This window comes from Rhinoderma darwinii, chromosome 7, assembly GCF_050947455.1.
Source record: "Rhinoderma darwinii isolate aRhiDar2 chromosome 7, aRhiDar2.hap1, whole genome shotgun sequence".
Lineage (NCBI taxonomy): Eukaryota > Metazoa > Chordata > Amphibia > Anura > Rhinodermatidae > Rhinoderma > Rhinoderma darwinii.
In genome coordinates, this window is record NC_134693.1 from 114530082 (window position 1) to 114674260 (window position 144179).

The 144179-nt window shown below is 43.4% G+C and overlaps 2 protein-coding genes across 4 annotated transcripts; both read right to left on the reverse strand.

Moving 5' to 3' along the window:
* Positions 1 to 31126: 31126 nt before the first annotated feature.
* PTPDC1 (protein tyrosine phosphatase domain containing 1) lies at positions 31127 to 99171 on the reverse strand. Of its 2 annotated transcripts, XM_075833856.1 has the most exons (10): positions 99117 to 99171; positions 55864 to 55953; positions 47808 to 47979; positions 46592 to 46672; positions 44732 to 44850; positions 42825 to 42962; positions 38850 to 40087; positions 38410 to 38595; positions 36606 to 36716; positions 31127 to 34802 (listed from the first exon to the last, which is right to left on the reverse strand). In XM_075833856.1, exons 2-10 carry the CDS (start codon positions 55943 to 55945, stop codon positions 34716 to 34718), a joined length of 2214 nt encoding a protein of 737 aa, XP_075689971.1. In that variant the 5' UTR covers positions 55946 to 55953; positions 99117 to 99171; the 3' UTR covers positions 31127 to 34715. The 2 variants fall into 2 exon arrangements, with proteins under 2 accessions (XP_075689971.1, XP_075689970.1); XM_075833855.1 differs by lacking the exons at positions 55864 to 55953; positions 99117 to 99171 and adding an exon at positions 49613 to 49850.
* LOC142658110 (biorientation of chromosomes in cell division protein 1-like) lies at positions 64527 to 99206 on the reverse strand. 2 transcript variants are annotated; one of them, XM_075833857.1, is made up of 3 exons: positions 99117 to 99206; positions 69020 to 69112; positions 64527 to 65546 (listed from the first exon to the last, which is right to left on the reverse strand). In XM_075833857.1, the coding sequence occupies exon 3, from the start codon at positions 65509 to 65511 to the stop codon at positions 64999 to 65001; it is 513 nt and encodes a 170-aa protein (XP_075689972.1). In that variant the 5' UTR covers positions 65512 to 65546; positions 69020 to 69112; positions 99117 to 99206; the 3' UTR covers positions 64527 to 64998. The 2 variants fall into 2 exon arrangements, with proteins under 2 accessions (XP_075689972.1, XP_075689973.1); XM_075833858.1 differs by lacking the exon at positions 69020 to 69112 and having other exon boundaries at positions 99117 to 99203.
* Between the last annotated feature and the right edge of the window lie 44973 nt (positions 99207 to 144179).

Sequence of the window (144179 nt, forward strand, 5' to 3'; positions counted from 1 at the left end):
TTAAGTGATTATATAGTTCCCCTAAAACACTATATATAAATATACATTGCTGCTGAATCTACTTACAATAGTTAGGGTATGTTCACACGACCTATTTTCAGATGTAATTCAGGCGTTTTACTCCTTGAATTACGCCTGAAAAGACAGCTCCATTACGTCTGCAAACATCTGCCCATTGCTTGCAATGGGTTTTACGATGTTTTGTTCAGATGGTGTAATTTTACGCGTCGCTGTCAAAAGACGGCGCGTAAAAATATGCCCATGTTAAAGAAGTGCATGTCACTTCTTGGGAAGTTTTTGGAGCCGTTTTTCATGGACTCCAATGAAAAACAGCTCCAATTACGTCCGTAATGGACGCCGCTAAAAACGTGAGTACTTGCAAAAACGTCTGAATTTCAGGAGCTGTTTTCGCCTGAAAACAGCTCCGTAATTTCAGACGTATTTTGCGGTTGCGTGTGAACATACCCTAAGGCTTAGACCCAAATAGAGGTGTATTTATGCAGCGTAGGGATCCACCTTATAAGCAAGGTCGCCTTGTCGTGGCAGGTGGGCTCACACAATTTGATCAAAATGTGCACCAAGAACCTCACTATTGTAAGTGCATTCAGCAGTAATGCATATTTATTTATATATAATGCTTTAGGTGGCATTGGTGTTTGCAGAGTGCTGTCACCATTTTCTTGTATATTATTTGAAGTCACGGGCGTACTTGCACCTGTACACGTTTTTTTCATTTTGTTGGAGTGTGCTGACCAATCTTTCTTGTGTATTGTATACATGTGGGGGTAGTGACTGCCTCCATGTTTAGTCATGGACTCCTCCCCTAGGGTGATTTTAATTAGTTTAATACTGGTTCTTGCCATCGCCAAGTATATTCTGTAGGCTTAGACCCAGAACATAGTTGTATGTGAAGCATAGGGACCCACATTATGTGAGGTCTGTTGTTTTGCATGTACACCTGCAAAAGTGGCCGCTACATGCGTCCACACCCAAGGAAAATTCATGCCATGGGTAAGGACACAAGCGTTGTTCGAAATGCTTAGGCACACTTCGATTGCAACCACCCCTGTGTATACTGGAATTTTAATTGTTTGGAATAAAATTGGAACACGGTTTCCTTTACCAGCAGTGGATCAGGTTCTTTCTTTCTCCTGCAATTGTTGCCGTGTGCCGTCACGAGGATGCGAGCGCAGTCTGGATTGAGACATCATTGGTGAGCTGGAGGATACCCCCTATTTTTCCAAGGAAAATTGTGTCACAGGAGGATTTCCCATTGATTATTATAGTTCCCCTATAGTGAACCACTCAGGATATATTAGAAAATTGCTTTGGGCGCAGATCCTTAAGCATACAATGTAGTCTGGAGGTCCAGTGATAGATGTAAACAGCAGCCTGTATTATGCTGACAGATCAACAGGGCAACGACAGAATTCAGACTTGCCTGCAGTCATGTGAATATTATTGGATCAGCACTGCAGCTAATGAAGAAAGTCTGCATAGGAATTATTTAATTTGAACATGTCAGGCAGCTAAGCACTGAGGAAGATAAGCGGAGCTCGGTGATATATAGGTTTATATGATTTGAAGATGGATTTCAGAAGAAAAAAAAAAGTTAAACGGACAGGAGTCCTAGAAAAGACAGTGAGAGTCCTGCTAACCCCGCCCACAGTGATTGACAGCCTTCTCTATACAAACACAGATACAGGGAAAGCTGTCAATCATCGTGTGTGGGTGGGGTGAGCAGGACTCTGTCTCTAATCGCTTTTTGATCAGAAATAATGCACCAAATCACAGAAGTCTAAATATCACAGAACTCAGCTTATCTCCCTCTATCACATGCTGCTCTCCAATACGGCAGAATAAATCACCTGACAGGTTCTCCTTAAGTTTGCCTACCCAAAAAGTCATCCGTAGGACCCAGGTACTCCACTTTTGGTATGTGCTCTCCAGGGAGTACATGCCATGTCTCAAATGGGTACCCACACTGTGCTTCCGATAGGCAGCAGTGTATGATCATGGCCCTGGCGATATAATTTGTTTGAGTAGGGGGTATTTGGAGCTGTTGAGAAACACTGGTCTAGGAAAGCAAGGGCAGGGCCAAGGATTTGGATTATCTTTCATGGACTAATGTCTACAATTAGACACAGGACTAAATTCAGACATCTGCCAACTGTTTGTTTTTTTTCATACACATTTGGGGGCTATTTTCCAGATGGAAAGTCACCTTGTATAGCAACCGACGACCAGGCAGGCTTAGCCACACCTTTTCCCACCCTCATTTTTAGGTTGTGTCCCCTTTAAGACTTTTCTTTATAAGATATCAGAACAGACATGGTTCCATTGTCGAACAGCCCATTCCTTGGTGACCCCAAGATGCATATTGACACTACTCCTTTAGGTCTCTAGTTTGCATGTATGTTTCCATTTAGCTTTACAGTGCTGTATAGTTCCTTTTTATTCAGCTTTACCCTTCTGTCTTCTGAAATAATGTTCTGCGGTCATCTATAGTAATTTTATTTCATTTGTCGTCTAGGTCCAATATTGGATGACAAAACATTTACTGTAAAACTTGCTTAGTTCAGTATCAACGCCACCTGCAGTGCCATATTACTAGATATCCTTGATTATCAAATAATCTAGAAAACTCAGTTATGGATCTATTTCAGATAGGCACATCATCTTCACACCACGTGATCATACTGAACCGAACTTAGATGAACCATAGAGATCTTTGGTTGAGTATTGCCGGGCTGGATCTGGGTACTATCGCCATCTGGAATGGGACATTAAAATCTTTAGGAAGAAAGACAAAAATGAAGATGGAACACAAAATGTGTTACTATCACTTTAACCAGAGATCTTTCCCAGTTGGTTCCCTCTGATACGTCTTCTCCTTCTGGTCTGGTGGAATACCATACCGAAATCACTCTGGATTATCGGATGCTGGATTAAAAGACTTTTACTGTACTGCCAAAAGTGTAATTTTATGTCATTCATCAATCGTTGAGAAGAACAGAACAAAGATCTAATGTACAAACGTTTATTTTATTCAAGCTATTTTATACAGACAGTTCCATATTCCTGTAGTTATATTCAGTTTCTGAAAATCAAATCCAAGATATTTATGACATATTATTTCCTATCATAAACTTCACCACCACATCATAAGATCCTGATGTCTTAATAAACCTTAAGAAATATAGCGGGCTGTATAGTCGTCATCTCCTGGGAAAAATCCCTGCCCTAAAACTATGCAACCCACTACCCCTTCCAAGGGATCCATCATGCTCCAGGTCAGGGCGCTGATAAAGTCTACATGTTAAAAATAAAAATTATCAGAATAGCAAAATTATGTCAAAAGAAAACTTATATCTACATTTTATCACCTTACATGTCATGGCAAAAATGTCTTTATTTTAGTACTTTTTTTAACATCACTATATGACCACAAAAGAAAGGAACAAATGTGCAAGCTACTGGTTTACTGCGAATTAAAAAACCTATTACCATTACTGTGCAGCAGAGGGCGCAAGATGACCGCAATTCATAAACCAGCAGTAGCAGGGGACGGTTTCAGCAGATCATACTTCTCCTGGATGCCAGTCTGCTCCTCAAGGAAGGCAATAGATTGTATCGTTATCTCCTGAACAAGGTAAAAATCACTACCTCACAACTATACAATCTACTACCTCACCCTGATAGAGCAACGTGAAAAACACAAAGTCATTAGGATACGTTTTCCAGACTTCAAAGCAAAGCACATTTTTTGACATAAGGAGGATGACTTGAGGGAGGAGATCAGGAGAAATGGAGTTGTCGTTCTGTCACTTTGGGAAAGACAGTAGATTGTATAGTTATCTCCCATCGGTGGGTGTGACCCTAAAACTAAACAACCTACTACCTCATCTCACAGCGCAGGCGTCTGCAGAACCATTCCATCCTCCGTACCGTTGCGGAACCCGAAAATCCTGCTCTTACCTGTAGTAACCAGTTATCTATTTCAGCTTTAAAAGACAGCTCAGCATATGAATAGTTAAAATCTGCATCAAATGGGTTTTCCCGTCTCAGACGTTTACGACTCAACATCCATCCCGCAAGGCACAAGCGCACGGCGTTAGCCATCCAAGTCTGCGGGAGTTACAGGAAGAACCAACTTGCCTGTAGGAAACGGGGTCAGGGGACCAGAGGTAGGACTCCCACCTATTAGACATTTACAACCCACAGATGTCGCCATCTTTATCTTGACTTAACGCATTAAATACACAGCGGCAAGAAATTTTAACTTGACCTTTTCAATGGCTTTTGTTCTGTAATTTCACGTTTGCAGCAAGTTATCAGTCAAGATAAACTTGGCTACATCTGTATGCTGTGAAGATAAGAATGCCCCTTTAAATATTTTGCTTTACATAACTTACAACAATTCTCAGTTATAGGACGTATACAAGGAATGGCACATTCACATAGCCGATCGGAGGGTGTGCAGGGAGTTGGGCCCCTACCAATCTAATATTGATGCCCTATATTAAATATAGGCCTTTAACTCTGCTGGTTTCCTCTTCAATGAGCAGTGCATTGTGGGAGTTCAGAAGATTGTTACACGGAGCTCAGCTGTTAGGTCACGTGTTGGACAGCAGAGTGTAGTCTGTTACCAAGAGCAACCAGGAGGATTTTGAAAAAGCCATGTGAATAGAGAAAATTATATCAAAATACAGTGCACAAAAAAATGTGGTAACACTACTAATAGACTGTGCCAAACATACTGTCATCTTGAGATGGTCGTTGGTACAGACCATTAAATATTAGCACCAGCCGGGGAGAAATCGGGGCGCCCAATATGGTAATTTTAGTGTTATAATCTATGTCGCCTGGTCATTTGCCAGACACACTATTCACTGGGCTGCACATTCCCCCATATTCCTCCTATTTAGTAAGTCTACAGTGACTGCCAGCATAAATTTTGTACAAGGCGCTGCGCACACGCTGCCTTTCTGTATGGAATCACGAATATAAAAGGATTCTCAATGTTTATTAATTAACATTGTGTAAAAGTGGAGGACCCCTTTAAATTTGACATCCGTTTAGTTGTATGTAGACCAAGGCATACAGATCATTTAGGGTAACAAAAAGACATTGTTCACCAGCAGCTGAAGATGCACAACATTATTATGTTAGTAATTCTGGATTTATTTGAGAAAAGTTCTAGAAATATTTAGAAAAATAAATAAATACATGAATAAGTCTACAGATATTGTTAGATTGTACCTTTTTACATTAATAATAATAAAAGCAACCAATGTAGCTCCTGTATACATAAAAGTCTCAGGATTGTGGCCGTGTTTCCAATAGAAATACTGTAGATCTATGAATAAATGCACTTACCAGTCTAACGGCACTGGCACAGGGCAACCATACAAGAGTATACAAAGTAAAACAATACTTGCCACACCGGGTACACGTGGAAGAAATCACTGGAATAGAAGCTGATCCTGGAACGAGAAAAAAAGAAAAAATTAAAATGGAACAAAAATAACTGCAAATGTATTCGGAAAAGCGACAAAATAAAGTAACGGAGTACAGAAGGAGGTCATTGTCTATAGAATCCATTGGACACGTCTCCAAACAAAGCCCGGGAGCAGCTACATTAGGCACCTCCACTGAATGTTAATGCCTGGTGGGCTCCCACCCTGTGATGTGAGCCGTTACAAAGACGACATACACATGTAAGAATCAAAACACAACAGCATAATCTCTAAGCCAACGCTGCAATACCTGCCTCTTACTTGGACCATCTCCTTTAAGACAGAAATGGTCCACTGACAATACATTAATACAGAATCGGTCATTTAGTATTCTGCCAGCGCTTGGCATATATCCCAGACAGCCTTTCACTGGCTTGTATGTCTATCGTGAAAACCTAATCAAAATGCATTTTTTTATTTTTTTTAGTATTCCAGCACGCAGATGGGTACAAGCAGTTGGTACAAAATGCCCAAAACACAGATAAAACCGAAAAAAAAAAAAAAAAAAAGATGGCACGGCGACAAAAACTGAAGCAGTTTGAAGGCGCTGGCACAAGGCCTGTAGAGAGCAGACTCCGGTCATCGCAAACGGAGGAAAATATTCTGCAAGGAGGCGAACGAAAATCGCACACAATCCAATAAAGCTTTTGGCTTCCTCCTTTTCTCTCCAGCCGATACATTAGGGTCTCTGTGTACATACGTCCGGACAGCGCTGGTGAAAGCGGCCGATGATGTTGGAGCCAAGCTACGTCACCAGCTGAGCTGAACAGAGGAAGCACCGTACGCAGGACAATCTGTCACAGGAATAGCTGGGACTTCCTATATTGTGTGACATGGTGACTACAGTGCGTCTTGTGTGACACAGTAGTACAAAAAACACACAAACCTAGAAATATTACATTTCCTGGTAATTATTAATCTGCAAAAAATATATAGTCGTGTTTAGACAAGCGTTATTCCATACACGGTATTCTGCAGAGCTTACAATCCACTCTGCATGGATATTTTATGTTTCAGGAATTTAGGAGTTAAATCGACACTGCACAGTCTGTCAGACACTGGCAGGTATGACGATTCACTCCAGCCAGCCCCCCCCCCCTCCCCAAAAAAAGATGCAGCTGCATTCAATCAGGCCAGTCATATGTACAACCCATCGGGGAGTCCTTGTGGTTTAACCCTTAAAAGGGAAAGCTGGAGTCTTGTAACCGATGGACATCAACTAAGAATACAGCAATTACAGGACAAAGTCTCCGCATAGATATTCAGAGGGAAGCAGCGAAGTAAAGAACATTTACCAGATATATGGCCTTAAAGTGCCGCCCCCCCCCCCCCCCCAAGGCTTCCCTTACTAGGGCTCATTTACCTCAGTATAAGGGTCACAATTACCCGATGTTCATCTTCTTACTGCTGGTTTAGTAAGAGGTACTCGATGATCGTCCTGCCCTTTCTGTAAAACTAATCAGCTCCACATGTACTGACTTTGTGGTGAGCCTGTGATAGACTTGTATATATATATACACAGCAGTCAATCAGAAATGGCAGAGCTGCAGTGGGGAGGGAGAAAGCAGCAGCCTGAACCAATGACGCGGCAGGAGGTGTGTCTTAGACTACCTCAGACTCCCTGTTGGGACTGTAGCTAAACTGTAGTCACAGCTCTGCCCTAATGGTGCGGATCTAAAAAGCAGCAAGCACCGAGGAAACTAAATAGCAGTTGAGCATCACCTATAGGTTGTGACTTTTATATCATTTTTATGCTCACAACTGGATTGTCGCTCTAAAGAGAATTTTCTGGATGCTGTATAAACAATAAGCTATTGCACCCACGGTATGTCTACAATTTCTGGTCAGGGGGAATAATTCCCCATTTATTAAATAATTAGTGTCTTTTCAAAGAACTTTTTTGTTGTTTTGTCCCTCTGTTATTCCTCCTGGAAATGTATAAATAGACAATATGGCTTTTCCCCTTGTCAATAGGATCTGTCACTACACTCTGACATTGTCCAATCAGTGTGGATTGTGTAGGGGAATCTGGAAATACATGACTAAAATAGAGATCTCTCGATGTAGACCAATCCTCTGATCAAGGCCTCATTCACAGTAGAATGTGAATTTCATTTTAACACAGGTACACAGCTCATTTTTGTAACACGGTTATCAGAGCTGTGTCTTGTAACATACCTTGAGCCTGAGCGATTGCCACATGACCAGGACAGATTTTTAGTCACAGTAAATAAACAATGCAGGTCCCTGACTGCCTGCAAGCAGAGATATTGAAAATACTGAGGAATTTACTGTATATTGGAAAATTGTATAATGTTCATTACACAATACATTTAATTTGCTGAAACCATAATACTCCTTTAAGACTACGTCATTTCATTATGACACTAAAGTAAATTGTATAGAAATAGATTAAAGTCGATTAATAGATTATAGTTCAACCACGTCATCACCCTTTCTATTCTTCTCCCTCTTCAGATCACAGAAACCAAACTAAGGCCTCATTCACATCTGCGTCGGGACTCCGTTCATGGGTTCTGTCAGACCTTTCCGGCAGGGGAACCCATGAACGAAAACCACAGCTTTCAGTATCCATTACCTTTGATCTCAATGGTAACGCTTCCATTGCTAATGGTTTCTGCTTGTCTAAATTTCGTAAGGTTTCAGTTTTTTGGGCTGAATCAATAGCACAGTCGACTACGCTATGGATTCCACCGAAAAAAAGGAAACCTTTACGAAACGGAGACGAACGGAAACCATTAGCAATGGAAGCGTTACCATTGAGATCAAAGGTAATGGATACTGAAAGCTGTGGTTTTCGTTGATGGGTTCCCCTGAAGGAAAGGTCTGACAGAACCCATGAACGGAGTCCCGACGCAGATGTGAACGAAGAAAAAGTCATTGAATTCAGGCGTTTCCTTCAGTCCCATTGCCACAGATGTAGAAAATCCAGCACTAGCCATGCAGCCGCCTTTACAAACATTTGTGATAGAATGGGTCGTTGTAAAGAGCGCACTGAGTTTGAGCGTGGTCCTGTAATAGGATGTCACTGCTGTAACAAGTATGTTCGTGAAATCCCCCCCCCCCCCTAGATATTCCACGATCAACTGAGTGATATTATTGCAAAGTGGAAGCATTTAAGAACCGCAGCAACTCATCCACGAAGTGACAAACCACGTAAAGTTAGAGTGGGGTCGCCGAGTGCTGAGGTACATAATAGTCAGCCACGCTCTGCGGACTCATTAACTGCAGAGCTCCAAACCTCCTCTGATACGGACATCCGCACAAAAACAGTGCGCCGGGAGCGTCATGGCATGGGGTTCCATGGCCAAGCAGCTGCATGCAAGCCTTACATCACCAAGAACAATGCTGAACGATGGATAGAGTGGTGTAAAGCTGCCGCCACTGCTCAGTGTAAGGCTGGATTCACACGAGCATGTTGGGTCCGTAAAGGAAAATTATCAAAAAGTCACATATACCCCAAAATGGTATCAGTGAAAACTACAGCTCGCCCCGCAAAACTTAAGCCCTCACATCGCTAAATTGATGGAAAAATAAAAAAGTTCTGCCTCTCAGAATATGGCGACACAGGTATTTTTTAATTTAGCAAATGGTTTTATTTTTTTTTAAAAGTGGTAAAACATAAAACAAAACATAAATTTGGTATCGCCGTAATCGTATCAACCTGTAGAATAAGGTGAATACGTAGTTTTTACCGCTTGGACGCCGTAAAAACAAACCCCCCCCCCCCCAAAATATGACATAATCGCTGATTTTTGCCCATTTCACCCCCCCCCCCCTTAATTTTTTTCCAGCTTCCCAGTACAATAAATGCTGCCATGAAAAACTGCAACTTGTCCCGCAAAAAACAAGCCCTCGTATGGCGATATAGACGGTAAAATAAAAAAAATATTATAGCTTTTGAAAGGCGGGGAGAAAGAAACAAAAGTGAAAATTTGAAAAAGGGCTGTGTCCTGAAGGGGTTAATGCCTATGGATTTAGAATGAGATGCCATAAAAGCTCCTGTAGGTTTAATCTAGGTGTCACAATACCTTTGTATAGTGTATTTCTCTGCCGGAAACGGAGAAAAGTCACCCCAGTCCTCTTGATCACTGGTGGTGCAAAGCAACAGTCCACATAACAGCAAAGTGATCACTTAAGCTAAATGCTTAGGTGTTAGTGTCATCTGTCCAGACACCCAGGATGATTCTGTCAAGTCTTAAATATCCAAACTGGACAAATGCTGCTCTCTGTAAAGCCATACATACCTATACATTGTAGATAACTGGCAGCTGAATACTTTTTGGCTAGCATTTATCACCTTGCGATACCGTCATTATTATGCATGTTTGACTCAAGGGAAGGATGAATTGTGAAGATGAATTCACACACAGCAGATTTTTCTGCTGCAAGCTCTAATCAGATGAATGGGACAGTCAAACAAAACTGCCGCGTGTGAATATACCTGGTGGCTGCTGGACAAATCCAAAACATAGTGGATCCCCTTATCCTCAGAATGGTTGTCCTGAAGATTAGCGGCAGATCCCACTGAAAATTCAGACATCAAATCTTTAAAGTGAACCTCCAGAAATACAATTAAAACCTCTCCAAATGCCATTTATTTTAATATGGGGCAGTAGCAGACTACTTACTGCAGGCCTTTACTTCCTCCCTGCTGATATAGCAAAAGGGAGGTGTGGTGGGGGGGGGGGGGGGGGGGGGGAATAGGGTAACATAACCTGAATGTCTTACCCGAGAATTAGAAGGCGTCTGTAGTGATAACTTGCTAGTTAAGACTTTAATGACCGCCCACTGTGTTTTGACGGCAGGCGGTGCATGCCCTTAGTCTACAGCGACATCTTTTGGCATCGCTGAAGAAGAGGCTGATGAGCGCTCCCCCTCTAAGCAGGAGCTGTAACTTACAGCTCCTGATCTTAGAGAAGCTTGGTGAATACATCTGGGGTCAAAAAACATTCGGAACCCAGCTGTTAAACCCTTTGATCGCTGTGGTCCGTGACCGCAGCAAGATCAAAGGGAACTCCCCGCTTTGATCTAGTCATCAGAAACACAGTGACGTGATCAAACACCGGAGGATCCCTTGGTAGTCAGCCCTGGGGTCCTACAACGGAGCCCAGGGCTGTCTGTTCAGTAAGCCTGCTGCTCGGGCACACTATGTGCTGTCCTAACTGCAGCCTGTGTCATAGTGACACAGTGTAATATATTAGCATACAGGAGTATGCTAATACATTACAAGTAAAAAAGAAACTTCTAAATAAAGTTATCCCTTAATGGGAAAAAAAAAAAAAGTCATTATTTTGCATTAAATATATTTTATTGCCCCTACACTAAATAAAAACAAAAAACCTAAACATATTAGGTAACTAAACGACCGTAATAGCCTGAAGAATAAGGCCCCATGCACACGACCCTGTTCGCTACGTGATATATGGTCCGCGGTCGGCCGCATGTCCCGGACCGTGCAGGGAGCCGAGCTCCTAGCATCATAGTTATCCGACGCTAGGTGTCACTGCCGCAAAACTGTCCTGAACTGAAAACATGATTACAGTACGGGACAGTTGTCCCGCAGCGCGGCAGTGACACCTGGAGTCATAGAGGAGTATAATGCTGGAGCCTGTTTGGATTGTCAGATTTATGCAAAATAAAAGGTCTTGACTAAATTCTAAGTACAACACTTCTATATCTTGGAGAACAGGTCACTGCCTGCTAGCTGGCTCCCCCTGCAGCTATTAATAATTCAGTCTGATGAATGGTAAATCAGAACAAGAGTCAGCTAGTGGTTTCTGAGATCAGACACTTTCCTGTGAGTGGTTTCAGTCTGAGTGGCTTCCAGTCACTGCGCCGCCTAATCAATTCCATGATTTCAATTTTTCTCACTTCGCACTTTCCTCCCATAACAAGAGCACAATACCTGTCAAGTATCTCTGGCTGCTTTCACTTGGTTTCCCAGGTCATCTGAGGAACTCCATTTGTCCGATATCCACAGCCTTCAAGAAAACAAAAAGCACTTATAAAATATTTACCAGGACCAGAAACATATTGCAACCTGTGGTACAGATAACGGCAATATATGTCAGTGTATTTTCTGATTGCAGTAACGTGTACTATTTATATAATCGCATACGGTCACCTGAGACAACCCCTTAAACTGAGGAATTAATACACAAAGTAAACTACAAATCTGCAGACCGTTCTATGATCGGTAGGGGCTGCTGTGGTCTTCTGGAAAGTGCCGCGCCACTTCATCTCCACTTTACTTCCTCTGGAGGTCACATGCTCTCTGCCTATCATAGTCAATGGCCGACTGTGCAGCTGCCCACATAATGCCAAGCAACGCGAAGAGGAGAAAAAGTGGCACAGTTCTTTCCTAGGACCACTGCCCCCTCTTCAAGCGATCAGTTCACAGTGGTCGGACATCGATGGTATATCCTAGCGATATGCAATCAATATCTGTCATGAGACAACCCCTTTAAGGCTTCTGCTTGCCCTAAGTTTATGGAAGTATTCATTGTTCACATTCAGAGGTTGTAAAAAAAAAAAAAAAAAAAAAAAAAAAAAAAAAATAAAATACAGGTTGTTAGAAAGTGGCTTACCTTTTTCTTATCCGAGGAATTAGTCTTGTGTACAGAAAACCGAAAAAAAAAAAAACGTATAAATAATTTACTTTTGCAAAACATCAGAAAAGCATTTGTTTCCGTAGTATGGGAAAAATAGATTTACAGTGTGATAAATCTAGTAACGAGGTCTTTTAATACCATATTGTAACATGGTCCTTGTTTCTATGGATGGACTGAATACAGGTTTGTTTTTTTAACAGGTTCACCCAATAAAGTTGTGTGGCATTAGCCATTGACTAATATAGAAAACGGAAGCGGTCAGAAGCCATGCACTTGTATTAAAGCAATGGAGGTGAGGAGCTGACCTGAGACGCATGTCCAAGGGATGACAAGCAGAATATCTAAATACATTAATGGAGTCTTATATCAGGTGAATGTGCTGCGTTTGTGTAGAAAAGGATTTAATGCACAGATGGTGACATAATTGCTGGATTTATTTTAAAGCGCCACTGGACGTGTATTTGGACATTAGACCAGGGCTCCACGCAACATATGGCGGGAAATGTGTCAAGTTGCCGTTTCATGCGAGACCGTGACGTGCTAGAGGCAATGTTAGGAAGTTGAGGTAAGGTCCATAATTAATTCCTGCAATCGTGATAAAAAAAAGATGCAGTGTCATGTTTAGATCAGCATTGCAGGCGATATCTCAATGCAATTTACCACGCATGCAATTATTCCATGCGTTTATAAATGCCATGGAGCCCTGGTCTTAAAGCCCACCTGCAGCGACCCACACCTGTGTGTAAACTCAAGATTGTAATGTAGAATTAAAACATGATTGAATTTTGCGGTTCGGTAGTTTCATTCACTGGCAGGCTGCATACTCCATTCATTTCAAGCAACGTGTAGGAGTGTACTAACCGGGGGAGGGGAGAAGTGGCAGTATGTATACTGTGTGTACACTAATGACTGGACACCAGTGAGTATACACATGCTCTGGTTAAACAGCTACAACATAAAAAGGGTTTTCCCACCAGAGACACCTGATATATCCAAAGGATCTGACCCAAATGTCTAAAAGTTGGAGGTCTCACCTACATGTCAAGTGATGGGGGTGAGACCCCTGCATCTAGGCCAAGATGAATGGAAAGGTGGCCGCACATTGTCACGCAACTCTCTCCATTCCAGTCTATGAAAGTTGTAGAAACAGCCGAGCAAGCTAGGGGCCGTATTGTCCCAATGACAGCAACGCGTTTGGTGCTTAGCTGTTGTTTCCTCACCTCGCCATCTGAATGTTGCGGTAACTTGCTAAATATTTCATAACGGCCGGAGCGCATGCACCATAAATTTTATTGACTAGCAAACAGGTCTATAAATACCGGATGATGATTAGGTTTCCATTTCTGTACCACGTATTAGAAAACGAGTGGTTGTTTTAGGCTTTACTGTATATGAAGAGAACCTGCTAAACAAATCAGAAGGACTTCAGCGAAGGATTAAGCTCCTAAATGACTGAACTCCCCAATCCCAGCGAGTGGCCAGAGCACCAACGTTACTTACAACTCTGGTGCCCCCGTTACCTCTCTGTCAGATTAATGGGAATCAGATGGTCCAATATCAAATATTTTAGTAATCTTTAGAAGGTAATGCAAAAAATACACTCTCCCTAAAAATAATAGCAGTCATGTAAAACTTCACTCATACATTACTATACTGAATCTGTGATGTTCCCTTGTTGTCATTCAATCACAAAGATCCTTCAGTGAAGAACGTCACTGTTCTCTTGTAGTTTGGGTTGGCGTCTGTGTGGCGACCTGCAGAATCTAGAGGACTGGGAGATGCACAAAGGCCGCCCGCGCCCTGGTGTCAACCGCACAGAATCTCAGCAGACTTAAAGGGGCTCTGTCACCAGATTCTGCAACCCCTATCTGCTATTGCAGCAGATCGGCGCTGCAATGTAGATTACAGTAACGTTTTTATTTTTAAAAAACGAGCATTTTTGGCCAAGTTATGACCATTTTCGTATTTATGCAAATGAGGCTTGCTAAAGTACAACTGGGCGTGTTTAAAGTAAAAGTCCAAGTGGGCGTGTATTATGTGCGTACATCGGGGCGTGTTTACTACTTTTACTAGCTGGGCGTTGTGTATAGAAGTATCATCCACTTCTCTTCACAACGCCCAGCTTCTGGCAGTGCAGACACACAGCGTGTTCTCCAGAGATCACGCTGTGTCGTCACTCACAGGTCCTGCATCGTGTCAGACGAGCGAGGACACATCGACACCAGAGGCTACAGATGATTCTGCAGCAGCATCGACGTTTGCAGGTAAATCGATGTAGCTACTTACCTGCAAATGCTGATGCAGAATCAACTGTAGCCTCTGGTGCCGACACGATGCAGGACCTGTGAGTGACGTCACAGATCTGCACTGCCAGAAGCTGGGCGTTCTGAAGAGAAGTGGATGATACTTCTCATCAGAACGCCCAGCTAGTAAAAGTAGTAAACACGCCCCGATGTACGCACATAATACACGCCCCGATGTACGCACATAATACACGCCCAGTTGGACTTTTACTGTAAACACGCCCAGTTGTACTTTTGCAAGCCTCATTTGCATAAATACGAAAATGGTCATAACTTGGCCAAAAATGCTCGTTTTTTAAAAATAAAAACGTTACTGTAATCTACATTGCAGCGCCTATCTGCTGCAATAGCAGATAGGGGTTGCAAAATCTGGTGACAGAGCCTCTTTAAGTGTCAAGGCAAACTTAACTCTGGTTCCTCCAGTTCTTAAATCTAGAATGGTTCCCAATCACATTTTCGTTTGATAATTCCCCTGTCGTACACATCAGCTGCCCGTGCTGGTTACCAATCCTCCATGTGTGCTGCCCCCACAAACAGACTTATCCCCTGCCTCATGTTAACTTCCTCCTCCTACTTCCCACCTCATCCATACATTTACTCAGTTCTGGCTCCTTCATGCCCTTCTTCCATACAAGCTCTTATACACACTTATTTCATACCATCTCCTTCCTATACCTTCTCATGCTTGCCTCCTCCATACAGATACTTCCTTATACCTGCTTCCCCCATACTAGCTCCTTCATATACTTCCTCCATACATGTGCCTGCTTCCGTAATACCTGCGGTTTTAGGTCTTTCTTCACAGGTGCTTATACTCTTTTCTCAAGCCACCTCATCCATACGGTCTTCTTCACATATTTCCTCATGCCCGCTTCCTCCATACAATTCCTGATGGCAGCATCCCCTATACGAAAACTTCTTCATGCATCCCTAATACTGTACTGGCCACTACATATCCTTACTCGCCCACATCCTCCTCTAAACACTTCCTTATGTTTGCTTCCTCAGTAAACCAAATTGTTTCTTGATGCCCTTCCTTATGCCAGTTACCTCCATACAAGCTTTTATACACAGTCCTCCCTATATACTGGCTTTAACATAAGCTGTAGACCTCATATTTCTTCACTCCATGACTTTTTGTGTTAGGGCCTGTTCACACAGTTTTTTTTGCAGGCAGAAAACTCTGCCTGGAAAAATCAGCACCGTTTTTTTTTAAGCGGTTTTGCACCTCCCATTGAAATCAATGGGAGTCCATGTCGGACGTTTTTTGCCGTGATTTCCGCTACAAAAAAACTCAGTGTGAACAGGGCCTTAAACTCCTTCAGTCTAGTCTTAATTCAATTCCCTTCAGACTAAGGACCTCATTACCCTTCTACTCAAGCTATACTACAGCCTCATCTTCCCGCACTACAGCCTCATCTTCCAAACCACATTACCTCCACATTCCGGCTTGCTAACTACTGGAGGAGTTGGAATGCTTCCAAGTCACATTTCTCGAATGGGATTTTGTATCCCAAGTCCAAAAATCCACGCTGCCAGCTTCCTCTAATAATAGCTCCAGCACTGCCAGCTTCCTCTAGCGACAGCTCCAGCAGTGCCAGCTTCCTCTAGCGACACCTCCAGCACTGCCAGCTTCCTCTAGCGACACCTCCAGCACTGCCAGCTTCCTCTAGCGACACCTCCAGCACTGCCAGCTTCCTCTAGCGACACCTCCAGCACTGCCAGCTTCCTCTAGCGACACCTCCAGCACTGCCAGCTTCCTCTAGCGACACCTCCAGCTTCCTCTAGCGACACCTCCAGCACTGCCAGCTTCCTCTAGCGATACCTCCAGCACTGGCAGCTTCCTCTAGCGATACCTCCAGCACTGCCAGCTTCCTCTAGCGATACCTCCAGCTTCCTCTAGCGATACCTCCAGCACTGCCAGCTTCCTCTAGTAATATCTCCAGCACTGCCAGCTTCCTCTAGTAATACCTCCAGCACTGCCAGCTTCCTCTAGTAATACCTCCAGCACTGCCAGCTTCCTCTAGTAATACCTCCAGCACTGCCAGCTTCCTTTAGTAATACCTCCAGCACTGCCAGCTTCCTCTAGTAATACCTCCAGCACTGCCAGCTTCCTCTAGTAATACCTCCAGCTTCCTCTAGTGACACCTCCAGCACTGAAAGCTACCTCTAGTAATACCTCTAGCACTGCCAGCTTCCTCAAATACCTCCAGCACCCTCTAGTAATATCTCCAGCACTGCCAGCTTCCTCTAGTAATACCTCCAGCACTGCCAGCTTCCTCTAGTAATATCTCCAGCACTGCCAGTTTACTCTAGTGACAACCCAAACACTGCCAGCTTCCTCTAATGACACCTCCAGCTTCCTCTAGTAATACCTCCAGCACTGCCAGCTTCCTCTAGTAATACCTCCAGCTTCCTCTAGTGACACCTCCAGCACTGCCAGCTTCCTCTATTAATATCTCCAGCAGTGCCAGCTTCCTCTAGTAATACCTCCAGCACTGCCAGCATCCTCTAGTAATATCTCCAGCTTCCTCTAGTGACACCTCCAGCACTGCCAGTTTACTCTAGTAATACCTCCAGCAGTGCCAGCTTCCTCTAGTAATACCTCCAGCACTGCCAGCTTCCTCTAGTAATACCTCCAGCACTGCCAGCTTCCTCTAGTAATATCTGCAGCTTCCTCTAGTAAAACCTCCAGCACTGCCAGCTTCGTCTAGTAATACCTCCAGCACTGCCAGCATCCTCTAGTAACACCTCCAGCACTGCCAGCTTCCTCTAGTAACACCTCCAGCACTGCCAGCTTCCTCTAGTAATACCTCCAGCACTGCCAGCTTCCTCTAGTGACACCTCCAGCACTGAAAGCTTCCTCTAGTGACACCTCCAGCACTGCCAGCTTCCTCTAGTGACACCTCCAGCACTGAAAGCTACCTCTAGTAATACCTCCAGCACTGCCAGCTTCCTCTAGTAATATCTCCAGCACTGCCAGCTTCCTCTAGTAATATCTCCAGCACTGCCAGCTTCCTCTAGTAATATCTCCAGCACGGCCAGCTTCCTCTAGTAATATCTCCAGCATGGCCAGATTACTCTAGTAACACCTCCAGCACTACCAGCTTCGTCTAGTAATATCTCCAGCACTGCCAGCTTCCTCTAGTAATACCTCCAGCACTGCCAGCATCCTCTAGTAACACCTCCAGCACTGCCAGCTTCCTCTAGTAATACCTCCAGCACTGCCAGCTTCCTCTAGTAACACCTCCAGCACTACCAGCTTCGTCTAGTAATATCTCCAGCACTGCCAGCTTCCTCTAGTAATACCTCCAGCACTGCCAGCATCCTCTAGTAACACCTCCAGCACTGCCAGCTTCCTCTAGTAACACCTCCAGCACTGCCAGCTTCCTCTAGTAACACCTCCAGCACTGCCAGCTTCCTCTAGTAATACCTCCAGCACTGCCAGCTTCCTCTAGTGACAACCCAAACACTGCCAGCTTCCTCTAATGACACCTCCAGCTTCCTCCAGCACAGCACACAACATCTCCTTACGGTCAGCTTCCTTCAACATGTCTCCAAGTGATATCTCCACACTGCCAACTTGCTCCACCCTGGTATTCAGTTACACCTGCACATTGCCACCTTCTTCAGCCTGGCTGCCAGTCATACCCATACTACCAGCTTCCCACAACCTCGCTGCCAGTCACACCTCTTTCACTCCAGTCCATGTTACCTGTCACATGTCCTTCTGAATTGCTTTAACACCAAATTCCAGTCACAGGTTCCCTCCACACTCTGCTTCCCTGTCACACCTTTTCCACCATCCCAGTTCCCTGCACTCTGCTTCCCAGTCACACCTCCTCCGTCACAGCCCACAAGGTCTCCCGGTCTGACAAGCTTGCTTAAACCGGAAGTGACGCGCTGTCAGAGTCAATTTGAAGATGATTTCTACCAATCAGAAAGCGCGGCGTCTAAGCCGTAGCCAGTCAGAGCGTGATAGTGCCGTTTGGGTGCAGTGCAGGAAGTCACGCATAGATACGAGTCCCGCGCTGTGGTCACATGGTCATTTCTTTACAGCTTAACCCTGTCAGTGCTGGAGCATAAAGAATAACATTCACCGATTCCTCCTCGCGTCCGTCCCCCCCCTGCCTCACGTGTCCGCAGTCATGTCACCGCATCAGTCACATAATATACTGTATTCTATGACATCCAGCTACTTATATAGTGTATATATAGCATTCACCATAAATCTGGGCAAGATGGTGACTTTTGCCGTGCATGGCTGTGCCCAGTTTGTATAAAGTTATGCAGTTTATCACCCAAAGTTACAGATTAATTTTTTTTTCAGGGGGCACCCTCATCTATCGGACATTTATGGTATATCCTGTGTATACCCCTTTAATTCCTCCACTTCCTTAGGCCATCAGGAAAATTAAAATTAGTATGAAATATTTGTTTTGTTTTCTATACTCTGGTTGCCTCGTATAGACCCAAAAAATACTATATATATATATATTAACCCCTTAGTGACCAGCCCATTTTAGGCCCTAATGACCAAGCTATTTTATTTGTCGCATTCAAAGAGCTATAACTTTTTTATTTTTTCGTCTACATAGCTGTATGAGGACTTGTTTTTTGCGGGATTAGTTGTACTTTTTAATAGCACCATTTTAGGGTACATATCATTTTTTTATTAACTTTTTTTGGGGGGATTATAAAAAAACCCTGAAATTCTGCCATTGTTCTATGCGTTTTTAAATTGACGCCGTTCACTGTGCGACGTAAATAACATGTTACCTTTATTCTATGGGTCGGTACGATTACGGCGATACCACATATGTAGAGTTTTTTTTATGTTTTACGACTTTTGCACAATAAAAACACTTTTGAACTAAAATAATTTGTTTTTGCATCGTCGCTTTCCAAGAGCCGTAATTTTTTTATTTTTCCATCAATGTAGTGATTATTTGGGCTTGTTTTCTGCGGGACGAGACGTAGTTTTGATTGGTACTGTTTTGGGGTGCATGGGACTTATTGATTCATTTTTATTATGACTTTTTTGGGGGGCAATGGAAAAAAATTGCAATTTCGCCATTGTTTTTTGCGTTTTTTTTTACGGTGTTCACTTTGCGGTTTAAATTACATATTAACTTTATTAATGGAGTCATTACGGTCGCGGCGATACCACATATGTGTACTTTTATTTATTTTTTACACTTTTACTAAATAAAACCACTTTTTATGGAAAAAAATGGTTTTATTTATTTTTTTACTGTACTTTTTATTAATAATCTTTATTTCACATTGATTACTTCTTTCACTAGTCCCACTAGGGGACTTTACTGTGCGATATTCCGATCGCTGCTATAATGCTCTGGTATACTTCGTATACCAGAGCATTATTGCCTGTCAGTGTAAATCTGACAGGCAATCTGTTAGGACGTGCCTCCGCGATTGCATTCGCGGGCCGCCGATGGGTGACAGAGGGAGCTCACTCCCTCTGTAAACAAGTTAAACGCCGCGGTCGCTATTGACGGCAGCATTTAACAGGTTAAACGGCCGCGATCGAAGTAAACTTCGATCACGGGTGTTGGAGCAGGAGGTCAGCTGTCATCAGACAGCTGAACGCCAGCTCAAGCCTGTACGGGAGACCCGTGCAGGACTTAGACTAGAATCACATGAAAAGGCATCAGCCTAGCCTAAGGCCCCTTAGTGACCAACGTGAAAAGGCGTATTGGTGGTCACTAAGGGGTTAAACTGTGAATCTGTTTGTGAGCCCCATGCGATTTAGGGTCCTATTACATGGCCTGTAAACACGAACGCCGGTCGTGACAGCTCGTTGATCGGCGCCCGTTTGCTTCTTTCACGAGGGATTGTTACTCCGATCTTCATCCCCATACATTTCTATTATGTCGGTAGCACATCCCCCTTTACACAGGGAGATGTGCTGCCGACAACAATAAAAGACGCGATCAGCTGATCAAGCGTTGGCTCGTTCATCATCTGATCGGCAATGATCGAGAACGAGCGCTCATATGAACGCTCAATTGCCCGATTATTGGCTTGTGTAAAAAAAAGCCCTTAGATTATGTGTGACTGCTATTATAGGAATACCCCTTAATCTGGATTGTGTTTAATAAGAATAAACCAACAGAAATAAACTGAAGCCGGAAATAGAAGGATTAAAAATATTTTATTTAAGAAATGGTAAAATGACAAAGATCGATAGAAAGATTAGAAGAGAGCTGGACAGCCGATGACAGCCGATGACAGCCAATGACAGCCGCCGCCGCCTCCGTCTCCCAATTGATTTATGAGCCTTTACAAAAGCAACAAAAATAAATAGTCCTTTAGAGTTAAACGTTTCTAGATGGCTGCTGCTTCTTCAAATAATTATTTTAACAATATAAATATACTATTATTTCTAGTACCGAGCAGACAAAATGCTGACGGCTATCAAACCAGCTTAAATAGACATACAAGTGTAAATGACACGACACATCCACATATGTACATACACAGGACAACGTCCACGCACGATTTGGCAAATGGTAAACATTCGACAGGTAACACGTTTTTATGAGGACCTGTTACCTAAATGATATGTAGACTGTAGCGCCATAGAAAAAGCAAATCCCTTACCCGGCAGGCAATACAAGACTCGGGCAAAATGCTGACTGGCATGTTAGCCGACTTGGCCAGCAATGGGGTGGAGTGCTGCTCTGTGTAAGGCCTTATTCACACGAACGTTTTGCGCGCGTTGCAGTTCCATGTGTCATCAGTATGTGCTGCGTGGCTGCGTGATCTTCACGCATATGCCATCCTTATGACACGCGGTTTTGATGTTTAGAAAAATAAATGAAGGAAATGAAGTGCTTCCGTGTGCCGTGTGCGATTTTCACGCACCCATTCACTTCAATGGTTGCGTGATGCGCGAAAAACGGCCAAGTATAGGACATGTCGTGAGTTTTACGCAGCGGACGCGCTGCGTGAAAATCACGGACTGTCTGAACGGCCCCATTCACTAACATAGGTCCGTGCGACGCGCGTGATTTTACATGCGTATCACGGACGTAAAACACGTTAGTGTGAATAAGGCTTAAAGAGGCTCTGTCACCAGATTTTGCAACCCCAATCTCCTATTGCAGCAGATAGGCGCTGCAATGTAGATTACAGTAACGTTTTTTGTTTTTTTTAAAAACGAGCATTTTTGGCCAAGTTATGACCATTTTTATATTTATGCAAATGAGGCTTGCAAAAGTACAACTGGGCGTGTTTAAAGTTATGTACAACTGGGCGTGTATTGTGTGTGTACATCTGGGCGTTTTGAATAGAAGTGTATGATGCTGACGAATCAGCATCATCCTCTTCTCTTCGTTACCACCCAGCTTCTGGCAGTGCAGACACAGCGTGTTCTCGAGAGATCACGCTGTGACGTCACTTCCTGCCCCAGGTCCTGCATCGTGTCAGACGAGCGAGGACACATCGGCACCAGAGGCTTCAGTTGATTCTGCAGCAGCATCAGCGTTTGCAGGTAAGTCGATGTAGCTACTTACCTGCAAACGCTGATGCTGCTGCAGAATTAACTGTAGCCTCTGGTGCCGATGTGTCCTCGCTCGTCTGACACGATGCAGGACCTGTGAGTGACGTCACAGCGTGATCTCTCGAGAACACGCTGTGTCTGCACTGCCAGAAGCTGGGCGTTGTGAAGAGAAGTGGATGATACTTCTCATCAGAACGCCCAGCTAGTAAAAGAAGTAAAAACGCCCCGATGTACGCACATAATACACGCCCACTTGTACTTTTACTTTAAACACGCCCAGTTGTACTTTAGAAAGCCTCATTTGCATAAATATAAAAATGGTCATAACTTGGCCAAAAATGCTCGTTTTAAAAAAAAACAAAATGTTACTCTTATCTACATTGCAGCGCCAATCTGCTGCAATAGGAGATAGGGGTTGCAAAATCTGGTGACAGAGCCTCAGTTCACATCTCGTTTCAGGCACGTCGGAGTTATACATTGGGAGTATTCCCTGACATAGGTCTCTGACGTGTGCCAACAACTTATACCACTGAATAGCAAACAGTGATATACATCAGCCATTGTATAAAATACATATACCGCGTGGTATACATTTTTTTTATTGTGTTTGTCTGCATAGAAAAGCGCGGTAGACCACCCTTTTCTATACAGTTATAAAACAGGTATTCCAATGCAATACCGGCCCAGCATATGCCAAAAGGATATTTTTCTTTACCATATGCTGGTTGAATAGAGGGTTATAGGCACGTCAAAGTATACGTCAGGGAATACTGCCGGCACATACCTTTTACATCCTTGGAAAATTAGATGTGAACTGAGCCTAAGGCCTTATTCACATGAACGTGTGCGTTTTGCGCACGTAAAAAAACGCAGCGTTTTTCCTGCGTTGCAGTTCCGTGTGACATCAGTGTATGGTGCGTGTCTGCGTTTTTTACGTGCGTATGTCACGCGTTTCACGTCAGCAAAATAAACTGAAGGAGATGTTTTTCTTTTTCAAAATCATTTCTTTAGCAACTGTTGCGTGAATCACGCACAGCACACATTTGTGCGTCCATGTGCCGTCCGTGATTTTCACGCACCCATTGACTTCAATGGGTGCGTGATGCGCAAAAAACACACAAGTATAGGACATGCAGCGAGTTTCACGCAGCGGAGACACGCCCCATTGACTTGCATAGGTCCGTGTGACGTGCGTTATTTTCACGCGCGTAACACGGACGTGAAATACGCTCGTGTGAATTAAGCCTAAGATAAGAAAACCCATACCACTACCTAGATGTCATTATCCTAGGCAGAATGGGCATAGATGGGGCACATTTTTCCATACCTTAGTACAGGGATGATGGGTCTTCTAGAATTTGTAGATGAGAACAAATCTGATTGATGAACACTGTGACAAAAATCCCAAATATGAAGGTAATGCATGTCAATGGGAGAATGAATATTGCGTGTTTTCATACAGCAGTATACATGGGTTATTTTGTGCGGAGTCCCCATAAAATATAAACTGCAGCCTGCTCCATCAGATGCCACATCTCAGACAGCATCAACTAATCAGGGTCTATTAATATTCGTTCCAACATAGTATAAAAAATGAACCTGAACCCCGATTATTTGCTGTGGGTAACAAGACCACATTTCCTTGAATACATAAGACCCATTATTTAGTGCCACAATAAATCTACAGGTGTAGCCATCTTTAACTTGACATTGATAACTTGCTGCTGCGTGATAACACAACAAAAGCCATTGAGAAGTGCAAGTTAAAGGTTTTTTTCCAAAGTGTATGTGAAGGGGTTTTCTCAAAATCATAAATGATCACCTATCCCGTTTCTGAGCTCTGGGGGCCCATTCCATGTCTATGGGAATGACGGAAACAGCCGAGTACAGTTCTCAGATATTTTTGTCATTATCGAAGACCGTGAATGAAACGGTGCGCGCATATTCGACCGCTGCTCCATTCAAGCTCCTTCTCACTGTGGAGGGTGCAGTGAAAGGATATGGGGGTTCTCAAGAATGATGGGGGTCCCAGCAGTGGGGTGCTCAACGATCAGATTATTATCACCTATCCTGTGGATAGGTGAAACTGTCTGATTTTGGGAATACCCCTTTAAGAGTCAAGTTAAACATTGCTACATCTGTATATTTTAATATAACGTTGACAATAGAGGATACAAATACCAATTAGGTAAGAACAAAAAAATCTTGTAAATAAATACTCTATTTCACAATATAAGTCCCATCATTGTACCTTAAAAAAGAAGCCAGAAGATGGGGAAAATTCTAGCAATGTTGCAGGAAAAATAGTCAAATATCTCTCTATATCTCCATAGTGCCATTGACATGGCTTCCACCTGCTGGATCTCCTAGGTAGATCACCTTGGCATTTTACATAGCAAATCAGACGCTTGTGCTGATAAGATCCAAAGGACTAAAACAGAACTGTCCATGGTGTCTCTGAGTTACCTAATACCTGAATCCTGCCCTAAAACCATCTCTCGAATGAGATTAAGGCCTAGTTCACACTGAGTTTTTTGGCACTGCTTTTGACGTGGAAATCGTGTCGGAAACCACTCCAAAAAACACCAGAAATCGCCTCACATTGATTTCAATGGGAGACGGAGGCTTTTTTTCCCGCGTGCGTTTCTTCCCACCTTTCAGTCTCTGACCTCCCATTTAAATCAATGGGGGGCAGAGAAAGCGTTTTATCGCAGCGTTCTATGCCTGCGGCACTCAATAGCCGCAGTCAAAAAACGCGGCAAAGAAAGTACAGGCAGGTCAAAATCTGCCCAATTTTTCTGCCTGCAAAAAATTCTGTGTGAACAGGTCCTAAAGGGGTTGTCCGGATTCAGCAACTTAATGTTATTTTTTAAATAATGAAAAGGTATACAATTTTTCCACTATAATTTCTTAATTAATTCCCCACGGTTTTCAAGATCTCTGCTTGTTGTCATTCAGTAGAAAATATTCATTGTTTACTTCCAGTGGATAAAATTCTGTCCATGGTCGTGTGATGGACACAGGTGCTGGGATCGTTACAGTTACAGCATGTGTATCAGAGCTGTGTCTTCTAACAATCCCAGCACCTGTGTCTCCATCACATGACCATGGACAGAAATGTATCCACTGGAAGTAAACAATGAATCTTCTTAGTGAATGACAACAAGCAGAGATCTTGAAAACTGTGATGAATTAATACAGAAAGTATGTTGGAAAATTGTCTAACTTTTAATTATACAAAAAGTAACACTAATATGCTGAAACTGGACAAACCCTTCAATTTAGAAGCTTAGCTATGTATATGACACATCACAGACAATTTTTTTTCCTTTTAGACACTCTAGATATCAAATTTAGATATTTCTGGACAGGAATGAGCACATTATATCCTCTATGTTATAAATGTAGCCTATGGATTTTCTGTAGGTAAAATTCATGCAAAGTTTAAAGGCACATTACAACCAACTTGCAAGTCAGGTGAGGAATCACAGTGTTTGGTAATTCAGGGTCAGCACAATTCATATCCCTGTAAATGGAAAAAATAAAAAATGACATTTATATAAAGGATAATTTCAAAATGATTCGATTTCTACTATAGGTGGCCATGTGGCCCAGTACACTGACCATTTGGCTATCAACACAGGTGGCTTAAAAGAATGAAATATCTTTTGACTTCTGAATGAAAAGGGCAGGTGACCAAAACCCGCAATGCCAAAGAACAACAGAAAAATAATCTCCGGGTCCCATCATCTCCCTACGTGGTCTAAGTGGCTGTAACGTCATGGGCAGCTTAAAGGCTATGTACACTTTTGCAAGCTTTTTTTTAAAAAAAAATTATTAAAACAATATTTTAGTTTCTTTATAAACATTTTTTAAATTGACTTTTATTACAAATTGTATTTAGTTTTTCTAATACAGCTTCTATGTATCCTCTATACATAGAAGCTGTATCGTTCGCTATGAGCCGATTCCGTCAGTTCAGCTCGACTGAGAGCGGGACCTGTGTGTGTTTAACATTCGTTCACATCTGCGTTGTGGCATCCGTTTTAGCGGATCCGTTGAAATAAAAATAAAAAAACGGACAGACTGACGAATGCCAGACTGAATGCAACAAAAGTTAAAATATGTTTATGTTTTTTTTGATGGATCAGTTTACCAAAACCGTCAAAAAATGTGTCTTTTATTTCCATCTGTTTCAGTTTGTCATCAGTTATTCTCAGGTTTTTAATGGATCCGTTTTCATCTTTGCATCTTTCTTGCTTTCATTTTTAGTCTGCGCATGTTAAGAAAAAAACCGGATCCATTAAACGTAATGCATAAGGGCCTGTTCACATCACCGTTCGCTTTCTGTTCCGGAGTTCTGTCTGAGGTTTCCGTCGGTTGAATCCCGCAACGGAAAGTGAAACCACAGCTTCCGTTTCAGTCACCATTGATATCAATGGTGACGGAAACATTGCTAATAGTTTCCGTTCGTCACCATTCCGGCAGGTTTCCGGTTTTCCGAGGGAATCAATAGCGGAGTCGACTGCGCTATTGATTCCGTCGGAAAACCGAAAACCTGCCGGAATGGTGACGAACGGAAACTATTAGGGTATGTGCACACGATAGCAGGCATTTACGTCTGAAAAGACAGACTGTTTTCAGGAGAAAACAGCTGCCTCGTTTCAGACGTAAATGCTCCTCCTCGCATTTTGCGAGGCTTCTCTGACAGCCGTAAATTTTGAGCTGTGCTTCATGGAGTTCAATGAAGAACGGCTCAAATTACGTCTGAAAGAAGTGCCCTGCATATAATGTATATAAGTGTCCTGCACTTCTTTTGACGAGGCTGTATTTTTACGCGTCGTCGTTTGACAGCTGTCAAACGACGACGCGCAAATGACAGGTCGTCGGCACAGTACGTCGGCAAACCCATTCAAATGAATGGGCAGATGTTTGCCGACGTATTGTAGCCCTATTTTCAGATGTAAAACGAGGCATAATACGCCTCGTTTACGTCTGAAAATAGGTCGTGTGAACCCAGCCTTAGCAATGTTTCCGTCACCATTGATATGAATGGTGACTGAAACGGAAGCTGTGGTTTCAGTTTGACTATCCGTTGCGGGGTTTACCCGACGGAAACCTCAGATGGAACCCCGGAACGGAAAGCGAACAGTGATGTGAACAGGCCCTTACTGTTACAAACGAATGGCATATCAGTTTGTATCCGTCATCCTTAGACTTTAAAGGGGTTGTCCACTACTGGACAACTGATGACCTATCCACCATTAGTACAGAATCTGTGGGGGTCTGACACCCAGACCCCGCACCGTTAAGCCGTTTCGGCTGCCTTCAAGCACCAGACGTACATGCCGGAAGCAGTTGGCTCCGGCTACTGAATAGCGGCGAGCTGCCGTACTGCAGCTCGGCTCCTATTCAAGTGAATAGGAGCAGAGCTGCAGTTCGGCCGCTATTCTAAGTACGGAGCCAACTGCTTCCGCCCTGTACATCGCATAATGGGCCATAACATCTGGAGTCCGGAGATAGCCAGAGCGGCTTAACGGTGTGAGGAACGGGTGCCGGACCCGCACCAATGATATACTGATGACCTATCCGGTGGATAAGTCATCAGTTGTTCAGTAGTGGAAAACCCGTTTAATGTTAAAATAAAAACCTGAAAGTTCCATTTCGTCAGGTTTCCGTAATTTTTGACTGAAACAGTAGCATGGAAGACTACGCTATTGCTTCAGTAAAAAAAAAAAGACGTAAACCTGTTGGAACGGATCCTGACTGAGCATAAATGATGCAAAAAACAAAACCCATTGAAATCAACGGGTTTTTTGACAAACGTTTACTTCCGTACTTGTGGTCCATTTTCCAACATTCAGACAAAGGTTGGGATGACTCATACTACACATGATATACGGACAATTCCTTGTGAACGGTCTTATTGTCAGTGAGATGTGTTTATTGCATTTTCTATAGGAACTTGAGTCTTGTTTTACAAAAGTGAGTAGAAAGAAGATGCCAAGGAATATCCTATGTTAAATCAGAATGTACCCGATAGATTCAGAAGAAATGGCTCATCGAAAAAATAATATACTGTTTCAGTTAGAATCGTGTGATGCCAAATCCAACTTTTCCAACCTACTGTTATACCGTAATGAGAACAATGAATGTGCACATATTATGGACCACTTATGGTGACTTATATTTGTAATATTCCGAACCTCTTGAGATGAACTGGTTAACTGACCTGAATAATACTGTCTCCCTGATTCCAGCACATTGTTTTTGTTTTTTTTCCTGTACCCCTGCCCCCATTCCAGAGATATGACCCACTGTTGTGATGGCTTCCTATATGCTAATCTGCTATAGATAGCCAACAGGGTGGAGTTAGCTTCTCAGCCTCTGATGCTGACCAATCAGCGCGAGGCAGCTTTAGTGTAGTTCACACCCTGTTGGCCAACTACAGCAAATCAGCATATAGGAAGCCAACACCAAAGTGGGTCGTATCTCTGGAACAGGGGATTCAGGAAGAAAAACAGCACTAGAATAAGGGAGACAGTGCTATTAATGTCAGGAAAACCAGTTCAACTTATATGACCTAGTGACAGGTCCTCTTTAACCCCTTCCCGACATTTGACATATGGCTACGTCATAGCCGGGTAGGGGAAGTATGGAGCGGGTACCCGGACTTAGCCCGCTCAATACAATGCAGGTGTCAGCTGTATGTTACAGCTGACACTTCACAGTAACGAGCGGGATTTAAATAGTTAAAGAGGGAGGCGACCCACTCTAGCAGCTCATCGCGCACCCCCGCAATGCAATCACAGGGATGGCGATGGTTGCTATGACAGCCTGGGGGCCAAATGAAGGTCCCCAGGTCTGCCATCTTTGTTCTCCTATTACGTTAGTATTGCAGTAAATAGTGCAAGCGATCCAACGTTGGATCGCTGGTTGAAGTCCCCTAGGGGGACTAATAAAAAAGTAAAAATTAGTCAAATAAAGTTGTTTTTTTATGTAAAGAAAATAATTATTGAAAGTTAAAAAAAAAAACAACCCTTGTACCATTTTTCCCCTACAGCATTGTAAAAAAAATAAATAAACATAATTGGTATCGCCGCATGCGTAAAAGTCTGAACTATTACATCATTATTTAACCCGCATGGTGTACGCCGTAAAAAAAAAAATGTAAACGCCGGAATCGCAATTGTTTTGGTCAACTCATCTCCCACAACAAATGAAATAAAAGGTTATCAAAACCTCGCATGTACCCCAGAATGGTAGCATTAAAAACTACAGCTTGTCCCGCAAAAAATAAGCCTCATAGCACTTAATCGACGGAAAAATAAAAAACGTATTGCTCTCAGAATTTGGCAACACAAAATAAATTACATTTTTAACACTTCGTTTTTCCTTGTAAAAGAAGTAAAACATAGAATAAATTATATATATATATTTGGTATCGCCGTAATCGGATTGTCCTACAGAATAAAGTTAACATGTTGTTTTAATTGCACAGTGAATTCCGTAATAAAAAGCGCAAAAAACATTGGCGGAATCGCTGTATTTTTCATTTTCTACCCCACAAATAATTTTTTCCCTTTTCCTAGTACATTATATGGCACAATAAATGCCACTACAAAGAACGACAACTCGTCCCGCAAAAATCAAGCCCTCATAGGACTGTATCGGCGTAAAAATAAAAAACTTATGGTTTTTGGAAGGAGGGGAGGACAAAACGAAAATGAAAATCTGAAAGTTGTTTACGACAAGGGGTTAAAGCACAAAGAGCCATAGAATGGATAGATTCATCCAGGCTATATTACTGATAGATGAAAATCCAATAAAAATAGGTTTTTGTTCCATAAATATCAATACCTACAGTTTATTACCATGTAATATGTCAAAGTGATATCCTGCAGAGAGCAAATGGTGGTACTTCCCTCTAGTAGGCACAGAACACTTCATATAGAAGAAAAACAATGATAAGAAAGTTATATAAATTCACAGTCTACACAAATGTACTTTTCAGACATATCTTAAAGGGAAAGTAGCATCAGAAAATGACATTCAGGTTTTATTATAAAAATACGAAAAAAAAATGAGTGGTGTTTGTTTTATTTTTCAATACAAATCTGAAATATTCACGTTTTTACACTGGTCACTGGAGTACAGTTCCTGTTTTCTACAGCTCACTTTTCAGCTTTACTGTATAGCCTGGAGCAAGGTCAAAAGAGCAATCTCATTATCATTATAGAGCAGATGATACCTCTCTTGTACTGCCGGAGGGGGGGGGGTCACGTGTTTGTGGATAATTTTTTGGACGCAGTAGCGTAACTACCGCTATAGCAGCCAAAGCGGCTGCTACGGGGCCCGCAGCATGAGGGGGCCCGTGCCACCCACCGGCACAGGCCCCCCCTCCCATGGCCGGAGGCTCCTGCTATGGCTGCTACCGCACGACGCCACTGAAGGGGTTGTTCCTACATAAGACATGCATCCCCTATCCACAGGATAGGGGATACATGTGGGATCGCTGGGACGCCCAGCGATAAGGAGAACGGGGGACCAAAAGTCCCCCGATGTTCTCCATGACAAACCTCAGACTTCCGGGCTCTGTCTGCAGCTCCATATAAATGACTTGCGCACCGGTCGCGCTTGTACGCATGCGTGACCAGCGCTCCTTTCATTTTTATTGAACTGCGCAGACGCCGGAAGTCCGAGGTTTGTCATGGAGAACTTCAGGGGACTTTGGTCCCCCGTTCTCCTTATCGCTGCCAGCGATCACACATGTATCCCCTATCCTGTGGATAGGGGATACATTTCTTTTGTAGGACAAACTATAGGCCATTTTTTTTTGGGGGGGGGGCTATATGGCGTTATCTACAGGGGGGTCTGTATGGCGTTATCTACAGGGGGGGTCTGTATGGCGCTATCTACAGGGGGGGTTAGTATGGCATTATCTACAGGGGGGATCCGTATGGTGTTATCTACAGGGGGTTCTGTATGGCGTTAGCTACAGGGGGGTCTGTGTGGCATTATCTGCAGGGGGCGGGTCTGTATGGCGTTATCTACAGGGGGCGGGTCTGTATGGCGTTATCTACAGAGGGGGTCTGTATGGCGTTATCTACAGGGGGATTCTGTATGGTGTTATCTACAGGGGGGTCTGTATGGTGTTATCTACAGGGGGGGGTCTGTATGGCGTTATCTACAGGGGGGTCTGTATGGCGTTATCTACAGGGGGGGTCTGTATGGCGTTATCTACAGGGGGGGTCTGTATGGTGTTATCTACAGGGGAGTCTGTATGGCGTTATCTACAGGGGGGGTCTGTATGGCGTTATCTACAGGGGGGTCTGTATGGCGTTATCTACAGGGGGGCTGTATGGCGTTATCTACAGGGGGCTGTATGGCGTTATCTACAGGGGGCTGTATGGCGTTATCTACAGGGGGCTGTATGGCGTTATCTATAGGGGGCGCTGTGTGGTGGAATCTATAGGGAGGCACTATCTAAAAGGGGGGGTTGTGTGATACCCAGCGGAGGGGGGCCCCAGTCAAAAGTTTGCTATGGGGCCCAGTCTTTCCTAGTTACGCCCCTGTTTGGACGCTTTCTGTTGCAGCTACCATAAACACATACATAACCTACTGCACGGTCTATGAAGACAATGCAGGGAGGATGTGTGTGTCTCAAATATGGTCAACCCCATGGAAATTTTTAAAATAAATGACTGCAAAATAAAACATTTCATTGATAAAACTAAAATGACACAAGGCTGTGATGGTAATTGCATGGCATGACTGGTGCCAACTGTTTCTCCCCTTCTGTGTCAGCACAGTGCCAATCAAGATTTGGACTGAACAGTTGAATCATCTGAAACAATCTGGTTGCTAGGGAGACACTGCTTAACAACCAGAGCTTTTTTGATTAAGGTTGTAAGGTAGGATGTTCCTAGCAACCAATGGAGAGAAGAAAAGGCTGCCATGATGTGATGAAGGCCATAATGACAGCCTCTTTTCCTTCTCATCGACAAAATACACTCTGTAAACACTGTGGGGGGATTTATCAACTTACCTACGGCAATTTTCTGGCGTCGAAAAGTTGCAAACGGCTCGAAGGTCGCAAAAATTTAGACTTTTGAGCGGTTTCCACCACTCTTGCTACTTTTCTAAAAAGCGGGAGGAGCTTAGCGGAAGGAGGCGGGGCCGCCCAACGTATTTACTATAATTGACACCAGAGACTGTCATAAATTATAGTGGAAATGTATGCCAGTTCCAAGCAGGTGTAAATTTCACTCAGTGGCACACAGACAGCTGAAGATGTGGCAAATTTATTAAAAGGCTTCTCTTAATAGATTTGTCACATCTTACATCAGCTGGTTTCTTATTAAGACTGGCAATTAAAACATCAATCTTAATAAATCCCTCTCAAATTGTGTTGACAACCATGTGGACACCACTTAGGGATAATTAGGCTATGTTCACACAGAGTTTTTTCGCAGATTTCGATCTGCCTGCAAGCCGTTTGCTGCGTTTTTCGTCCGCACCCATTGAGCGCCACGGGCAAAAACGCTGCGAAATACGCTTTCTCTGCCTCCCATTGATGTCTATGGGAGGTCAGAGACGTAAACGCCTGAAGACAGGGCATGTCGCTTCTTTTTCTCGCGGGAAAAAAACGCCTCCGCCTCCATTGAAATCAATGGGAGGGATTTTCTGACTTTTTTTGTGCGTTTTCCGACGCGGTTTCCACGTCACAAAACTCAGTGTGAACTGGGCCTTAGGTTTTCTTGCTTCTGCTCTTCCCTATTAAACAAGCCACTAATGATAAAGCACAACTGCTATCTAAGAAAATCCATTTTCATCTCTAAGACATGGACATCTAAACAAATGTAAATGTTCCTCCTTTCTGCCCACATAGGACTCAAAATGTATAACTGGAAAAGCCAAACGCACATGTTAATGGGGGATATGGGAACTTTTGAACAACAATAAAAACAGGTCTATGGTCAACAGTAGTCTGCGGATCCCTTGTTCTATTAAATACATAGGCTTCGAGTCACATCAATTATTATTTTGATGTGAAGGTGAATACTGACTGTAAAGTGCGATATTATTCCCGTACTGTGGTATTACTATAGAAATTGGCGTAACAGCTAAAGTTTGCAGACCAAAGATTTTTCAGCTGCTAATTTCATTCTGCAATATAAGAATTTTCTGCCCACAATATTAAGATTAATATTAAGTTGCTGTTAATGTTAAAGATTAGTATTTATATGTGACTCAGTCATTTCCAAATCTTCTCAACATGAAAATGGACACATTGATAAATGAACATATTAAACCACTGAATTACACCATAAATATATAAACATTTAAATAGGTTGAAAATTAAAATATCATATAAAAAAAACTGAATACCTGTGAAAGTTTGTCACCTGTAATAACCCATCCCTGTCCTGATAGACCTTTCAAAATCTTTATGGAAAGTAACTACTAAAGGGGTTTTCCCATCTCAGACATGTGCGGCATATCCATAGGATCGTTGGTAGTCCCAGAGGCTTGAACAATAAGTAGCCAGGAACATGCACGACCACCTCTCCATTAATTCTGTCTGGATACGTCGGTCTCGCCTGGTGAAACAGGGGTCAAGGCACCACCGTACTCCCAATACATGTGGGTATCTGAGTTGGGATCTCCTTTTATCAGACATTTATGGCTTATCTCGTGGATATACCATAAATGTCTAAGATGGAAAAAAAACCGAAACTGATTTACTGAACTGACCAAGAGTACAACCTATAATAATAGAGAAAAAAGTACATTGTGGGATAGGTAAAGGAAATAAAATGCTTGGATCCAGAATACAAGTTACAAATATAAGGCCTGAGTTAGTCAATTTTAAAGATTCATTGTCTTTTTTTTTTTTTTTAAAAGAAACAGTCCCTTTCTCTGACATTTACTCCTCGACGCCTGCTCTTTATATAAAGGGTATCTGTCACTAGGACAGTTCCCTTTAAATTAGAGGCAAGTTAGTAGGTACTGATCAAAGCGGTTAAACCGAATATTCGCTGTACAAAGATAGTGCGCAGTCTCTTCTTAATCCCTCACGCCCATTCAGAAGCTTAGCAAGGACCCTATAGGTGCTTCACTATCCTGTAGACTTGATCAAAGCACCAGGAGGAAATCATCTCAATGCTTGTGACTTCCGAAGAGGTGGAGCACTCTTAAATTTCGACTCCCTCAATAAAATAATTCAGGGGGCGATTTAGTCTTTTTGGGCATCTCGTTCAAAGACCGCTCTCCTACTAAAAGATACCCTAGAAACATTGTACCCCAAACATTCATAAATGTATGGCTCAACATGTTACGGTAGGTCTCTTGTAATATTGTTGGACCTTCCGTACCCAATTCGTCACAATAAATTTTCACAGTGCATTCCTGGGCACATTCCCCAGTATGCCCAATAATGTAATAAATACAACAAATACAACTAGTTACAAATAATAAACTGGTTCGCGGACATATAAAGGTGCTGCAAATCACAGTGAACTGAGCTTATTAGAAACAAATACTGAAGATAAAATAGCTAATAGAACAAGACGTCACCTAGAGTTTTCTACATTCTCCGTAGTCTGAGCCCTTTGTGTAGCCAACATGTAAACACAAACCTCACAAGAAACACACAAGACGCTTATAAAGTGCACACAAGCTTCAAGATTGAAAGGCCGAGCTTGTGCGCCGGAGAGCTGCCCTGGATTCTTTATTTTCGGATGTCAGTCAAGGCTTGTTGAAAGATTGGTTTCAGAGTATTATAAATGAGGGATTTGTCTTCTGAATCTTGTTTGAGCTGTAAAATCAATATTAGATAATCATATTATTATTAATATTAATAAAGGTTAGACATACCAGTAATCACACACAGAAACAATTTGTAAGAGTGAGTCCAAATGGGCAATATGTCTGTTTCCTTTGGCCGTGATGTAGAAAAATGTATACCCGAAATGGAAAGTTGTCCGTATTTGACTAATTCTGAAGTTAAACCAGAAGCCAAAGATTGGTAACCAAGTCCTATTTACTTTCAGAGATATTGGCTTTCTTCTATTTAGTTACGTCGGACATTTTTTTGCAAAAATGACAAGGAAGTGTAGCCGTGACGGTTGGTTTTTTAGAATTTGCTTCTCAAAAATGGAAGGTAAATTGTCGCTTTGTTATTGCTTGGATATGGCTGACAAAATGAAAGTTTACGCTCAGTATCTGAGAAGCCAACACAAAAGTGATGATCATTATGGCTGCAGTTCATATTGTCACTTTTTCAAAAATGTCTGCCGCAACAAAAATCGAAAGAAAACATAAAAAGGTATAGTAAAAAAAAAATGGAAAAAAACAAAAAAATCTTAAAAAACATAATAAGCAATCAATGCTCTAACTTTTGACTTACTAACATATAGCAAAATGAACACTTTAGGAGTCACCAGCAGTCCTGTGTACATCCTTCAAGAATAGGGTGCACGCCGCTGACACCTTAAAAGGGTTATCCGGTTTATAAAAATTGATGGCCTAGTGGGTTGAAAAAAAGACATACATACACGGAGATAGTCTTTTTATACTCACTTTAATGGTGTAGAGCAATTTGCCATAGATTGGAAAAGTTCTTCCCTTCCAGATCCCTACAGATTCTACACAGATAATACCAATAACCCAGTATATTTTGTTTCTCCAGTAAAATAACTCTTTCTCCGGGTCTTTAACATGGATAGCCTATCCTTAGCACCTGACCTTTGGGATCCGAACAGTGAAGGAGCCGCGGTGCTGGCATGAGTGTCACGTGCCCTTCATTATTTACATAGGCACAGCGGCTCGTCAATACGCTTCACTGTATAGGAGCTGCAGAACCAGGCACAGCGGCTCACAAAGACGGTCCGTGTGCCTATGTAAACGATAAACGCTGCAGCCCCTTCTCTCTGCTGATCGTGGGAGTCCCGGAGATCGGACCCTTACCAATTATACATTGATGGTCTATCCTGAGCTCGAGTCCTAGAGAACTCTTTTAAGTCCATTCTTACTCTCCGCCATAAGATACTTCTATGTACTCTTTCTTGACTGATTTAGCAAATCCTACACAGCATGTAACCTACAGCAGACACTGGATATGTGCACTAGATCAGGAGAAGCAAGTAGCGAGGAATCATAAAAGAAGGAAAAGGCGGCTTCTGAGTTTCCTAATGAAGTTCACAAAAAATAATAGGTTTTGGTCTTTCTTCTACAATTCTCCACAGTGGACTACTATAACCTAGCTAATTTGTATCCATTCTATCTGATTACATACTATTGTGGTATTACTGAAGGGACAAACACGGGATTTTTAAAGGAAGATTTTCCAAGTTCTTTGGTGCCCACAATGAACACAGTAAAATGCCCCCCAATTATACAGACTTTGCCGACTTTCTACATAAATGACATCACAAACATTTACCGTACATGAGGTGGTTTGGGGGTTTGTGAGAGTATTCCTGTCATACTCATGGTGGACTACAATGGTATTGCAGTTTTTACCTAATATCTCTGCTAGTCTAAGATAAAAAAGGGGTTATGATTAATAGGCATTACTGCTTAGGATACTGAAACCGCCCCAACGCTGTGCAGTACCTACCATAGTGAGAGCGATGATCATTCGTGTCAGTATTGCGTCCTCTACGTCAGAGGGGAGCGGCTGCAGGTTACTCACACACTGCAAAATGCACAAGATGGTTTGATGCTGACCCTATAATGAAATAAATACCAAATGATTTAGCATCTGCAGAACACAAAAACATATTCCGCATCCTTACAGACATACGGAGGGTGTACATGGTCTATGTGCATCATAACTACTACTTCCTCAGAAACTGTAGTGTGCAAGTCAGTCAGCATCCGCTGGCACATGTTTTACCGCAAAATACCATCATGGGATGCAAAGCAAGCAGGATTAAATGGTTGGAGGGAAGCTCCACTTTTGAGAAAAGAAGAATAAGGGAACAGGCATTCTGTTATATGAATCTCATTATCTCCGTCAGGAGGAATAGTTCTGATGAGTCGGGAGAAGGAGACTGCCAGGTCTCTCCCCTCTCTCTATGCACACAATGCAGACACGATTATTCTTGTATAACATATCACCGCCCCTGAATTACAGCACTGGTGGTGTGAAGGATTCATACTGTCCTACTACATGGTCATTTCAGTTTCTATAATCTCCTGGCATTGCCCAACCTAGAGGTAGGTGACAGCTTCAGACTCTCGGGTTTTTGGCTCATCTAGCATGATCCAGAAATAATCTATAAGGTTATGTCCACACGGGTCGGATTTGCTGTGGATAATTCCACAGCAAAGCTGACCCGGATTCTGTAGGGAATTCTAGACGAATGTCTGCACCAATTTTTTTTTTCTCATTTGGTGCAGATTTTCAGCTGGATTTGTCGCTATGGAAGCAGAAAGGATAAAAAATGAACATACTCTTTCCCAGTGACGCGCCTCTGCTCCCACGTCTGGTCTCTGTTGAGCCGGCCGCCTGGGATGACGTTGCATCTTAAACAACCGCTGCAGCCTATGATTAGCTGTAGTGGTCAAATGGGACATAACGTCATCTCAGAAGGCCTGCAGCACAAAGGGGGGCACAGAGAGGCATCGATATGGGGGACCGGGGGAGGTAAGTATGATATTTTTTTATTATTATCTGAACTGGAAATAGGGACTTTTTTTTTTCCACAGCAAAAATCGCAACAGTTGGTTTTTGTTGTAGATTTTACTTCCGCATTGAACTTGATAAAAAAAATTTGCAACAAATGTGCAACCATTCTGCATCATAAATTTACATGCTGCAGCATACATTTAATCCGGACTGCAAGTCAATTTCTGTGCGGAAAATTTCCAGTCAGGAAATATGCAGCAATTCTCTAAGTGTATGTTCAGATATTTGAAAAAAGGATTCGAACATTGCATCATAAAAAATGTGGCTAAACCAAGCGCTTGATCAGTAGTGTGTCCTCTTCTTAAAGAAGCAGTGCTAAGAAATACTCCTAGGAATGCTACTTTGGGAAACCACATAGCACCACCATGATTTGCCCCAAATTTTACCCTATCAATTGGATAAAAACAGCACAAAAATGCAAACAAAAACACAAAGAATGGGATATTCTTCTGTTTGTAAAATAAAGCCTAATCATGGTATAATAAAAAAAGTAACTTTCTAATACATTTTGTATTTCAATTCCTCACCATTTTGAATATCTATGCTTGCTGTCAGTGTATCGAACATTTTTTTTTTTTTTTTACATCCAAAGGCTATAAAAATTGTCCTGATCATCTCCAAATGACAGTACACAGTTCTCGTTACAAGAGAGATCTTTTACACTGTATTTTAGTTGGACATGATCGGCTGGTCATATTTCAGATATTTATATGAATTTCACGTCATTTACCTTTTCTAGCAGGTAGAGGGCGCTGTCTGGATCACTGCCATAACTTGCTAACAAATGAACACCATCCTTTGTGATCGCTGGTTCCTTCAGCTGTTCAATCCATGACCACATTAAATTGCTCAACACAAAAGGGTTTCTCTCCGCGCAGATCCGATCCCAGGATGATTCTCTAGAATTAAGCTCTTTCTAATGGAATAGAGGTGAATAAAGATCCTATTAAATCACTGCAATAACAACCCTGATTTAGCAAAAGATCTGAAATGAGTGCCATATTTATCACGGTAATGTGTCATGTCCCTATGAAATACCAACAGGTGTAAAAATGTCAATTTTCTTAAAGGATTTTGCGGCTATGGGGCTGTAACAATGAGACACATTTATCATTCACAAAATGTATAAAAATGGCATACACATGCTCCCCACTAAGTTCAAATGTCTACCTGCCACATGATGATTTTTTCGGCTATCTCCTCTGCATCATCACAGTCCAGATTTGCAAGGGCCTTAGCAGCCAGCAATCTCCTGGCCTCCAGGTTTAACTCAGACTGGAGGACAATCTGTGGGATGACTTCTGACGTCTCATTGCATCCAAGATAAAATGACACTTTTGGAGATGTGATCTCACCACCCTGACCAACGGAGGCGCTCTCATCCTCCAGAACGTTGCTGCTTTCACCGACACAACTACAGTCTGGTGTGTCCTGAGGAGTTATATTTGGCGCTGTGAATTCTAAATCCGTTAATGATGTTTGGCCCCTTAATGGTGAAGAATATCCTAAGGAAAAAGTGCGGCTTCTCTGTATTTCCCTGGGTAATTTCCGCCGGTGGAACAAAGGAGAGCCATCTCGAGGAGCATCAATGCTACTAACTTTACTTTGACTCCAGAAGGAGAATGCGGTGGGCACACCGGGAACTGTCTTCAAATTTGGCGTGGGTATAAGATGAGTATCCTCATGATTTCCAGATGCAAAGCACTGCTTTAGTCTCAAGTGTTCATTTAGTTTGCTTAAGAAAGTCATCTGCGACGGTTCAGTCCAAGGAGTCTCGCCTTGTTCTAGAAGAATTTCTGCCTTCTTCAGGTCGGAGTCGCTGTAACTTAAACGTTTCTTTAGATGGGATAAAGGCTCGAGACATTCTACGTTCCTCCTTTTCCATAACGGGTCAAACTCCTGTTCACTTGACAATACCGAGTCCTGGACCCCATAACAAGCTGCAGTGGTGACTGAATGGGTCAATGTATCCGCTGTCCCGATATCACCACCTAATACTTTATCGAGCTGCTGGGTGGAAAGCTGAGACATCGTCTTCTCTATTTCAGCAGAGAGATCTGGAACATCTAGTATCTGCTCCTCTACCACCAGCCTGTTTTCCACCAAACACATCAACAACTTACATATCAAATGAATAATTTTTGGCACATATTTCAGATGTCGAGCTTCATATCCGTGGAGTAAATGCTGCTGTCGAATTAAGTACTGAGATAAAGTGACTGAATGGGCTTTCGGGTCGCAGCAGGAGAAGACATTATGCAGTGGGATTAGAAACTGGGTGAACTCTCGGACACACAAGAGCTGAACCCGGGTCTGAATTGCATTGTGTCTCTTTGCACGTACAAAAAGAATTGCTTGATCTGCAGTCATCCTCGTGGCATATATTAGATAACACGCGATTAACACACCTGGAAGATAAACAGTAACAGGTTAATGCCAACGAGTCAATTGTCAAATGTTTCAAAATGGAAGTATTCATGTAAAGAAGCTCTCCAGTTAAACTTGTCTTTAGAAAAATTTTCATTTTACACAGAGAAATGTTCTGTTGAGTAGCGACTATATTATTGGCCGCATAAACGAGCAGATCAGCCGACGAACGAGTGTTTTCTTGTTCATCGGAGGATCGTTGGCCTGTTAGACAGGGCAATGACCATGGAATAAGTGTTCATATGAACGCTTGTTTGCCCGATCATTGGCCCGTGTAAAAGACCGTATAGAGATAAGCAATTTATATTTTTGCTCTGAATGTTCAGCAGTTTGAGTATTCTTTAATTTAAGGCCTACCGCACACGAGCGTGTTCAGTCTGTGATATACGGACCGCATGTCGGCAGTATTTCCCGGACCAAACGCAGTGCAAGGAGGAACGCTACTAGCATCATAGTTATGTACGATGCTAGGAGTCCCTGCCTCGCTGCGGGAAAACTGTCCCGTACTGTAATCATGTTTTCAGTACGGGACAGTAGTTACGGAGAGGCAGTGACACCTAGCGTCATACATAACTATGACGGTAGGAGCCCATCTCCCTGCACTTTGTTCGGTCCGGGAAATGCGGCCAACAGACGGTCCGTATATCACGGACCGAACACGGTCGTGTGGATTAGGCCTTAGTCCTCGAGGAATACATAAACTTCAATAAAATAACTGGATAATAGGCATATATTTCAATAGTCTAATATACTATTAAGACTTGTATACACAAATCAATTACTGTTGGAGTCTGCACCCCTGGGACCCCCACCAATCAGCAAAGTTCTTCGGCCCCTTTATTGTTAATCCAGGCACAGTGACATCCATAAAGTGTGGCTGTGCCTGGTACTGCAGCTCAGGCCATTCAAGTGAATGGGGATGAGTGGAGCAGAGCTGCAGTACCAGGCAAAGCCACACTTTATGGATGTCACTGTGCCTGGATTAACAATAAAGGGGCCAAAGCACTTTGCCGATTGGTGGGGGTCCCAGGGGTCTGACCCCCACTGATCATACATTGATTAGGATAGGCCATCAATGTATTCTCCAGGAATAACGTTTGTGGCATATACAGCAGATGTGATAAATGTCTTTTCGTGGGTGATCTGACTTCTTAGACACCCACCGATCTTCATAGAACTAATATGCCCGGTCCCCAATCCCATACAGAGATATGTGTTTCTATATCTTTCACACACTTTAATGAAGAGAGACCACGCATGAGCATCCAACTCTCCGCCAATAATTTGGGATTGGGAACCGTTTTTCTTGGGATCAGTGCGATAAATATCATTGTGGGAAAACTCTTTTAAAATCCAGATGATAATATTCATTGGAGAAAATAATTGTTCCCCGTAATAAAATGTTAATATCACTATTTGGTAGCCACTTATTGCTCATCCATAGCCGTGTGATATAGACAAAAATCCAAGTAAGCGTGTGCTATGTAAGTCACCAATATCCCCTGTGATTCCTCAAACCAGCAGTTAGGGACCGAATTTTAAGTGTTGATGTGCAACAAATTTAGAAACATGAATTATATATTTCTGTAGAAAAAAAAAATTAACTGATTTTTGAACAGACGTCTCCATGACAATTTTTTAGCAAGGAAGTCAGTTGTGTTGGAACTAGTTTAGCTGCATGCTGAATGATGTCTTTAATTTACAAAAAAATATTTTTTTTTTTTACTAAACCAGTCGTAGCAATGTCTAATCTATGATTATATGAGGTTAATAAGCCTATAAGGTGTTTTTTTATTACATTATTGCTTGCAGTATAGAAGTCTTTCGTGTGCTGCCCTCTGCTGGGGTAAGAAAATAATTGACCCAGTTCCTGGCACCTATTTGGGCTACAATATGCCTCCCAATCTAAAACAACAACTCCAGCTCAAAATTTTGGGCTAAAATAAAATTCCTCTTTTGTCAAGTTTACAATAATTATTTTCAACCATTTATTGTTTATCTGTTTCAGGAAAAACAGGGTGACAATGAACAACAAATATGGGCAATACACTTGCCATGGGTAACGTCCCCCACAGTATTAAATAACCAATTAGCAATCCTTACCATTGCATAACTTGGTAGATTTAACATTCTGGGCTCTAAAAAGCCAAGTGGCAACCCCTGTGGGTGCTGTAATGGCAGCCATTGTTTTACACCCAGCTTTCCCAGAAACAAATGTAATACATAAAGATTCCTTAGTAGAATTTGTGACCACAAGGACTTATACAGATGTGATCACACTTACTTTTTCTTGAATCGCGTTAAGTTATATAATTTGTCCTGATACCAATTCAATACAATCTCGCGACATCCATTTGAAAAATGTATGCGTTTTTTTAACATGGGAGTCTATGGATGACGGATGGATGACTGATGCATCTGATGAATGCCATTCGTCGGCCAAGGACTCTAATGTAAAAACGTACAATAAACTGTAATAAAAAAAGTATATGTTTAACGTATATGTTTTTTTTTACTGGATGGCTGTGACGTATACGTTATGGCGTCTATGGGGGACTGGTGGCTGATAAATGGCATTGGTTGGAGGTATATGTTTTTGTTTACATATTTAACATTTCGTGTCATAAATCTCGGATTATGTCGGATTTAGGGAGAAGGTTTGGGGGAACACATCTGTATTAACATTTAGTGAAACCAAATTCTACAGAGCTACCTTACCTGTCCGCCCAAGCCCAGCATGGCAGTGAATAGCTACTTTTCCCTCTTGCAAGGCAAAAGACATAACTTTAACCATGTCGAGAATTGTTGTCAGGGAGGCAACGCCGTAGTCTTTCCATCCAAAATTATAAAAATATACTGAAAAAGAAAAACAGACATTAGAGCAGAAACCCATGTAAAATTGTGAGGCTGATTCACATACACATGTGCTCTGGGGCCGGTCTGCTAGCTCGAGCTCTCCCTCACAGGCAGAAAACTCGATAATTAGTAGTTAGGAATATAACACAATCTATGACAAAAGAGCCGCAGAACAGAGAGCCGACAGGGTCGTAAACAGCACAGGACGCGTGAAGTGTGAACAGTAACTGACCTGATAAACATGCAGCTCTAACTGAGAAATATATTTCAATGGTATAGAACAAGGCGCTTTATATCCCAATTATTTGTTGCAGAATTCCTTGTATATTTTTTATGCAGGTAAAACGCTGCCGGATTAACCGACTCCAGTAGGTTATACAGATTTTTAAAATGTAAAGGGGTCCTCTACGATTAAAGGGGTTTCCCATTACTGACATTTATTGCATATCAATAGGATGCCCCATTTAGAGTGACGGGTGTAACAAAATGTTTTGTCAAGAAGTATTTTCGACAATAGTTCAACTACAATTTAAAGTGAAATGGGCGCATTTTTAGAATTAGTGAACTGGAGCTACTAAGATCATATAATATACCAGGGCCAATAATACTTTCATATGGGTCCCCCAAATGCAAGTTTCCAAGGTGCTCTGTACACTATAGCTCCTTTATACCACAGATAATACCAACATTGCTGCATGTTACTGGGCTGTACAGGAAAAGTTGTCAAAACAATGTACCCTCTTCTGACATCACTTCCTGCTCTACAGCTATTGGCTGAAGTTTCACCTCACAGACTTCCTGCTCTGCCCGCCCCTGTAAGGAGTCTGCCCATAATACTGGAAATACTCAGAGCTCTCTTCTACCGTTGAGATATTTTTGGTTGATCGGCGCTCGTTTACACGACCCACGTCGAGCAGTGTAAGAGAACCTTTACTGGTCAAGCTCCATTTACAACAGGGAGTGATTCAGATAAGACAATATGGCGCTCTTGCTGGCGGCATCAACTGCACAAAAGCCAGCATTTACGGCAGCCTGTATTCCAGGAATGGACAAAGTAGAGAGGTTGTCCCGATATGCTGATGATCACTGATAGCCCCTCTGCTCTCTCTATTCACTGAACATAGGGTGCTGTAAACTGTCTACGGAAATCCCGGAATCATTCCTGCTGGTAAACAAAGAGAGTCCAGTATTATATATATATTAGGTAATCGCTGATAAAGCTATCCCCTTAAAAGTGATAACATTTTAAAACTGAGAAATAAGCTCTATACTCTCCTGCTGGAGGAATGAAACAGCAATGGGGGGGGGGGGGTTACTTTTTTTTACATTTGGGAACTCTCTTTTATTATAGATATAAGCAATATTGTATTTTCAAAATAGAAATATATACTAATATACATATATATATATACATACACACATATATACATACACACATATATACATACACACATATATACATACACACACATATATATATACACATATATACATACACACATATATATACACATATATATATATATGTTTTATATTAAGTTTATTAGGCCATGGTTAATATAATATGAAGTAAAGGTATTATTTAAGAAGCCAAAGTATCCTAGAACATCTGTGACAACCCAGCGTGGAACTTACTTTCCAATTACTTCTAGCAATGAGCGTCAGAGCCAAGTGTAGAATCTTACACAACGGTCCACGCCACATTGCCCAGCAGCACAAATTGCTGCCGTTTCATAATTAATGAGAACAAACAGCAGGGAAAGACTTACTTTCAGCTTCCATAAAGGCCTCTGGAAGATATGTGAACCCACTTTCTTGCTCCAAATGATTCCCACAGCTCGCGTGCTCCCCGGGACGCTGCAGGTTAATTACTGTTTTTATTCCACAGCTTTGGAAATAGAGGTAAACAAGAAACAGGAACACATTTCATATTAGAGTGTGTTCTACTTCTTCGTGGATAGAAGCTTTTATATAAAACTGTATATAGGTGACAAATTTCACATTATGTATTAATTACGACAACAGAGATGTAATAGGTCGGACAGTAAAGTGACCACCATCTCTGTGCTTAGGTTTCTGTGTAATGTTGTGGGGAGCAAACATAGTACTGCTTCCCTATCAGTCATTGTAAATGATGTTAGCAAGATTAGTAATGCCTCCCTGTAAATGATGTAGGCACAGATCGTACTGCCTCCCTGTTTTTTTCCTATAAATTATATATTGCCTTCCTGTCTCCCCCTGTAAATAATGTAGGCACAGACAGTACTGCCTCTCTGTTTTTTTCCTATAAATTATATATTGCCTTCCTGTCTACCCCTGTAAATAATGTAGGCACAGACAGTACTGCCTCCCTGTTTTTTCCTATAAATTATATATTGCCTTCCTGTCTACCCCTGTAAATAATGTAGGCACAGACAGTACTGCCTCTCTGTTTTTCCCTATAAATTATATATTGCCTTCCTTTCTACCCCTGTAAATAATGTAGGCACAGACAGTACTGCCTCTCTGTTTCTCCCGCTAAATAAAGTAGGCACAGATATTGCTGCCTGGCTGTTTCTTCTTATAAATTATATAGGCACATATACAACTGCCTTTCTATCTCCCATGTAAATGATGTAGGCACTGTTACTACTGCCTTCCTGTCTCCCCCTGCAAATTAAGTAGGCACAGATAGAACTACCCCCCTGTTTCTTCCTCTAAAATATATAGGTACATATAACACTGCCTTCCAGTCTCCACCTGTAAATGATGTAGGCACAGAGAGTGCTGCCTCTGCTTCTCCTGCTAAATAAAGTAGGCACAGATAGCCCTGCCTGTCTGTTTCTTCCTATAAATTAGATAGGCACATAGAACACTGCCTTTCTATCTCCCATGTAAATGATGTAGGCACAGTTACTACTGCCTTCCTGTCTCCCCCTGCAAATTAAGTAGGCACAGATAGAACTGCCCCCGTTTCTTCCTTTAAATTATATAGGCACATATAACACTGATTTCCTGTCTCCCCCCAGCACAGATAGTACTGCCTCCCTGTTTCACCACCTAAATGAAGTAGGCACAGAAAGTACTGCCTCCCTGTTTCTTCCTATAAATTATACAGGCACATATAACATTGCCTTTCCATCTCCCCTTGTAAATGATGTAGGCACCTATATCACTGCCTCCTTGTAAGTGCTGTAGTCACAGATAGTACTGATAGAGAAGGAAATAGAGAAATAACTGCAGCTAGAATCAGAAATTGACAGCTGGACTTTTCAAAAGTAAAAGTAAGTGTATTTTCCTAAAAACAAGAAAAATCTAACGTAATAGATTTAAAGGGAAACAAAATAATTATTATTAAAAGAATGGCCAGTATAATGAGTTTATGGCCTGTACACAAAGACTGAGCAAACATTAAAAATCGGGAAATGTTTTAGTAGCAGAAATGATTTATTTTGGGCTTTCCTCCTAAAAGTTTTCTACACTTATAAGTGAGTTTTACACATGTTTGTATGCCCATCCAATAATCCAGACTATCCGATAATACGGTACAAATCAGGTCCCATTGATGCTGGATTACTGTGATGTCGACATCTGTTTTATCGTCTGTCTACCTGCGTACACACTGAATACATACTGTATTATACAATTACCTCTGGAACTGCTCAATGATGTTATACTTCTCTAAGATTTCCGTGGAGGGTCTCGCCATTGCCAGTATGTTGTCAGTGATCCTGAAATAAACAGAAAATCAAGTTTGCATTTCTTTTGTCATCGTCGTCTGCTCTCTGTATTCAGTACACAGTGAAACATTTAATCTATACCATAAATAATTCCACTTTCGAAAATTCCTTTTTTCTCAGGCGATAAGGTGATCACAGGGTGTCCTGCTGCTGGAATCCCCAACGCTCAATCTGTGGGGGGAACCCAGCAGTAAGTGTTCAATTTCCCTGCAGCGCCACCACAGGGGAAATTAAGTATTACACAGTTCCAGGAAAAGTCAATGAGCTGTCCATGCAATGCATGGATATGCCAGGTCCTCCAATGCAAGAAACATTCAATCTAGTTGCTTTCCCCTCTCTTACTTATAGATGAAAGTTGTGAATAGAGAACCCCTCTATTTTCTAAACAAAACAAACCTTCTAAGGCTATGTTCACACAGAGTTTTTTGCAGGCGGAATTTCTGCCTCAAAATTCAGTTTGGAAGTTTGAGGCAGATTTTCCTCTCCCTGCACGCCGATTTTCGCTGTGTTTTTCGCCCGTAGCCATACACCGCCGCGGGCATAAAACGCCGCGAAATATGCTTTCTCTGCTTCCCATTGAAGTCAATAGGAGGTCAGAGGCGTAAACACCCGAAGATAGGGCATGACGCTTCTTTTTCCCGCGAGGGGGTTTTACCGCTCGCGGGAAGAAGACGCCTCCGCCTCCCATTGAAATCAATGGGAGGCATTTTCAGGCCGTTTTTGACTAGTTTTTTGGCGCGGTTTCCGTGTCAAAAAACTCTGTGTCAACAAAGCCTTAAGGTGTTGCCCTTTTTGCAGAGGCTTATATACATGTCCAAACACAAGAGATAAAAATAATCCCAAAATTGAGTGTTTTTTATAATCACACCATCATACTCCCATGTAAGAATGCAGAGACTGTATGGGGCACGGTAATATAAGGTTTTTTTTATTATAAAGATTGACAAATAAGGTGCTTAAAGGGCATGTCCAACTTAAATATATTGATACATAGATGCAAGCAAAATCAATGCATAAATGTAACATTGGGATGATTAAAAAAAAAATGTGCACATTTTTTTTTCAATCGGCATGAATCAATATATCACTACCAATATAAATAATGAGGATGCAGTGAAGGGCTTACCAGGAGGAGTACAGTCCCTTAATAACTTGTTCCTCATCACTCCAACGTGTGGGGTTTTCATATTTACATGCACGACCTCCGCAAGTCATTGAACATTGCATGTGGCCTGGAATGACATGACGAAGACGTTCTCCTACTTTGGTGTATTTTGAAGTTGGACGCCTTCCGCTTCCTGAGTCAGAGAAACATAAATGTAGCGCATTAGTTAATTACTGGTAATTACAAGTAACTTAAAGGGGTTCTCCAGTTTTAATGCATGTGTAACCTAGGGATCACATTTTCAATACATGCAAATAACAATGTGAGACTGTTAACTCTAATGATGTGGTATCCAGATGTCATACCTTATTTAAGAAGTAATTTGACAACGTTACTGGTTTCGACTGATGAGGTCTAAGCGTATGTGTGCATATCATATAGGGAAACTAGATTATGAGCTCCAATGGGATAGGAGGAGTTTAACACGGTTTGCAGTCTTGGCCTAGAACTTTCAGCCTAGTTGCACATAAGCAATTGTTGGTCCTATGTACTGTGACCGTTATGTTTTTGACCCATGTTAAAAGGCTTTGCCCACATGCTAAGACTTTGGGTGTTACAATATAGTTTATGTGTGATAACATATAGGCGGATTTCTATAATAATGATGTCACACTAGAGTGTGTATATTTACAAGCTGCACCCTATTGTGATGCTGTCACTGTACTATGTGTGTATTTATAGGCTCAGTTCCATTAAAATGATATTACCATAAGGTGTGTGCTTATAGGCTGTGTTCTATTGTGGGCTGGTCTCTATAGTAAGGATGTCACAATAGTGTGGGTGTGTGTTTATTGGCAGGTCTAGTGATGTCACAATAGTGTGAATGTTTATATATTTGTAATCTGCATTCTATGGTATGATGCCACAATGGTGTGTGCTTTTGTTTAAAGGCTGCACTGAGTTGCGATGTCACAATAGATTGTGTGCACAAATTCTATTCCATTGTACTGATGTCACAATAGTTTGAGTACATATTGGTCGGTGTCTATACAGATGATGACATAATAGTGTTTGTATGTGTTTATATTTGTAGGCTGCATTCTATTGTGGTGATGTCACATTAGTGTGCGTTTGCACTCAATTGTGATGATTTCATAATAGTGTGTGTGTGTACATAATCACAATACTATTGTGATAATGTCACAATAGTATATTTGTACATAATATCTGTTCTATCATGAAGATTTTAAAATAATTCTGCATTTGTGGGCTGGTCTCTATAGTGAAAAACAGATGACACATGGGCGCAACGCGGACATTCATATGCATGAAAAATGGTCCGATTTATGTGGACGCAAATTGGACACACTCGTGTGGATAAGGTCTTATGGACATAGAGAACAAATGATGCGACATGAGCTGCAACTAATTTACAGAATGTCTCCACTACTTTTATGAATAGGTGTGCACCGTGATGGGGAACATGAGGCCCATTGTACTAAAAACTCCAACAGCAAAGCTTTTCAATATCTACGTCTGCGGTCTATTAAACTTTATGAACTCGGACCTTCAATAAGGTTCGGTAAGTAGAATTTAGGAATCTGGCAGACACATCTAGGAAACAACCTGACATTTCAAACAACCCGGCAATAAGACAGTTTATCCCTCCACTCCAACCCCTTCCCCAAAGTCTAGAATAATATATACTCAAAGCTGCAAAAATCCTAAAAAAAATCCATTACATAATAAAAAATAAAACAAATTGTCATCTACATTGTTTGTTAAGAAGAATTCAGAAAAAGTTATATTTTAAAAAAAAACTTAACTTTTTATCTGGAAGACATTGGTATCCGGGTCTTCTGTGCTGAATGAGGACATGGCCACCATGACTTTATGAGTAGAGGTGGACAGCACCTCGATGGCTGAGCTGCGCCGTCGCTGGAAGCGGGTGACAGCAGCCGAGGTGGAATGTCTGCGTCCATGGAGAAAGTTACTGACGATATTCACAGCCGAAAGTCTCCGGGGTGATCCCTGCATGGCGTCCTGTGTTTAACCAGCTGTGCACTGACCTATCACTCTTCTGCTGGGGACTGTACAACGTGCTTGGAAATGTGCGGACGAATTTATAGCATCTAACTGTCCTTCACGATTGGCTGAGAGGTTTCTATAGAAACCACCAGCTTGACTCACCGATAGTATGAAATAATATTACTATGCTGCACCAGCTCAATGCTTCACACTTATGGCCAAACCTGTCAATATATTAAAAATACCTGGAAAATTCACACTGATCTCTAGTAAACGTTCAATCCGAGACGTGCAGGGGAATAATAAAAAATATTCTGAGCAGCCTTACTGTAAAAACCCCTCATTGAGCCGTTTCTTTTTCAGGGTCAGTTCACACAGAGTTTTGTGCAGGCAGAAAATTCTGCATGGAAAAATCAGCTCCGGGTTTTTTTCTAAGTGATTTTGCACCACACGCGTTTTCTGCCGCGTTTTATTGGAAAATGGAATGGCTGTTCACGGCATTATTTGAGTCTCCCATTGATTTCAAGATAGGTCATGTCGCGTTTTTTTTCCGCTCGTGGGGAAAAAACGCCTGCGCCTCCCATTGAAATGAATGGGAGGTGTTTTCGGGCGCTTTTTGGTTTCCGCGTCAAAAAAACTCTGTGTGAACAGAGCCTAACATTGGTACATAAAAATATTATTGACCATTAAGTTTATGTAAATAAAGCTTAATCCTAGTATAATAATGACCTCCTTTAGGCTGGTATATGAAGAATGGAATAGCATAGTAGACTACACTTTTCAATCATGAAGAATCCTGCACAAAAAAAAGTATACCGCGCAGTATACTTATTTTTTTAACCTAAGGGCCCATGGGTAAGGGATGTCACTGTATGGAATCCGTCACAGGCCTCCGTTAAACGTCAGGAAGCCCCAGTGCTGTAACGGTACATATATATGGCCAATTATCACTGGAGCCTTACCACCAGAGGCCACCCGGCCCCGCAGACACTGGCTGCCCTGTCCGCCCATGATCTAGCAATGTCAGCTCTGTGGGATCCTCTGGGATCCACACAGGCAACCCCCCACCGGCACGGCAGCCCTAAGGCATCTTCCGAGCAGCCGGCTGAATTCAAGGCAGCCAGGAGTCCCCAGCTGCTATTTCGGATTGCGGAAGCTATATTACTGCAGCTTCCCTGTAGCCCCAGTGACTATTTTCCACGGAGCGAACATTGACTTATATTATGAGAGACAGGGTGGCCAGAGCCCGAGGGCAGCGCGGCCTCTGCTGCGTCGGGAAGCTCCAGTGTAACTGGACGGTCAAATCCCTGGAGCCTCCCGATGTATCCATTAAACGGAGGCTAGTAATGGATAACTAACATCCATCACCTATAGGATATAATGGATAATTGTTTAACAGACACATGATCAACAATGTCAGACGAGTTCTTGACATATACATTAAACAAATACCATTATAGCCTAAGGGTGACGGATGCCACTGTAAGGCATTTGTCACAGCCTACAGTATATACATCGAGAAGGTCTGTAAACAAGTTTTTATTTACCGACCGCAAATAAAGTTCTTGAAAGAGTTGAGGTATTGAAAAAATATATATTAGAAAGCTGCATAACTTTTTATTATGGAAAAATAAAAGGCTATGCTACTTTTGTACCAAATTTTTTTATACATCTACAATAAAAAATTAAGCAACTGCAACAGATCTCGATTAAAAATGTTCTTTAATTTTGATTCTACAGCTATGCAGACCATGTGTCTAAGGGTATGTGAACACACACTAATTACGTCCGTAATTGACGGACGTATTTCGGCCGCAAGTCCCGGACCGAACACAGTGCAGGGAGCCGGGCTCCTAGCATCATACTTATGTACGATGCTAGGAGTCCCTGCCTCGCTGCAGGACAACTGTCCCGTACTGTAATCATGTTTTCAGTATGAGACAGTTGTCCCGCAGCGAGGCAGGGACTCCTAGCATCGCACATAAGTATGATGCTAGGAGCCCGGCTCCCTGCACTGTGTTCGGTCCGGTACTTGCGGCCGAAATACGTCCGTCAATTACGGACGTAATTAGTGTGTGTGCACATACCCTTAGGGTATGTTCACACGCACTGTTTTCAGACGTAATTCGGGCGTTTTACGCCTCAAATTACGCCTGAAAAAACGGCTCCATTACGCCTACAAACATCTGCCCATTGCTTGCAATGGGTTTTACGATGTTCTGTTCCCACGAGGTGTAATTTTACGCGTCACTGTCAAAAGACGGCGCATAAAAAGACGCCCGCGTCAAAGTAGTGCATGTCACTTCTGCCGTTTTTGGAGCCGTTTTTCATTGACTGCATTGAAAAACAGCTCCAATAACATCCGTAAAAATACACCGCGAAAAAAGCGAGTAGTTACAAAAACGTCTGAAAATCAGGAGCTGTTTTCAGGCGAAAACAGCTCCGTAATTTCAGACGTATTTTGCTACTGTGTGTGAACATACCCTAATGGCTACAGACTACAACAAACCCGATGTAGTCCGATCCTGCAGTCACACACAGGGTTTGTTGCATAGGTGGCTATAGATAAGTCCTGGAAAGTCCTTTAATTCTAATAAACCAATGCAAAGGAACAGTGTATCAAAAAACAACATAAAAACCTCCAAGTCTTGAAGAGTGTATAACATGGCATAGTACACATATATATTGTCCCTGAAGGCTAAATCTCTTCTTTATGAGATTCAAGTTCAAGGTAATAAATGCAGAATACAGACATGCAAGGAGAAAAGACTGGGTGCAAGATACGTCTTCATAGAATATTTAGAAGCAGGTTGGACTTCAGAATGACCCTACGTGTAGTGGAATTGACTCTACGAGATGTACAAGGCATGCCGTAGCGCCACATGATGGCTCAGTGGTTAGCATTGTTGTCTTAAAAGCACTGGGGTCCTGGGTTTGAATCCGACCCAAGGCAACATGTGCATGGAGTTTGTATGTTCTCCCCGTATTTGCGTGGACACCCAAATACACCCGGACCCAGCATGGTTAACCCCTTAATGACCGGGCCATTTTGCACGTTAATGACCAAGGATTATTTTTTGTTTTTCCACGGTCGCATTCCAAGAGTCGTAACTCTTTTTTTATTCCGTCGACATAGCTGTATAAGGGCTTGTTTTTTCCGGGACGAGTTGTATTTTGTAATTGTACCATTTTTAGATGCTTATAACATATTGATTAACTTTTATTAACTTTATTTTAGGAGAGAATTGAAAATAAGCAGCTATTCCAGCATTAATTTTCACGTTATAAATTTACGCCGTTTACTATGCAGCGTAAATAACATGTTAACTTTATTCTATGGGTCGGCACGATTACAGGGATACCAAATGTGTAAAGGTTTTATATGTTTTTTCTACGTTTGCACAATAAAAACCCTTTTAGAAAAAAATTACTTGTTTTTGCATCGCCGCGTTCCAAGAGGCGTAATTTTTTTATTTTTCCGTCGATGTGGCCGTACGTGGGATTGATTTTTGCGGGACAATGTATAGTTTTCATTAGTACTATTTTGGGGTACATAGGACTTATAGATGAACTTTTATTTTATTTTTTATGGGGGGAATGGGAGAAAAGAGAGAATTTTGCCGTTGTTTTTTGCGTTTTCTTTGGACGCCGTTCATCCGGCGGTTTAATTAATGTGTTCATTTTATTGGTCAAGTTGTTACGATCACGGGGATACCATATATGTGTATGTGTGATTTGTTTTGACCGTTTTACTAAATAAAACCACTTTTTGGGGCAAAAAAGTAGTTTTATTTGACTTTGACTGTAATTTTTTTTTTTTTTTTTTTCACAAACTTTATTTAACGGTTTTACTTTTTTTTTTTTTAGTCCCACCAGGGGACTTCACTATGCGATATGCCGATCGCATATATAATGCTTTGGTATACTTCGTATACCAAAGCATTATTGCCTGTCAGTGTAAAACTGACAGGCAACCTGTTAGGTCATGCCTCTGGCATCGCCTAACAGGCAGATGCTGAAGACAGACCTGGGGGTCTTTGTTAGACCCCCGGCTGTCATGGAAACCCGACGGCGACCCGCGATTTGTTTGCGGGGGCGCCGATCGGGAGACAGAGGGAGTTCCCCCCTCTGTCAAACACATTAAATGCCGCTGTCACTGTTGACAGCGGCATTTAATGGGTTAAACTGCCGGAATCGGCGCGTGCTTCGATTCCGGCAGTTGCAGCAGGAGCCAGGCTGTGTATAACAGCCGTGCTCCTGCCGCTGATCGCGTGGGTAAACTGTCAGTACCCGCGCGATCACAGGACGGATATATCCGTCCTCCTGCGCGAACTAGCAGCTGCTGAGGACGGATATATCCGTCCTTCGGCGTTAAGGGGTTAAGCCGCTTCGTCTGCCTCTGAGCGCCGGACGTACATGCCGGAAGCAGTTGGCTCCGGCAACTGAATAGCGGCAGGGCCGCAGTACTGCAACTCTGCTGCTATTCAAGTGAATAGGAGCAGAGCTGCAGTTCGGCTGCTATGCTATATACGGAGCAAACTGCTTCCGGCTCTGTACATCGCATAATGGACCATAACATCCGGTGGCAAGAGGCAGCCGGTGCGGCGTCAGGGTGTCGGACTCGTTTAATAGACACATGACATTAAATTGTGGGCTCCATTGAGCGCTGTGGAATATGTTGAGGGGACAGTAGTTATGGTTGTGGAGCTGATCAAATGATCGGAAAAATTTGACCTCACAATTGTGCCAGATTATCAAAATTGTACTGGGTGTTAATATTTTAGCTTGTTGTAACAAGAGCTTAGAAGGTCTTTTTATTATTAGGGTATGTTCACACGCAAACGTAAAATACGTCTGAAATTACAGAGCTGTTTTCAGGCGAAAAAAGCTCCTAAATTTCAGAAGTTTTTGCAAGTGCAGGCGTTTTTCGCAGCGTCCATTACGGACGTAATTGGAGCTGTTTTTCAATGGAGTCAATAAAAAACGGCTCCAATTACGTCCCAAGAAGTGACATGCACTTCTTTGAGGCGGCCGTCTTTGACAGCGGCGCGTAAAAAAAAAGCCTGTCTGCACAGAACACCGTAAGACCCATCAAATTCTATTGCCAGATGTTTGCCGACGGTTTGGAGCCGTTTTTTCGGCCGTAATTCCAGGCGAAAAACTCCTGAATTACGACCGTAAATAGGGCGTGTGAACATACCCTTACACTGGTGACTTCAAGGTGACTATTTAAACCCCCAAAGCGCCATCCGCTGAACGTGTAGGGCAAAGGAGCTGAGCCCACACCATACACTGTTCTTAAACAGCTGACACCTGCCTGCAACAGCCTGAACCCTGGCCGTTTAACCCCTCAGATGCCTTTCAGCTGAGCAGTTGGACAGAGGGGACTCGCAGGGTGCCGATCGGTTACCATGGCAGCCAGGGGCCTAATGAAAGCCTCCAGAGCTTGATTACTAAGACCTGCCAGAGGCTTAGTTGTCCGAGCTTAGTAAGGTGTTGTCCGTGTATGGGGACGGTTTTTCATACTGAAGACCTATACACCGGATAGGTCATTAGTATATGATCAGTGGGGGTCCAACACCAAGAGATGTTATGCAGTGGCCAGTTTTGGAAGCAGGTGGCTCCGGTCACATGAATAGGAGCAGAGCTGCAGTACGGCCGCTATACTGTGTCCAGAGCAATTTGCTTCTTTCACGGACAGAACAGTGCGGGGTCCTGGTGTCGGACCCCCACCGAACATATACCGATAGGTCATCAGTATGAAAAACCACCCTGTGCCTGGACAACCCCTTTAATAGAGCAGCATAGACAAATGTCAAAACATTGCATGAACGATGCATAGACTGCATGGTAAACAATAAAAAAAAAAGTTAACAGAATTGGAATCGTCGCGTCTGTTAAAGTCCAAACTATTAAAATATCACGTGATTCAACCTGCAGGTTGAATGTACAATAAAATGGTGGCCCCTATTGTACATAATGGTAGGTTCGCAGTTTGTTTAATATCCACCTACAGCGAGAATCTTAATATAGATAAAAAGATTATTACCTGAACCCATTGCTGCTTGCTGCATGTTGTTTGCGGCGGTACAACACAGCAAATCATTATGAATCAGGATCCCAGACGCCATTGCAACCACTGAAAAAATAAAAAAAATTAATTAATGAAGAAAACAATTCATTAAAACAAATTGCCACACAGCAGATAATTGGTTTGCCATGTATTCCAGGGTACCTCACCCGCAGTGTCACCCTTTAGGCTAGCATGACATGGTACACCGTGGTCAAATCCCATCCCCCATAGAGGTCAATGGAAACGTTAAGCACCTTTAGGGTATGTTCACACGGCCTATTTTCGGACGTTTTTCGGGCCGTAAATGCCCGAAAAATCGGAAGCAGAACGCCTCCAAACATCTTCCCATTGATATCAATGGGAAAACGGCATTCTGTTCCGACGGAGCGTTTTTCGCTGCTTTTTTTTATGCGTAAAAAAACGGCCGCGAAAAAGAAGTGCAGGACACTTCTTGGGACGTTTTTGGAGCCGTTTTCCATAGGCTCTATTAAAAAAAGCTCCAAAGACGGCCGTGAAAATCGCGAGTGGAACAAAAAATTTCTGAAAATCAGGAGCTGTTTTCTCTTGAAAACAGCTCCGTATTTTGAGACATTTTTGACTCTGCGTGTGAACATACCCGAACAAGTTCTCTGATCTCTATGGAGTGTCCGGATCACAAAAGTAGCCTTTCATCACTCCCAGCGTTTCATGGATGCAGTTTTGCCATTATATTGAGTTGCAAATTTCTGAATGCTGTATTTCTATGGAAAGTAAGACATCGCCTGGATTTATGAATCACTGTTCTCCTTTTCTTTATTATACTGTTATATAGATAGTCAGCTATACAAAGAGAAGGAGAACAGTAAACTGGTGGGCTGTGAAGTATTTCTGCCCTCGATCTATGAATGAACGTGGGCAAGGAAACTGCAACTCATTGACTATTATGTGGGACTCAGTGTGGGGGACGAGTGATGACACTTCCTTTGATATTTGAGAGGACCTTTAAACGTAATGCTTCATATACTTCAGTAATAAAAGCCGTAATATCGCTTCCACAGCTCCTGCCTCCTACCACATCGACATTATCCATTGTAACAATGACATATTAGGGGCAATGCAGTAAAAAGTTCAAACGCGATTGTTTGACTATAGTGTGTATGTATGTATATATATATATATATATATATATATATATACACACACACATATATATACATGTCAAAAATGTGCAGCAACTCCAAATGTCAAAGTGAAAAAAAGTGGGTACGTTATTGCCTGTGCAGCGTTTCAGCTCCGTCCAATGGAGCCTTTCGCTCTCGCTCATATATATATATATATATATATATATATATATGACATACAATATATTTCTTTTACATCATTTTTTCTTTTCTAGTTCCCCTAGGGAGCAGCAGCCTGAATATTCTTTATGTTCTCTGTAGAGCCCTGTTCTGGTTATTTTCTGCTTTGTTACATTGTATCGGGGCAGCTTTGTGTATATAGCTCAGTGGAAGTCAATCTGCCACATTATGATGAGATGAATTGCAAATCTTGACTCCATTAAAAGGACGCGCATCACATTCATACACACACACAGGATTTCAGTGACCAGATTTGCAGTCGGTATCTGCCGATCGAATCCCAGTAGAGGGGGGGGGGGGGGGGGAAACTTCAGACATCTGCCCTGTTTTTGGTAAAATATGAACAGGGCGCAAACAGAAGAGGAGCAGCCATGTAAGGGCCTGTTCACATCTGAGTTGTAGGCTCCATTTAGAGCCTCCGTCACAGATCAGTGCGACAAATACAGGAAAATTTGCGCTACATGCTGAGCTATCGTTTCCAGTAATATCACGGACACCTTGAGGGTACTCTGACTGAACCCATTAACGTTAATGGGTTCTGTCGGTGTCCGTTGTACAACAGAACCGGCGCTTCGGGTAATTTCATTGTTATGCTCCTCAGACTGAGCGGAATAGAAACACTAATGCACGTGTGAACCGGGCCTAAACAAGCCCTGAAAATAATTATATTAAAAATATCCAACTCCATCCACCTAAGGCCTTATTTAGACGAGCGTATATTTCACGTCCGCGATACGGGCGTGAAAATCACACGCGTCGCACGGACCTATGCAAGTCAATGGGGCCATTCAGACGTTCCGTGTTTTTCACGCAGCGTGTACGCTGGGTGAAACTCACTGCATGTCCTATACTTGAGCGTTTTTAGCTCATCACGCACCCATTGAAGTCAATGGGTGCGTGAAAATCACGGACAGCACACGGATGCACATCCGTGTGCTGTGCGTGATTCACGCAACAGTTGCTCAAGAAATGATGGGAAAAAGAAAACCACCTCCTCAAAACCGCGTGACATAAGGATGGCATACGCGCAAAAATAACGCAGACACGCACCAAACACTGATACACGGAACTGCAACATGCGCAAAACGCTGCGTTTTTTACGCGTGCAAAACAGACACGTTCATGTGAATTAGGCCTAAGGGACATCCAATGAGGACAACACAAGTACTTACAATTTTCAGCAGCTACAAATAAAGGCTGTCATTACAGTGCCTATTACCCAGCTTTATAAAGACCCTGAATGTTAGCAGTCACATCCCCCAATTATTCTGCACTATGGGTTTACCTGTTTGTTATTACGGCAATGCTGACGTACAGCTCTTATTTTAGAGAATTGTATTTACAATATTAAATGGTTATGGGATCAGCAGGGGTCCCAGAGGTCGGTGCACCATAGATCATGTTAAAAATACCATGGGCATACAGTTGCATATATCCGGGGCATATGTTCAGCAGCACCCTTCATATGTGTATGCCAAGTGTAGGTCCAGAATTTGATGTGAACAGAGCCTTGCGGACAATCAAAAAAAAAAAGAAGGAAACGAAGTCTATATACAGGGTAAAAAGGACGCAAAAGCTTGATACATATGGTGCACGCATCCAGCCATGTTGTTCTAGGCTTCTATAACCCCTAAACATAAACCTGTGAAGACTGAACATAGCCATTTATACTAAACAAGTAATTCTAGGCTCCTATTTTAAAGTAATGCCATAGCCAAACCACGGCAGCTAGCGATCTAATACAAAGTCTCTCATCTGTTCCCCGAAGACCGAGATACTAATGACCCATAATGCCCCACTTCTCCACTCTTGGCATAATAAAATTAGGCTCACCCCGATGTCGTCTTTTTGTCGAGTATTTGATGGCGGAAAGTTTAGAAGACATTGTTCAATATCTCTTGTACGTTCAGAGGACACAAATGCATCTTCAATGCAGATATCTGAGAGAAGCTTTTAGCATCGACAGCAGACAATCGTCCTTTTGTCTCTGGAGCTCTTAGATTAGAAAGGCAGCATTATTCCCTAAACCATGACTGAATACATGCCACGGCCTGACGTGGTCCGTGACGTGCCTCCCACACGCCATATTGACAGTGCTGCAAAATCATTACTGCCGTCTTGAATTTTTTATTAACAGATCTCGGCCAGCTGAAACAAATCAATGGCACTTCATTCTCTGTGGAGAAAAATGTTTCTCTTTCTACTACAGAACAAGTGTTATATCCATGTAAGCCAAGTACTGGACGCTAGAGTCAACAGGCCGAAGAAAGGAGTATTTACTGTAACTGCGTAAATTGTGTAGCTGAACTAAAGGCCATACAAAGCTGGGCTTAACTTTGCAATATAACATACTGTAGCACAATGAAAAGGATCTGTTGCTCGTAATAAAAGGTCAGGGGATTTACTAGGAAGGGGATGGTTTTGTCAATGTCGATCAGTGCTATGTTTTGTAATGCACCTACCAAATGTGTAACTCCAACTATAGTGGACTATGAGCCGGGGGAAATACAGACTTCCAGTCAGGCGCAGAGTGAGAATAGTCTGGGCCCTGGGGCAATAAAGGTGATGGGACCCTCACCACCCACGAGTCAGGATAGACCTAAACTAGTTGAAAGAGGGACTGCACTTTCATAAAACATTTGATATGATGGAGACATATCTGAAGTTTGGATTGGTGCAAAAAAAAAAACAACACATCACCACTGAAACAAGCGTGCAGAAACGCTCTGCTGAGGATCCTGCATCTTCGGTCATGATCGCTGCTCGCTCCTTTAGTCTGAAGATAGCCCACATAGAACGTCTATGTGAACCGTACTCGAGCGGACGAGAAGCGCCGATCAGCCGCAGAAGGTTCCTGCACCTTCATTTCATCGACGGTGGGGGTCTTAGCACCCGGACCCCCACCGATCCTTCTGCTATGTCTGAGTTTGATGAAACAACTTACTTTAATACAAATTGGGGGTGATTTATCAATACTGGTGCAAAGGAAAAATGAAGCATTTGCCCACAGCAATCAGTCGGTTGGCGGTTTTCATATTCCAAAGGGCCAATTGAAAATGAGAGGCTGAATCGGATTGGTTGCTATTGGCAAGTGATACGATTTTCTATTGTATTATCTTTTAATAAATCTCCTTTGTATTTGAATCGCATTTATCTTTTGGAATTTTTGCAGGCCTCGTCTCTGGTCCTAGGCTATAGGGCAATTCTCAAAATGTTAGTACACCCCTATATTTCCACTTTATGAAAGGGCAGCAAAGGCCCTGCTATGTGAGCATGGTGAGGTGAATTAATTTTCTACACATCAAAAAAAACTTTAGGCCGGGTTCCCACGGCACGGACATGCCGCGTAAAAATCACGCAGCGTGTCGGACCTGGGACACGCAGGACATTCCGTCCGAAAAATCGCACCACATTGTGGTGCAATTTTTTGGACGAAAATTCCGCTGTGGAGGAAAGCCGTACATACCCCCTCCCTCCTCTTACGTCCGCTCTGGCCTCCCTGGATAACGTTTCAGGCCATGTGACACTGCAGCCTGTGATTGGCTGCAGCGGTCACATGGGACACAACGTCATCCCAGGAGGCCAGACTGCATGAAGGAGGGCGTTCTGGTTAAGTATATTCATTTTTTTCTTTCGGTGTTACGATTTTTGCGGCAGAAACGCTGTCATTACGCCGCAAATACAGCAACGATTGGTTTTCTGTTGCGGTTTTGCATCCCCATTGAATTCAATCAGGCAAACCTGCAACGGAAAATGAACTAAATGCAGCATAAATGGACACGCTGCGGAATTGAATTCCGCAACGCAGGTCACGTTATTAACGTTTACGGCGCGTTATTTTTCCGCAGCTTGGGCAGGAGACTAAACGCTGTGGAATTTCCGCACAGAATTCCGTTACGGAAACTCTGCAGCGTTTACGCTACATGGGAACCCGGACTTACTGTTACATCGAACTTATATAAACACATAATACAGTCATAGCAGCGCCAGTTATACATCAATAGAAAGTGAGTGCCAGTCCTAGTAATGCTCATACATTTGTGCCAACCACAATCCCGCTCGCGAAATAGCATTACTGCTTATATAACAATACTAAACCAGATCCATATATAATCAGGCATAGTATATACACAACACCAGCTATATAATCCATATAAAATAGTACATATAATCAGCCATAGTGTCCAAACAAGATCGGAAGATTTATCTGTGAAGCAGGAATGGGCTGCGTAACATGAGTTACACATCAGCTGGGGTCAGACTACGACTACAGACACTAGTAATACTTATACCATTTAATGAATAAATTCCACCCTCCTGTATATATTGCCGAGCGCTGTGCTGATCAATGAATGTAACGTCACACGTCACCAATGGTCGTTATATCCATGTTATGCTTGTAACGAATTTTGAAGTTGAGAATCTTGTGGTACGGTACCTAAAAAAAAAAAATTTACCTCTATTTGAGATTAAATATTTACATTATCGCGGAGCTCACATTTGGTAAAAATGCATTTCTTGCCACAAAATGCAGAAAAAACCGTGCTATTTTGTGAAAATTGTGAAACTATGACGAGACACACGACAAAAAATTAATTGTGACCGTGTTGTGTGAACCCAGCCTGGCTAAGCTTGCAGCTTCATCTCTAACCATGGAGCTACAGCTGCAGTCAAGAGGTAAACTTTTAGTTGCACGTGAGACAGAGTTCAGACATGGCGGAATTGCCCCAGATTTTGCCGCAAATTTGGTTACGGATCAAATCTGCTGTAAAAATCTTCAACATGTATGCACAATACAGTATGCTGCAGATTTTTTAAAAATCTGTCACGCTCAGATTTTTTTTTTCCCGCGCTACATGTGGATCAGGGTTTTGACCCTATCCACATTAATTGTACTTTAAATTGCCACAGATTTGCCACACTGCAAACCCATAGCAATTCTGCCTTGTCTGAACGTGGCCTAACTCAGGGCACTCGCGCAGTTACTCAATAGTAAAAACCTGATCGATGCGCTACAAAAAGAATCTCCATGTAGCCCCAGACTACAGGCATAATTCACTCTTGGGTACATTTATACATCTTGTATTTTTTGCATCCACTTAAGATTTTCACTTCTACTGGATGTAAAAAAAAAAATAAAAAAAAAATAAAACAAATCAAATACACCATAGTGAATGCGGCCCTAGTCAAAGTAAATGTTTCATACCCGAAATAATTACCAAATATCTCCTTGCAATTAGGTTTAGATCTTAAATAAACACATTGGATTATGATGTACAGGAGTCAGAGTGGGTTAGGATGGGTGCACACACCCATGGTCAGGATGCGTTGTTTTTTTTGCCATGATTGCGGACAAAAGACGCAATTTGACAGCGACCTGAAAACCCAGCCTTCGGGCTCATTAAAACAACGGCCGTCACGCAGACTCTTGTATTTCAATGGGGCCGTTCACACGGCCTTTGTTTCAACAGAGGGTGCGAAGGTTCCGTAAAAAAAAAAAAAAAAATAGGACTATTTTCCTGCGTGTCACGCATCATTCCATAGACTTTAGTGACTACGGATCGCGCACGGGTGCACCTCGGATGTGAAATACTGCAGTGTCTTTAACTGGTGATCTCTCCTGGTTGTTTCACAGCTAGAACTACAAACTGGTGCCATATGAAAGATTAGAATCTCCTCTTTCATATGCCACTGTTCTAGGTGATCCCCCTTCCCTCCAGCCTCACACTCGCACACTGAGTGAAGCAGCTTCATGCTGATAGGAAAGCGTCAGAGGCTGAGGTAGCTCCACCTCAGGAGAATCGCTGGTGTCGACGCCCACTTGTCTAGTATAGCCTCATTTGCATATTAAGAAAACGCTCAACTTTTTGGGACACAATCTTCACTAACATTATCGGTATGGCAGCACCGATTAGGAGATTGGATGTTACTAAACTATTGACAGATCCTCTTTAAGCAGCCAAATCAAGTCAACCTAGTTTTTTTTTCCCCACAAACAAAATCTAAGTGACTTTATTAAGGTCCTTCTTGACGAACCAATTCCGGCCGTGAAAACGAGAACCGTTCGACAATACAGCACGTCAGTCGGCACTTCTTAGCTCCATTTACAAGGAGAAGTGATCAGTAACGTATGGGTACAAAAGGATTGTTACTACGATCGTTCGTCGCCATGTATTTGCATCATGTCTGTGTGCACGGGTCGCATAAAAGATGCGATCAGCAGATGAACGAGCATTTGCTCGTTCATCTGATCTTTGCGCTGTTCACACAAGGCAATGATCTTGAACGGGCATTCGTACAAACACTTTGACCGTTGAGCAGAAGGGCGGGAGAAAGTAGGGAAAGCTGTTAAATAGAAAAAAGTACTCAGATGACAGTTCAATCAAATGAATGAAACTAAAGTTAAACGTAGATTTACATTTCTTAGGCCCCATGCACACGAACATGCTTTTGCGGCCGCAATTCCCCCGAAAATCCACGTGAGAATTGCGGCCCCATTCATTCGTATGGGGCTATGCACACGACCTTGGTTTCCACGGTCCGTGCATGGCCCAGGAGCCCGGTCCGCAGAAAGAACGGGCAAGTCTTATTACGGCCGTGTTCTGCGGTCCAGGCTCATAGCAAATAATGGACGCGGCCATGTGCACAGCCCGTGATTCGCGGGTGACTCCGCGGCCGGCCGACCCGAAAATCACGGCACATGGCTACGGTCGTGTGTATGAGGCCTTAAGCTTCATAATGTTCTCAGTTTGTCGGGCAGAACATCCAAATACGCCACATACACACTCATAATTACACCAATGAAAAAAGATTCCCTTATAAAAGAACTCAAATCATGTGTTTGGCAGCAAAAATTAAATAAAATAGTCCCATTAGAAACAGTAAAGACTAAACCAAATAGACAACTTTTAAACAGCCCGTTAATAATCCAGACACTCGCCTATATACAGAGAACCAGATCCGCTAGTACATAGAGTACATTCCATTTCAGATAATCCATAGAACGTCAATTAAACAAGCACTCCGAGCAAAACGTATAGACAATCTAGTGCAAAGCCGGAGGATGGCGGTGCATGACACATTGATTCAATGAACACCATAGATAATTCCTGTCATGTACCCCCCCCCCCCACCTCTGCACGTGGAATGACTTCGTATCAGTTGTTAACAGCATTGCCAGTATTACAGTAAATATAAAAGCAAAAAAGTAAAATGTGAAAGAAATATCAAAAATAATTATTTAATTATCAAAAGCCTTTATTTTCAGGCATGAAAGAAAATCCAAGGTGTGAGCCTACATCAACAAAAATACTTTATTCAAAATTCAAAGCAGCAAAAAGTTTTAAAAAAAGTAAGATCAGAAATACAAGCCGAGCACATTTTGGCGATCTGAACTGGTGATAATTTTACATTCAACTGATACATTAGGTAGTCTATTGTACAAAGGCAAACATAAATCATTAAAAAGAGAGAACGGTTTCCCAATTTTCCAATATTGTCACATGCAAAAAATTACTAGGCAGCTACAAAGAGTTCATTTGACATCAGAATTAATTGATGTTCACCCTGTCCTACCTATATCAGAGATTACCCACCAACCCCAGACCATTAACAACGTTCTCATGCTAGCGGGATGAAGACTCCCAGTATCCAACTTATGATCATTATTTTCCAGTTAAATTGATGTAATCTACTGAGCACATGGCTACAGGTAGCTTATACATTGCTTATTAACGTTGCGGATTCTTGTGTTTCATACATAGAATTTCCTCTAGGCGGCACTTTGAGAGGGCACGGGGGGGTCTTGTTCTTCTGGCTCAGGAGGAGGTGGAGGCAGTGGCGGAGCTGGCGCTACTTCCTCCTTTTTCTGAGACTCCAAGTATTCATGGATAGCCTTTTCTATTTGTGGTCGAAATATATGGTTCATTTTTGGATCCACCACCTGTGAAATAATTCTATCAACTCCCGCTTCCAACATTCCCGATTGAATGACACTTTGTCTCAGCCCGTTTCGGAGCTGGTTTTTGTTCATTCCAGCATTCCACTCCTGCTTGTCTAGGTGGGTGGAGACAAAGTTGTCCACTTTCTGCCGTAGGTTCTGGTACGCTGGCTTTGTGTCAACGTCAGCTAAGCAGTCCCTCCGGAAACCGTCAAACAGTCCTCGACTCTTGAGTTGCTCAACAATCAATGATATTAGATGTGAATCACCAGGAGGAAGGGAAGAAACATTTGTGACACCTCCTACTGCCGAAGATCCACTTGTCCCGCTGCCACTCTCCGCCATGATATCCCCCAACCTGGTCACCTCCTATATCACACCTAGAAACAAAGAAGACAATGCTTTAAGTGATGCTGCGAGACAGATTATGCTTAAACACAAAGCAATAAGGCGACTTTACACGACTCCCCAGTAAAGACTTACAAAACGGAACAAAGTTCAGAAAAACTAGTAAATTCGAAAAACAGCATATTTAGACTATAGGGTCCGACTCTTAAATGGATTGTACACGGTTGGCTGCGTGCGTCCTCTAAGCTATATAGGCCATAAAAAAAATTTCCATAAAAAAAAAAAAAAAAAAGACAGCCTGGTTTCCACTTGATCTGTCCTACACAGATATATTTGTATGTTTTTATTGAATTTAGTGGTGATGCAGAATTTCTCTATATTCTCTACGAAGCTATTGGCATACACAACAGACCAAGATTATGACAGCTGAATGTATAAAAACTGTCTGAAAGAAATAAAATGTAGAGAGATTGCTAAAAACTTTTCTGAATACAAAAATGTAAAAAAAAAAAAAAAAAAATTTTAAAAAAAACTTACATGTACAAATATCAACCAACCTACCAGGAAGGACAACATAAGAAAATCATTCTGAGATTTAGTAAACTCAATCGTGTTATAAATATATATCCTATTGTTGAAGCCAATTCTGCCCTCATTTCAGGACAATTTACTGTGGAATAATAAGATTAAAAAAAAAAAAAAGCTAAAAAGTGTCAATTCTAATAGTAAAAACAACACTAACATGTTTGCAAGAGTCTGCGAGCACAGGAGATTATTTTATTACAGGACCCAAGTCTTCAAATACTCCAGAGGAAAAAAAAAAGTTTTTCCACTATCACATCTTTACAACAATCTTGAAAATCTATACAAATCTGTTTTTTGAAACCTCAGCATGCCATTAAATTATTTGACTTCAGGGTCTGTTCACATCAGCGTTGGACTTCCGTCGGGAGGTCTCCGTCGGCTCAACCCCTCAACGGAAAGGCAAACGGAAACCTTAGGTTCTGTTTCCCTCACCATTAATCTCAATGGTGACGGAAATATTGGTTCTGGTTTCCGTTGGTCATTTTTTTTTTTCTTTACAGTATAGCGTAGTAGACTTTATGATACAGTCTTGGATAGTTACATATAGTAGAACGAGTTAAGACTTATTAAAGGGGTATTCCTATCACAAAAAGTAATATATTCAAACAATAGACTATCACCTATTATCAGTGAGGTTTCGATCGCTGGAATCCCCACGGATACTGCCACTATTCACTGCCACTGCACAGGGAAAAACTGTAAAGTGGCTGCTGCACTAAACCAGCCCTGCTGCCCCTTCTTTCTCAGGATGGATCGCCAGATGGACCGCCGCAGATTAGTAAGGGTTGGCATATTCTAGCGACATGCCATCACTCTCTGTATTGGCAACATCTCTATAATGATTCAGAACAAGAATGAAGATAAAAACCTCAAAACATTTCTCTATTCCCACCCGGGACTTTTTATTTGCTCTTCATTTACATAAACTCAAGAATAGCCAAAAACCTCACGACTGTCCTCAAATTAAACAACCAATCAAATCATGACAAACCAAAAGCTGCTATAATGTCACCGATCACATTCCAACAAGAACCATCAGCTGCAGGAAAAAAAATAAAAAAATATATATATACAAAATCGCATCTAAACCGGAAACACCGCCCTAAGGGTATGTGCACACACACTAATTACGTCCGTAATTGACGGACGTATTTCGGCCGCAAGTACCGGACCGAACACAGTGCAGGGAGCCGGGCTCCTAGCATCATACTTATGTACGATGCTAGGAGTCCCTGCCTCTCTGCAGGACAACTGCCCCGTACTGTAATCATGTTTTCAGTACGGGACAGTAGTTCCACGGAGAGGCAGTGACTCCTAGCATCGTACATAAGTATGATGCTAGGAGCCCGGCTCCCTGCACTGTGTTCGGTCCGGTACTTGCGGCCGAAATACGTCCGTCAATTACGGACGTAATGACCTCGTGTGCACATACCCTAAACCTTCTAACTTCCTTCCAAGACCTGGATCCTCCCTGAATTCCAGTGTAGCTGGGCACCCATGCTTTAAAACTAGTGGAGTTAAAATACATTGTAGAAACGAACTAGAATAATATTTGTATATGCTGTGGACATAGTCAATATCACAACTGTAATGTTATTTGGCTGCTTTTACATGGAGTGAACGTTCCACCAAGATTGAAACTCAGCGGGATTCCATAGGTCAATTTTTCTAGAAAACGCTATATATAAAGACACAAGTTCCCACCAGGACAGATCCTTCAGATTACAGTTTAACTTGTCAGCAGCATTGAACCCACTTAATGCCCCCAAAGTAGAGTTAAGCCGGCCATACACTTAAGATAGAAACCAGCCAGACGCACTAACAGTCTTTACTCCCGACCCCACCATAAACCAGAAGAGGTACTTAAATAGGACTAGTCACCTCTCCTAACAGGTCTGTTTTAGTAAATACTTGTATCACCCCCCATGAATTAACAATTCTGAAGCATCTTTTCTTAGAAATGTACGTTGTGCCATTACTCTGTTATTCTTCCTGGAAACGTGTGAATAAATTGACAACATTTTGTTACCAGTTGTGCGTGTATCCCCACGCAGACTGATATTATCCAATCAGGGCTGACCGAATGATACGGTAGGGACACACCCCTTTGACAAGGAGGAGAATGATAACACCCAGTTGTCAATTTATTCAAAAAGTTCTAGGAGGTATAACAGAGGAATGGTACAAAGTAGAGTTCTAAGAAAAGATTCCCCCGAATTGTTATTCCATGGGAAAAACAAGTATTTAAAGACGTCAAGAGAACGGTCAGGTAGTCTTTAAATGGGGAGAGAGATCATCTCCTGCAGGAACAAAGGATCAGGCATGTTTATATAATAAAAAAAATATTTCAAAAAAGGTGTACATAGCCTTTAAGGTCTCCATGTGCTGAAATATCTTAGCCACTACTAGCCATGTCAAGTGATACTGAAACACACACAGATCCAGAAAACGGGTGTTCCAGTCCTGGCGTAGAGGTGGTCATGCACGCACAGTCAAGCATCTTTAGGCCATGACCACAGCAACTTTTGGCCACAGGGGGGAAAAAAAACAAAACGCTGTGACATTCGGTCACTTTGAATTTTGCAATCATTGCAAGTCACCTGCAACTTTTTCCCCTCCATAGTGAAACATTCAGTTGGTATGATTTTAATACAACCAAAAGGCACAATGGAAGCCCTAGATTTATGGTGAATGGGAGATAGTCAAAAAAGCTCACTTGGCCCTTTCAATATCTCCCGTTCACTATAAATGAGTGATTGTGTATAGACGGCCAGGTCTCTGCCGGGAATGTGGGAACAGTGGATGATGCCAAACGATAAGACATTGACGATCGAGATTATTATGAGCAACAAAACCTGTAGAACACCCATTATAATGTCTACAAACCGAAATGTTACTTGATGTAAGAAGGAGAACTCACCTGTACATAAGGTGTGACTCCAGCACCGTGTTCTTGAGCGCAAGATGAGACCGTGTTCCTATAAACTGACGACTCCAGGAAATATGCGGAAATCTGGAAGAAAGTGGCGACACATGACTGCAGGGAAGCAGCACCCACAGCTCCGCTGCAGAGGAGTCAATTGCTTGTTTGCTGAAATCTATTCACATACAGGCGATTCAAGAGGAGTGAAGAAAAACACAGCACCGCTCAATCCAGCGCATAAGCAGTGCTTGCAAAAAAAACTTCACAGAAGAATTCATCATGACGTGCAGATCTGGTGAAGCTATAGGCTTGTCATTTATTAGTTCAATTGACCAATGTTGGATATGGCAAATATAAAAAAAAAATATATTTTATTAATGGACAATAGGGGGAGCTCCTTTCTTCCTAATCCTGATCATTGCTGCTCCTCACAGGAGTCAGCGGCCAATGCTCCCACTCACCCGTGTAAATATAAAGGATTTGTACTGTGGCAAATAGCAATGGTGTAATCTAGAAGCACGATGAAAACATTTTGGATTTTAAAGGGATTGTCTCAAAGATTAGGGCATATGGACGTCATAGTTGGGGCGCCCGCTCTGGCAGGCCCGGCCATGCCATTTAATGCTACAAGGGTAGTTTTCGCTGGCTATAACAGATAGCTGGGGTTAGAGAAGCCAGACCCGTCTTGGGGAGACAACCCCTTTAATAAGAAGGCCGACACACTTCATAAATGGAGGCAGGTAGAGGTTTGACTTCAGCGACATGTCTCCACAATATTTCACTACATTTTAAGTATACCGTCTCCTTGCGCTTTTTTATGTGGTCACAAGCGTCTTTTCTGCAATGAAAGTTTCACATTTTTTCATCACAAAGGATCAGAATATGTCCTGTATCTGGAGAAGCCATAGAAGTCTCCTGCCACTAAGCCTGGTAAGGGGTGAACAAGTCACGAGACAAGCAGAATATTTACAGGGTAATGCATGTTCATGAAAATTCTTAAAGGGGGTCTTCATGACATGTGTAATGTAAAGCTTAGTGTCCACAATTCTGTGCGGAATCATTTCATATCTTTACACCAATAACAGTTTCCTTTTTCTGAGAGAGATTCAAAAATCGCCTGCATAGACTGATTTAGGGAACCGGTCGCCTGTCTTGACTGGTCAGATTTAGTTAATACTTTAGTTCTCCATGAAATAATTCTGGAACATCTTTAAGAATTCAGCAATGCCCCAAAGGGTGTAACCATTCCCCCAGTCAATAATGGAAGTCCCTAGACTGTATGATCTGGTCACCACTGCTTAGCTTTGTAGGGACATGCCCATTGACAAAGGAATGGTGACACCCAGTTGTCATACATTATACATTTCACAGAGGAACAACAAGAAGAGCTTACAGAATATGGTTTTACTATGGAGTTTATGACAGTGCTCAAAAGTATGCTGTCAAGCTCCTGACGGCCGAGGCAGCTGGACCATCTATTGTTCCGGCCAGGTCTCCCACTGTCAGCTTTAAAGGGAAGGTGTCACGAAAAAAGAAATAAAATTATATGTTATTGCTTTTATTATGTCATTAAAATAAATTTGATTTATTTGAGTTTTTGTGTTGTACTTTTTTTCTTTCTTTTACTTCTCTATGGGGGCTGCCATTTTTTTTTCATCTCTGTATGTGTCGATTAACGACACATACAGAGATGGAATACGGCACATACAACCCCATAGAGAATGCAAACGGGAGCAGTTCCATTCACTGCAGCGTACGCCGTCTGTTTGGGAACGGCACATGCACCGCTCCCACACAGTCCAAAAGGAAGGTCTTCGGCAGAGCGACATCCGGCGCCATTTTCATGTGGACCGGAAGCCCCGGCCGGACAGTAAGATGACTACTTCCGGTCGCGGCTTCCATCCATATGTTCAGAAGCAAGGACAGGGAGCGGAGCCAGCGGCAGCGACAGGAGCAGGTAAGTTATGTTTGTGTATCTGATGTGTGTGTATGTTCGTGTTATACTGTGTGATTACCACTGTATCTAATCCTCCTACACTGTGCATTCGCTCAAAAAATGGCGGCACACAGTGTAGGAGGTTTGAACATTCAACCCCCTCCTTTCTCTTGGCACTAGCCAGGATAAAGGAGGGGGGATTGTTTGAGGACACTAGAGCGAGTGTGTCTTCTCCCATTTTGCAGCATAAAGCAATGAGGTTGCTTTACCACATGCCAATGCTGCAATTTTGGGAATTGCTCCCTCTAGTGACCAGCACATGGAAATGTTATAAATTACAATCTAATTTATAATATTTCCTGACTTGTGAAAAAATTAAAAAAATTAGAACAATGTGTAATCATGTATTTACTAACTGTTTAACTAAAAAAAATATATTTATTTTTTCTAGCGACACATTCCCTTTAAACTTCTGTCAGGAGACGTGGTTGTGAACATCACACAAGACTAATATGAAGCTCCATCTTACCCTCTCCACAGACTCAGCAAATATAAAGTTTAAAAGAATTGTATTTATCGTCTCGCTTTGCTGTTCTGTTAGGCCCCATGCACACAAACGTGCTTTTGCGGCCGCAATTCCCCCAAAAATCCACGGGAGAATTGCGGCCCCATTCATTCCTATGGGGACATGCACATGACCGTGGTCTTCACGGTCCGTGCATGGCTCAAGAGCCTGGACCGGAGAAAGAACGGGTATGTCTTATTACGGCCGTGTTCTGCGGTCCAAGCTCATTGAAAATAATGGCCGCGGCTATGTGCATGGCACGTGATTTGTGGGCGGCTCGCGGGTGACAGTCCGCTGCTGGCCGACTCGAAAATCACGGCCGTGCATATGGCTACGTGCAATGAGGCCTTAGGCTTCGTTCATATCTGCGTCGGGGTTCCGTCAGACCTTTTCCGTCAGGGGAATCCATGAACGGAGACCATAGCTCTGTTTGCATTACAATTGATTTCAATGTTAATGCTTCCATTGCTAATGTCTCCGTTCCTTAAGTTTTTTGTTTTTTTTTGGCGGAATCAATAGCGCAATCGACTTTGTTTGGTTAATGTGTTCCCCTGACGGAAAGGTCTGACTGAACCCATGAACGGAACCCCCCGAAGGAGATGTGAAAGAAGCCTTAGTTTTTTATTTTCCTGCTGCACAAAATAAAAATATATGCCTCCATGGAAACGGTCAACAAGCAACAAAAAACAAACATCTAAATAATCTGTCTTGCATTGGGTGCTCATGTGTTAAACGTATATGTTATTGACGGGGTTGTCTTAACAAGCCCTAACCCAAAGTGATCACCTGATATTTTTGTGCAGCCACACAATGTATTATTATATGGCGCACATTTAAAATGAGCGATTCACATGGTCAATGGGGGCCGAGGAATTTATTAAATGTTTTATGTCAGTTTTCTGATAGATTTGATTTTTTTGAGACGCGGTTTGCCAGAGATACGCCTCACTTATTAAGAGGCATGTGCTTCTTAAACGGAATCTCTCAGGTTTTACGCGTGTTCTATCAGGAAGCCGCATGAAGTAGTGACAGAGACCCCGATTACATTGCTACATTACTTACTAGTGGCAACTCATGAGTATCGAGACTACATAGTGTGCGCTATTTAGTCCTCGTTACTCATCAGCTGCATCTAGCCCCATCCACCTCCCGCTAGCCCTGACGCTGAACGGCAACTTTGTCCCTATGCACAGTATGGGGAAAAAATTAGTAGTCGACTGAGTTATTGATTCCGTCGGAAAACCGGAAACCAGACTGAATGATGACGAACGGAAAGCATTAGCGATGTTTCCGTCACCATTGAGATCAATGGTGACTGAAACGGAAGCTGTGCTGTCCGTTTCACTTTCCGTTGCGGGGCTCACCCGACGGAACCCTCCGACGGAACCCCGGAACGGAAATGAACGGTGATGTGAACAGGCCCTTATATACTTAACCAGAATTCTGTGCTTCTTTATCCAGGCTGGCCGCCTGGGATGACGTTTTATCCAAATCACAGGCTGGCCGGCCTACAGGTCAGAGGGTAAGTATGTGTTTTTTGTTTAAAAGTGTGCAGTTTTCCACAAAGGATATTCTGGCTGAAAAACGTCACCAGAATTTGGTGTTTTGTACGCAGGGTGGCTACGCGGTTTATCTTTACACAGCATATCTGCCCTGTGTGAACGTAGCCATACATCAATGGAATCAGGATTTCTGTCACTACTTTATGCTGACCTCAGATAGGGCGGCATAGACGTAGTAAAAAATGGTGTGTAGAAAAGGCAGATCCAGCACTCGAATATTAAAATTCCAATTTTATTTAGGTAATTTTTAAAACCAAGGATAAAACAAAAATCCCGGGAACCACGCTTACGCGTTTCAGACCGCTAGGGTCCTTACTCAGTTTACTTTACAAGGATAAGATTCACACACATATATATATGTAGGATGGAAGGATATGACCACCATTTCACACTCCGTATATCAACAATGGAAACCTATTCACCTTAGTGGTGATCCAGACACCTACCATATAATTTTCTGACACACCCAAGTGGCATGTCATATTGTAAGAAAGCTGGGAGAAAACTTTAAAAATAGTTACCCCATAAGCCTAAAGCAACTACAGTGGAGTTGCAGTAAATGGACGATATGGGTAATCTCAGACCACAATTGATAGGGACTTGTCTTCAGTTTCCACCTGCCCCATCTCCCTAACGTAAGGCGCCCTGCACTAGGGATCACAAATTCTATTGAAATCTGAAGCTTAGTATGAAAACACGACACCTAGTAAGGGTATGTTCACACAGCCTATTTTTAGCAGTTTTTTGTGGCGTAAACGATCCAAAAAAAAAACGCCTGAAAAACCAGACACAGAACGCCTACAAACTTCTGCCCATTGATTTCAATGGGAAATACGGCGTTCTGTTCCGACAGGGCGTTTTTTACACGACCGTTTTTAAAAACGTCTCGGAAAAAGAAGTGCATGTCACTTCTTGAGCCGTTTTTGGAGCCATTTTTTCATTGGCTCAACAGAAAAACAGCTCAAAAAACGGCTGAAAACCAGGAGCGGTTTTCCCTTGAAAACAGCTCTGTATTTTCAGACTTTTTTTTATTGAGCGTGTGAACATATCCTAAGAGGTATCCTCCAGCCGCCAATACCAACAAAACCACAATTGTGGCAATTACGTAACATAATGGGCATGCTGACAATTTAAAAATCCACTGCATTACCGGATATAAAAAAAAAATAAAAAAAATTCTGTTAGGTGTGGATGGAGTTAGGCCCCATGCACACGAACGTGTTATTGCGGCCGCAATTCCCCCGTAAATCCACGGGAGAATTGCTGCCCCATTCATTTCTAGGGGGCCATGCACACGACCGTGCTTTTTACGGTCTGTGCATGGCCCGGGAGCCCGCACCGCAGAAAGAACGGACATGTCTTATTACGGCCGTCTTCTGTGGTCCAGGCTCATTGAAAATAATGGCCACAGCCATTGCCCAAGGCTGACAGTCCACTGTCGGCCGACCCGGAAATCACGGGCGTGCACATGGCTACGGTCGTGTGCATGAGGCCTTACCTCATTGACTGGGATCCACACCAAAAACCCACCACATCTAAATGTGGCTTTAGGTGCTTGTCACTTTTCCACATCAGAAAGTGCAGATTCAGATTCTGGTAGGGTTGATAAATTAAAGGAGGGTCACAGGTTTAGAAAAACATGGCTGCCTTCTTCCGGATAAAGCACCACACCTGTCTATGGGTTGTATCTAGTATTGCCGCTCAGTTCCATTGAAGTGAATGGGGTTGAGCTGCAATACCACTCCCAACATGAGAACAAGTGTGGCACTGTTTTTGGATGAAAGCAGCCATGTATTTCTAATCCTGGACAATCCCGTGGACGTGTGTCCATACACTTATTCTATTACAGATCCACTGGTGGTAAAATACTGAAACGGTACATAATGAAGGAAAATGCAGTTATTGTCAAGGGAAACACAAGACGTCGGTCATCTAAAACTTGCGTGACAGCCATTGCCCTGTAATTATCACCTGGAGTACTGTCATGAAATGTCACTTCAAGAGATCACGCAGAGAAGCTGAGACTGTCTAACACTTAGAGCGGCTTGTTACAAAATCCAGCTCCTGTCATGAGCCTCTTATCTCCAACTTAGGGATCCAGTCTAACCAGTGGACCTTGATCCATGTCACAAAGCTTATACTATACGAATTTCTACAAGGAAGAGGCCTGGCGACATTTAGAGAGGTGTATACAAGGTCTAAAATAGACAACTGGCATGTATACACCGATATAATAAATCAAGATACAGAGACTGGTTATAGGAAAGGCTTCCAGCGTTGTACGGTTGTCTAGGCAACCGGACCTCCCATTCCACCGGCTGAATCTCCCACTGTCACTTTAAAAAAAATGCTAGTTGAAAAAAGTCATAATTAAAAATACTTTGCACAGCACCACAACCGTTCCTTTACACACCCAAAAAGAAAGAAATATCAAAATTTTTTTGCATGTCACTTTTCCTCCCTTGGGTAAAAAAAAAAAAAAAAAAAAAAAAAAAAAATGCAGCAGAAAAATTTCAGTGGAAGGCAAACTGCAAGGTAAGGTCCTGTTCACATATACACCGGGAAACGCTCCCTTGTGTATACATTTAGCATATTCGTAAGGGCTAGTTCAGAGTATTTAGGCGCTTTTTTGACGTGGAAACTGCGTCGCAAAAAGCGACCGAGTTCGCCTCTCATTGATTTCAGTGGAAAACGGAGGTATTTTGTTCAAGTTTGGAATAGCATAATAGACCACGTTATTCCATACAACAGTCCGAAAAAATAAAAATAAAAGTATACTTTGCTGTATATTTTTATCCCTTAATAGAAGCCTACGGACAACAGTATCACACCGCCTACACAGTGGGATACATCGTAGCCTTCAGGTGGAGGTATAAAGCAGGAGATTTTCTCAACTTGTACGTCAAACGGAGGGCCATATAGCGTGATGTGAACAGGGCTTTAGCCTTACACTACTTGCTAGCCACCTAAACCTATTTTTTACATGCACTCTAGTGTCTCCCTGCCAAATACCTGAAAGATCACTTTAATGCGCAAGGTCAATAACGTATTACCTGCCGATAAGATGAGCGACTGGCTGTAGACCAGGGGTACACATGTATGAACAGCAGAAAATAAAAAACTACTGATATTTATACATGGAGGAAAGGAATACAACTGCATTGTATCTGAGCCACAGTCAATGTAAAACTGGACCAATCATTCAAACTGAGATTTTGGGATATCCGGCCATTTACAGACGATCTTTTAGAGATTATGCCATCCCCTTCTCATACAGAAACGACTTCTGAGAACTGGGACATGTCTAAGGCCTTATCCACTCAAACATATTTTACGTCCGTGATCCGCACGTGAAAATCACGCGCGTCACACGAACCTATGTTAGGCAACGGGGATGTTGAGACTGCCCGTGATTTTCACGCAGCGTGTCCACTGCGTAAAACTCGCGACATGTCCTATACTTGCCTGTTTTGCGCAGCACGCACCCATTGACAAAAAAATAAAAAACAGGCACGGAAGCACTTCCGTGTGCCGCGCGTGATTCGCGCTACAGTTGTAAAATAAATGAAAAAAAATAAAATAAAAGCACCTCCTGCTTTTATGTTTGTAAACATAAAAACAGAGTGTCATAACGATGCCATATGCGCCAAAATCACGCACCAAATACTGATGCCACACGGAACTGCTACGCGCGCAAAACGCAGCATTTTTGCGCGCGCAATACGCACATGCTCATGTGAATAAGTCCGAACATGAATTATCTGTATATTTAGTATCTGCTTTAATTCATTTATAGACCAGTACACAACAAAAAAGTTTCTCCGACAACCGGACAACTCCAAGACTCATGAAGACACCAGATTCCCACGTTACGAATAATCTATACTATACATACAAACAATATACAGTTCACACCACAACAAGTTTACACAGCCTTTACAAAAGCTTTCCTCCTTCGATAAGGCCGCAGATCTCGGAGCAGGTGATACGTGTTGTACGTTTTCACCTCATATACTTGCAAGACATCAAACTGGCGATTTAATTATCTCCTTTCTATACAAAACATCTGATACACGGTCTGTACAGGGAATATCCTGTCACTGCCATGTCACTTACACATTCGCAGCAGGAAGAGCCGGGCCTCCACCTGTCACCGCACATCTCATGGTCTCCATCCGTCTGACCAGGAGTAACACGGCTTTCAAGACCTGCCGGTTAATCCCATCCGCTACCCTTGATACTGTAATCAACATTGACACCGCGTGACCGCGTTTTTTTTTTAGAGGTAAATCACAGAAGCCTTTATGTCGTACAGCTCCAAAGACGGACTCTGATCACGTGCACGGATAATGGGTTAGAGGATAAACACCAGGAGACAGCACGACCGCATGTCAGCGGAGAAAGTCATCCCCTGGATATCCCACTGCATTAAAGAAGTATTTTTTTTTATGTTGGGCCATGTCCTTAATTATTTTCATGGATAATATAAGAAAATATAATGAACACATTTTCTATACACTGACCTGCCTCTTCGGCTAAGTTCACACATAGCCTAAATACTGCAGATTTTCTGCAACGTATGTCGCTGCGGAAAATCCGCAACTTAACACAGTAGATTAACACCTACCAGGATACAAGGGCCAATAAACACATAGTGCCAAAAAGACTGGTAAGCCATAGCCACAGAATTAAACCTGGGCCAACAAGCACCCAGGGTGTAAAAGAGCAGAAACAATAACCGCGTCATACGAAGTGAGGCACACAGACCAGGGTTTGGATCTCCCCGTAGCCCTGGTCTGTATTCCTCACTTCATATGACGCGGTTATGGTCTATACTCTTTTACACATTATATATGTATATCTAATAAAGGATTGTTACTTTACGGATTGAAAATTAAGGGATTCTTTTATAGGCGTTCATAATACAGTTGCAGCAATGAATGAGATGTCAACAAATCCGAACACTGTATAAATAACTAGCGGTGAGAAATTGACCTGCGGTGTGTTTTTTTAGTCTGTCAATTGTATTTGTGGAATTTGCGGCTTTTCGCGGGTTTTCCCCTTTGAATTCAATGGGGAGGTAAAAACCGCAACAAATAGCAGATGTTGCGTTTTTGTGCGCCGGAAAATCTGTGATTCCGCCACAAAAAATGCAACTCAGGAAAAACTGCATATGCGTGTGTGTGTATATATATATAATGGAATTAATATTAATGTGAGGCACATGGAGGTTAAATTCATCACACCTTGTGCCTCACAATAAGGCCTTATTTACAAGAGCGTAGCTCACGTCCGTGATACGCGCGTGGATATATATATATATATATATAACTCACTTTTACTCAGTTTTACTGGAAACAATAGCGCAGAACGCTGCATTATTATATCCGGTAATCTCCGTCGGATCTGCGACGAACGCCCCTGACGCAGATGTGAGCAGAGCCTTACTGGACTATACTCCAGTAGTCCTCAACATCCAGCTATAAAAGCATTATCTCAATTAAACAAATACAGTAAATTTACCGAGGGATCTAAGAAATTTCTAATGTCTGTAGTTGACTTACTACTATACAAATTTTTTCTTTTGACTGAATTTTTTATCTGCAGATTAAGGGGGCCTCAATGGGCACGATATTCACCCCGTCCTTAGCGAATTTATTCATGGCATGGTGGAAGGAGTAATTTATTTTAAATTTGGTAAACCCATTTTATGACAGCACTACGTGATATGGGCATTTCATCTAAGGAAAGGAGCATGAAAAATCAGGAGGACTTCCTGCTGGCAGAGTAATGTGACAGATAACCAGTGAAATACACTACGCCGGCACCGGCTTGATCCCACGGGTGCTGCATTCACAGAATTTTACTATGCAAATAAATTCAAAGGTGCTCGGTATCTAAGCGAACACGCGAGGAGAATGTGAGCAGAGAGACTCCATGGGGACTATGAAACAATTATATAATCTGAAAAGCTCCATAAACTGGGAACTCTGGGGTCAATGCTTAAAGAGGCTCTGTCACCACATTAGAAGTGCCCTACCTGGTGTGCATGCTGCGGTATTTTTTCCACCTAAAGTGATCGAATCTGCGACAGTGGCTCCAACGGAGAGCCAGTACATTTCTTATAAATCCACATTAGCAAGTACATTACCCTACAACAGTGACATGCAAATTGTGTAAGCAGGGAAGTGAAGCAAATTATCACGAAGCATGACAAGACGTATAACAAAACGTCAATAAAAAAAATAAGTAAAATGGATTTTTACTTTTAGATTAGGGGGCGGTATTATCAGATTCTCTTTTAGGCAGTGTTGACAGTAAAGCTATGTTCACACATCACGTATTTGTTACAGAATTTCTGTTACAGAATCAGCACAAAAGTTCCGCAGCCAAGTACAGTACAATTCTGATTCTACCTGCCAATTTGCTGCCATGGGGAATTTTCCACCTTGAAAGGGAGATAATCGTAACAATACGATGGTAGGATTTTTACTTAAAGAAGCAGTCCATTTTTAATTTTTTTTTTTTTTATATTGAACTCTCCATTTGTACATTGGTGTTTTAGTGGGGTGCAGTGTGCAAAAATACTTACCGATCCCCGCATCTTGTCTTTCGGGTCCAGCGCCGCTCACGTGATCTTCATTCTGACCTGCCTAGAATCACTGTGCTTTTGAGTAAATCGGAACTCAGGCTCTCAATGCATTCCTATGGGAGCCAGAACGAGGCGCCATAGGAATGCATAGAGAGCCTAACTTCTGCTTTTTGGAAACGCAGCGATTCCAGACCAGGTCAGAATGAAGATCACGTGAGAGGCTGACAGTCATGTTTTCAGTACGGGACAGTTGACCGGCAGCGAGGCAGGGACTCCTAGCGTCGTACATAACTATGATGCTAGGAGCCCGGCTCCCTGCACTGTGTTCGGTCCGGGACTTGCGGCTGAAATACGTTCTGTCTATTACGGACGTAACGTGCTCGTGTGAATCCAGCCTTATGGCCGTGTGCATGAGACCTAAGAAGGTGCAGGTACATTTTTTGGTTTTGCTCCACCATCCTTATGACTCCTATCGCTGCAAATTTGTCCTTTTGGAAATTTAACAACAACATTTAACACATATTGTTGAGAGTGCAGGCCAGAATCTTTTATAAAAAACACAATACATGGAAAAAGGGGTGCAGCAGGAGACAAACATCCCGGAGAGAAAGAAAAAAAAGACAGGCTGCTTTATGGAACATCAGACATTTGGCCGTGTACTCACACAAGCCATTATTATAAAGTAAAAATAATAAGATCCGTCAACAGCAGCATGTGAAAACAGAAAAATCAGCAACGACAATATAGGACAAGGATGCTCTGCTTTACATTTGAGGACTTTAGAGCCAATGTGGGTCAAAGATGGAGATTGGCTTTAACATACAATACAAGTTTGCATCAAACAGGAGAAGATTAGAACACTCCATTACCACAAGTCACGGCTTTTAGTTGTTGCTATGCAACATTGTATCCTTTGTTCCTAAGTTACCAAATAACACGCACAAATTAAACACATCTTCTGACACTCGTAACAAGAAGTTATAACTCCAGGTCATCCAGCCCTTTATACATCCAACAAGTTCCCATTGTCATATTGTCGTCTGTTTAAAAATGAGGCTACCAGCCGCCCCAACAATAAGCCACATACTGAACATCAGACACAAACCACACGTGTAATCTAAGCAGCAACCGACATTATATATCGCTACAGCTATTTTACCACTAATCCCGAATGGCGTCCATCCAAACAAAGGCTCACCCTCTGGTTATGGGCACCTGATCCACTTCTAATCAGGTTGTAACTTTCATTTAAAAAAGGGTTCCTAAAAATGAGAGCTGGAATCTGATTGGTTGCAGTGAGAAACTGCTCCTTTTTTTTCCTCTTGCACTAGTTTTGATCAATTTCCCACCAACGTTCTTTCAACTAAATTCTGAGGACCATGTACAATCCCAAAATTGTCATCGTGACAGAGAGCCCCGTCCATGAGGTCAGCTTTTTAACAAATAGAAAAGGTAGATGGACTGTATATCTCGAATATGAATGGGAGGGAGGTTTCAGTTCACTTTTTGCCTTCGACAGCAAGTGACGTAAAACGAACAAAAAGCCCAAAAGTTTCCTAAACACAAAGCTTTACTTCAGGCTTCTTTCAGACGTGCGTATTTGTAAACGTCCAAATTACGAATTATATTGCATCAGTATGTTGTCAATATTTAATCGGTATTACAGATCCGTACTACTTAGAGGCTGTCTTCTAGGGAGAAAATTGAATGACACATGACAGCCCCTTTGAAAAACAGAGGACATACGGATGACATTCAGCCCAAATACGGATGCATCAGTATTTTAATCACGCTCCTTAAACTTCAATGGGAGTTCTCCATCCGAAATACGGATGAAAATACAGAGTTTTTAAAATACGCACATATTTTATATGACCGTGTGCCTAGCCTGATTGAACATCAGCTCCGTATGAAGGTCCGCCAAATACGCTTGTCTGAAAGAGGCCTTAAAGAGGCTCTGTCACAAAGATTTTGCAACCCCTATCTGCTATTGCAGCAGATCGGCGCTGCAATGTAGATTACAGTAACGTTTTTTTTTTAAACGAGCATTTTTGGCCAAGTTATGACCATTTTTATATTTATGTAAATGAGGCTTTCTAAAGTACAACTGGGCGTGTATTGTGTGTGTACATCTGGGCGTTTTTACTTCTTTTACTAGCTGGGCGTTGTGAATGGGAGTGTATGATGCTGACGAATCAGCATCATCCACTTCTCTTCAGAACGCCCAGCTTCTGGCAGTGCACAGACACACAGCGTGTTCGAGAGATCACGCTGTGACGTCACTTCCTGCCCCAGGTCCTGCAGCGTGTCGGACGAGTGAGGACACATCGGCACCAGAGGCTACAGTTGATTCTGCAGCAGCATCAGCGTTTGCAGGTGAGTCGATGTAGCTACTTACCTGCAAACGCTGATGCAGAATCAACTGTAGCCTCTGGTGCCGATGTGTCCTCGCTCGTCCGACACGCTGCAGGACCTGGGGCAGGAAGTGACGTCACAGCGTGATCTCTCGAGAACACGCTGTGTGTCTGTGCACTGCCAGAAGCTGGGCGTTCTGAAGAGAAGTGGATGATGCTGATTCGTCAGCATCATACACTCCCATTCACAACACCCAGCTAGTAAAAGAAGTAAAAAACGCCCCGATGTACACACATAATACACACCCAGTTGTAATTTTACTTTAAACACGCCCAGTTGTACAAGAGAAAGCCTCATTTGCATAAATACAAAAATGCTTGTTTTTTAAAAAAAAAAAACGTTACTGTTATCTACATTGCAGCGCCGATCTGCTGCAATAGGAGATAGGGGTTGCAAAATCTGGTGACAGAGCCTCTTTAAAGGGGCTCTGTCACCAGATACTCAAATCCCTATCTCCTATTGCATGGGATCGGCGCTGCAATGTAGATAACAGTAACATTTTGTTTTTTTAAAAACGTTCATTTTTGGCCAAGTTATGAGCTATTTTATATATATATGCAAATGAGGTTTGAAATGGACAACTGGGCGTTTTTTTTTTTTCGTTAAGTCCAACTGGGTGTGTATTGTGTTTTTAACTGGGCGTGTTTACGTGTATGACGCTGACCAATCAGTGACCAGTCAGCATCATACACTCCTCTCCATTCATTTACACAGCAGCCACATACACAGAGATTAACGTTAATCAAGTGTCCTGATAATGAATACACATGATCATCCAGCCTGGACGTCATGTGTATTCAGAATCCTGACACTTCTGACTCTTTTCTGTGAGACTCCGGCAAGGGAAGCGAAATCTCGCGAGATTACGGAAGTAAACGAGATTTCGTTTCACTTGCTAGAAATCTCAAAGAAAAGAGAGTCAGAAGTGTCAGGATTCTGAATACACATGACGTCCAGGCTGGATTTCATGTGTATTCATTATCAGGACACTTGATTAACGTTAATCTCTGTGTATGCGGCTGCACATCGCTGCTGTGTAAATCAATGGAGATGAGTGTATGATGCTGACTGGTCACTGATTGGTCAGCGTCATACACGTAAACACGCCCAGTTAAAAACACAATACACGCCCAGTTGGACTTAACGAAAAAAAAAACGCCCAGTTGTCCATTTCAAACCTCATTTGCATATATATATATATATATAAAAAATCGCTCATAACTTGGCCAAAAATGAAAGTTTAAAAAAAAACAAAACACGTTACTGTTATCTACATTGCAGCGCCGATCACATGCAATAGGAGATGGGGATTTGAGAATCTGGTGACAGAGCCTCTTTAACCCCTTAAGGACGCAGCCTAGTTTTGGCCTTAAGGCTCAGAGCCCATTTTTCAAATCTGACATATTTCACTTTATGTGGTAATAACGTCGGAATGCTTAAACCTATCGAAGCGATTCTGAGATTGTTTTCTCGTGACACTTTGGGCTTCATGTTAGTGGTAAAATTTGGTCGATATAGTCAGTCTTTATTTGTGAAAAATTGCAAAATTTAGAGAAAATTTACAAAAAATTTAATTTTTCAGAATTTAAATGCATCTGCTTGAAAAACAGACGGTAATACCACCCAAAATAGTTACTACTTCCCATATGTCTACTTTAGATTGGCATCGTTTTTTGAACATTATTTTATTTTTCTTGGACGTTACAAGGCTTAGAACATAAACAGCAATTTCTCATATTCTTAAGAAAATTTCAAAAGCCTTTTTTTGAAGGTACCAGTTCAGTTCTGAAGTGGATTTGAGGGGCCTATGTATTAGAAACCCCCATAAAACACCCCATTTTAAAAACTAGACCCCTCAAAGTATTCAAAACAGCATATAGAAAGTTTTTTTTAACCCTTCAGGCATTTCACAGGGATTAAAGCAAAGTGGAAATGAAATTTGCAAATTTCATTTTTTCTGCTGAATTTCAATTTTATTAAAAAAAATTCTGTAACACAGAAGGTTTTACCAGAGAAACACTACTAAATATGTATTGTCCAGATTCTGCAGTTTTTAGAACTGTCCCACATGTGGCCCTACTGTGCTCGTGGACTAAAACACAAGCCCCCGAAGCAAAGAAGCACCTAGTGCATTTTGAGGCCTCTTTTTTATTAGAATATATTTTAGGCAGCATGCCAGGTTTGAAGAGGTGTTGAGGTATCAAAACAATGGAAACCCACCAGAAGTGACCCCATTTTGGAAATTACACCCCTCAAGGAATTCATTTATGGTTTTTGTTATCATTTTGACCGCACAGTTTTTTCACAGCACCTATTTGAATTGGGCTGTGAAATGAAAAAAATGATATTTTTTCCAATAAGATTTCATTTTTGATCAAAATTTCTTATTTTCACAAGGAACAACATACCCCATTTTGTTGCCCAATTTGTCCTTAGTGCGGCAATACCCCATTTGTGGTGATAAACTGCCGTTTGGGCCCATGGGAGGGCTCAGAAGGAAAGGACCACCATTTGGCCTACTGGAGCTTTTCTGGTGCTAAGTCATGTATGCAGAAGCCCCTGAGGTACCAGTACAGTTGAAACCCCCCAGAAGTGACCCCATTTTAAAAACTACACCCCTTAAGACATTCATCTAGAGGTGTAGTGAGCATTTTGACCCCACAGGTACTGTGTAAATGATAATGCGCAGCAAATAGTGCAGTTTGAGATTTGCAATTTTATATATATATATATATGCCATTTCAGTGTCCAATATATTTTGTCCCCAGCATACGCCACCGGAGATATACACCCCTTAAATTGTAATGTGGGTTCTCCTAGGTACGGCAATACCCTACATGTGGCTGTTAGCTGCCTGGGCATACGGCAGGGCTCAGAAGGGAAAGATGAGGGGGGTAAGCTGTGCGGAGTGCATCAGGGTAAATAAAAAATCAAGGGATGTATGATACATTTTAAAACAATCTTTTATACAGAGCCCTGGTTTTTCGGGACACGTGTCACATTGGTATATTGTGTTCTTCCTTATCCCCCTCTTATAGCAGACTCTGCACCTCTTTTGACTCTTTCCCTTTCCACCGGTTTGGGGAACTTCTCCTGGAAAGTGTTGCCCTGGTACGATGCGTGTGGCTTCGCTTCCAGAAGTACTGGGTGCCCCCCCTTCCTGGTCCCTAAAGATTAGATCTTGAAATTCCAGGAAAGTTCCCCTCTGGCCTGCACATCGACGTAGCACGTACGCATTGTACAAAGCCATCTGTATGATGTGCCCGGCCAGCTTCTTATACCACACCGCATGGCGCTGTAGGGCTTCAGGACTTGATTTGACAAGTCCATCCCTCCCATGTACCTATTGTAGTCCAGGATGCAGTCTGATTTGGGGGTGGCCTTTCCTTCATATATCCTAAATCTGTAGGTATACCCTGATGCACACTCGCACAGCTTATACATCTTTACGCCATACCTTGCCCTCTTACTCGGCAGGCACTCGCGGAATTGAACCCTCCCTTTAAAATGTACCAGGGACTCATCAATAGAAATACACTTCTCGGGGGTGTATGCTTGGGAAAACCGGGCACTGGAACGGTCTAATAGGGGTCTCCGTTTATACAAACGGTCAAAACTGGGGTCATCTCGGGGTGGGCACTGCTCATTATCAGTATAATGTAAGAAGCGAAGTATTGCCTCATTTATTTCTTTTTTTAGGTTCCAGTTCAGTTCTGAAGTTGCTTTGAGGGGCCCATATATTAGACACCCCTATCAAACACCCCATTTTAGAAACTAGACCCCTCAAAGTATTCACAACAGCATTTAGAAAGTTTATGAACCCTTTAGGTGTTTCACAGAAATTTAGAGCAAAGTAGGAGGTGAAATTTACATTTTTTTTTTGTCAGAAAATCCTCTTTATACCATTTTTTTTATAACACAAAAGGATTTATCAGAGAAACGCAACTCAATACTTATTGCCCAGATTCTGCAGTTTTGCGAAATATCCCACATGTGGCCCTCGGGCGGTAATGGACTGAAGCACCGGCCTCAGAAGCAAAGGAGCACCTAGTGGATTTTGAGCCCTCTTTTTTATTAGGCACCATGTCCGGTTTGAAGAGGTCTTGTGGTGCCAAAACATTGGAAACCCCCCAAAAGTGACCCCAATTTGGAAACTAGACCCCTTGAGGAATCCATTGTAGTTTTCTTGGGGTGCATGCGGCTTTTTGATCAGTTTTTATTCTATTTTTAGGTGGCGTGGTGACTAAAAAACAGCAATTCTACTATTGTTTTTTTATTCATTTTTTTTTACAGCGTTCACCGTGCGCTATAAATGATATATTCACTTTATTCTGCGGGGCGATACGATTACGGCGATACCAGATGTTTATAGTTTTTTTTTATGTCTTATGGCGTTTGCACAATAAAATACGTTTTGTAAACAATCATTCACTTTTTGTGTTACCATATTCTAAGAGCCATAACGTTTTTATTTTACAATCAATAAAGCCGTGCGAGGACTTATTTTTTGCGTAACGAACTGTAGTTTCGATCAGTACCATTTTTAGGTACATGCGACTTTTTGATCTCTTTTTATTCCATTTTTTGGGAGGTGAAGTGACCAAACAATTGTGATTGTGGTTCGGTTTATTATTATTATTTTTTTACGGCGTTCACCGCGCGGGATAAATAACAAAATAATTTTGTAGTTCAGGCCGTTACGGACGCGGCGATACCAATTATGTACAGTTTATTTGTTTGTTTATTAATAATAAATTACTGATAAGGGAAAAAGGGGGATTTTTACTTTTAATACTTTTAAAACTTTTATTCTCTTATTTTTACACAACTTTTTTTAACTTTTTTTTTACTTTATTACTTTGTCCCACTAGGGGACTTGAGGGCAGGAGGCCCTGATCGCTATTCTAATACACTGCACTACATGCGTAGTGCAGTGTATTAGAACTGTCAGCTACTCACTGACAGCAAGCATAGTGGGTCCCGACGTTGTCAGGACCCACTAGGCTTCCGTTTATGGCATAGCCGGACGCCATTGTTTGGTGTCCGGTTGCCATAGTCACCATCGCCGGCCGCTATCGTGTAGCAGGCCGGCGATGGCGGATAAACCCCTAAGAAGCCGCGATCGCTATTGAACGCGGCTTCTGAGGGGTTAATCGGCGGGGGAGCTCCGCGATCGGTCCCGGCACATTGAGCAGTGATAGTCTGCTGTCAGAAACAGCAGCTATCACAGCTCATGAACGCGCCCCGCGCGAACGGCGCCGTGTTTACTCCATGACATACTATTATGTCATGGAGCGCGAACGATGCACTTACCATGACATAATAGTATGTCCTGGAGCGTTAAGGGGTTAAAAACAGGTTCCCAATTACCACTTCCAATGATCGCAGTCGTTGAATTTCCATATTTTTTCTAGCACCACATAGCCAAGCATAAGGCCAGGACTACATCTGAATTTTTTTATTAATACATAATAGATTTTAACGAATGCGCTACAGCTGAAGTCCAATTGAATACATTCTGTTGCATACAATATTGGACCGCAGCTAACATTCAATAGTTAAAATCAATTATGTAGTATTACAAAAAGCGCAGCCCTGGCTTTAAGGGCCTTTTACACCGGTCAACAATTGGGTGCAGCAAGCGGCGATCAACGAGTCATCGTTGATCGGCGCTCGTTTGCTCCTGTCACACGGAGCTATGGATCGGGACGAGCATTCGTTAGTCCGATCGCTCGTCCCCATACATCATGTCGGAAGTGCGTGTCTCCTTTTACAGGGAGATGTGCTGCCGACACGATAATAATTTAAAACTATACGATCAGCATATGATCGAGCGTTTGCTCGTTCATCTGCTGATCACGCCCCTGTTTACACAGGGCAATTATCGTCAATGAGCGTTATATGAACACTCGTCTGCCCGATAATCGCCCAGTGTAAAAAGGGCCTTTAGAGTCCATGCAGATCAAACCAGAGGGACTCCCAACCTTCGTAAACAATAGTCCTTTGGTCTTCATGCCACTGCCCCCTTCTCAAATCACGCAGGTGGAGATATAAAGTGGAGTCTAGTTCTGCAACACCACTGCAATAAAAAAAGTACCTTTCACAGTTTTATTTTTATTGCCTATACACACACAAAAAAAAAAAACCTCCAGGAATTTTTATGAGAATCCAACAAAATACTGGTCATCTTCCCAATAAACAACATCTATTCTACACTTCTTTCTACAGCAAAGAGCAGAACAAGAAGTCAAATAAACTTTTCTCCGAAGGCCTGATTCTGACGAGCATGTCCGCTTTGCGTCCGCAAAAAACGGACCATATTTAATGCATTTGAGTTCCGTGTGCCATCAGTGTTTGGGTGACGTCCGTGATTTTCAGGAACCCACAGACTTCAGAGGGCGCCGTGGTCCACAAAAACGGAACAGAATAGGACATGCGATGATTTTCACGCAACAGAAACACGCTGTGTGAAATAGACATCTGAATAGCCGCATTGAATTGCATAGGTCTGTGCGCTGTCCGTTTCTTTTTACTGACAGCACACGGACGTATACAACGCTCGTCTGAACCTTTAGTCCCAACCTTTCTACCATTTCATGCACCCTACATTATAACATCTGCACAGGTCCACAGGACATCGTGGAGAACGAGGACGTAAGAGGTAGAATGGGAAAGAAAAAATTAAATAAAAAAAAAAATCACACAAAAAAAAATTAAATAGTAATAATAAATTCAAGAATTCAAAAGGCTATTAAACTTGGATCCAGAGATTACAAAAACATGGCTTCTTTCCTCCAGATATGGCACCAATGTCGTTTATGGGCTGTATGCGGTATTACATCTCTGGCCAGTTCAGTTCAATGGGGAGGAGTTGTAATACCAGACACAGCCCATGGACAAGAGTGGCGCTGGAAGCAGCAACGTTTTTATAATCTCATACAACCCCTTTAAGAATTAATGGGGCTGTTCACTACTAGCCACTTTTAGATCTGAGCCACTTTTGGATCTGGCATGAGGAGATCACCACAATGTTAAAAACGCATTGCCAATTTAAACTAATTTCCATTTAATATCACATCCGACATTATATCCGGTCCCTTTTTAGCAGCGCCCAAAAATCCTTGGGTATTTATTTTTTTGTTTTTTATTCTCGTATATTTTCAATATTTTTTACGAAGAGATCAGAACAAACCCAAGGGGGACCAGATTATTCACCTTGGACATAAGGAAAGAAGCAAAAGTGTCCCATGAAGATCTCGCTCTCAAGATCTTAAGATCTCACTCTCCTTTGGAGATTTACATGTGTTACCCACATTGTACGTACGTGTTTCCAAATATACTTTCTATATTATTTCCTCACGGTTTTCAAGATCTCTGCTTGTTGTCATTCAGTAGGAACACTGTTTACTTTCAGTGGATAAAATTCTGTCCATGATCATGTGATGGACACAGGTGCAGGGATCGTTAGAAGACACAGCTCTGATACACATACGGTAATTGCAACAACAACGTGTTGTGCACCTGTGTGTCCATCACATGACCATGGACAGAATTTTATTCACTGGGAGTAAACAATGAATGTTCCTACTGAATCACAGCACGCAGAGATCTTGAAAACTGTGAGGAATTATTACAAAAAGTGTATGTTCACAAATGCCAGAAGTCTAGCAAGCAAAATGGGGGAGCTGGAGGCCTTGATACTGGAAGAAAATATAGATATAGTTGGTGTTGCTGAAACATGGCTGGACTCTTCACATGACTGGGCTGTAAATCTACAGGGTTTTACACTTTTTCGGAAAGACAGGACACATAGGAAAGGTGGTGGTGTATGTCTGTATGTGAGAAGTGATATGAAGGCGAGTGTGAAAGAGACAATAGTGGGTGAATACTGTGAGGAGGTGGAAACCTTGTGGGTGGAACTAGAAAGGGAGGTAAACACTGAAAAAATTACTTTTGGTGTAATCTATAGACCCCCCAATATAACTGAGGAGATGGAAGTTCAGCTATATAAACAGATGGAGCGGGCTGCACAGGCGGGTACTGTAGTGATAATGGGAGATTTTAATTTCCGGGATATTAATTGGTGTCATGGTTCGGCTTCAACTGCAAAGGGGAGACATTTCCTCAACCTGTTGCAGGAAAATTTTATGGGCCAGTTTGTGGAAGACCCGACTAGAGGTGAAGCTCTGTTGGATCTGGTCATTTCTAATAATGCAGATCTTGTTGGGAATGTCAATGTTCGTGAAAACCTCGGTAACAGTGATCATAATATAGTTACATTTTACCTATACTGTAAAAAACAAACGCAGGCTGGGAGGGCAAAAACATTTAATTTTAAGAAAGGCAATTTCCCCAGGATGAGGGCTGCAATTCAGGATATAGACTGGGAAGAACTAATGTCAAATAATGGAACAAATGATAAATGGGAGATTTTCAAATCTACTTTGAGTTATTATAGTGCAAAATTTATTCCTACAGGTAACAAGTATAAACGACTCAAATTAAACCCCACATGGCTTACACCTTCTGTGAAAGGGGCAATACATGACAAAAAAAGGGCATTTAAAGGAACAGTGTCATCACAAATTATTTTTTTATATGTTAAAGAAGTTAGTGCTTTATTAAAAACGTTTATATTCATTTGTGTGTTTGTGTTTTACTTTTTCTTATTTTTACACTTTTTCTTCCCTATGGGGGCTGCCATTTTTTGTTCCATTTCTGTCTGTGTCGATTAACGACACATACAGACATGGAATACGGCAGCCACAGTCCCATAGGGACTGCGAACGGCTCCCGTCCCATTGACTTCAGTGTACGGCGTCTGTGTGGGAACTGCGCATGCGCCGCTCCCACACAGTCCAATTCGAAATTGGCGCCGTCCGGCGCCATTTTCCTGTAGACCGGAAGTCGCGGCCGGACAGTAATATTACTACTTCCGGTCGCGGCTTCCGGATTTGTGCACTTGGACCAGCGGCAGCAAACGGAGCGGACGGGCCGGAGGGAGCCGCGGCGGCAGGAGCAGGTAAGAGATTTCAATGTATGTTCGTGTTTGTGTGTGTTTACTACTGTATGTAAACCTACTACACTGTGTGTTAGCTCAAAAAATGGCGACACACAGCGTAGGAGGTTACACCGTTCAAACCCCTCGTTTATCCCGGCACTAGCCAGGATAAAGGAGGGGGGGATGCTGAGAGCTCACTAGAGCGAGGGCTTTTAACCCATTGTTGCAATGCTGCAATTTTGGGAATAGCTCCATCTAGTGACCAAAAATGGGTAGTATTATAAATTAGAATTAATTTATAATATTTCCTGACTATTTCCGGACTCTTGAAAAAAATAAAAAAAATTTGAACAATGTTTAATCACCCACACACTAAATGTTTAATTTTTTAAAAAAAAACATGTTTTTCTGGCAACACATTCCCTTTAAAAAATACAAATCTGAGGGTACATCTGCAGCCTTTGTAAAATATAAAGAGCTTAATAAAATCTGTAAAAATGTAATAAAATCAGCAAAAATACAAAATGAAAGGCAGGTGGCCAAGGATAGTAAAACAAATCCTAAAAAATTCTTCAAGCATATAAATGCAAAAAAGCCCAGGTCTGAACATGTAGGACCCCTAGATAATGGTAATGGGGTGTTGATCACAGGGGATCAAGAGAAGGCAGAGTTACTAAATGGGTTCTTTAGCTCTGTATATACAACTGAAGGAGCAGCTGATGTAGCCGGTGCCAGTGCTGTTAATATATCAGTTGATATACTGAATTGGATGACTGTAGAGATGGTCCAAGCTAAATTAAATAAATGTGCACAAGGCCAGGGACAAGATGGGTTACACCCTAGAGTTCTTAAAGAGCTTAGTTCAGTTATTTCTGTCCCCCTTTTCATAATATTCAGAGAATCTCTAGTGACTGGTATAGTGCCAAGGGACTGGCACAGGGCAAATGTGGTGCCTATTTTCAAAAAGGGCTCTATGTCTTCCCCGGGTAATTATAGACCAGTAAGCTTAACATCCATCGTGGGGAAAATGTTTGAGGGGCTATTGAGGGACTATATACAGGATTATGTGACAAAAAATAGTATTATAAGTGACAGCCAGCACGGTTTTACTAAAGGACAGAAGTTGTCAAACTAACCTAATCTGTTTTTATGAAGAGGTGAGCAGAAGTCTAGACAGAGGGGCCGCTGTGGATTTAGTGTTTTTGGACTTTGCAAAGGCATTTGACACTGTCCCCCATAGACGCCTAATGGGTAAATTAAGGACTATAGGTTTAGAAAATATAGTTTGTAATTGGATTGAGAATTGGCTCAAGGACCGTATCCAGAGAGTTGTGGTCAATGATTCCTACTCTGAATGGTCACCGGTTATAAGTGGTGTACCCCAGGGTTCAGTGCTGGGACCCCTATTATTCAACTTATTTATTAATGATATAGAGGATGGGATTAATAGCACTATTTCTATTTTTGCAGATGACACCAAGCTATGCAATATAGTTCAGACTATGGAAGATGTTCATGAATTACAGGCAGATTTAAACAAACTAAGTGTTTGGGCGTCCACTTGGCAGATGAAGTTTAATGTAGATAAATGTAAAGTTATGCATCTGGGTACCAACAACCTGCATGCATCATATGTCCTAGGGGGAGCTACACTGGGGGAGTCACTTGTTGAGAAGGATCTGGGTGTACTTGTAAATCATAAACTCAATAACAGCATGCAATGTCAATCAGCTGCTTCAAAGGCCAGCAGGATATTGTCGTGTATTAAAAGAGGCATGGACTCGCGGGACAGGGATGTAATATTACCACTTTACAAAGCATTAGTGAGGCCTCATCTAGAATATGCAGTTCAGTTCTGGGCTCCAGTTCATAGAAAGGATGCCCTGGAGTTGGAAAAAATACAAAGAAGAGCAACGAAGCTAATTAGGGGCATGGAGAATTTAAGTTATGAGGAAAGATTAAAAGAATTAAACCTATTTAGCCTTGAAAAAAGACGACTAAGGGGGGACATGATTAACTTATATAAATATATTAATGGCACATACAAAAAATATGGTGAAATCCTGTTCCTTGTAAAACCCCCTCAAAAAACAAGGGGGCACTCCCTCCGTCTGGAGAAAAAAAGGTTCAAGCTGCAGAGGCGACAAGGCTTCTTTACATTGAGAACTGTGAATCTATGGAATAGTCTCCGCAGGAGCCGTCACAGCAGGGACAGTAGATGGCTTTAAAAAAGGGTTAGATAATTTCCTAGAACAAAAAAATATTAGCTCCTATGTGTAGAAATTTTCCCTTCCCTTTTCCCATTCCTTGGTTGAACTTGATGGACATGTGTCTTTTTTCAGCCGTACTAACTATGTAACTATGTATGTAACTATGTAAGTATACAGGAAAATTGGATAACATTATACACAAAACACCATTAATTTGTCGAAACAACTGTTTGCTGGACAACCCTTTTAAACGAATGGCTGCAGACAACTGGCACAGATTCCCACCAGACCTGTACTTAGAACATGCAGCCTGTAATTAGGGCAGCATATAAGAGACGGATCCGCTTTAAACCTTAGCTACGTTAAGTCGCTGGATTAAGACAAAATACTATTAGGCAATAAGATTGGTCATTATTCTATAAAAAGTCAGTGTTGATAGTCGGTTACCTTAGTATCATCTTATAGCATCACATGTAAAGACAAAAGAACAATCATTTTATAAGACTCCAAAACACACAAGCTGCAACCTATGATGCTGGGCTCGGTTCACTCAGCTCGTTCATTGCATGGGCTTGGAAAATCTTGCGATGTCTACAGCGACTATATAGCCTCGAGGTATGCGATCGTGTGCCAGTTACATACGCGGACCATGCTGTATACATTTTTTGCAGGAAGCCTCTGTATTGGAAAGGGTCGACTACGCTGTACAACGAGGTGAAATAAAAAAGCATGCATGTCGATTGAACCCTGGCCAATCAAATCCCATATACTACCACAAACGTAGTGTGAACATAGCCTAATTATCAGAACAATGAAGTTCTATGGGTGTCTTCATACGGCCGTTTGTTTATTTTTTTAACGGCCCGTGAATACCGGCTGTCAAAAAAATACAACATGTCCTAATTTTGTCCATTTTCACGGCCAAACAAAATACTGGCTAATCGTTTAGTAGGGCAAACGTCGAAGCACGACACGTTGGGTCCCAGAGCCACGCATCAAGAGCGGAGGGAAGAATGAGTAACTAATAGGCGATTGGGGGCAGGTCCACACAACTCAAGGATTACAAAAAAATGTAGGGATCCCCCTTAAGTAAATACTTAGTTTTGGGGCGGGTACAAACTCCACAAAAAGCTTTTTAACTGGATTTTAAAAAGAGGTCTCACTCGCTAAACAAGGTACAAATGCTCGACAACCAACAGTGATGCCAATGGTACTAACAAAAATTATTTTCAGCCGGGCGCTCCTTTATTTCCACAACTTGTCTAATAATAAACGTGTTGTGCATGGAGAAACAGTAGACAGCAGCTTACCTATCAGCAGGAGCAGTGACAGGTCAGGAGACATTCCACATACAAATAGTTACTCACAACAACGGCTCCGCTCCTACCAGGACGGGGAAACCAACTCTGACTGGTGTCAACAGGAAAAAGAGGAGCAACGACATTGAGTCAATCCCCGGGGCTGGCACAACACACGATCCAGAAGATAAAGCTGCAGACAATCACATTTCCACATACAATATTTCTATGGCCGCCATTTACTGAAACCACAAAGGTCGTAAACATCTCATGTTGTAATGTGCTCAAAGTCATATCTCTTAGGGTATGTTTACACGGCCTATTTACGGACGTAATTCGGGCGTTTTTGCCCCGAATTACGTCCGAAAATAGCGCCTCAATAGCGCTGACAAACATCTGCCCATTGAAAGCAATGGGCAGACGTTTGTCTGTTCACACGAGGTGTATAATTACGCGCCGCTGTCAAAAGACGGCGCGTAAATAGACGCCCGCGTCAAAGACGTGACCTGTCACTTCTTTGGCCGTAATTGGAGCCGTTATTCATTGACTCCAATGAATAGCAGCGCCAATTACGTCCGTAATTGACGCGGCGTTCAAGCGCCTGCACATGCCGTTACGGCTGAAATTACGGGGATGTTTTCAGGCTGAAACATCCCCGTAATTTCAGCCGTTACAGACGCCCTCGTGTGAACATACCCTTAAAGAGGTTCTCTGCTGTAAACAGACCCTTGTCCATAAGCCCCTTACCGACCCCTCTACTATTGGCGCGAGCAGACAGCCACTTCAAAGTGCATTCGGACCTCTGGAGGACTCTTTGCCCATTTAACAAACTCATTAGGTCAATGGGTCCGTGTAAGGGTCTGTTCACATCTGCGTTCAGTGTTTCCATGGCTCCGCTCTGTAAGAGGAGCAGAATAGAAATACCGTTGCATGATGAACACCATCAGCACCCGATGGAACCCATTAACTTCAATGGGTTCAGTCATTTAGCCAGAATCAATAGTGCAGAATGAAACGGCATGGTTTCTGGAAATTTTTACCAGATCTGTAACCGAGGCCCGTAACGGAGCATCCAAGTCCATTGTGAACAGAGCCAATGATGCTGTATACATTTGAGTGCTTCTGAGAGGAAAAAAAAAAAAAAGATTCGATTTTTGTCAGCTGGATCGTCAGACATTTTGGCGGGATCGGTCGACTATCTAATGTGTATGGGGGTTTCCCAAATCACCAAGCAAGTCGGGACGAAAAGCTGTCGACCTTACATATTTGGTTGACATCTGACCATCTAAAAACAATCTGCTCAGGAAAGAAAAACTTAAGGGTGAGTTCCCACAGTTTTTTGGTGCTGTTTTTGACACAGAAACCGCTACAAAAAACATCCAAAATCGCCTCCCATCAATTTCAAGCGCTCATAGAATGTCTAAGAAAGCCGTCTCCAATGTTTTGCTCAACTGTGCGCTTCGGCATCTTCGTTTCAGCAACGGTGGGTGCTGAAACGCACTCGGACCCCACTGATCCAAACTTTTAAAAAGTCTCTGACATACCAAAAGTTTGATGGAAGTGTAGTTACTCTTTAAGGCCACATGCACAATATGCGCATTTCATGCAAATCTTCCGCGCAGATTTTCCTATGGCAAATCTGCAGCGTGATACAGTACTAGTTCGAGCAGAGTTTTTCTGCACATAAGTTGACCGGCGGTGCAGATTTTAAAATCCACAGCGTCAATTGTATCTGACAAGTTTATAAAAATTTAAAAAAAAACGCATAAAAATCCGCAACATTGTAAAATTACCAGCGTTTGTGGTTTTGATGCAGATTTTCCGCATTAAATTCCGCAATGTGTGCATGTAGCCTTAGAGAATATGTCAACCAGCCGGACCCTTATTTCTACGCAGATTTATTGCAATGTGTACCCTGACACTACACGAAGAAACATACTAAGCAAAACGTCCATGTCATGTAGAAAATTTTCGATGTGTTTTAGACTCTTTAAATCCTCAACAGCCTTGAAAAAAGTTGAGAAAAACGGGTGTAGCGTAGAGTCATAAAATGCACTAAATTTATTAAAGACGGGCACAATTTTTCTTAACTAAGGTATTGGAGAGATAGAGATATGATAGACATATATATATATATATATATATACACACACACACACACGATCCATGAGGTGTCGTAAGGAAGATAAACGTATCTAACATACCTAGTGAGCCGCAGCAAACATCATACCACATGCGGAAATTTGATAAAATTCAAGCAATTTACGTCAATTTCGCCAACTCCTAAAGTAATGCGTTCTATGACACTAGAAGTTGGTAAAAAACATAAAAAAAAGCAAAAAACGTATTACTACTTTATTTTAACCTCTCACGCAGTCTGTCCCAACAATGTTAAAGGCATGGCTTAGGTTCTGCTAATACCGGTATCATGTAACCCATTTTTTACACGAGCCATGATGGATCCTTTTAGTAACTGACCCTAAGGGCTTATTCAGATGAACGTATAATGCGTCCGTGCAACGCACGTGATTTTCACGCGCATCGCACGGACCTATGTTAGTCAATGGGGCCGTTCAGACTGACTGATTTTCACGCGGCGTATGTCCGCTGCATAAAACTCACGCCATGTCCTATATTTGCCTGTTTTTCGCGCATCACGTACCTATTGAAGTCAATGGGTGCGTGAAAACCGTGCACTGCACACGGACGGACGTCCGTGTACCGGGCGTGATGCGCGCTACAGTAGTCAAAACTATGAATGAGAACAGAAAAGCACCACGTGCTTTTCTGTTTACAAACATAAAAACCGAGTGTCATAATGATGGCAGCTGCGCGAAAATCACTCAGCCACGCATCATATGCTGCTGACACACGGAGCTTTTGGGGACCTTTTGCGCGCGCAAACAGCCGCTATTTTTGCGCGCGCAAAACGCACACGCTCATGTGAATCCGGCCTAAGGCTGGGTTCACACTCAGTTTTTCTGCAGGCAGAAAATCTGCTTTAAAACTCAGTTTGGAATTTTGAGGCAGATTTTGCTCTGCCTGCACGCCGATTTTCGCAACGTCTTGCGGCCATTGAGCGCCGCGGGCAATAAATACTGCGAAATACACTTTCTCTGCCTCCCATTGATGTCAATGGGAGGTCAGAGACATGAACGCCCGAAGATGTAGGTTCTTTTTCCTGCGAGACTGTTTTTCCGCCCACAGGAAAAAAAAACATGGCCGTCTCCCATTGAAATTAATGGGAGGCATTTTCGGTCGTTTTTTGGCGCGTTTTCCGCGTCAAAAAAACTGTATGTGAACTTACCCTAACAGTTCCCATTGACTTAGCTCAGTTGCGCATGACCGTGTGTGCCGCCTGAGTCCCATCCGTGATGAGATAGGGCACGTTCTATCTTTCCAAGGATCGGGGAGTCGGGTCTGTTTTCAACGACCCGATTCACCCACTGAAGTGAATGGGTCTGTGAAAACTATCGGATGCCACGAAAAACGGCCGAGTGGTACTCGGTCGTGTGCAATGGTACTTCTAATGGGTCCGGCGGGGTTTCATTTATATCCTTCACACGATAGAATGGCGCAGCGCACTACACCATTATCTCCATGAAAGAAAAATCGGAAACTGGACGCAAAAGTAGTAACAGGCGTGAATAAAGCCTGACGGTAAGTTCACACGGACAGGATGAAAAGTACAATGCGACTTTCAAGAGAAATCAGCCATTGAATCTGGGCGTCCACTGGCGTATTTCAAAGAGTTTTTCTTACGTTGCAATCTTAAAGCGTATTTTCAAAGCGTTTTATGAAGTTGACTAGTAACGAAAAAAAGAAAATCAGCGCGTTTCAAGAAGCGCCGTGTCAATTCCCTTTTACGAAGTGTTTTTACGCAGCTTTTTTAATTAAGCAATGTAAAAATACCGCACATTTCCATTTCAATCAATAGGAAGCGGTTGGCAATCGCATTACGGCACATAATACAGGCGTTTTACGTGCAGAAATACGCCATAGCATTCCCTATACGTAGACATAAGGACATAAAGTAAAGCCAGTCTCTGCCGTAACCCACTGAAGACAACGGCTCTAGTTTGTCGTATACGTACGCCATTAGTCCAGCTTTCGACTGAACCAAACATACATTATAAACCCTAAAATACGGTATACGAGTGCGACAAACTAGACATGGACATGACCATTATAGGGGTCCTATTAATAATATTGATACAGGACACTGATCTGATGACACAGCAGCAGCGCATTATATACGTATAGAATAGATGGAACTGATGCAATAAATTAGCCCCCCGGACACGAGCACGGCTGCTGCAGCGCCTCACTTCCAGCATTAGGACGGATTTCCTGCATTTGTCCTGTGTTCTTCTCTTTGTGAATAGAGGGGCCTGCAGCACATCGCACAGCAGATCTGACCACAAAGTAGAAGCGCCTGCAGCAGGTGACCAGCAGTGCCGCCGTCCATCACGCGCTGATCATTAGGTTGCCACGGCTCTACAGTTGGCACATTACCTGATGCCCAGCAGCGTCCACTTTCTTCCCCCTTTCTTCCTGCAGGCAGAAGGTGCCATGTGCGGAGGGGAAGGACTTAAGCGGAGCCCCTCCCCATTACTGAGGTTTGTGAGCGGCTCAGCACAAGCTACACGCTCGCCTATTGGTGCGCACATGGTCACGTGACGCGAGCTCCCCGGGAGACGTCATGGTTGTGGCTGCACTTGCAAGGTGCCGGGGCTTTTAACCCCGTGTATGCTGGACTGCTTGCATCTCACAGGCTGCAGATATAATATTCATGTCTACATGTTCTTTATACCCACAATGTAAAAAATAAACAAATATTTGTCCTGAAGAAGCGTTTCTCAATAAATCACCCGTTCTTACAAGTGCTTGGGTTCTCCAGGTTATTTCTTGTTTCTGGAAAAGATAGATGACTGTCAGTACAGCTAACATGAGAGGTCACTCAGCTCTCCTAGGGATACAATAATACATCGCACATTCCCCTATTACTGCATACTTAGGTACATTTGCCATTCAGGATCCTAGGAAAGCTGGGTGAGAAGCTGTCTGGTGGCCATATTGGTTGTAGTCATTCCTACGCTCATGCACACGGCTGTATTATGGCTGTGTTTGGTACAAAGTCATAAAAGAGCCGCCATAGTGGTGCACAGGACCTCTATTGTACCTCCATATGCCTCCGGCTTCAAACTGAGGTATTTTCTGTCAGATATCGCACGTGGCACGCTCCATCATACGTTGGGTTGCCTTTCCCACCCAAAAATACCGGCCTGGTTTAGGCTGGATTTCCAACATTTCCAGCGTTTTTTGCAACGTTTTTTTATGCGTTATTTAGTGACACCAGATTTTACACCAAAGTTTATAGTAAAATATTTACTGCACAACACACAACTGCATTTTGGTTTGTGGCGTTTTTGAGCCAATTTGCGTATGGTGTTTTTTTCTGGCGTTGTTACCGTAGTCTTTACTATAGGACTTCAAATACACCAAAAAAATGCATGTTCAAAATTACACTAGATTAAAAATACCACTTAGGGCCTGTTCACATCAGCGTTGGCTTTCCGTTCCGGGGTTCCATCGGAGGTTTCATTGCTAATGATTTCCGTTTGTCACCATTCCGTCAGGTTTCCGTTTTTACGACGGAATCAATAGCGGAAAAACGGAAACCTGCCGGAATGGTGACGAACGGAAACCATTAGCAATGTTTCCGTCACCTTTGATATCAATGGTGACTGAAACGGAAGCTGTGGTTTCAGTTTGACTTTCCGTTGTGGGGTTCACCCGCCGGAAACCTCTGAAGGAACCCCGGAACGGAAAGCCAACGCTGATGTGAACAGGCCCTTAGGCTTCGTTCACATCCGCGTCAGCGCTCTATTCCAACGTTCCATCGGAGGTTTCCGTCAGAACAGAGCCCTGACTGACACAAACAGAAACCATAGGTTTCCGTTTCCATCACCATTGATTTCAATAGTAACTGATCCGGTGCTAATGGTTTCCGTTTGTCTCAGTTAATAAGGCTCCCTGCACACGACCGTAAAAACGCCCGTAATTACGGGCCCATAGACTTCTATTGGCCACGGGTAACTTCCCGTTTGCGAACGGGAAGGTGCCCGGGCCGTTGATAAACATAGAACATGTTCCATTTCAGGCCGTAATTACGGCACGGGCAGGCCCATAGAAGTCTATGGGGCTCTCATAATTACAGGTGGCTACGTGTGTGCACCAGTAATTACGAGAGCGACGTCAGGGGATTTCAATTTTTGAATAAAGACAAGTAGAGAAAATGGCGTTTGAGTGATCATGTGACCCTTTTAAGGAGTTTGGACATGATTGTGACATCATTTCCAGCCCCCCTTTTTTTACTGGTCCGTAAATACCGGTTAAATACGGGTTAAAAATTTGTGACAAAGGACCCGTATTTACGGCCAGTATTTACAGGAGGGAAAAAATACAGTCGTGTGCATGGGGCCTAACTGTGTGTGGAGGTCTAAAGGGTGTTTAGATGTGCCAGTTTTGTGGCTTTTCCTGCTGGAATTTTGTGCAAATCGCCTCAAAACCGGCATGTGTACATAGACCCTAAGGCTGGGTTCCCCTGTAACGTAAAACGCTGTGGAATTTTGGCAACGGAATTCTGTGCGGAAATTGCACAGCATTTACAGTAGCAGCATGGTGAATGAGATTCAGAAAATCTCTTGCCCACGCTGCGGGAAAAAACGCAGAAAAGTCATGCGGAAAGTGTTCTGCAGTGCGACTCAATTCTGCAGCATGTCAATTTATGCTGCGTGTTCTGTGCGGAGATGCTGCGTGTGCTGTGCGGAGATGCTTCGTGTGTTCTGCGGAGATGCTGCGTGTGCGGTGCGGAGATGCTGCGTGTTCTGTGGGGAGATGCTGCGTGTGCTGTGCGGAGATGCTGCGTGTGCTGTGCGGAGATGCTGCGTGTGCTGTGCGGAGATGCTGCGTGTGCTGTGCGGAGATGCTGCGTGTGCTGTTCGGAGATGCTGCGTGTGCGGTGCGGAGATGCTGCGTGTGCTGTGCGGAGATGCTGCGTGTGCTGTGCGGAGATGCTGCGTGTGCTGTGCGGAGATGCTGCGTGTGCTGTGCGGAGATGCTGCGTGTTCTGTGCGGAGATGCTGCGTGTGCTGTGCGGAGATGCTGCGTGTGCTGTGCGGAGATGCTGCGTGTGCTGTGCGGAGATGCTGCGTGTTCTGTGCGGAGATGCTGCGTGTGCTGTGCGGAGATGCTGCGTGTGCTGTGCGGAGATGCTGCGTGTGCTGTGCGGAGATGCTGCGTGTTCTGTGCGGAGATGCTGCGTGTGCTGTGCGGAGATGCTGCGTGTGCTGTGCGGAGATGCTGCGTGTGCTGTGCGGAGATGCTGCGTGTTCTGTGCAGAGATGCTGCGTGTGCTGTGCGGAGATGCTGCGTGTGCTGTGCGGAGATGCTGCGTGTGCTGTGCGGAGATGCTGCGTGTGCTGTGCGGAGATGCTGCGTGTGCTGTGCGGAGATGCTGCGTGTTCTGTGCGGAGATGCTGCGTGTGCTGTGCGGAGATGCTGCGTGTGCTGTGCGGAGATGCTGCGTGTGCTGTGCGGAGATGCTGCGTGTTCTGTGCGAAGATGCTGCGTGTGCTGTGCGGAGATGCTGCGTGTGCTGTGCGGAGATGCTGCGTGTGCTGTGCGGAGATGCTGCGTGTGCTGTGCGGAGATGCTGCGTGTTCTGTGCGGAGATGCTGCGTGTTTTGCCCATAGACTTCAATGGGGAGCAGAAGTTCCGCAACAGATTTGTTTTGTTGTGGTTTTTACATCGGAAACTAAGCGGAAACGCAGTAAAGAACGCTGGAAATCCGCAGGTGCACATTTACTTTGCTATAACCGTTATTTAACACTAGCTAGATATTTAACAAAGCTCTTGCACACAACCGATGCGTGTATCGTCCGGATTTCCTGGCCCGACCACGGTACAGGTGAACGGGACTTCTGGCATCATAGACATTTCTAATGCTAGGGGTCTCTGCCTCCCCGCGGTACTGCTGTTCTGTATTGTATCATTTTGTTCAGTACGGAACAGCAGTTCCGTGTGGATGCCGAGACTCCGAGCATCATAAATGTCTATGATGCTAGGAGTCCCGTTCACCTGTACCGTGGTCAGGTCGGGAAATCCAGCCGACACACTGACCGTTTTTCACGGCCCGATCTTGGTCGTGTGCAAGAGCAGTTAATCTGCAGGTAAAACCGCTGCGGGAAAAACGCAGCCTTTTCTGCAGGAATATGAGCAGGACAAACACGCTATTTGGTGCAGATTTTTGTGACAGATTTACCAGCGTTTTTCTTGAGATTCTGCTGCAGATTTTCTGTTGCAGAAATTCTGCAGCGTATCCTGTGTGTGGGAACATAACCTTACACGGGTAAAAAGTGGGTGTGGATTTGGGGCGTGACATCACAGGTAGTGTGGTTTGGGTGCCCCCATACAGACAATAACACTCTGAAAGGTAAGGTAAGTAATGTCTATCTGAAGCTAAGTACACCTCACCATTTTTGCCCTACGTTTACCATGTATGTCGGGAGAGCTCCTAACGTACATGTTAAACGTATCCATAGTTTATCGGGCTGGTATACGTCAGTATACCTTTTTTTTTTTTTTTAGAATAGAAAAATATACCACGCAGCATGATTTTTTAACATTGAAAAGCATGCAGCGTATCAGCCATGCGTGCCACAGGGAATTCCAGGCGAAAAACCGCACCAAACTGTGGTGCAGTTTTTCATCCGGAATGAATAGGGGCTATTAGCCTGTTTACAGCGTGGCCCCTCATGGTAACACGGCGCCCCCCCCCCTTTTTTCCTCCTGTTTTCCTTCAGTTCCTTTTATGGTCATTAATTAAAGGTCATTTGGTTTAACCCTCTTTTTCCTCTATTTTTATTTGGTACTTACCTGTATGAGGTCAAGTTCAGGTCAGTGGTGCCCCACCCACTTGGTCTTGGCACGCACAGATTCTGGAAAATTCCTATGTGGCGGGAAAATCTGGTGTTTTCATTGGTTCCCTTTGGTAAAAAGGCGGGAATTTTGAATATATATTCCCAGGTTTTGGAGTGGTCTGCTGCCCGTCTGAGTTGGATGAAGAAGAGGATCATACATAGGGCCATAACTAAATTTGTGTGGGGATCCTCTAAGCCTCGCATCCGTTTTGCTGTCCTTAGTCGGCCAAAGGTAGACGGGGGCGCGGGTCTTCCAGACTTTAAACGATACCATCAAGCTGCAATGATTATGCGCGTCGTAGATTGGTTCCGCTCGGAAACGGGTAAGCAGTGGCTGCGCATTGAAAAAGCTATGTCTCCTCTTGCATTGTCCTCTCTGCCGTGGTTGTCTGTCCTTCAGCAACACGTGCTTCCTTTGCCTTTCCTCACACGTCAGTTCCTTGTGGTCTGGGAGCGAATCTTTGGTGCCTTATTCATCGCCCGGGTTCTCTGACTCCTCTCTTTGATAACCCTTCCTTCCCCCCGGCGGTGGGTGTTGATACATTCCTCTGTTGGGGAAGAGGAGAGGGTGGATATTTGGCTGAGACTCTTACTCCTGATGGTGCCATCTTATCAATGAATGCTGTCTCTGAGGCCTGCCCGGGGAGACGATCAACCTGGTGGTCCTATTTACAGCTACGCTCCTATCTTTCTTCCATGGGTGACTGTCTTGTTTTGCTACAGGATAAGACTCCTCTGGGACATTATCTATCCTTGACTACTGCCCCTTCTCATGTGTTGTCCTATTTACATGGGATCCTTCTGCCCAAATTCTCGTTCTCTCAACTGTCCATCACTACTGCATGGGACGAGGAAATGGGGGTTCAGCATTCTGAAGAGGAATGGGGTACTTCTTTCTTTTTAGCTCACAAGCTCCCAACGTCTTGTTTCGCTCAAGAAAAGAACTACAAGATACTTACCAGGTGGTACCGTTGTCCTGCGTTGTTGAATGGGATATTTCCTGATGTGTCTGCTGATTGTTGGAGGTGTGGGGAGGCTCCTGGAACCATGTTGCATATTTGGTGGGATTGTAGCAAGCTACGTCCCTTTTGGGGATACATTTTTGACCTAGGTAACAAGCTCTTTCACACTGAGGTCCTGACCTCGGCTTCTATTGGATTGTTTTCCATTGTCGTGGAAATCCATCGCTCAAAATATATTAGACTGAAATTTATACGAGTCCCAACAGACTCTCAAGGCCAGACTCCATTAGTCAGAATCCTAATTAGGATATTTCACCGATATATATCGAGAGACGAGAAGAAAACACACAGACACGCTGAAATGTTCAAAATTCTCATCTGAAGGATTTATTACCAAACTCAAACTGTTAAACTGAAATTCAGAAGGGGTGTAGGCTTGAGGTAAACCAATCAGAGACAATGTAACAATATTTGTTATTCAGTAAAAAGCATACAATAAAATACATCATTATAATTCTTCACACATTATGTTTACAGGTTTCTTATCTCTCTTTTGGACAGAATGTCCTCGTGGAGATGGGGGGAGACCTTCCCTCACGCATACTTGCCATCCCCCCATCTCACTCCCATCTCACTCCTTGTCCATCTTCGCATGGGAACCAAGGTCAAAGATAAAACATACGAAATCAACATTACTTGTATTAAAGGAACAATGACTTTTCTATTCACTACAAAAGAACCAAGATGGGAACTCCAGACAAGATGGCTGCTGCACGAAACTAAATCATTTAAACATTATCATCACTTTCACATAATACATATCTTAGTAATTCGGCCTCCTGCTTGATAATTCACAATGTAATTTCATACAGAGAATATAAGCAAATAAATCATCCTTCACAAACCTCCCTTTTTCTCATATTAAATTACAGAAATTATATATATTATGATTATGAAACTCAAACAATATATCAATAGGGCCACAACTAATATGATGCCATCACCAATGTCCGGTTAGGGTATGGGGTCCCACCAGTGTATTGACAAGTCATGTACATCATCGTCCTCTTCTTCTCCTGTCTTCTGATTAGAACACTTGATACTGCTGATGGATTCACTCAGGTCTTTGGTCCTTACTTTGATCTTTGCTGATGTCATCAGGACTTGATTTGGTCTTTTTCATCTGTCAGACACCGTCTCTTTTAGTTTACGTCACCGGGCTATACACAACACCTCATGCTGTGAGCCTGGTGTGAGATCCCACGTAGGCGGATTAGTGGGGTGTTATTGTGACCCCACAAACCCTCCGCTCATCTGTCTTCTTATCTTGTCTGGGCGGCTGCTTGGAATTGTGACACTGCCGTCAGTTCATGACAAACGCGTTGTACTGGCTCCGGCTGCGCCTGCCGCACCTCAGTAATGGAGTTCATCGTATTAAAAATCTTTTAGTTCATGTTTACTGGCACTTTCTGGGAAACCCCAACCCTTGTCAATTGTTACTAATCTGGTGATAACATCTACGTACTATAAAAGTTGTTCTAAGTACATACAGTAACAATGTCAGGCCCTTAAACTAAATCAAACAAACAAACACCTTTTATATAAGAAAAAAAAAAACTTCTCTGTTCCAATGGACAGGGCACCTAGAAGATGTATAATTATTGGGTACATTTCATTTGCACTTGGTGTCACGCTTTCCAGCAGGATTTGTACCTTGATCTGAGCTGATTGCCTGGAACATTTCCAGCTCACCAAAATATACACAGATTCAACATGTTTATCTGACAAATGTCGCAAACCAATTTTCCTTACTCTAATTTGTATTGCATGGGGAGGCCTCTCAAGGTCTGTTCTCTTCGTGGGAGGCGGGTATGATAAGGTTGGCACCGGTCTACCAGGACTGTTCTGTAGGCAAATCAAACAGCTCTAACAGAATTTAGCAGCAACAGCTGTAAAGCCTGGGACATACCAATTAGATCTCACCAAATCGATCCTTGCAGTCTTGGGGCCTATGTGAGGTCATACACCATCAATGCAAAAGCCATCAAGAGTGCCTTGGGTCTTACCGATTCACGTTCCCTTATCCGTCCACATTCTGTTAGAATCTGGTTCTCACGCCTTCCGCTCCCAGTTGGACTCTTCCTGTGGAGAACAAACTTTTTCATTGTATAAACATTAATTGATCTTAATCAAATAATTAATTTGAAGAAAAACATTAACAAATAACATCTTTACATCAAACGTTCACATTGAGCAATAACTTGAAGTGATACATGCAAACTCATTTTTCTTCTTTATTTATATATATATATATATATATATATATATATATATAAATATATATATACACACACACACACACACAAACACTGCACAGAATTTTCCTTTCACAATAACAACGACAAAAACAAATAACTAAAAATATTTTCAAATGGGAATATTCCACTTCTGTACCTTTTATCTGACGCATGACTCTAATAGTCCAATGCTAAGGCTGATCCAGAACTTTACATAAAACTTAACGTCAGTATTTAATATTCCCACAACACTTCTTAAATACAATTATTAAACAAACTAACTTTGGAATAACATCTGGAGAACTGCTGATATCGTATTGTACAAACATCAGGTCAATACTTGGGATAACACTATTCCCCTGTCACTTACACACAACGTCTGCAGTGGGGAAAATACAGGCCGGGCTTCAAGCCCCCCCTGAGAACAGGTCTACACACACGAGCACCGCGTCATACACTTCTACCTCGGGTAGTTGTATGTTCTGCAGTCGCTGGGACTGTTAATCTGGCCGGGCTGCACTTTTCACAGGTACCTTTTCTGTTTTACCTATGTCATGCCGTGCGCACATCATGCCGGCTGCTACAAACCTAGTGGTGGCATTATTGTATCCAGGGACAAGCCAATTTACTGACACCTGGCTGCATATACCCTTGTTGTCAGTTCTGTTTTCTCTTGCTCTCTCAATTGGCTTACCCAATGATCCAATAAAGTTCCTACTACCAATGGGCCCATAATTGTGGGCGATGCCAAAAGCGTACCTAGAGTCAGTGTAAATGTCGGCCGTCTTACCTTCTGCCAGGTTACAGCCTCAGCGAGCACCTCCAGCTCCGCTCCTTGAGATGAACAAGAAGGTGAGAGTGGTTTCTGGGTAATTTACCTTGTGCCTCGTATCCTGTTCTACACATGCTGTATATGATAAAGTATGTCTACATTACAAATTTACATTGGAAACCCATGTCACATATAGATAGAACATTTCAAAAGGGTGGAGTTTTATTGTTCCACATTTATCTGATGATCCAGAACACTTGTAAATCCCACCCACCAGGTCCTGTAAATACCTGATTAATACAAAAACAAACAAAATATGTTACTGAAATCTGGCATAAAATAAACAATATTCAAACAATTTTTTTTTTGTTTTGCCTTCTCCCCATCTAAATCTGTAAAGACTCATCTGTGAGTGACGTCACCTCACCTCCTGTGTAAATTGGCTGGAGGGGGATATGGAACCATCTACACAGAAAAACCTCAAAATATAAGTTACTGTCATACACATTTAATCTGGGTTACTCCTTGAAACTCATACACATTTTGTAGATCTCCTAGAACCAAATTCATTAATTCAAAACAAAATAAAACACAAAACAAAACTACCTGATCAGTCCCTTCACCATTGGGAAATCTTCAACCCTTTCTCAGCCACTGGGATAGGGCAGTGCTTGGCATAGCTCCCTCTGGCTGTGAAGGGGTCATAAAATTGCCTGTAAAAAGGAGAACAAAAAACAAAAACTACCTGATCAGTCCCTTCAACATTCCCTCCTATTTGGACTCTGCGAAAGTAATGTAGCAGGGTTCAAAACTACATATTAACATAATAAGATTAGGCACTCTATCGGGGGAGCACTAGTTTAACCCCCTGTAATACACAACAGCCTGGAACAAAAAAGATTACTTTCTCCTGACAAAAATACATTTTATCTTTAACCCCTTCCCGCTCCTTGACGTACTATTACGTCATGGCAGCTGTATCGTTCGCGCTCCATGCCGTAATAGTACGTCTCGGGAGTAACGGCCGTTTCGGCCGTCCTCCCGACACATACAGGAGCTGTGACACTGCTGTCTTGTTCAGCAGCTGTCACAGCTCCTACAGCGGGGACCGATCGCTGTGTCCCCGCTGATTAACCCCTTAAAAGCCGCGTTCTATAGAGATCGCGGCTTTTTAGGGGTTAAGCTGCCATCGCCGGCCTGCTACGCGATAGCGGCCGGCGATGGTGACTATGGCAACCGGACACCAAACAATGGCGTCCGGCTATGCCATAGACGGAAGCCTAGTGGGTCCTGACAACGTCAGGACCCACTATGCTTGCTGTCAGTGAGTAGCTGACAGTTCTAATACACTGCACTACGCATGTAGTGCAGTGTATTAGAATAGCGATCAGGGCCTCCTGCCCTCATGTCCCCTAGTGGGACAAAGTAATAAAGTAAAAAAAAAGTTAAAAAAAGATGTGTAAAAATAAGAAAATAAAAGTTTTAAAAGTAATAAAAGTAAAAGTCCCACTTTTTCCCTTATCAGTCCTTTATTATTAATAAAAATATATAAACAAACAAATAAACTATACATAATTGGTATCGCCGCGTCCGTAACGGCCTGAGCTACAAAATTATTTTGTTATTTATCCCGCACGGTGAACGCCGTAAAAAAAAATATTAATAAACCGTACCACAATCACAATTGTTTGGTCACTTCACCTCCCAAAAAATGGAATAAAAAGAGATCAAAAAGTCGCATGTACCTAAAAATGGTACTGATGGAAAATACAGTTCGTTACGCAAAAAAAAAGTCCTCGCACGGCTTTATTGATTGAAAAATAAAAACGTTATGGCTCTTAGAATAAGGTAACACAAAAAGTGAATGATTGTTTACAAAACGTATTTTATTGTGCAAACGCCATAAGACATAAAAAAAAACTATAAACATCTGGTATCGCCGTGATCGTATCGCCCCGCAGAATAAAGTGAATATGTAATTTATAGCGCACGGTGAACGCTGTAAAAAAAAAAGTATACAAAAACAATAGTAGAATTGCTGTTTATTAGTCACCACGCCACCTAAAAATGGAATAAAAACTGATCAAAAAGCCGCATGCACCCCAAGAAAACTACAATGGATTCCTCAAGGGGTCTAGTTTCCAAATTGGGGTCACTTTTGGGGGGTTTCCAATGTTTTGGCACCACAAGACCTCTTCAAACCGGACATGGTGCCTAATAAAAAAGAGGGCTCAAAATCCGCTAGGTGCTCCTTTGCTTCGGAGGCCGGTGCTTCAGTCCATTACCGCCCGAGGGCCACATGTGGGATATTTCTCTAAACTGCAGAATCTGGGCAATAAGCATTGCGTTGCGTTTCTCTGATAAATCCTTTTGTGTTATAAAAAAAATGGTATAAAAAGAGTAAATTTCACCTCTACTTTGCTCTAAATTTCTGTGAAACACCTAAAGGGTTCATAAACTTTCTAAATGCTGTTGTGAATACTTTGAGGGGTCTAGTTTCTAAAATGGGGTGTTTGATAGGGGTTTCTAATATATGGGCCCCTCAAAGCAACTTCAGAAATGAACTGGAACCTAAAAAAATAAATAAATGAGGCAATACTTCGCTTCTTACATTATACTGATAATGAGCCGTGCCCACTCCGAGATGACCCCAGTTTTGACCGTTTGTATAAACGGAGACCCCTATTAGACCGTTCCAGTGCCCGGTTTTCCCAAGCATACACCCCCGAGAAGTGTTTTTCTATTGATGAGTCCCTGGTACATTTTAAAGGGAGGGTTCAATTCCGCCAGTACCTGCCAGGTAAGAGGGCAAGGTATGGCGTGAAGATGTATAAGCTGTGCGAGAGTGCATCAGGGTATACCTACAGGTTTAGGATATATGAAGGAAAGGCCACCCCCAAACCAGACTGCATCCTGGACTACAATAGGTACATGGGAGGGATGGACTTGTCAAATCAAGTCCTGAAGCCCTGCAGCGCCATGCGGTGTGGTATAAGAAGCTGGCCGGGCACATCATACAGATGGCATTGTACAATGCGTACGTGCTACGTCGATGTGCAGGCCAGAGGGGAACTTTCCTGGAATTTCAAGATCTAATCTTTAGGGACCAGGAAGGGGGGGCACCCAGTACTTCTGGAAGCGAGGCCACACGCATCGTACCAGGGCAACACTTTCCAGGAGAAGGTCCCCAAACCGGTGGAAAGGGAAAGAGTCAAAAGAGGTGCAGAGTCTGCTATAAGAGGGGGATAAGGAAGAACACAATATACCAATGTGACACGTGTCCCGAAAAACCAGGGCTCTGTATAAAAGATTGTTTTAAAATGTATCATACATCCCTTGATTTTTAATTTACCCTGATGCACTCCGCACAGCTTACCCCCCTCATCTTTCCCTCCTGAGCCCTGCCGTATGCCCAGGCAGCTGATAACAGCCACATGTAGGGTATTGTCGTACCCAGGAGAACCCACATTACAATTTAAGGGGTGTATATCTCCGGTGGCGCATGCTGGGCACACTATATTGGACACTGAAATGGCATATACATATATATATATATATATATATATAAAATTGCAAATCTCACACTGCACCATCTGCTGCGCATTATCTTTTACACAGTACCTGTGGGGTCAAAATGCTCACTACACCTCTAGATGAATGTCTTAAGGGGTGTAGTTTTTAAAATGGGGTCACTTCTCGGGGGTTTCAACTGTACTGGTACCTCAGGGGCTTCTGCATACATGACTTAGCACCAGAAAAGCTCCAGTAGGCCAAATGGTGGTCCTTTCCTTCTGAGCCCTCCCATGGGCCCAAAGGGCAGTTTATCACCACAAATGGGGTATTGCCGCACTAAGGACAAATTGGGCAACAAAATGGGGTATGTTGTTCCTTGTGAAAATAAGAAATTTTGATCAAAAATGACATCTTATTGGAAAAAATATCATTTTTTTCATTTCACAGCCCAATTCAAATAGGTGCTGTGAAAAAACTGTGCGGTCAAAATGATAACAAAAACCATAAATGAATTCCTTGAGGGGTGTAGTTTCCAAAATGGGGTCACTTCTGGTGGGTTTCCATTGCTTTGATACCTCTGGGGCTCTGCAAATGCAACATGGCACCCGAAAACCAATCCAGCAAAATCTGGACTCCAACAAACACATAGCGCTCCTTTCCGTCTGAGCCCTCCCATGGGCCCAAACGGCAGTTTATCACCACAAATGGGGTATTGCCGCACTAAGGACAAATTGGGCAACAAAATGGGGTATGTTGTTCCCTGTGAAAATAAGAAATTTTGATCAAAAATGACATCTTATTGGAAAAAATATCATTTGTTTCATTTCACAGCCCAATTCAAATAGGTGCTGTGAAAAACCTGTGCGGTCAAAATGATAACAAAAACCATAAATGAATTCCTTGAGGGGTGTAGTTTCCAAAATGGGGTCACTTCGGGTGGGTTTCCATTGCTTTGATACCTCTGGGGCTCTGCAAATGCGACATGGCACCCGAAAACCAATCCAGCAAAATCTGGACTCCAACAAACACATAGCGCTCCTTTCCTTCTGAGCCCTCCCATGGGCCCAAACGGCAGTTTATCACCACAAATGGGGTATTGCCGCACTAAGGACAAATTGGGCAACAAAATGGGGTATGTTGTTCCCTGTGAAAATAAGAAAATTTGATCAAAAATGACATTTTATTGGAAAAAATATCATTTTTTTCATTTCACAGCCCAATTCAAATAGGTGCTGTGAAAAAACTGTGCGGTCAAAATGATAACAAAAACCATAAATGAATTCCTTGAGGGGTGTAATTTCCAAAATGGGGTCACTTCTGGTGGGTTTCCATTGTTTTGATACCTCAACGCCTCTTCAAACCTGGCATGCTGCCTAAAATATATTCTAATAAAAAAGAGGCCTCAAAATGCACTAGGTGCTTCTTTGCTTCTAGGGCTTGTGTTTTAGTCCACGAGCGCAGTAGGGCCACATGTGGGACATTTCTAAAAACTGCAGAATCTGGACAATACATATTTAGTAGTGTTTCTCTGGTAAAACCTTCTCTGTTACTAAAAAAAAATTGAATAAAATTGAAATTCAGCAGAAAAAATGAAATTTGCAAATTTCATTTCCACTTTGCTTTAATTCCTGTGAAATGCCTGAAGGGTTAAAAAACTTTCTATATGCTGTTTTGAATACTTTGAGGGGTCTAGTTTTTAAAATGGGGTGTTTTATGGGGGTTTCTAATACATAGGCCCCTCAAATCCACTTCAGAACTGAACTGGCACCTTCAAAAAAAGGCTTTTGAAATTTTCTTAAGAATATGAGAAATTGCTGTTTATGTTCTAAACCTTGTAACGTCCAAGAAAAATAAAATAATGTTCAAAAAACGATGCCAATCTAAAGTAGACATATGGGAAATGTGAACTAGTAACTATTTTGGGTGGTATAACCGTCTGTTTTTCAAGCAGATGCATTTAAATTCTGAAAAATGCTATTTTTTGTAAATTTTCTCTAAATTTTGCAATTTTTCACAAATAAAGACTGAATATATCGACCAAATTTTACCACGAACATGAAGCCCAAAGTGTCACGAGAAAACAATCTCAGAATCGCTTGGATAGGTTTAAGCATTCCGACGTTATTACCACATAAAGTGAAATATGTCAGATTTGAAAAATGGGCTCTGAGCCTTAAGGCCCAAACTAGGCTGCGTCCTTAAGGGGTTAAAATGACCTGCAACCATTTACCTGTAAAACATCTCACATTTTTTAAAAATAACATTTAGGCAGCACTATAGCACGTGCCTCATGTGTGAAAACAAAAACAAAACAATTGTAATTAGTTATTCAATAACACAGAAAATAATATATCTGGTAATATTAATTACTGCAAACCAATAAGCTGTACATAAGAATAGGGAACATTGGGGGTACATACATTTTCAAGACCCCGTGTCTCACAATATCTGTAGTTTAATACATTTGAATTAACATTAAAACATTCCAACAATAAATCTTATCACATTATAACACATTAATCTGCAGTGTAGCTTTTATATTTCTACAAACAGATCCAGCCGGCTGTAATATTTTTCTCGCTTGGTGTAGTTACAGACGACTGCGCTGCGCGGAAATAAAACACGTTCCATAAAAAAATGAAAAAAAAAGTAGAACTGATTTTAACCCCATACACAAAACACTAACATTTTTAGACATTACTGCTGTTAAAAATAGGAAACATACAATATAGTTCTGCTTTTATTGTGGCCATTAGTTTCAAACTTCAGACATGTTACATTACACACATCACACAGATGTCTCATCACATCACACATGTTACATTACACACATCACACAGATGTTTCATCACATCACACATGTTCACATTGCACTCCCCCCGTTCTGACCCACGTTAGTCACTGCAATGTACCTGGCTGCTCCATTTTCTTCACTCTTCCAATGAAAATTTACACCTGTATTTAAATTGTTCTTTCTCACATGCAAACATCCTTCTTACGGCTGCCAGCCTTTTCAACAATTTTTTTCAGTGTGTTATTTTGCCTTCACATACTTTATAATTAAAGCCCCAGCTCCTTTTGCTCATTCTAATGTTGGCCGGGACCAGTGCCCCAAAGCATCTTTGTCCAACTTCCTCCTGACCCCATGGTCGGAGAGCAGTAGGGTGATTTCCGGTAAATCCCCCACCTCCAGGCAAACAGGCCACGTTTGCCGACAGATATCTCAGACCAGTCTATCTCCTAGACTGTCTTACCAATACGATATCACAAGTCGTTCCTCCAGACATTCTAGCAGTAGGATCCTCTGATCCCTCACTGGATTGAACATCAAGAACAGACAAAATGCTGCCAATCAACAATTACAAGAGCAAATTCTTCAACACAATCGACATTCATGAACCTCCATTGATTCAAGCAGGAGTTGGTAACACTTCACTTATGCAGAACACTTGCTGCCGGGGTGTGTCTTTCAGTTCATAGAGCCCATGATGTAACATATATCCCAAACTCTTTCCTCTAGCACTTTGCAATGGTTTCACATGCAAATTATATTTGGTAACATATATATATTATCCTCCCCGCTCAGCCGTTCACTCTGTGGGTTGTAGTTTAGGGGGTTGTTATCTATGTTGGTGATAATTTCTTTACGGGCTATGGGTCTGAGCCAATACCAATGTCCTTCACTGTAATTACTACTACGACACAGGTGGCACCTGGGATAAGTGTCAGGGTCATTCAATGAATACAGGATGTTATATTACAACGGTATTCAATCCAGCGGTCTGATGTTATACTACTACAGACTTAATTACTTGGATGTTATTTTACATCAAAGTGTATATGCCGGATTATCATGTGCTAGAAATCAGTCTGTACTGATTCCCACCTTATGCCAGTCTGGCAATGCATACAACTGGTTTATGGACCCTTACACACAATATCACTGTCTGGCAATGCGTTAGGAAAATATAAATGATTTTCTAATACAGTATTCAAAGTTTTCCCTATTGTACTGGGTAATGGTATTGAGTGCAAATTCAATATAGACACAATTGCTTCTCCTTGCACTGGATTCTACATTATCAGGACTTAACCATTGAAGCCCCTGTGGTACTACATGATATTACTCATAACTATCCAACTTTCTATGGGTCTGAGCCAATACCAGTCAATACCTCCCAACTACAATCCCAGACAAACGGGTAACAGAACAACTATTAATCCTCAACAATTTTACACAACTAAATAACAAATAACGCTACAACAAAGCAGCAAGCAGAAGTTTTGTTTTTTCCTCACAGTCCAGCCCAAACTCTTTGCATTTCAAATACTTCACATGTGAGTTACGACTTCTCTCTGCCATGCGCTACGTCACTGCATTCCAAAGGCTTCTCACAATTTTTCCTGGTTAACTATGTATTTGCTGGCAAAAATTCTCTCATGTCTTTCATATCAACAGTTTAAGATCACGTACACACCTGCAATCCTTCATCACACAAAAAGCTTCAACATACCTTTTTGGATCCATCTTGCAACCCACTGACTAAGGAGTCTCGTCCATAGAAGTGACGTTCTGACAGCTGGATTCCAAGGCTTACGCAATACATGTGTGAATGGTGTAAGAATAAGCTCCTTACCTACCGCGGTTTTTGTAATTCACAGATGCAAAGCCAGACCTCTCCAGTGACAGCTTATCAGACGTGCAATCTTCCCGGGTTTCGGCACCATTACTGTCGTGGAAATCCATCGCTCAAAATATATTAGACTGAAATTTATACGAGTCCCAACAGACTCTCAAGGCCAGACTCCATTAGTCAGAATCCTAATTAGGATATTTCACCGATATATATCGAGAGACGAGAAGAAAACACACAGACACGCTGAAATGTTCAAAATTCTCATCTGAAGGATTTATTACCAAACTCAAACTGTTAAACTGAAATTCAGAAGGGGTGTAGGCTTGAGGTAAACCAATCAGAGACAATGTAACAATATTTGTTATTCAGTAAAAAGCATACAATAAAATACATCATTATAATTCTTCACACATTATGTTTACAGGTTTCTTATCTCTCTTTTGGACAGAATGTCCTCGTGGAGATGGGGGGAGACCTTCCCTCACGCATACTTGCCATCCCCCCATCTCACTCCCATCTCACTCCCTGTCCATCTTCGCATGGGAACCAAGGTCAAAGATAAAACATACGAAATCAACATTACTTGTATTAAAGGAACAATGACTTTTCTATTCACTACAAAAGAACCAAGATGGGAACTCCAGACAAGATGGCTGCTGCACGAAACTAAATCATTTAAACATTATCATCACTTTCACATAATACATATCTTAGTAATTTGGCTTCCTGCTTGATAATTCACAATGTAATTTCATACAGAGAATATAAGCAAATAAATCATCCTTCACACCATGGTTCCTGGATCACTCCCACACCTCAAAAAGGGTGTCTTTAGGCATTTCTTGACTGCGGCGAGAACGGTGATACCTCGTCACTGGAAGTCTCATACTGTCCCTTCTTTGAAGGAATGGGTAACGGAGGTGAACGGGAAAATGAGGATGGAGGAGTTGCTGTCCGCTGATAGGGGCAAATCTGTGCTCTTCGTCCAAACGTGGGCAGTGTGGTCTGGATTCCAGGGTGGTGCTGATCTATCTCTCTGGCTGGATGGAATGTTCTGAACAAATTCTGTGACCCTACTCTGTGTGCTTTGTCTGTATGTGTTTCCCTTTGTTGTCTGGTGTCTTGTGTTGGTGTGATATCACAATTGTGGCACTTATACGTACCAACTCTTATTTCACTGGGGCTAGGTCCCCTGACTATTGCACTATCTTGCTGTACACATGGTACAGTTAGTACCATTACATTTCGATATATACTTAATTTGGATGGTTGGGAGGCTACCTCCCACTGATGTTTATACATTTTATATACTGTTCTTACATTGTGAAAGTGTGTATATTGGACTGCGTGCTCATTTCTTGGCAAAAATGTACAATGTTTTATATGCTGTTATATTTTCAAAATAAAAATCTTAATAAAGAAAAAAAAAAAAAAGAAGAGGATCATCATCACCCCGCCCCCCCTCCCTTTTTTATTGTCGCGGTATCTTGTTAATGCGGGGTTAGTCACCCAGTTTATGGGTAGACAAGGTCATGAATTATTGGTATAATATTTATTGGTTTTTAATATTTATTAAAATATTTGGTATTTATTACAAGTTTAGTATTTATTTATTCTATTTATTATGTAACCCCTTAATAAATACTGCGGCCATTTTATTCCATCTGCATTTTCTCTTGGTCTTTATTTATTAATTACGATTTTAGTATGTGTGTTTGGAAGGTTGGGTGGCGCTTGTGTTACCATGTCAGCTGCAGAAAACTGCCGCTCTCAGGCCAGCCTCCTGGGATTACGTTTTTTTATTAAGACATATTTTTACCCCCTAGAAAACCCCATCACACGTGGCATATTTATGCCTTGTATTGCCACAGCATAAAACAGTACAATGTCCAATGTCAATTTCTTGCATTGCGGAATATTTTTCCCATAGGCTTACATTATAACGTTTTCTGCAGTTTATTTTTAAGCTGCGGAAATACAATACAAATACGACATGTGGGACTGCACCCATACTTGTAAGAATGTGACCAACCACAACAGACCCTTTTATGTTTCCAAATGACCAGTATGCTGTTGGCTTTGGTTCCTCCAGAAAATACTGAACATATTGGAACTGATACAGACCGATGAAAATTGGCATTGGTTTGAATCTTGTAATAATGAATGTGATCCGTCGTTTTCACAAAATATGTGTGGAAAACATTCAGTAGTGTGAGAATATCTATTACACTACTAACTACAGGTTATTAAAATTGGAGCAGGTCACATTGCGGTTTTCTCATTCCTGGATAGAAACCTTATCTATCCTAGCAACCAGCAAATCTTCAGGGAGTTCCCACATAAGGAATACAAGAGATAATGGTATCTATGCAGTTAGTTTTCTTATAATTATATATGCTAAAAATAAAATAATTTTAGACTTTATTGGGTAAGGATGCATCAAACGTTCCAATATTTTTGATACCCATGGTAGGTATACATTTTTGCAAGCCGCCCGTTATAGGGGAATTGAGTCTGGCACTTTAAGGGGGAGTTCACACAGAGTTTTTTTCGAGTTTTTTTATGCAGAAACCGCGTCGGAAAATGTGCCAAAAAACGGCCGAAAATGCCTCCCATTGATTTCAACGGAAGGCGGAGGCGTTTTTTTCCCGCAAGCGGAAAAACCGTCTCGTGGGAAAAAGAAGGGACATGCCCTAATTTTGGGCGTTTACACCTCTGACCTCCCATTGACATCAATGGGAGGCAGAGAAAGCGTATTTCGCAGCGTTTTTTGCCCGCGGCGCTCAATGGCTGTGGGCGACGTGCAGGCAGAGCAAAAACTGCCTCAAAATTCCAAACGGAATTTTGAGGCAGATTTTCCTCCTGCAAAACACTCTGTGTGAACCTGGCCTAATGGGGTGATTCGCTCAATTAGAGGGGTAAAATGATTGAACAACAGACAGGGTATGTAATAGTCAGAGACATATTAAAAAATATGAATTGATAAAAAAAACAAATTAATTCTAGGAATGTTTTTGCTCATCGGGATAGATCCTTACTAGTTGTATCCTTCAGTATGAACTCAGATTCTAAAGGATGCGCTTGCACGTGGCGAACTTGCATTATATTTACCCAGTGTAAACCTAATGTATGCCTGCGGGCAAAAATATTTTGCATCGCCAGAACTAGAGAATTCTGTCTGCGTTGCAGAATATTTTTTCCTATAGGCCTACATTGTATTTCCACATCGTATTTTTATATTGTGGAAATACAATGCAAGTGCACCTTAAATGGGGTTTCCACTAACGGACAACTGATGAACTTTCCACCGAATAGGTCATCAGTATATGATGGTGGGGGTCCGACACCGGGAACCCGCACGGATCAGCTGCTCTGGCTGCTTCCGGGCACCGGACGTCCATGCTGGAAGCATTTGGCTCCGGTCAGGGAAGTACTACAGCTCTGCTCCTATTCAAGGGAAAAGGAGCAGAGCTACAGCTCAGCAGCACGGCCACTATGCAAGGTACGGAGCCAACTGCTTCCGGCTCCGTACACTGCATAGTGTGCAATGACATCCAGTGTCCGCAAGCAGCCGGAGCAGCTCTGATCGGTGCGGGGTCCGGGTGTCAGACACGCACCAATCATATACTGATAACCAATCCGGTGGATAGGTCATCAGTTGTCTGGTAGTGGAAAAGCCCTTTAACAGCAAAAATACTAAAGAAAACGTAGCCGCCAAGACAGATAGCTCTAAATAAGCAGGTAATCTGCTCAGGCAAAGTTATAGACCAACAAAGTTGCCAAGATACGGATTATGTAAAATTCAAACACCACAGTCCCATGTTGGGAGGTTGCAGGATATCATGTACTTATCTACTACAGCATCCCTAAGGAATGTGGGAAGCACAGTAGAACGATTAAAAGATGTTCACATAATCTGGTCTGACCAGTGATAAACTGAGAGTGCTCTGGGCCCTAGATAAAAAGGTCATGGGCCCCTGACCTGAAATCCTCTTATTGATATAGCATCAGCAGATAAAAACATTTGGAGCATTTATCAAACGAAATGTACCAGAAAAGAAATGCAACATACATTAGAAAGAACGACGAGCTCGAGGCCAAGTCCGAGCAAGGAGGTATAAGGGACGCCAATCGTGTCCCTTAGCCACTAGTAAGGTTAAAATCACTGCGGCCGCATGGTTTGCGGTGCAGCCATGGTTGAGGTGGGCTGGAAAGGTAGCCCACCAGGCGTGAAAAAGCAGTTGTTCAGTGGGAGAAGCCAGATGAACAATTGGTCAGTAAGGTAAAGTGGGTGGGGGATAGGGGTAGATAAGGGATGGCCAGGTAAGGGGCTGGCCAGTTCTTTGTTGGAGAGCAAGGAGAGAGAATATTCTACTTACCAATGGACCGAAGAAATGGAGCAGCAACAGCAGTGGGAGATGACTGAGGATCCGATCCAGGCTGTAGCCGATGTGGACCACGTGGAGCAGCCCAGGAGGAAGATCGTCGTGTCCAGAAGATACCGGGATGGAGGCAGGCCCGGTAAGCTTATTCTGGGGAGGGTGGTGTGGTCCCATCCGGCTTCTTGTCCTGCTCCTGGGGTTTGTCCGCTGCACCCCTCAGCGATAGTGGGGTTTCTGGCCCCAGCTTCAATCCCCCCCTTGCTCCGCTAGTTCATCTGCCCCATCCCGCTCGGCCAGCAGTGCTTTTTCCCAACGGGGAACGCGTGCGAACGCCAGAACACGTATCTGGCGCATGAATTCCCTTGTCACATCCTGCCTCCGCTGTGTCCTGCACGGCGGCCGCCGCGTCACATATGGTGGATGCCGTGGCACTTCTGGTTGCGCCCGTATACAGAAAGTTCCGTGCATAGTGTGAGATAGGCCCCATCCCAGCATGAGGCACTAAAGAGAGCGCCATTCCTGCCATGCTCCCAAACCCACCGACGGTAAGCTGCCCAGACCCCCACCTCCTTCTTTTTCCGCCCGGCCCTAATCCCACATCACTAATGATAACTCGAGCATGTATCCCTCCGGCCCCAGCCCGCTTATGCCCCCCGCCCACATGTGCCCAGGCCCAAGTGGCCATTATGTAGGCCACCATTTCCCTGCTTACTCCTACCCATATCAGCCAAACTCCCCCCCCCCTCCAGCATGACAATAACCCTCAGTCCTCATTCCTTTTTCCCATGCCCCAGGGGCATACCCTTCAGGCAGACCCTATGGCATGCCCCTCCGCAACCCTGCTTACCATTCAGCCCCGCCAGGGCAACTGACTAATTATGGATACTCGCCCTTTGTGTCTTTTTTTAGGAGTCAAGAAGCTGACAGTGCGGGCCTAATCGAACAGGCAAGAAATGGATGGCGACCAAGCAAACAGCGGGATGGCAACAGGGGAGAATCAATTGTGCAAGCGGAGGGGGCTGGAGTCCAGGGACTGGGTGAGTCTAAGTCTGATTCATCAGGCGAGTGGGTCGTGCGAGGAGAGGGGTAAAGCGGAAGGTAAAATGTTTAAAGTTTTGCGAAAATGTTTAAAAGCTATGAAGGGAAAATCTAGGAGAAGAAAGGTTAGACTAGGGTCGGGGGAAGGGGCGAGGAACAGGGAGCGGTTAGTGGAGAAAGTAATGGCGGTTAAGGGGCAGGATACATATGCGTGCTCACCATCACCCACTTACTCTCACCTCCCCCAGAAGTTGTTGAAAAAGATTAAGGAAAGGAAATACGTTGACATTTTTTAGCTATATAGGGACGCGATAGCGGCCAAGGAAGAGGGGCAGAACCAAACAGAGAAGAGGAGATCTTTGGTGGAATGGATTAGGGGGTTTTTGGTTTATGCAAGTGCAATAGTGGAGGTAAATCCGGAGCAATGCGCCAACTTGCTAAAGTACATGGACCTTATAGTGGATGCACAAGTGTTTTAGGGGGGCACAGGTTGGGTAGATTATGGCAAAGCATTCAGGAAAAAGATGGTAGGTAATAAGGTGCTGTATTTTGCTCAGAAGGATTTGGATCTATGGTCCAGGTTGATGGGAAGGGACAGGTTTGGTGCAGCTAGCGTGGCCAGCAAAATTGGGGGAGTAGCAGGCAGGATAGGAGCAGGATAGTATGTTGGGGATATAATGAGAGAAATTGTAGCATGTAAGCTTAAACGTGCTAAGTGCGGGGCGGGTCACCCACGTGTAGCGTGCACAGGAAGGATGTTCGAGGGGGGTAAAAAGGGGCAGGCCTTTCGCATAAATACAAAAGGCCCAAACCCCATTCCGGCTAGACCAGTTAAATGAATGGTTAGACAGATACCCTGAGAGAAAGCCGAGTTTTTGAGAAAAGTTTTTTTTTAAGTTGCCAGTTAATGAGGATGTAGTTGGGAATGGGCGTTTAAAGAATTTAAAGTCGGCAGATGAATGGCCGCAAGTTTTGAGGGGAAAGCTGGAGAAAGAAGTTGATCTAGGTAGAATGTAGGGCTTCTTTGATGATCCACCTATCAAGGGGCTGGTGGTATCACCACTGGGGTGGTGCCGAAGAAGGAGAAAGGGAAGTTCAGAATGATACAGCATCTGTCATACCAAAAAGGGTATTCAGTGAACAATGCCATAGACAGCAGTATTGCGGTGGTACATTACCAGTCATTCGAATCAGCAGTGGAATTGGTTAGGAGTTGTGGAGTAGGGGCCCAGTTGGCAAAGGTAGATATTGAATTATCATTTAGTTTGTTACCGTTACATGTTGAAAGATTTAAATACACCGGTTGCTGTTTTGGGGGAAAATTTTATGTTGACAAATGTTTGCAAATGGGATGTTCGCTTTCGTGTGCATACTTCGAGTATTTTAGCACATTTTTGCATTGGTGTCTGGTGGAGTTGACAGGGGTGGTTTCAGTGGCACATTACCTAGATGATTTCTTGTTGGTAGGACCTGAAATGGCAGGGACGTGTCATGCACTATTGGACAATTTGGTCCGGCTGTTGGGTGAGTTGGGGTTCCCAGTAGCAGAGAAGAAAACAGTAAACCCCACAACGTGTTTGTCATATTTGGGCATTAAAATTGACTCCAGGAAAGGGGAGTGCAGGTTACCAGAGGAGAAGGTGGGGGCTTTAATGGAAGAGGTCAGGAGGGTCGGTGAGGCAAGGAAGGTGACAGTTGCAGTCACTACTGGGAGTTATGGCAGGAAAAGGGCTGGCTGAAGAATTTTATGTTTTTGGAGTTTTTTCCCATAGTAGTGGCAGTAGAGCTGTGGAAAGATGAGTTACGGAACAGGTGGATAGTGTTCTGGACTGACAACATGAGTGTGGTGGGGGCAATCAACAACTAGTCAAGCAGTTAAAAGCCAGTGCTGGGCCTGTTGAGACACTTGGTATCGTTGTGCATGAAATATAATATCAATTTCAGGGCCGAGCATGTACCAGGGGTTAACAATGCCATCTCGGATGCCCTTTCCAGGGGGAAGTGGGAAACTTTCTTTCGTTTGGTGCCCAATGCACAGAAATATGGGAAAGTGTGTCCTAACCATCTTTGGCAGTTTATGACCCAATCTTAGAACAGCTTATCGAAAATTCATTGGCGCCTAGTACCTGGCAAGCGTATAGAGGGGCTTGGACAAGATGGGAGGAATTCATCAGCACCAGTGTATAGGGTGACTGTCTTGTTTTGCTACAGGATAAGACTCCTCTGGGACATTATCTATCCTTGACTACTGCCCCTTCTCATGTGTTGTCCTATTTACATGGGATCCTTCTGCCCAAATTCTCGTTCTCTCAACTGTCCATCACTACTGCATGGGACGAGGAAATGGGGGTTCAGCATTCTGAAGAGGAATGGGGTACTTCTTTCTTTTTAGCTCACAAGCTCCCAACGTCTTGTTTCGCTCAAGAAAAGAACTACAAGATACTTACCAGGTGGTACCGTTGTCCTGCGTTGTTGAATAGGATATTTCCTGATGTGTCTGCTGATTGTTGGAGGTGTGGGGAGGCTCCTGGAACCATGTTGCATATTTGGTGGGATTGTCGCAAGCTACGTCCCTTTTGGGGATACATTTTTGACCTAGGTAACAAGCTCTTTCACACTGAGGTCCTGACCTCGGCTTCTATTGGATTGTTTTCCATGGTTCCTGGATCACTCCCACACCTCAAAAAGGGTGTCTTTAGGCATTTCTTGACTGCGGCGAGAACGGTGATACCTCGTCACTGGAAGTCTCATACTGTCCCTTCTTTGAAGGAATGGGTAACGGAGGTGAACGGGAAAATGAGGATGGAGGAGTTGCTGTCCGCTGATAGGGGCAAATCTGTGCTCTTCGTCCAAACGTGGGCAGTGTGGTCTGGATTCCAGGGTGGTGCTGATCTATCTCTCTGGCTGGATGGAATGTTCTGAACAAATTCTGTGACCCTACTCTGTGTGCTTTGTCTGTATGTGTTTCCCTTTGTTGTCTGGTGTCTTGTGTTGGTGTGATATCACAATTGTGGCACTTATACGTACCAACTCTTATTTCACTGGGGCTAGGTCCCCTGACTATTGCACTATCTTGCTGTACACATGGTACAGTTAGTACCATTACATTTCGATATATACTTAATTTGGATGGTTGGGAGGCTACCTCCCACTGATGTTTATACATTTTATATACTGTTCTTACATTGTGAAAAAGTGTATATTGGACTGCGTGCTCATTTCTTGGCAAAAATGTACAATGTTTTATATGCTGTTATATTTTCAAAATAAAAATCTTGATAAAGAAAAAAAAAAAAAAGAAGAGGATCATCATCACCCCGCCCCCCCTCCCTTTTTTATTGTCGCGGTATCTTGTTAATGCGGGGTTAGTCACCCAGTTTATGGGTAGACAAGGTCATGAATTATTGGTATAATATTTATTGGTTTTTAATATTTATTAAAATATTTGGTATTTATTACAAGTTTAGTATTTATTTATTCTATTTATTATGTAACCCCTTAATAAATACCGCGGCCATTTTATTCCATCTGCATTTTCTCTTGGTCTTTATTTATTAATTACGATTTTAGTATGTGTGTTTGGAAGGTTGGGTGGCGCTTGTGTTACCATGTCAGCTGCAGAAAACTGCCGCTCTCAGGCCAGCCTCCTGTGATTACGTTTTTTTATTAAGACATATTTTTACCCCCTAGAAAACCCCATCACACGTGGCATATTTATGCCTTGTATTGCCACAGCATAAAACAGTACAATGTCCAATGTCAATTTCTTGCATTGCGGAATATTTTTCCCATAGGCTTACATTATAACGTTTTCTGCAGTTTATTTTTAAGCTGCGGAAATACAATACAAATACGACATGTGGGACTGCACCCATACTTGTAAGAATGTGACCAACCACAACAGACCCTTTTATGTTTCCAAATGACCAGTATGCTGTTGGCTTTGGTTCCTCCAGAAAATACTGAACATATTGGAACTGATACAGACCGATGAAAATTGGCATTGGTTTGAATCTTGTAATAATGAATGTGATCCGTCGTTTTCACAAAATATGTGTGGAAAACATTCAGTAGTGTGAGAATATCCATTACACTACTAACTACAGGTTATTAAAATTGGAGCAGGTCACATTGCGGTTTTCTCATTCCTGGATAGAAACTGTAAAGGATCTGCCAGGCACAGCTTCGGGGTTAACTCCCTTAATTAATCAGTCAGCACCTGAATCTACATCCCTGAGACTGACTCCAGCTTCCACCACTCAGGCTGGCAGGCTTAGGAGTGGGAGAGCCTATCGCAGCCTGGCCAGACTCAGCTAGCTCCCGCCCTCTGTCTATTTTTACCTGCATTTCCTGTTCCTCCTTGCTTGTTATTCTTTTTCGTGTGGTTTCCTGGCCCAGCTACAGCTCCTTCTATTTTGTTCCTGCTCCATACAGACCCTGGCTTACTGACTACTCTTCTGCTCTTCGTTTGGTACCTCGCACACTCCTGGCTTGACTCGGCTCGTTCACCACTCTGGTTGCTCACGGTGTTGCCGTGGGCAACTGCCCCTTTCCCTTGCGTGTATTCCCTTGTATGTTTGTCGTGTTTGTCGTGCACTTACTGAGTGCAGGGACCGCCGCCCAGTTGTACCCCGTCGCCTAGGGCTGGTCGTTGCAAGTAGGCAGGGACAGAGTGGCGGGTAGATTAGGGCTCACTTGTCCGTTTCCCTACCCCCCGGTCATTACATAATAACAAGCTCATACCTAGTCTACCCTGGTCCCTGACACCACTATGGACCCCCGTGAGACCCTGGCTCAGCAAATGCAGGGTCTCTCCCTACAGGTCCAGGCCCTGGCTCAGAAGGTCAACCAGCCTGATGCTACCTTGGTAGTTCCCCTCACCGCACCTCTTGAACCCCACCTCAAGTTGCCCGACCGGTTCTCAGGGGACCGGAGGGCTTTTCTCTCCTTTCGGGAGAGTTGTAGGCTTTACTTTCGTTTAAAGCCTCATTCCTCAGGTTCTGAGAGCCAGCGGGTGGGTATAATTATGTCCCGGCTCCAGAAAGGGCCCCAAGAGTGGGCCTTCTCCTTGGCTCCTGACGCCCCTGAACTTTCCTCCGTTGATTGTTTCTTTTCTGCTCTCGGACTTATTTATGACGAGACTGACAGGACTGCCTTTGCCGAGAGTCAGCTGGTGACCTTACGTCAGGGTAAGAGACCTGTTGAGGAGTATTGCTCTGACTTTAGGAAGTGGTGCGTAGCTTCTCGGTGGAATGACCCTGCCTTAAGGTGCCAGTTTAGGTTGGGTCTGTCGAATGCCCTGAAAGACCTGCTAGTTAGCTATCCCTCTTCTGACTCCCTAGACCAGGCTATGGCTTTAGCGGTACGACTTGACCGACGTCTCAGGGAACGACAACATGAACGTTTATGTGTTTTCTCCTCCGACTCCCCCATGATGCCTCCCGAAGTTCCGTTGCTTCGTTCCTCCAGGAAAGACTCAGAGATACCTATGCAACTCGGGGCCTCCGTGTCCCCCCAACAACGTAGAGAATTCCGCAGGAAGAATGGTCTCTGCTTCTACTGTGGGGATGACAAGCATCAAGTGAACAACTGTCCAAAGCGTAAGAATGCAGCCAGAGAACTTCCGCGCCTAAGTGATCATCGGGGAGGTCACTTGGGCGCACAGGTATTTCCAGTAAATAGGAAACGTACTAAGATCTTGCTTCCCTTTCAGGTCTCTTTTGGTGGTAGGTCTGCTACCGGCAGTGCCCTCGTGGATTCAGGGTCCTCTACTAATATTATGTCTGTGGAATTTGCTATGTCTCTTGCTATGCCTCTGATTGATTTGCCTAAACTTGTCCCGGTAGTGGGTATCGACTCCACTCCTCTTGCTAATGGTTATTTTACACAGCATATCCCTGTTTTTGAACTCCTTGTTGGCTCCATGCATTTGGAGCAATGCTCTGTACTGTTGATGCAGGGATTATCGTACGATTTGGTTCTAGGCCTTCCCTGGTTGCAGTTGCATAATCCCACGTTTGACTGGAATACTGGGGAGCTAACCAAATGGGGTAATGAATGTTGTACGTCATGTTTTTCTGTTAATTCTATTTCTCCCCCTGAGGAGGCGAATACGCTACCCGAGTTTGTTCAGGACTTCGCTGATGTTTTCCCTAGGGAGGCCTCCGAAGTGTTACCTCCTCATAGAGAATACGATTGCGCTATCGAATTGGTACCAGGAGCTAAGCTTCCTAAGGGTAGGATATTTAATCTTTCTTGTCCCGAACGTGAAGCCATGAGAGAGTATATCCAGGAATCCCTGGCCAAGGGTTACATTCGTCCCTCTTCTTCTCCGGTAGGTGCTGGCTTCTTCTTCGTGGGGAAGAAGGATGGTGGTCTTAGGCCATGCATTGACTACCGTAGCCTGAATAAGGTCACGGTAAGGAACCAGTATCCCCTTTCTTTGATTCCTGATCTCTTTGATCAGGTTCAGGGGGCCCAATGGTTCTCTAAATTGGATCTACGGGGGGCGTATAACCTTATTCGCATCAAAGAGGGGGATGAGTGGAAGACTGCGTTTAACACGCCCGAAGGCCATTTCGAATACCTCGTCATGCCCTTTGGGTTGTGTAATGCCCCTGCGGTCTTCCAGAATTTCATAAATGAGATATTGAGAAATTACCTGGGGATATTTCTTGTAGTGTACCTTGATGACATACTGGTGTTTTCCAAGGACTGGTCCTCCCACATTGAGCATGTCAGGAAGGTGCTCCAGGTCCTTCGAGAAAACAAACTGTTTGCCAAAACCGAAAAATGTGTGTTTGGGGTACAGGAGATACCATTTTTGGGTCAAATCCTCACTCCTCATGAATTCCGCATGGACCCCGCCAAGGTTCAGGCTGTGGCGGAATGGGTCCAACCTGCCTCCCTGAAGGCGTTACAGTGTTTTTTGGGGTTCGCTAATTATTACAGGAGATTTATTGCTAACTTCTCGGTCATCGCTAAGCCTCTTACGGACCTCACTCGCAAAGGTGCTGATCTCCTCCACTGGCCTCCTGAGGCTGTCCAGGCTTTTGAGGTCCTTAAGAAGTGCTTTATCTCGGCCCCGGTGCTGGTTCAGCCCAACCAAATGGAGCCATTTATCGTGGAAGTTGACGCATCTGAGGTGGGAGTGGGGGCTGTCTTGTCCCAGGGTACCAGGTCCCTCACCCATCTCCGCCCCTGTGCCTACTTCTCCAGGAAGTTTTCGCCAACTGAGAGTAACTATGATATTGGCAACCGCGAACTCTTAGCCATTAAATGGGCATTTGAAGAGTGGCGCCACTTCCTGGAGGGGGCTAGACACCAGGTAATGGTCCTTACCGACCACAAGAATCTGGTTTTCCTAGAATCTGCCCGGAGGCTAAACCCGAGACAAGCTCGATGGGCGTTATTTTTTACCAGATTCAATTTTTTGGTTACCTATAGGGCTGGGTCTAAAAATATTAAGGCTGATGCACTGTCGCGTAGCTTCATGGCCAGCCCTCCTTCGGAGGAAGATCCTGCTTGTATTTTGCCTCCAGGTATAATCATTTCCTCGATCGATTCTGATTTAGTCTCTGAAATTGCTGCTGATCAAGGTTCAGCTCCCGGGAACCTTCCTGAGAACAAGCTGTTTGTTCCCCTGCAATTCCGGCTAAGGGTACTTAGGGAAAATCATGACTCCGCACTATCTGGTCATCCAGGCATCCTGGGTACCAAACACCTCATTACCAGAAATTATTGGTGGCCTGGGTTGCCTAAAGACGTTAAGGCCTACGTCGCCGCTTGTGAGGTTTGTGCTAGGTCCAAGACTCCCAGGTCCCGACCAGCGGGCTTACTGCGTTCGTTGCCCATTCCCCAGAGACCTTGGACACATATCTCCATGGATTTTATCACCGATTTGCCTCCATCCCAAGGCAAGTCGGTGGTGTGGGTGGTGGTAGACCGCTTCAGTAAGATGTGCCACTTTGTGCCCCTCAAGAAACTTCCCAACGCCAAGACGTTGGCTACCTTGTTTGTCAAACACATCCTGCGTCTCCATGGGGTCCCTGTCAATATTGTTTCGGACAGAGGGGTACAATTTGTTTCATTGTTTTGGAGAGCCTTCTGTATGAAGTTGGGGATTGATCTGTCCTTCTCCTCTGCCTTCCATCCTGAAACCAATGGTCAAACGGAGAGGACTAATCAATCTCTAGAACAATACTTAAGGTGTTTTGTCTCTGACTGTCAATATGATTGGGTCTCATTCATTCCCCTCGCCGAATTTTCCCTTAATAACCGGGTCAGTAACTCGTCAGGGGTCTCTCCCTTTTTCTGTAATTTTGGGTTTAATCCACGGTTCTCCTCCGTTTCACCTGGTAGTTCCAACAATCCCGAGGTAGAGGTCGTTCATCGGGAACTGTGCACAGTCTGGGCCCAGGTTCAGAAGAACCTAGAGGCGTCCCAGAGCGTACAAAAAACTCAGGCTGATAGAAAACGTTCTGCTAACCCCCTGTTTATGGTCGGGGATCTGGTGTGGTTGTCGTCTAGGAACTTGCGTCTCAAGGTTCCGTCCAAGAAGTTTGCTCCCCGGTTTATTGGGCCGTATAAGGTCATTGAGGTCCTCAATTCTGTCTCCTTCCGGCTGGAGTTACCCCCGTCTTTTCGTATACACAACGTGTTTCATGCCTCCCTCCTTAAACGCTGCTCCCCGTCCTTGGCTCCCTCGAGGAGACCTCCTGTTCCCGTCCTCACCCCTGAGGGGGTGGAATTCGAAGTGGCCAGGATTGTGGACAGCAAGATGGTCCAAGGCTCCCTCCAGTACCTGGTCCATTGGAGAGGTTATGGGCCCGAGGAGAGGACTTGGGTACCCGCCCGGGATGTTCACGCTGGGGTATTGGTCAGGAGGTTCCACCTGCATTTCCCCAGTAAGCCAGGTCCACTTAGAAAGGGTCCGGTGGCCCCTCATAAAAGGGGGGGTACTGTAAAGGATCTGCCAGGCACAGCTTCGGGGTTAACACCCTTAATTAATCAGTCAGCACCTGAATCTACATCCCTGAGACTGACTCCAGCTTCCACCACTCAGGCTGGCAGGCTTAGGAGTGGGAGAGCCTATCGCAGCCTGGCCAGACTCAGCTAGCTCCCGCCCTCTGTCTATTTTTACCTGCATTTCCTGTTCCTCCTTGCTTGTTATTCTTTTTCGTGTGGTTTCCTGGCCCAGCTACAGCTCCTTCTATTTTGTTCCTGCTCCATACAGACCCTGGCTTACTGACTACTCTTCTGCTCTTCGTTTGGTACCTCGCACACTCCTGGCTTGACTCGGCTCGTTCACCACTCTGGTTGCTCACGGTGTTGCCGTGGGCAACTGCCCCTTTCCCTTGCGTGTATTCCCTTGTATGTTTGTCGTGTTTGTCGTGCACTTACTGAGTGCAGGGACCGCCGCCCAGTTGTACCCCGTCGCCTAGGGCGGGTCGTTGCAAGTAGGCAGGGACAGAGTGGCGGGTAGATTAGGGCTCACTTGTCCGTTTCCCTACCCCCCGGTCATTACAGAAACCTTATCTATCCTAGCAACCAGCAAATCTTCAGGGAGTTCCCACATAAGGAATACAAGAGATAATGGTATCTATGCAGTTAGTTTTCTTATAATTATATATGCTAAAAATAAAATAATTTTAGACTTTATTGGGTAAGGATGCATCAAACGTTCCAATATTTTTGATACCCATGGTAGGTATACATTTTTGCAAGCCGCCCGTTATAGGGGAATTGAGTCTGGCACTTTAAGGGGGAGTTCACACAGAGTTTTTCTCGAGTTTTTTTATGCAGAAACCGCGTCGGAAAACGTGCCAAAAAACGGCCGAAAATGCCTCCCATTGATTTCAACGGAAGGCGGAGGCGTTTTTTTCCCGCAAGCGGAAAAACCGTCTCGTGGGAAAAAGAAGGGACATGCCCTAATTTTGGGCGTTTACACCTCTGACCTCCCATTGACATCAATGGGAGGCAGAGAAAGCGTATTTCGCAGCGTTTTTTGCCCGCGGCGCTCAATGGCTGTGGGCGACGTGCAGGCAGAGCAAAAACTGCCTCAAAATTCCAAACGGAATTTTGAGGCAGATTTTCCTCCTGCAAAACACTCTGTGTGAACCTGGCCTAATGGGGTGATTCGCTCAATTAGAGGGGTAAAATGATTGAACAACAGACAGGGTATGTAATAGTCAGAGACATATTAAAAAATATGAATTGATAAAAAAAACAAATTTAATTCTAGGAATGTTTTTGCTCATCGGGATAGATCCTTACTAGTTGTATCCTTCAGTATGAACTCAGATTCTAAAGGATGCGCTTGCACGTGGCGAACTTGCATTATATTTACCCAGTGTAAACCTAATGTATGCCTGCGGGCAAAAATATTTTGCATCGCCAGAACTAGAGAATTCTGTCTGCGTTGCAGAATATTTTTTCCTATAGGCCTACATTGTATTTCCACATCGTATTTTTATATTGTGGAAATACAATGCAAGTGCACCTTAAATGGGGTTTCCACTAACGGACAACTGATGAACTTTCCACCGAATAGGTCATCAGTATATGATGGTGGGGGTCCGACACCGGGAACCCGCACGGATCAGCTGCTCTGGCTGCTTCCGGGCACCGGACGTCCATGCTGGAAGCATTTGGCTCCGGTCAGGGAAGTACTACAGCTCTGCTCCTATTCAAGGGAAAAGGAGCAGAGCTACAGCTCAGCAGCACGGCCACTATGCAAGGTACGGAGCCAACTGCTTCCGGCTCCGTACACTGCATAGTGTGCAATGACATCCAGTGTCCGCAAGCAGCCGGAGCAGCTCTGATCGGTGCGGGGTCCGGGTGTCAGACACGCACCAATCATATACTGATAACCAATCCGGTGGATAGGTCATCAGTTGTCTGGTAGTGGAAAAGCCCTTTAACAGCAAAAATACTAAAGAAAACGTAGCCGCCAAGACAGATAGCTCTAAATAAGCAGGTAATCTGCTCAGGCAAAGTTATAGACCAACAAAGTTGCCAAGATACGGATTATGTAAAATTCAAACACCACAGTCCCTTGTTGGGAGGTTGCAGGATATCATGTACTTATCTACTACAGCATCCCTAAGGAATGTGGGAAGCACAGTAGAACGATTAAAAGATGTTCACATAATCTGGTCTGACCAGTGATAAACTGAGAGTGCTCTGGGCCCTAGATAAAAAGGTCATGGGCCCCTGACCTGAAATCCTCTTATTGATATAGCATCAGCAGATAAAAACATTTGGAGCATTTATCAAACGAAATGTACCAGAAAAGAAATGCAACATACATTAGAAAGAACGACGAGCTCGAGGCCAAGTCCGAGCAAGGAGGTATAAGGGACGCCAATCGTGTCCCTTAGCCACTAGTAAGGTTAAAATCACTGCGGCCGCATGGTTTGCGGTGCAGCCATGGTTGAGGTGGGCTGGAAAGGTAGCCCACCAGGCGTGAAAAAGCAGTTGTTCGGTGGGAGAAGCCAGATGAACAATTGGTCAGTAAGGTAAAGTGGGTGGGGGATAGGGGTAGATAAGGGATGGCCAGGTAAGGGGCTGGCCAGTTCTTTGTTGGAGAGCAAGGAGAGAGAATATTCTACTTACCAATGGACCGAAGAAATGGAGCAGCAACAGCAGTGGGAGATGACTGAGGATCCGATCCAGGCTGTAGCCGATGTGGACCACGTGGAGCAGCCCAGGAGGAAGATCGTCGTGTCCAGAAGATACCGGGATGGAGGCAGGCCCGGTAAGCTTATTCTGGGGAGGGTGGTGTGGTCCCATCCGGCTTCTTGTCCTGCTCCTGGGGTTTGTCCGCTGCACCCCTCAGCGATAGTGGGGTTTCTGGCCCCAGCTTCAATCCCCCCCTTGCTCCGCTAGTTTATCTGCCCCATCCCACTCGGCCAGCAGTGCTTTTTCCCAACGGGGAACGCGTGCGAACGCCAGAACACGTATCTGGCGCATGAATTCCCTTGTCACATCCTGCCTCCGCTGTGTCCTGCACGGCGGCCGCCGCGTCACATATGGTGGATGCCGTGGCACTTCTGGTTGCGCCCGTATACAGAAAGTTCCGTGCATAGTGTGAGATAGGCCCCATCCCAGCATGAGGCACTAAAAAGAGCGCCATTCCTGCCATGCTCCCAAACCCACCGACGGTAAGCTGCCCAGACCCCCACCTCCTTCTTTTTCCGCCCGGCCCTAATCCCATATCACTAATGATAACTCGAGCATGTATCCCTCCGGCCCCAGCCCGCTTATGCCCCCCGCCCACATGTGCCCAGGCCCAAGTGGCCATTATGTAGGCCACCATTTCCCTGCTTACTCCTACCCATATCAGCCAAACTCCCCCCCCCCTCCAGCATGACAATAACCCTCAGTCCTCATTCCTTTTTCCCATGCCCCAGGGGCATACCCTTCAGGCAGACCCTATGGCATGCCCCTCCGCAACCCTGCTTACCATTCAGCCCCGCCAGGGCAACTGACTAATTATGGATACTCGCCCTTTGTGTCTTTTTTTAGGAGTCAAGAAGCTGACAGTGCGGGCCTAATCGAACAGGCAAGAAATGGATGGCGACCAAGCAAACAGCGGGATGGCAACAGTGGAGAATCAATTGTGCAAGCGGAGGGGGCTGGAGTCCAGGGACTGGGTGAGTCTAAGTCTGATTCATCAGGCGAGTGGGTCGTGCGAGGAGAGGGGTAAAGCGGAAGGTAAAATGTTTAAAGTTTTGCGAAAATGTTTAAAAGCTATGAAGGGAAAATCTAGGAGAAGAAAGGTTAGACTAGGGTCGGGGGAAGGGGCGCGGAACAGGGAGCGGTTAGTGGAGAAAGTAATGGCGGTTAAGGGGCAGGATACATATGCGTGCTCACCTCACCCACTTACTCTCACCTCCCCCAGAAGTTGTTGAAAAAGATTAAGGAAAGGAAATACGTTGACATTTTTTAGCTATATAGGGACGCGATAGCGGCCAAGGAAGAGGGGCAGAACCAAACAGAGAAGAGGAGATCTTTGGTGGAATGGATTAGGGGGTTTTTGGTTTATGCAAGTGCAATAGTGGAGGTAAATCCGGAGCAATGCGCCAACTTGCTAAAGTACATGGACCTAGGGGGGCACAGGTTGGGTAGATTATGGCAAAGCATTCAGGAAAAAGATGGTAGGTAATAAGGTGCTGTATTTTGCTCAGAAGGATTTGGATCTATGGTCCAGGTTGATGGGAAGGGACAGGTTTGGTGCAGCTAGCGTGGCCAGCAAAATTGGTGGAGTAGCAGGCAGGATAGGAGCAGGATAGTATGTTGGGGATATAATGAGAGAAATTGTAGCATGTAAGCTTAAACGTGCTAAGTGCGGGGCGGGTCACCCACGTGTAGCGTGCACAGGAAGGATGTTCGAGGGGGGTAAAAAGGGGCAGGCCTTTCGCATAAATACAAAAGGCCCAAACCCCAGTCCGGCTAGACCAGTTAAATGAATGGTTAGACAGATACCCTGAGAGAAAGCCGAGTTTTTGAGAAAAGTTTTTTTTTAAGTTGCCAGTTAATGAGGATGTAGTTGGGAATGGGCGTTTAAAGAATTTAAAGTCGGCAGATGAATGGTCGCAAGTTTTGAGGGGAAAGCTGGAGAAAGAAGTTGATCTAGGTAGAATGTAGGGCTTCTTTGATGATCCACCTATCAAGGGGCTGGTGGTATCACCACTGGGGTGGTGCCGAAGAAGGAGAAAGGGAAGTTCAGAATGATACAGCATCTGTCATACCAAAAAGGGTATTCAGTGAACAATGCCATAGACAGCAGTATTGCGGTGGTACATTACCAGTCATTCGAATCAGCAGTGGAATTGGTTAGGAGTTGTGGAGTAGGGGCCCAGTTGGCAAAGGTAGATATTGAATTATCATTTAGTTTGTTACCGTTACATGTTGAAAGATTTAAATACACCGGTTGCTGTTTTGGGGGAAAATTTTATGTTGACAAATGTTTGCCAATGGGATGTTCGGTTTCGTGTGCATACTTCGAGTATTTTAGCACATTTTTGCATTGGTGTCTGGTGGAGTTGACAGGGGTGGTTTCAGTGGCACATTACCTGGATGATTTCTTGTTGGTAGGACCTGAAATTGCAGGGACGTGTCATGCACTATTGGACAATTTGGTCCGGCTGTTGGGTGAGTTGGGGTTCCCAGTAGCAGAGAAGAAAACAGTAAACCCCACAACGTGTTTGTCATATTTGGGCATTAAAATTGACTCCAGGAAAGGGGAGTGCAGGTTACCAGAGGAGAAGGTGGGGGCTTTACTGGAAGAGGTCAGGAGGGTAGGTGAGGCAAGGAAGGTGACAGTTGCAGTCACTACTGGGAGTTATGGCAGGAAAAGGGCTGGCTGAAGAATTTGATGTTTTTGGAGTTTTTTCCCATAGTAGTGGCAGTAGAGCTGTGGAAAGATGAGTTACGGAACAGGTGGATAGTGTTCTGGACTGACAACATGAGTGTGGTGGGGGCAATCAACAACTAGTCAAGCAGTTAAAAGCCAGTGCTGGGCCTGTTGAGACACTTGGTATTGTTGTGCATGAAATATAATATCAATTTCAGGGCCGAGCATGTACCAGGGGTTAACAATGCCATCTCGGATGCCCTTTCCAGGGGGAAGTGGGAAACTTTCTTTCGTTTGGTGCCCAATGCACAGAAATATGGGAAAGTGTGTCCTAACCATCTTTGGCAGTTTATGACCCAATCTTAGAACAGCTTATCGAAAATTCATTGGCGCCTAGTACCTGGCAAGCGTATAGAGGGGCTTGGACAAGATGGGAGGAATTCATCAGCACCAGTGTATAGGAAACACGGTATAGAGTATGTGGAAAATGCTTGGTGAGATGAAGCGGGAAGGAGCGCCAAAAGGTAAGGCAGCAACCATGGTGGAAGCAGTCTTTTTCTTCACAAAGTTAAGGGGGGACGAAGATACTACGAGGGCATTTGTAGTGAGAAGAGGGCTGAAATGTTGGCCTAGGAGTGAGGGCAGAAGAAAGGATCGGAGAGAACCAGTGGACTCGGCACTGCTAAGTGAACTGATTAAGGCATTGGGGAGGATATGCAAGAGCAGGTGGGAAGCAAGGTTGTTCCAGGCAGTGTTCGTGTTAGCATTTGCGGGGGCTTTCAGGATAGGGGAGTTAGTGTCGGCTAACAAAAAAGGAGAGAGGGGCCTTTTGTTAGAGAATGTAAGCGTAACAGGGGATGCTGTGTTGTGTTTTATAAGAAAATCTAAGACTTACCAGAAGGGGGTCGGCACCTGGGTAAAAATGAAGGCACGGGAAGGGGACTTGTGCCCTGTTGAGAGTGTACTAAGGTACCTGGTGGACAGGGGTTCACAAATATGGGAGCGCGTTATCCAGGTTCCAGTTTTGTGAAGTTTTAAAGCGGTCCGCTGAGAGGGCAGGGATAGACAGTAGGAAGATAGGGTCACACTCGTTTCGCATAGGGGCAGCATCAGAGGCAGCAGCATTGATGCACGGAGCAGAGGCAATATAGAGGTTAGGAAGCTGGAAGTCTAGGGCATTCCAGGAGTACGTGCGACCAATACCAGACCAATGCTAACAATAATTGTTTTGTCTACTGCAGGGTGTAAGAATGTCTGCATCCTGGGACATTCCTTCGTGTACTGGGCTGCTGAGAGGGCGAGTAGGGGACCATGTGGGCTGCAACTGGGAAAGTCGCCAAACAGGATAAAAGCAAGGTGGCATGGAAAGAGGGGTCTTCGGTCGTCACAGATGAGGCATCACATTGCGATGGTGCTACACGCAGGAGGCAACGACCTCACAACCACAAAGACATTGGATTTGGTAGGTGTGGTGGTGTATTGTTTAACACGATGGCCGGATTTGAAGGTTTTTTGGTCGGAAATCATACAGCGGAGAGTGTGGAGCCAAGCAAGGTCAACAGTAGCCATCGAGAAAGTGAGGAAGATGGTGAATAAGGCGTTGAGAGACATTATGGGAAAATGTGGAGGAACGTTTCTACGTCACGAGGACATCAAGTTAAGCAGGCAAAGGACTGTACAGGTCAGACGGGGTACACCTTCGGGCATAGGGATGGACATTTTTAATAACACCTTGCAGGAACACATAGTAAGATGGGGGGTCAATGTTTAGGCATAGCGAGGTAAGGGGGAAAAAAGTAGGGTGAAGTGGGAGGGGAAGCCCTACTTTTCAGTGACGGATCAAGACACTATGCTCTGAGAAGGGCGGATTGATTTGGTTGGCCACAGCGGGCAAGCCACGAGCCGTACAGCAGAGCGACTTTGCTTGTGGGGGAACACGAGCTGTAAGGCAGGTTCCCAGGTAAGATCATGGCCCGGGTAGCTACGAAGGACAGCTGGGTTGGCTAGCAGCTGCCCGGAGGACCGACTGAGTGCAGGTGGGCGTGGTCGGTCTTACGGTAGGAGGGGCCAGGGGATCCCCCGACGGAACCAATTAAAGTCAATGGGTTCTGTCAGTCACCGGTGGTCTCCGTCATCCAATGGAATCGGCGCTTTCAGTATTCTGCTGCTCTTGGAAAGCCGAATGCAAATGTGAACAAGCCCTAATTCTGCTCAAAATACTGGTGTACATGTATCAGAGTTATGCTGTGGCATAAGGAAAAATACAATATGACTACCATGCCATAACAATGACATCACCATGTTGTATTTATAATAGTGCTAGCCACCATGCCCACAACAGTTCCCTATAACAATGCCAACCACACTATCCACTACAGTGTCCCCATAATAATAACAACAGCTACAGACCCCCATTAAAGCTATAGCCAAAGTACCCATCACTAAGTCCCCCATACAAAACTAGCCACAGTGCCCACCACAATTAGGCCCCATTGACACAACCATACTTTTCATCCATAATCACGGATTTGTAATTATGGATGAAATTGCGGACCCATTCAGTTCTATGGGCCATGGACACCTTTCTGTATATTTAAGGATGTGTGTCTGCGCCATAGAAATAAACCACAAAATACAGAACATGTCCTATTTTTGTCCGCAATTGCATCATGGACTCCCCCATAGAAGTCTATAGGCACCTTCGAAATTGTGGGCGGCTACATATCCGTAGCCATCCGTAATTGCGGAAGCGTTACTATGCGATGGCAGGGGATTTCCCAGGTTGAAAACCTACTCACACAAAAAAGCATCCCTGAAGAATGTGCCAACATGTCTCTGAGCAAGCCAGGTGGAGCAGCTAATCCAAGCAATCCAGGACCGCCCAGTCATACGGGACAAACGCCTTGAGGAATATAAAGACAGATTATTGAAGGAACAGGCATGGATGTAGGTAGTCCAAGAGATCCGTGCAGAGCAATGGGAAACTGCGACAAGAAAGCAGCGGGCCCAGTTCTGTAAATTGTTACCCTGCCTCAAACTTTTTAACAAACCCCCCCTCCTCTTCTTTTCTGTTTTTTTTTCACTTTTTTTTTTTTACACAGGCAGTGAGGCAAAATGACGTGACGCGACCAATATAGGATGGAGCTAATTTCAAAGGGGAGGAGCGGTGATGGACAAAAAAAAAGCCGTATTTATACACGGACCATCTGAGGTTCCTCAGCGATGTCATGGACATTGGGCTGTAAGTATATAATCAATATATATATATATATTTTTCATTTTTGAAGCATGGACCTATGCTATGTCTCACAGATAATTATGCGACATAGCATACTCCCAACTGTCACACAATTTGGTGTTGATCGTTGTATTTCAAGGGCTCCTGTGGACACATGGGGCAATGCTATGTCGCACAGATATCTGTGTGTAGCTAGGGCTAGCTAATGTTTTTTTTTAGTTGGTAGGGCATAGTTTACAGGGCTAACATATTTTCTCTATTTTCAATCATCAAACTAGTCTTCAGGATGAGGAGGACCAGAAGTTCCAGGGGACCCTACAAGTGACCCTACTCCACCCAGACCAAGAGGCCGCAAGCAAGGTTGTGGACATCAGGAAATGAGGGATTTAATTGATGCCCAGGTGCTGGCCCACCTGTCCCAAAGATCTGAGGAGATGGTGGAGGACGAATTTGGACGCATGGTGGCCATGCACTTGAAGCAGGTGTCCCGTAACAGGCTTTTGAATTGCGAGTCGACCATACTTAGGGTCTGGCAGGTGTTCACCTCCAGTCCTGCGCCGATGGAACTCTATAATGCCATAGAGTTCCATCGGAGCAGGCTGGGTGGGCAAAACTCGTCACACCTGCAAACTCCACCACCACCGAAGCCACCTCAGTACAGGGTTTACTACCACTCTTCTCAGCCCCTGTACTCCCAGGATAGGCCGATGTGTCAGACCCCCAGCCCCTCTTATTCTGGTGGGCAATTGTCTAATTACCCCCACTCCACACATGGGCAGGGTGTTGACCAGCAAGGACCTAGTGTTCCTGGTGCAGGATCCCAGGAACTGTTTGAACATTTTTGTGTGCTGTATGTAGAATGAATTCAGGCCATAAAGCTGTTCATCCATCTTGGACATTTATGGCATTTGTCGATATGCCATAAATGTCCAAGATGGACAAACCCAATTCCATACCACACCACACTGACCACATAAAAAAATTATTCATTTATTTTTTTCAGATATTTTATTGTTTATTTTTATTTTTTTACTGATGTTTTCTTTTAAACGTTTTTTTATTCTTTTACATATTAACGTTACTGAAGTGTTTAGACCGTGACTAGACATTCCTTCCAGCAAGGACGGGATGTCTATTCACAATCCCTGCACTTCGTTAATGTTTGTTTGATACTTACAGCATAACAAGCGTAATCTCGCGAGATTTTACGCTGTAAGTACCAAACAAACGTTAACGAAGTGCAGGGATTGTAAATAGACATTCCGTCCTGGCTGGAAGGAATGTCTAGTCCCGGTCTTAACACTTCAGTAATGTAAATATGTCAGTATAAGACAGCACATAGTGAACAACACAGTGTCACTATGCGCTGACTAAATGAATGGAGAGAAGTGCATGACGCTGATTGGTCAGCGTCACACACTCCTCTGTAAAACGCCCACATGGTCTAAAGTAAAAACACGCCCACTTGGGCATTAAGAAACTAATTAGCATAAAGCTAAAATCACTCCTAACGTGGTAAAAATAGATCGTTTTTCTAAATCAAAAGCACTCTTGTCACCTACATTATAGCGCCGATCTCCTTATGTAGGAGATAGGGCACTTATAATGTGGTGACAGAGTCTCTTTAAAGAGGCTCTGTCACCACATTATAAGTGCCCTATCGCCTACATAATCTGACCAGCGCTGTAATGTAGATAACAGTGGTTTTTATTTTGAAAAACTATCATTTTTGAGCAAGTTATGAACAATTTTAGATTTATGCTATTTCGTTTCTTAATGCCCAACTGGGCGTGTTTTAACTTTTGACCAAGTGGGCGTTGTAAAGAGAAGTGTATGACGCTGACCAATCAGCGTCATACACTTCTCTCCATTCATGTCCATTTGTACTCAGCAAAGCGTGATCTCGCGAGATCACGCTGTGCTGTCACATACACCCACATTAACTTTACTGAAGTGTCTTGAGAGTGAAAAGACATTGCCTCCAGCCGGGACGCGATGTCTATTCACACTCCCGACACTTCGGTAAAGTTTTTGTGGGACTTACTCACACAGCACAGGGTGATCTCGCGAAATCACGCTGTGCTGTCATTCACAGCGTGATCTCGCGAGATCATGCTGTGCTGTGATTAAGTCCCACACAAACTTGACCAAAGTGTCAGGAGTGTGAATAGATATTGCGTCCTGGCTGGGGGCAATGTCTATTCACTCTCAAGACACTTCGGTAAAGCTAATGTGGTTGTTTGTGACAGAACAGTGTGATCTCGCGAGATCACGCTGTACTGAGTACAAATGGACATTAATGGAGAGAAGTGTATGACGCTGATTACAACGCCCACTTGGTCAAAAGTTAAAAAACGCCCAGTTGGGCATTAAACTAATTAGCATAAATCAAAAATTGCTCATAACTTCCTCAAAAATTATCGTTTTTCAAAATAAAAACCACTGTTATTATCTACATTACAACGCCGATCAGATTATGTAGAAGATAGGGCACTTATAATCTGGTGACAGAGCCTCTTTAAAGAGCCAGAGCGCACACATGTGTGAGATTGAGCTGATTGCTCCCAGATCACCCTGGACAATAAGAAGGGCCATGCCCCTTCCTTCATTGCCTGAGCGTTGTTTGTACCTACCAGTCTCTGCAAATGGTCCCTTGAGTGTTCTCCAGTTCCCAGTGTTCCCGTTCCTGCTACCTGTATCCCATGCTTCCGTGTTCCTGGGCTGTACAGAGTTGGAGTCGTGTTGTGTCGCCTGCTACACCCGCTGTGTTTCACCGCACCAGTTGTCTGCCTGCTGCCAGAGTTCCATCCGAGCATAAACCATCGCTACTGTCTATATTGCCACAGGTACCTTTATCCGAACTATAGACATTGACTTTGTACCCTGTTTGGCCAGCTACTATACCGCTACGGTGGTACGGCCCAGTGGGTCCACATACCCACAGATCGTGACAGTTCGCTCAGGCCATGGACCCCGCTGTTCAATCCAAGATCATGACGACGTAACTAGTGATGCGGGCGGATATGCTAGACCTCTGGTCTCGACAGGACATTGAACATTATTTCACATCGGCTGGATATGCAAGCTGCAGTTCCTCCTACTACACCTCCTGGCAGTACGGATCCTCCGACTACATGTCCTGGCAGTACCGATCCCTGATTTTCTCTGCCACTACCTCATCGCTATGATGGAGACACGAAGACCTGCAGGGGATTTTTGAACCAGTGGCAGATCCACTTCAGTCTGTATGCAAGAGCATTTTCCACTGACGGCGCTAGGGTCCCTTTCATCGTCTCTCTCCTCACTGGCAGGGCCCTAGCATGGGCAAACCCCATCTAGGAACGACCCGTGATTTCCAGTTTTTCCTACGGAGATTTCGCATGGTATTTGAGGAACCTGGACGAGTCTCATCGGCAGCCACTTCCTTGCTGAACCTTAGCCAGGGAGACACTTCCATGGGCAAGTACACCATTCACTTCTGCACCCTAGCGGGAGAGTTGTTATGGAACAACAAGGCCTTTGTGGCAACATTTTAGACTGTCCCCCGAGATTAAGGACGAGCTTGCCGCCCGAGATCTTCCATCTCATTCTTCTGGCCGCCCAGATTGACATAAGGATCCGAGAACGGTTCCAAGAGGATCGTCGGGAGGGAGGACTCCCTAGTCCGGCTCCCACATTTCAGCAACCCCTGCTGTCCTCATCAGCTGTTCCACCTAAGGAGTCTTTGAAGGTGGACCATCTCAAGCTGTCTACCCAGGAGGGACTACGCAGACGCACTTTGGGACTCTGCCTGTATTGCGGCCTCGGAGGCCATCTTGTGCGTCTGTGCCCCCAAAAGCCCCAGAAACTAGGATTGGTTGGAGAGACAACCCTGGATGAGGAGGGACTTTCGTCCAAATTGTCCACCCTTGTGACCATAGTGTCCGGCGAGAGAACGCATCGGGTCTCTGCTTGACTGGACTCTGGATCCGCAGCTAACTTAATTCGGAGAGACCTGGTGGATCTTCTCCAGTTGCCCACAACCCCCCTGGAGTGGCCTTTGATCGTTGCCTCAGTGAATGGACTGCCTCTGCCTGACCCTTTTGTAGCTGTGACCAAACCACTGAAGCTCCAAGTGGGAGCCCTTCATTCTGAGCTCATCTCGTTTTTTGTCCTGTCCAAGACGTCAACCCTGTGCTCCTGGGCCTGCCCTGGCTCTGACTACATGCCCCAGTTCTGGACTGGAAATCTGGAGAGGTTCCGAGTGTCTCAGATCCATCCGGCCCAGTCTCCTCAGTCATTGGCAGGAATGCCTTCTCACTACTCACAGTTTGTGGATGTCTTTAGAAAGGGGGAGGCTGAGATGCTGCTTCCACACCGGGCGTAAGACTGCCCTATTGATCTGGTTCCTGACTCATCCCTTCCCTGTGGAAGGGTATACCCTCTGTCCTTGCCAGAGACTCAGTCTATGTCTGCCTATATTAAGGAGAATTTGGAGAGGGGTTTCATACGGAAATCCTCCTCTCTGGCCGGGGCCGGGTTCTTCTTCATCAAAAAGAGGGACGGATCTCTTCGACCCTGCATCGACTAACGGGGTCTCAACCAGATCAAGGTAAAAAATAGATATCCGTTGCCATTGATTTCAAAACTGTTTTATTGCATACAAGGAGCAAGAAGCTAGACCTACGGGTTGCTTACAACCTAATCTGGATTCGCCGAGGTGATGAAAGGAAGACGGCATTTAACACTCGAGACAGGCACTACGAATATCTGGTAATGCCCTTCGGTCTGTGTAACGCTCCCGCGGTCTTCCAAGAGTTCGTCAATGACATCTTCCGAGATCTCCTCTATGTCTGTGTTGTGGTCTATCTCGATGACATTTTGATTTTTTTCCCCCAGATCCAGTGACTCATCAGAGACATGTCCATCATGTTTTGCTGCGATTAAGGGAGAATCGCCTGTATGCCAAGCTGGAGAAGTGCGTATTCAAGAGAAAGTCTCTACCCTTCCTGGGCTACATTATCTTGGATCAAGGTCTCAAGATGGATCCTGAGAAGGTAAAGGCCATCCTGGAATGGCTACACTCTCAAGACTTAAGGGCCATACAGTGCTTCCTGGAATTTGCCAATTTCTACCGGCAGTTCATCCCAAACTTTTCACTGACAGCTCCCATCTCCACCCTCACCAAAAAAGGCATGAATGCCAAGGTGTGGACTCCAGAAGCAGAATCCGCATTTAATAGCTTGAAGACTTCCTTCAAGTCAGCCTCAACCCTCCATCATCCTGATGTATCTCAACAGTTTTAGTTGGAGGTGGACGCCTACTCTGTGGGTGCTGGCGCACTTCTGCTCCAGAGAGGTCCTAAAGGCAAGACAGTGGTATGTGGCTATTACTCCAAGCTTTTCTCTTAAGCAGA

Bases quoted from the DNA above. Each gene is read 5' to 3' on its own strand.
- PTPDC1 (XM_075833855.1), bottom strand. From the start codon at position 49,823: ATGCAGGGATCACCCCGGAGACTTTCGGCTGTGAATATCGTCAGTAAC. The intron at 47,980-49,612 runs GTTAAGTTTTTT...TCTCTGACTCAG, and splicing joins CAATGTCTTCCAGATAAAAA to GAAGCGGAAGGCGTCCAACT. The intron at 36,717-38,409 runs GTAAATGACGTG...ATTTCATTATAG, and splicing joins CCCTCTACCTGCTAGAAAAG to GGTCAGCATCAAACCATCTT.
- LOC142658110 (XM_075833857.1), bottom strand. From the start codon at position 65,511: ATGGCGGAGAGTGGCAGCGGGACAAGTGGATCTTCGGCAGTAGGAGGT.